Source organism: Pelodiscus sinensis, chromosome Z, assembly GCF_052426305.1.
Source record: "Pelodiscus sinensis isolate ZL-2025 chromosome Z, ASM5242630v1, whole genome shotgun sequence".
NCBI lineage: Eukaryota > Metazoa > Chordata > Testudines > Trionychidae > Pelodiscus > Pelodiscus sinensis.
In genome coordinates this window covers 6114661-6256436 of record NC_143085.1, presented here as the reverse complement: position 1 = coordinate 6256436, position 141776 = coordinate 6114661, and the positions used below count along the sequence as shown (strand labels likewise).

Here is a 141776-nt window from a genome sequence, read left to right as displayed (position 1 = left end):
AACTGAGGATCAGTCCCAGAATCCATGGATAAAGTCACCTCTGTCACAAGAAAAAATGATGGAAGAGGAAACAAGAGAGACCATGGGGTAGCAAGAGCAACCAGCCAAGGTGTTTGAAAGCTGGGCTGTGAGCCTACACAGCACCAGTGTTAGGCTAATGAGCTTTTTGATTCCCTGTGGTGAATCTTGTATCTTTTTATGGCCTCCCAAAGACTATGAGAAACTCCATCAGTTCCCTCCTTTGACAGTATCTTTTCCTCTTCCCCTACCCCAGTTTTTTGTTTTTTTTGCTGAGTCTGAGTGGAAGTAACAGGATTATAGCTCCATCTAAAATAAATCTCACCAGCCTCCAAATAGAACAAAGAAGCAAAGTGCTAAATTTCTTATTCTATAAATAAAGCTGGGGAGGGAATATTTTTCAAGGTTTTAAATAAAATTCCCTTAATTAGAAATGTGAGAAAATGATCAGGTGCTAAGGAATTCATTAAGTAGCCGGGAGATGCCTACCCTGCCTCTTTTCCCACTATGAAATAGAAATCTGGGCTTGAGAGAGATTCTACAGAATCAGCCCATGCCACTCATTTACTCACCCATCAGACCACATTTCAGTTGGGAATGGGACTTGTGCACAGCCATAGGAAATACATGCCTGGGAAGCACCTAACCAGTTGCCACACAACTTTTATTATAGCAGACTCTGTCCACTTTGAGCAGTGCCCCCATTTCACCCATAACACATTCATGCACCCTTCTTTTGTGCTGCACAGAACAGGAGCTACCTATACCTGCCCTGCTGTGGTATGTCTACACTGCAGAGTTTTTCTGGGTTACCTCCGGTATCCTGGAAAAACTCTGCTGCGTCCAAGGAATGCGTTTGTTCTTCCACTTTTTTTTGCGAAAGAGCAAATGCTTGCTCTTGGGAGAGCCCTGTATACCTCATTGTATGAGGGATAAGGGTTCTGCCGAAAGAGTAGGGTTTTCTGCCATTTGGCCCTGTCTGGACTGGGCCAAATGGCAGAAAAGCCTCTTTCAGAAAAGTTATTGGAAAAAGTTTCCAAAAAACCCCCGTAGTCTAGACCGAGCCAGTCACTCCACAGAAAGAACGCCACATTCTACCGAAGGGCTGTCAACCCTCTGTGCCCCACAGCTGGCAAGTTACATAATGAGGCATACTGGATCTCTCAAGGTACACATGTATCTCCTCCCATTGATTGCCCGGCCAGGAATCAGGGTGAGGGGTTCACATTCAGCCCTAGAAGGGCACAGCCCCTCAAATCACTTTGTATTACAATCATAGCTCCAAGGAAATGCAGCTGGAGTGCATGCCGGTAATTCCCACTCATTATTGACAGCTTCAGCAGAGTTAGAGGTTGTGGGTACATGACTGATTTTCCAGGATTTGAGAAGTGTCTCAGAAATACCTTAATTCCTAGTTTTCACAGGTTTGAGTTTTGCTAAGGTCAATGTTCTGGAAGGCCACAACATATCACCAAGCAACTTTAACTCTGCATTAACCAAGCTTATTGTCAGTAAAAAATAGAAATAGGATGGAACGGGGTGGATATCCCAGACATTCTGCAAGAAATATAAAGGCCCACGGTAATGCAGATAGGTGTTTTTTTTTTAAGTGCTGTTTTTTTTTAAAGTCTTTAGTTTTCAGGCATTGACAGGAGCAAGGCAAAAAAAATCTCCCCACTGCAGCTTTTGGGAAGGGAGGAGGGAAGAAGCAAGGAGAAGTTGGGAGTGGGAAGCAGAGATGGGTTTCCAATCCACATGGGCTAAGAGGAGGGTTGCTAATTTTGGTTGGACATTTTTCCTGAGGTTGTATCACATGACATAGCCTTTAATTAAAGAAGCTTCAGGGGGTAGCCGAGTTAGTCTGCACAGGATAAACTTAAACAACCAATGGTCTGGTAGGACTTTATAGACTAACAAAACATGTAGATGGGATCATGAGCTTTTGTGGGCGCAGCCCACTTCTTCAGATGACTGGAGTTATCTTTACTTCCTGGAGACTCCAGGACAGACTGGGGTAAATCTTCAAGGCACTAAGGGGCAAAGGTAGAGGAAGGGTAGGGGACTTTTCTAAGTGCTTCTTCTCTGGGAAAGCCTCTCGTCTGCTCAGAGACAAAAAAAAAATCTTTGCAATGACAAAATGCTGCCAGGCAACGTGAATGTGGAACAGCGGAATGATGAGGTTGCACATGATGAACTTGGAAAACTCAGAAGTAGGTCAAGTTTTAAACGATATGAGAACAAAGACATTAACATTTCGCAGAGGAGGCTTTCTTGTTCTGGTGGTAAATTAGAAACTTGGAGGAATAAAGGCAGAGGGAGTTGATTTCAAACTGAGTGGGAAACATTCTGAGAAGATTATTTTACCATCCTGCCATGACTGCGTTACTCAGGTCTCGCCATCGCTGAAAGATGACTACATCACTCTTTCTGTCAGAAAAACACCCATCACCTCTTCTGTATCACAGCACAGCACCCAGGACCTCTCATCACCAAGATGTGACTGTGACTGCATCACTTCGGTGACAGTGGTGGAGCATCACGGAGCCGCTTGTCATGAGAAAGAGGTGGGTGACCTCTCATGTATTTCAGCCTAAATACTGAGTGAATGAGTCTTGAGAAACTGACTGGCTCCATCCTGAACATCAGACCTGCTGGATTTTCTTTTCCTTTTCAAATCATTGCCACATGGGTATTTCCCCCTTCAACTCATAGGTGAAGCTTCCTGGGAGACCTGCCAGGACAGATATAGCATCAGTTCTCCCACCAGATACCACTGAAGAGAATTGCCAGCTTTTGCCAGCCTGACTCACTGTTACACACAGCTCACTTTCCCACACGTCTCTCATGAGACCTGCCACAGTCATCCAGGGCAATCTGTGAGACACAGGAGAAAAGTTTCCCTACTTCCCTTTACTTTAAATGCTCCATTTCCGGAGACCAGTGTCACATGATACTCTAATTTTCTGCTCCTGCTCCTTTGCACATCAGGGAGACCTATTTCCCAGGCCTTGTGTGTTCCTTTCCTACAGCATCCGATCCATACCCACTTCCTCCCTAGTATTCTTTAATTCCAACTCTGCCCCAACTCTCCTTCCCCTAATGAATGAAATTCTCCCATCATTCATCATGTCTCTGGCAGACACTAATACTTGGGCTCTCAGGGTGTGTCTAGACTACCTAGTTTTGTCGACAAAAGTGGACTTTTGTCAACAAAACTATACCAGCGTCCACACTACCGCTGAGTTCTGTCGACATAACGTCGACAGAACTCAGCAGTTTTGTCGACGCTGGTAAACCTCATTTTACGAGGCATAACACCTTCTGTCGACAGAACTCTGTCGACAGAAGGTGTTATTGCCTGTAACGTTGCGTCCAGACTACGGAGTTCTGTCGACAAAGCAGCTTGCTTTGTCGACAGAACTCAATGTGTCTGGACGCTCTTTGTCGATGGAAGTTTTGTCGACAGTATCTGTCGACAAAACTTCCGTTGACAAAACGCGGTAGTCTAGACGTACCCTCAGTCTCTCACACAGGTTGTTTTCCTGCAACTCAGAGGTCACTATCCTCTCCCCCTCCTCCCCCTGTTAACTTGTGTTTGGGGCTGGTCCTTCCTTAGTGAGGGTCCATTTGCCCATCACACATTGAGTAATGGGCCACACGCTTCTACCAAAAGCAACGCAGGGAAGGAAGATGATGCAGACAAAAGAGTCTCAAGGAAGTGGTGTGTCTATTTCTAGATCCTCTTGAAAGTTTCTCTGGAAGAAGCATTATTCTAGCTCACACAGAGATGGGCTTTTTTGGGTGCACGTGGGTAGGAGTTGGGACTTTTTTTTAGCTTCTCTGTCCCCCAGGTTTCTGTCCTTTGAGAAAGAACAGTGTGTTAATTGCTCCTGGCAGCCACTCTCCACCTGACACAGTTGGTTTGGGGGGAACCACAGAGCAGGCAGGGATGACTCATTCTGCCTCAATGGCTCATTCAGGAGCTGCAGGGAGAATCTATTTATAACCAGCCCTTTCAGGTTCAGTGCAGCAGCATCTTCAACAGAGGGAAAGGAAGGGAATTTTCCAGTTACAAATATAAACATGACAGTGCCTCCAGAGGCAGCCAGCCAGCAGCTGACCTCAGCCAGTCCTCTACCTCAGTCTTCTGCCCAACTCTCAGCAATGCATGTAGTCTTGTCCCACCTTGGGAATCTGCCTGTCACCCATGTGTACAAAATGCAGAATCTTGCCACTAGTTTAGCTGCCATCCCTTCCGTCTGACCCTTGCTCAGCACACTGCCGGTGGTCCCAGCAAACTCACGTCACCCTGTCTTTGTCATTGAAGCACTTTTCCCCCCTTTTTGACAATCTCAGTCTACATGCCAACAAGAACCCACCTAAAATCCATGGGAAGTAGGGTTGCATACCCTGTATTTCAAAAATAAGGGACTGATTTCTTAGCATATTCACCCCTTCCTCCTCCTGATTTGATTTGATTTGCTGTACTCACCTACATTCACCAAGGGTAATTCTTGCTGCTTTTTGCAGCACTTAGCAATTCCCTATCTTGTTGAACAGAAATAAAAAATAAAGAAAGTTCTTTGTCAAAGGGCCTGTTGGCAGCCCTACTGTGTCTCTTGTATAGGAGCTAATGCTGTAATTTATGAGATTTCTGTGTTATTTTCCTGACATTGCTACACAATCACTTCATCTCTCTGTACCTCAGTTTCTCCATATGTTAAACTAGAAGATTGCTTGCATCCTTAATTCATTTTGAGGTTTTTGGAAAATAAAATGAAAACGTCAGTGCTTCCTTTCAATCGTTGCTCTGGGGTGGGGCTGGGGATGAGGAGTTCAGTACACAGGCTGCCCCAGAGAGAAAGGACTGCCCCAGCCCTCTCTCACTGCAGATGCTTGTGGCTAAGTGAGAAATGCCTGTCCATGGCCCTTGCAGCTCCAGCGGGCACAGCTGGTGGAAGGGTGCATGTCCTCCATCTGGGGCAGGTCCAGGTTTATTTGCCCCTTGCTTTCCCCAGCCAGAATGAGTAATGCAGCAAACTGTGTGCTTTCCCCTTTGTCAGGAATTGAGGGGAACAGCCAGCAATGTTCCCAAAGAGTGCTGGGGGAGGCGGGGCGTCAGAGCTCGGAGTTAGGACTGGGTATATGGCACCACTAGCCAGCCCTTTCACCCACCAGGTGAGTCTGTCTCTTTTCTGTGTGGTTTTATGATAAGCAATCCCATTACAGGCACAGCCCATTGTCCTAGCACAGCCAAGCCCTGACCTTACTTTGTTAGGATAAGAGGAAGCTGTCTACCGAATGTGGTGGCCCTAGTGTAACACACACACCTAGTGTAGTTCACTGTCCCATGTAATAGCACTTAAGCCATTTACAGCCAGAGATAAGAACAAGGGAGCTGTACAGACTAAGCTGAGAAGCTATCAAGGCTTCTATACTAAACTCCAGAGGTTCCAGGTTCAAATCCACCCGGTGACAGGTACACTAGTTCTTACCGTTTAGAATGAGTTCTTGGACAAACAGACAGGCGGACTCTCATATATATATATATATATATAAAATAGATAGGGATGATGATGGCTGCCTTTGTTTATCATACTGAGGTCTGTGGATGAAAAGCACTCCTGAGTTGTTATTACTGGAGAAAAGGGCACAGACTAATAAGAAATCAGATCACATAAAAGCCGGGAACAGCATGTTCAAGAGAAATATTTGCTACTAGAAGACTTACCTCATTGCTCGGCATAGTCCTTCAGGGCGGGGGCGGGGGGGGGGGGGGAGAGGGTACATGAGTCAGGGCAGGAGTTTGGGGATATGAGGGCTCCGGGCAGGAGTTCAGGGATGGGGAGGTACAGGAATCAGGGCAGGGGGTGGAGGAAGGGAACTCAGACAAAGGGGTGGAGGGCTCAGGGGAGAGAATGGGAGCCTTACGGCAGGGGGGTGGCCTCCGCCTTCTCCCCAGGGCTTGCCTAGGGTCATGGGGCAGTACACGCCACCCACTGGCTTCTCCCTGTGTCTGGCATATGGTGTCTGCTAGATTCTCCACAGGGCCAGCCTGGGGCAGCCCAGGGCAGAAGGCTGGCCCAGAGCAGTGGGGGCTACATCACTGTAGAAGCTGCTCCCTGGAGCATGCTGGGCTGGCAGAGTCCATGCTGCTGGCCAGAGGCTGCTCCCTGGGGGTCAGGCACTCATAAGAACATAAGAACGGCCGTACTGGGTCAGACCAAAGGTCCTTCTAGACCAGTATCCTGTCTGCCGACAGTGGACAGCACCAGGTGCCCCAGAGAGGGTGGACCGAAGACAATGATCAAGCGATTTGTCTCCTGCCATCCCTCTCCAGCCTCTGACAAACAGAGGCCAAGGACACCATTTTATCCCCGGGCTAATAGCCTTTTATGGACCTACCCTCCATGAAATTATCTAGATTTCTCTTTAAATTCTGTTATAGTCCTAGCCTTCACAGCCTCCTCTGGCAAGGAGTTCCACAGGTTGACTACACGCTGTGTGAAGAAGAACTTTCTTTTATTCGTTTTAAACCTGCTCCCCATTAATTTCATTTGGTGTCCTCTAGTTCTTCTATTATGGGAACTAATAAATAACTTTTCTTTATCGGCCCTCTCCACACCACTCATGATTTTATAGACCTCTATCATATCCCCCCTCAGTCTCCTCTTTTCTAAACTGAAAAGTCCCAGTCGCTTTAACCTCTCCTCATATGGGACCCGTTCCAAACCCCTAATCATTTTAGTTGCCCTTTTCTGAACCCTTTCCAAGGCCAAAATATCTTTTTTGAGGTGAGGAGACCACATCTGTATACAGTATTCAAGATGTGGGCGTACCATAGTTTTATAAAGGGGCAGTAAGATATTCTGTGTCTTATTTTCTATTCCTTTCCTAATAATTCCTAGCAACCTATTTGCCTTTTTGACCACTGCTGCACAATGCGTGGAAGTTTTCAGAGAACTGTCCACGATAACTCCAAGATCCCTTTCCTGATTTGTCATAGCCAAATTAGCCCCCATCATACTGTACATATAGTTGGGGTTATTTTTCCCAATGTGCATTACTTTACACTTATCCACATTAAATTTCATTTGCCATTTTGCTGCCCAATCACTGAGTTTGGTGAGATCTTCTTGGAGTCCCTCACAGTCTGCTTCTGTCTTGACTATCCTAAACAGTTTGGTATCATCCGCAAACTTTACTACCTCACTGCTTACCCCTTTCTCCAGATCATTTATGAATAAGTTGAAAAGGATTGGTCCCAGGACTGACCCATGGGGTACACCACTAGTTAACCCTCTCCAATCTGAAAATTTACCATTTATTCCTACCCTTTGTTTCCTGTCTTTTAACCAGTTCGCAATCCAAGAAAGGACCTTCCCTCTTATCCCATGGCCACGTAATTTACACAAGAGCCTTTGGTGAGCGACCTTGTCAAAGGCGTTCTGAAAATCCAAGTATACTATATCTACTGGATCCCCCTTATCCGCATGCTTGTTAACCCCTTCAAAGAACTCTAATAGATTAGTAAGACAGGATTTCCCTTTACAGAAACCATGATGACTTTTGTCCAACAAATTATGTTCTTCTACATGCTTCACAATTTTATTCTTTACTATTGTTTCGACTAATTTGTCCTGTACTGAAGTTAGACTTACCGGTCTGTAATTCCCAGGATCGCCTCTAGAGCCCTTTTTAAATATTGCTGTCACGTTGGCTACCTTCCAGTCATTAGGTATTGAAGCCGATTTAAAGGATAGGTTACAAACCACAGATAATAGCTCAGCAATTTCCCATTTAAGTTCTTTTAGAACCCTTGGATGAATGCCATCCGGTCCCGGAGATTTGTTAACATTAAGTTTTTCTATTTGTTCCAAAACCTCCTCTAATGACACTTCAATCCGGGACAGTTCCTCAGATTCATCACCCACAAAGGACGGTGCAGATTCAGGAATCTCCCCAACATCCTCAGCCGTGAAGACTGAAGCAAAGAAATCATTTAGTTTCTCCGCAATGGCTTTATCGTCCTTGTTTGCTCCTTTTATAGCTCGATCATCTCGGGGACCCACAGGTCTTTTAGCAGGCTTCCTGCTTCTAATGTACTTAAAAAACATTTTGTTATTTCTTTTTGAGTTTTTGGCTAGCTGTTCCTCAAAATCTTTTTTTGCTTTTCTTATTACATTTTTACACTTGATTTGACAGTGTTTATGTTCCTTTCTATTTATCTCACTAGGACTGGACTTCCAATTCTTAAAAGATACCTTTTTGTCCCTCACTGCTTCTTTTACATGGTGGTTGAGCCACGGTGACACTGTTTTAGGTCTCTTGCTATGTTTTTTAATTTGGGGTATACATTTAAGTTGGGCCTCTATTATGGTGTCTTTAAAAAGTTTCCATGCAGCTTTCAGGGATTTGGCTCTAGTCACTGTGCCTTTTAATTTCTGTTTAACTAACCTCCTCATTTTGTGTAATTCCCCTTTTTGAAATTAAATGCCAGTGTGCTGGACTGCTGAGGTGTTCTTCCCACCACAGGAACGTTGAATGTTATTATATTATGGTCACTATTCCCAAGCGGTCCTGTAACGGTTATTTCCTGGACCTGGTCCTGCACTCCACTCAGGACTAAATCGAGAATTGCCTCTCCCCTTGTGGGTTCCTGTACCAGCTGCTCCAAGAAGCAGTCATTTAAGCCATTGAGAAATTTTATCTCCACTTTTCTTCCTGAGGTGACATGTATCCAGTCAATATGGGGGTAATTAAAATCCCCCATTATTATAGAGTTCTCTATTTTGGTAGCCTCTCTAATCTCCCTCAGCATTTCAATGTCAGTATCGCTGTCCTGGTCAGGTGGTCGGTAATATATCCCTATTGCTAATTTCTTATTATTGGAGCATGGAATTACTATCCATAGCGATTCTATGGAACGTGTTGATTCATTTAATATTTTTATTTCATTTGATTCTACATTATCTTTCACATACAGTGCCACTCCGCCACCCACCCGGCCTGCTCTATCCTTTCTATATATTTTATATCTCGGTATGATTGTGTCCCACAGATTTTCCTCATTCCACCAGGTTTCAGTGATGCCTATTATGTCAATCTCCTCATTTAATATGAGGTACTCCAGTTCACCCATCTTATTAGTCAGACTCCTAGCATTTGTGTAGAAGCACTTTAAAAATTTGCCACTGCTTATTTGTCTGCCCTTCCCTGATGCATTGGATTCCTTAGAATGCGGTTGTTTGTCTGCTCTGGCCCATGGTTTGTCCTCTCCCCTCCTCTCTTTCTGACTACAGCTTAGAGAATCTCTATCAATGGATTCTCCTCTAAGAGAAGTCTCCCTCCGATTTACGTTCCTCTCCGCACCAATCGGCTTTCCCCCATCTCTTAGTTTAAAAACTGCTCTATGGCCTTTTTAATGTTTAGTGCCAGCAGTCTGGTTCCACCCTGGTTTAGGTGGAACCCATCCTTCCTGTATAGGCTCCCCCTCTCCCAGAAGTGTCCCCAGTTCCTAATAAATCTAAACCCCTCTTCCCTACACCATCGTCCCCAGTTCCTAATAAATCTAAACCCCTCTTCCCTACGCATTGAGACTCTGAAGCTCTGCCTGCCTATCTGGCCCTGCGCGTGGAACTGGAAGCATTCCGAGAATGTCACCATAGGAGGTCCTGGATTTCAGTCTCTTTCCTAGCAGCCTAAATTTAGCCTCCAGGACATCTCTCCTACCCTTCCCTATGTCATTGGTACCAACATGTACCATGACCACTGGCTCCTCCCCAGCACTACACATAAGTCTATCTAGATGCCTCGCTATCCTCTGTGGTCATTCTGGTGTATAATTGTCCCCCGTGTTTGCTGCCTGCCCCGTCCCTGTGGCCGTGCATGAGTGTAACTCGCTCTGCTACCACACCCCTCCCTTTCAGAAAACCATCCCATTCCAGGCTCATCCCAGTGTCCTGGCACCTCCAAACCCCGGGGCTTGCTTTAAGTTATTGCAAGGAAGCTGCCTACTGAATGTGGTGGTCCTAACCCTTACTGTTGAAGAGGAGTTCTTGAACAAACGGACTCAGCATGGGTGGGAGACAGATGACAGACAGATGCACACTTTTAAATTATATAGTAAGATAACCACCTCTCTGTCTAGATCTGGGTACTTTCGCTGATTGAATCATGTAGATTCTGAGCATTTTAGGATTCTGAATTTGGTGTTAAAATAAAATGGTTTTGATTTCTCTGTCCTATACTGTGTTTTTGAAGTCAAGTCTGCACCAGCCCAATAAGATCCTATTGCCCTGACATTTAGTGTATGTCCCCCTTACCGTATTTCTACACCAACCCTCATCTTGGGAACAACTCAGAGGCCAAAAAGTTGCATGGCTCTCAGCATTCTGGAACTCTGCCACACAGAATCAGCACTTCTCCACTGGCTTTACAGTATCCCTTCACCTGGAGCCTTCTCTCTTCTCCTTCCCAGTGCTTGTTTTTCACGTCCATTTCCGCCAACAAGACCACATCCCCTTCACTGTGCATAGCCATCATATTGTACCAGTGCCATCATAGGCCACCGGACACATCCACAGCTGCTAACTCTACACTGGAATTCAGAATTCCCCCAACTCTTTTCACGGCTGCTCCCCTTCCTGGCTGCCTCAAATCTCTGCATCCTGAGCCCATTTGCAAGGCTGTTTTTTTCCTAGTCTAGGCCCAAAAGCCATAATATAAATAACTGACTTGTTTTGAGTTCTCGTTAATGAACGGTATGAATAGCCCACGCTTATAAAACAGCCAAGCAATGATGCTGCAGGAAGCATTTCTTTCCCAGTGTCCAACTGTGAAGTTTGAGACCCATAAATGTGAAAAATCCTGGTATTTTTCAGCAGGTGACCAGGGCTTGCACTGGGCTGATAGGCAGTGGTATGGCACACAGGCACATCCTTCAGGGTGCTATCTTTTTCCAAAGCTCAGCGTTCACTCTTTTTTAAAATAAGGGCATGTCTATACCTAAAATATTGCAGTGTCGCAACTGCACCACTGTAGCAGTTCGGTGAAGATGCTCTTTGCCAGTAGAAGAGAGCTCTTCTTTTGGCATAAAACTCCTACATCAGGGGTCTCCAACCTTTTTAAGTATCAGATCACTTCTTTTAAATTTAAATGCAATCCAAGATGTACCTCAAACTCAAATACCCTGGCCCTGGCTGCTTTGTGCCCCTTCTGAGACCCTGCCCCTGCTCACTCCATTCTCCCTTCCTCCCCCATCCTCCCTCACTTTCACCAGGCAGTGGCAGTGGGTTGGGGGTGCAGGCTGTGATCTTGGATTAAGGGATTTGGAGTGTGAGAGAGGCTCTGAGCTGAGCGTGGGCAAGCAGTTCGGGTGTTAGAGGGGGTTCTAGTTGCAGGCTCTGGAAGGGTGTTTGGATGCAGAGGTGCTTGGGGCTGGGGCAGGAGCCTGGGGTGCAAGACGGGGTTCATGACTAGGGTAGGGTTTCAGGATGTGGGCTCGATAGGGCACTCCTTACCTCAGGTGGCTGCTGGGTGGTGGTGCAGTGGAGTAAAGGCAGGCTCACCCCTGCCTGGCCCTGCACCACTCCCAAAAGCAACCAACAAACTCCATCCCAAGTCCTGTTGTACCCCCCCTGCTCTGTGGAGATAGGATACAGGGTGGGAGAGGGGGCACCTTGACATCAGCGCTCCTCTTCTCCCTCCCCTGCCCTGCACACCAAGCAGAGGCTCCGAGGGCTGGGAGAGGCAGCTTCAAGGCAAAGGGCAGGAGATGCGCAGCAGTGGGGAAGGGGCAGCTGAAGTGCCAGCACTTGCTAGCCTCGTGGCCAAACCAGTCAGGATCACCTGTCAGAGGTTCCAAGATCTACCAGTGGATCCTGATGTACAGGTTGGTGACAACTGCCCTACATTTTGCAAGTGGTAGACGCTTGGTCTGTGGGAAAAGCTCTCACCAATGTAGAACTATCCACGCAAACTCTTAAGGTGGTGTAACCTATGTTGCTCAGGGGGGTGGAATAGTCACATCCCTGAGTAACACAAGTTTTGCTAACTTTGGGTGTAGTGTAGATCGGTTGCCAGGTGTCCGGTATTGAACCAGACAGGCCAGTATTTGGACTCTGTGTCCTATTAACAAAATTGAGAAAATATTCTTTAATTAACAAAGTTTTTCTGCTTTTCCTAGGTGCGGTGTGATGCCCAACGGAAGCCCACTCAGGACACGCAACAATTAAAGGTGCTGCGACTCCCTACTCCTCCCTCCCCCCCCCCCCCCGATCCCCCTGGTGCTTTTTTTTTTTTTTGCTCAACAAATTTTTATCCAGTATTTTTTTTAAACCATCTGGCAACCCTAAATGTAGATGTAGCCTTACTGCTATCTGCACCAGGCCTTCAGGATGGTATAACAGCATTGCTCAGGACTGCACAGCTTGCTGGTGTACTCCAAACCTTAGGGCCTTGTCTACACTACGAGATAAGGCCAAACCTTTTACGGCTTCATGGAGATGTGCAGGGAAGATTCCCGCTCCATCTGCAGACACGTTAGCAAGCTGTTCCGGGCCTGCCGTGCTGTGTAGACACAGCGAGCACTGCACATCACACCCAATTACCTTCACCCACTAGATCATAAGAATGGGCAGACTAGGTCAGACCAACGCTCCATCCAGCCCAGTATCTTGTCTGCCTACAGTGGCCAATGCCAGATGCCCCAGAGGGTGGGAACACAACAGGGAATCCTCACGTGATCCCTCCCCTGTCTCCCACTTAGAGAAACTGGGGATAGGGACACCATTCCCACCCATCCTGGCTAACAGCCATTGATGGACTGAACCTCCATGAATCTACCCAGCTCTTTTTTGAACCCTGTTAAAGTAAGAAAAAAAATTGTGAACTCCCCAGAAGTGCCCTCCTCGGGGTCGGTGCTCGACTGGGAGACGTTCTGGGAAGAGGGGACCAGCTCTAGCGTGATGAAAAGTTCTCGGCTCTCCCTGATCGCCAGCAGGCCGTTCTCTTCCTTCTCCTGCTCTTCCACCACACTGATGCCGGGCGTGTCTTGGCTGGACTCCACGGTCCGGCTTGAGACACTGGTCAGGTCCACCCCTCCTGAATCTCATTGAGCTGCTCCTAGAACCGACTTGCTCCTAGAACCGACATGTGTGCAGTTCTGCATCAGACCACCCGTTAGCCTCCTTTGCCATGTGGGAGGAGTGCCTCAGTGCCTTGATTTTGACTCGGCACGGCTCTGGGTCCCTGTGGCTGCCAGGGAGCTTGTGATCTTCATGGAAATGTCTGCATTTCGTTTGCTGGTTCGGAGCGCAGAGAAAATGGATCCCTGTCGCTGGTTCGGCTCCCGGAGGGTCTGCGCCGCCTCCGGGTCAATGGGCAGCCACTCTGCCCACTACTGCGGGCACTAAAACAAACCCCCAGTTCAGTGGTTCAATAAATCCGGCCTTGGTTTAGGGCAGGGCAAGAGGCAAACAGTTCAGAGGCCCAGCCTTGCTTCAGGCAGGTGACGGGCAAAGACACACAGGTCCAGAGTCCTGGCCCTCGGTCAGGGCGGGGCTGCAAACAAACCCCGTTAGCTCAGGATCCCTAGCCTTGGTTCAGGGCCGGGCCACAAACACTATACAGTGAATTCAGGGGCCCTGGCCCTAGTCCAGGGCCGGGCAACAAACAATTGGGGTAAACAGTAGTTCAGTGGCCCAAGCCTTGTTTTAGGTAGGGCAGCAAGCACAACACAGTTGAAGAACCTGGCCCTAGGTCAGGACAGGCAACAACTAGTCAGTTCCAGGGTTCAGTAGCCCAGGCTTTGGTTCAGGCGGTCGGCAAACAAACCCAGGCAAAGGCCCTGGCCCTCAGTCTGGGTGGAGCGATGACAAACACAGTTAGGTACTGAAATAGTTTGTCTCCTGGCTCAGGAGTGGTGCAGGCAATTCACCTGTGGTGGCGGAGACGGGGAGACTGCTGCCTGGCAGGGGGGTAGCAGGGGGGGATGCAGGCCTGCCCACTCCACTGCACCCCAGCCCAGGGCCCTAAGAGGAGCAGCTCAGTCTGCTGCTGGGTCAGGGGGGCTCCAGCCTGAAACCCACTGACCTGAGGCACTTAACTACCCTCCAAATTCCCTCGGCCACTTCCCTTCACCCCCTCGGTGCGCACCTGGGCTTCCAGCAGGTCTCTCAGGGAGTTGAGGGTGGTCAGGTCCAGGCCAGTTGTCGGCCGCTTGCAGGTCCAGCAGTCCCAGCCAGTTCTCTGGTGCCGATCAGTGCAGGCGTTCAGGCCAGTTGTCTGGGTCAGGCACGGCTGAAGGTCCAGGCCAATCCTCAGGCCTTTGCAGGTCCTGCCATCCTAGCCAGTCCCTGGGTGCAGGCACTCAGGCTGATCCTGTGGGTCTGGCTCAGCTGAAGGTCTAGGCCTGTCCACAAGCACAGGGGTTCAGATCTGCCTTCTAAGTCAAGCATGCCCAGTGGCCCAGGCCAGTCCTCAGCCTCTCAGGCAGGGAGTGCAGGGCAGACCTCTGGTCCCTCCAGAGGCTGGGCCCAGACTGAGCGCTCAGGCTGGGCTTTTATAGTTCTGGCCCCGCCTCCTGGCTTCCGGTCAGGTGACTAGGAGGGGTTAGGTTCAGCTCAAAATGGCTCCTGGAGGGGCTGCTCTGACTCCAGCTCAGTGAGTGGTCACTCAGCCCCACTACAATCCCTTTCCCCACGTCTCGATGAGGTCCAAGATCTCCCAGATACTCCATGCTGGGGCTCTTCTGCGCCCCTGGGAACTGGGGCTCCTGGGACTTGAAATATTTGAAATCATGGAGGTATTAGAGCTATTAGAAGTCATGGCCACTTGTGCCTCTGTTTGCTGCTTTCTCTGAGATGTGCTCGCAGTGCTGGCCAAACGGGAAATAAAACTCAAACTTTCCGGGGGCTTTTCCTGTTCACCTGGAGAGTAGTAGAGGTACAAGTTCTGGCCAGAGCAGTCAGAGTGGGGCACTGTGAAGTGCCTCCTTGTCGCTCTAACAGAAGGTTCAGATACACTCAATGAAGCCACATTGGGTGCATAAATATAAGAGGTTTTATTGCCAGGGCATATTATGCCTCACAGCCTTCGCATGTTACTAAATACATGCTTCTCACTGCAGAGAAACAAGCAATTAAGCAAGCAAGCTAGCAGGTAAGCAAGAATCCAATGCTTACACCCCTTCTGCTACAGACAGTCCCGGACTCTCCGTCTGTGCTCTAGAAGGCTAGTAGCGGGCGCTGCTCCAGCATGGGGAATCCCTGGGCACCCACACAATCTAGGTTCACAGGTGAGACTATCTGCCCAATCAGTGCCTTTTGGCTGTCTTATAATTATTCCTTTCTTAGGGGCGTAAACATCCACAAGCAGATTCTGGCAGGAAACACCACCACTATCTAATTCTCACACATCATGTCCTTGGGCCTAATTATCTCACAACTTGTTTATGCAACTAAGGAGGCCTTGGGCCAACTCATCACCAGTTAAATCCAGCTCACCATTGACTCTAACTGGACCATCTGCAATAAGGTATAGAGGTAACTGGCAGTCAGCCCTGACACTCCCAGTAGCCAATAGCCTCAACTTTCGCCAACGGTGCATCTACACTATCATAAACTCGACCAGGCAAGGTCAGAAATAGCATTACTCCTTGTGAAATCAGGAGTAATTGACATTGGCTTCAGCAGCCCTAAAGGTCAAGGAGACAGGCTTGGTAGTGTGGACACATTGTTTAGAAAATCGACCACATGTGGCTAAATTCGGTGTAAACTCTTAGTGTAGAGTAGGCCTAAGAGGCTGTTGGTAATGGTTGCAAAGAAAAACTAAAGAAAGTGAAACGAGTAATGGGCAGAGATGTTTACATGAGCCTGCAAAGAGCTTGGATCAATATTTCTGATAGATGGGAACTGCACCATTCCTCTCAGTGAGGTGTTAACTCTGATGACTAATCATGATAAACTAAAGGCTATTTCATGTCTCAACTCATCTTGCCTAGGCCATGGGAAGGTCTCCAGAGCTGTCCTGGGATCCTGGTCACAGTTTACCCTTTCCAGCAGCTTCCAATCCCTCTCTGCTCCGGACATGAGCTGGCACTTATCTCACCTGTTTCAGACCAAGTACTTTCCTGCATATCTCATAATTGTCTCTTGGAGTTAGGGTTGATGACACTCTTCAGGAAAGCTCAGAACGACTATTCCCTCCAAGCTCAGGAGACCAGGATCTAAGTGCCGAATGTTAGCTGTCCCTGGTCACTCTCCATGATCCCAGAGTTCTCAGAGCCATGGAGGGGAGATCAGGAGTGTGTACATGTCAGAGGCTCAGGAGGGATTTACCTTCCTGCAATTCCAATTGCTTGTTTTCTATCTGGGGAAAATCCCTTTTGACAGCCCAGGCGGAGAGCTTCTAATTCCTGTCTATGGCTCATTTTTCACTTCAATCCCTCAGCGAAAGGATTTTAATGCTTGATGGATTCAAACTAAATTATTTCCGTTCCTGTGGCTTTGCAAAAGCCTCTAGGGTGTGTGTGCAGGCAGGGGAGGAGGGCTGGGGCTTGTTTTCGTTACATTCCGATAATCCCCCTCTCCAAGGGAAATGCAGTTCATTTAGGAGCTTCTTACTGGTGATCCCTCTCATGCTGTCTTTCTGGCTCTTAGATCACAGCAGTACCCATAGGAGAGCTGTTGTTTCAGAGGGAGGAGGGGGGTAATCAGCTTCCCTTTCCCATGCTCACATCAGTGTTTTTAGTACAAATGTGGACACAAATAAAACAATCACCAACACTAGCATGGGGTGGTTGACTGTGGGAAAATGTGTGTGCTCCACAGCCCTGGCTGACCACAATAGGAATCTTTGCGGGGAGTGGAAACATAGCATGTGTGAGAGACTAGCAGTCGCAGCCTGGAGCCTGGCATCCCCTTAGCTGAGTTCTATTCCCCTCTCTGCCATTGACTCCCCCAGCGATAGGCGCCCTAGGTGAACCATGCAATTGGCACCCCCACCTCCAAACCCCTCAATGACATTGCGCCACCATTTGGCACCCCATTTAACTTGGTGCCCTAAGTGACCACCTAGTTCGCCTGTATGGACGGGCCGCCCCTGCTCGCCCACATGACCGTGGGCAGGCCACGCCCTCTCCTTGTGTCTCAGTTTCTCTGACTGCAAAACCGGGATGATGAAGATTAACCCAGGCTTCTAACGTGGTTTGAGATCCTCAGGGAGGTGGAACTGTAGAAGGGGGGAGTGTTATTTATTTTAGTCCCCAGGCTGTCCCTTCAGCAGAAGTCACGGAAGGGAACGACGAACTTGTTCCAGACCCAGACTTGCCCAGCAGGAGGTGCTCTAGGGAAAAGTGTAGCCATAGAAGCTATGGAGAAGCTCAGAGCTGCTCCAATTCCCCTATCTATCTCCCAGATGGCAACTATTGGGTAAGTAAAATGTATTTTTTAAATGAAATCAGTACTGTTCGCCCAGTTATAATGTGACAATAACAACAAGCTGAGGTCATCCTGTCTCCTGGACAGTGGCAGGGGAGAGGGCCTGGCCTCTAGGGGAGATAATTGCTTATATATATATGAAAATTCATATTTATGAATATCTTTCATGAGCAATCAGCTCCCCTAGAGACCAGGCCATCTCTCCTGCTGCTGTCCAGGAGACAGCCACTCTGATGACCTCAGCTTGTTATTATTGTCATTACCACTTTGTATCACATTATATATATATTGGCCCATAAGTGCTACCATCAACTTCTCTGTCTAGCCTTATGGGTAGGAAGCAAAGTCAAGGCTTAATGACAAACACAGAAGGCCAGATTCCATTCTCAGGATGAGTCTACACTGCAGGGCTTACCTCGAAATAAGCTGTGCAAATGGAGCTACGTCAATTGCTTAGCTTATTTCGAAATAAGGAGCATCTACACAGCACTTATTTCGAAACAGAGCACTCTTGCTCCAACTTCCCTTACTCCTCATACAATGAGGGGTACAGGAGTCAGAGTAAGAAGTCCTCCAGCCAGACAGTATTTCGACATTATTTCAAAATACCTGCCTGCTGTGTAGATGCGGAGTAAGTTATTTCAGAATAGCGCTAGTGATTTGGAAAGAGTATTGCAGTGTTGACGTACCCTCAGTTACTTTTTTGCTGCTCCATGAGAGCCAGTAGGGTTGCACAGGCAATGAGTTTACCCCTCTATGCAATGGAAGACATGACCACAGAGAGCATGTGCCTGAAAGAAGGGAAAAATCCCCGTGTCCTCTCCCAGTTTTCTTTTCTTTGTCGTGCTGCTCCCTGACCTCTGCAGAATTTTTTGCATTGATGCTAGAGATTTCTCTTGCCCCACACTGCCAAAGATATCACTTCCCACCTCCTCGTTTGCCTTTGATCACCGTCTTGCAGATGTCTCTGACATTGTGCGTATTCCCTACATCAGAGCAAAGCCTTAATCCTTTTAATAGCTGGAAGTTTTCATTTTAAACCATTTATTAATATTCCTTCTTAATTGTAATGCATTTTAGTGACATCTGAAAATCTGTCTTACGTAACGTCTTTATCCACACTTGAGTCCTTCAGATCTGGAGTGCCAGGGAATAACTCCCTCTCTCTTTTGATCTCCCTGGTCTGTCATGAGTCCTAGTGCCTCTAATGCACAAAGTCATTAAAAATGTACAATGTATTTCAAATGTTTAAGATCAGTTAATGTATATTTTTAACCAATCCCACTGTCTTTATGGAATGTGAGTTGCTGTCATGTTTTTTATTTAAGGGCTGCAGCCGGCAGCAACAGGGGTACTGCAGAAGACTTTTAGGGATCTTGTTATGCAGACTTAATTCACGTGGGAAAACTTTTGATATCTTGAAGCAGGTGTGGCCAACCAGTTAGAGACGAAGAGCCAAAATAGCAGTGGATAGAATGCGGAGAGCCGTGTATTATATATTTATATATATCTAGATATAGCACACAAAATGTAGTGATGAAAATAACATTACAGGATATTTTGGACAAAAAACAATTAAAAAAGTCTAATTGCTTCAGCCTGGCAAACAATAGCCTTTGAATTTTCTTTAAAGAAACTCTGTGTAGACCAGCTACACGCTGATATCTTTTTTGCCCTGGAATTTAAATATGACATCTGTGTTGGCTGCCTTATTCTGCATCCACGAAAATTTTGAGTTTAAGGTGCTTCAACCTCCCCTCCTTCTCTAACCCAATCCCCCCTGTCCTGCATCCCCCTCTCTAACCCAATCCTCCTCCTCTCCCCCAGAGCAAGGCACCCCCCCAACTCAATCCCCCTTACCTCCCCCAGAGCCAAGCACACCCGTCCCCCACTCTAACCTAATGCCTGGGTCCTGGAGCCGCCGCCGCCACACGCCTCTCCCTCCAGTGCCGGGATGCTTGCTCACAGTGGCTGGCCGTGAGCAGGCGCTGGGGTCCAGTCGCGCGGCTCAGAGACACCAGTTTCATCAAAGAGGTACAGCATAGAAACCTATGTGATAGAGAGAGGAGTTTTTTCACAAAGTGCAGAGTGTTGCTAACTTTCTATTGTCACCAAGGGGCGGCGAGTCTCCGGGCTTTACACCCCCATCCGGAGCCAGATGGGAGACTCAGCCGGCAAGCAGAACAGAAGGTTTATTAAGCAACAGGGACACAGCCTAGCACAACCCTTATCATCACAGAAACCAGAACCAGTCAGTACAATCCACCTAGGAGAGAGGGGAGGGACAAGAAACAGGGCCCTGATCCCCTACCTGCACCCCGAGCCAGCCAAGACTGATTCACTCCCAGCTCCTCCTCTGGCTTTTGTCCTGCTTCCCAGGAATAAGGGGTCACTTGGGCTATGTCTAGACTGCAGGCTTCTTTCGAAAGAGGCTCTTTCGAAAGCATCTTTCGAAAGAGCCTCTTTCGAAAGATCGCGTCTAGACTGCAGGTGGATCTTTCGAAAGAGCAATCCGCTTTTTCGAAAGAGAGCACCCAGCGAGTCTGGATGCTCTCTTTCGAGGAAGCCCTATTTACATTGAAGAACACCTTCTTTCGAAAGAGGAACTTTCGAAAGAAGGCGTTCTTCCTCGTGAAACGAGGTTTACCACCATCGAAAGAAAATCCGCGTTCTTTCGAAATTATTTCGAAAGAACGCGGCTTGAGTCTGGACGCAGGGGAAGTTTTTTCGGGAAAAGGCTACTTTTCCCGAAAAAACCCCTGAGTCTGGACACGGCCTTGGTTGCTACCCTCCCGGGCTCACGTTAGGAAGGGCCTCTGCCATTATGTATGTGCAGGAAGCTGTCACGCTGGAAATTCCCATCCCCCTCTAGGTATTGATGCATTGCCTGGGGAAATTGAGGTACACACACGGGGTTACTACAGGACAGTAGAAATCACATGCAACAAGCCAAAGGGAATAAAATCCCCAGTTTGTTACATCTATCTGCAACAGCTCTTGGGAATGGGAGTATTTTGTGTATCTTTTTCCAATAGATCCTCACAGTCTAGCCGTACCCCTTGTGTCAATTGCAATGCTTGCACTAACTTTTAGTGAGTGCTTGAAGTATTCTTTTAAAACAAATACTGGCCTCTTCACTGATGTGAGCCCTCCTGTAGCTCCTTGTAGAAGACTTTCTTTAGGTGGTAGACTCATGGAGCGTTCAAACATGCCCTTAGCTCAGCATAATTGAATAACAGCAGCAGCTGATATGTTGGACTGAAAATCTGTTCTCACCAGGTTTTTGGACAGATTCTGCAGAATAAAGTTGTCTGGAGGAATTTCTGTAAAGCATCTTAATATTTGGGTGTTTAGGAAAACTGGACTTGAACGCCAAGAGTTTGATCCTTTTCTCAGTCATACTGGTGTAAATTATGAGTAGCCCTATGGAAGAAGTTGTTGGAAGCAAGCTGGCATGAGCTCAGTATCCTCTAATATTTGGATATTGTCCCACTATTAGCCCATGCAGAACATTCCTTTGTCATTGCAGGGCTTCCTTTTTCCCTTTTAGACTAAATAGTTCAAAATCGGGATCCTGTTTCCACTGACCAAAAGACTCCACCGCCAAAACTCATTTTCAATAGATTGCTTTCAGATTAAGTTTGGCTCAAATGTAGGTGGTATGTAGGGCGGAAGAAAAAAGTTGATAAGACCTGAATCAAGATAATTGTTTCTGTTAAATTAAAAATTACATTAAATTCAGCAGAAACAGTGTTGTAGGTTCATTAAAAAATCAACAACACCCTCCAGTGTTCACAATCCAAACATTGCTACACTGAGATAATACATGTGAAATTGAAAGTGAAGCTGATTTGAAACTGACTAGGTAGCCAGAGTGAGTGACTACCCTTTTCAGTTCATTGTGCAGCCTGAAAGAAATGCAACGAGTTGACAAAAAGCATGAATGCTACATTAGATTTTGGAAATTATTTCAGTTTCATACACTTCAGTGTTATTAATAACTAGGCAAATTAGAGAAGTGAGTTTGAACATCAGATATGAAGTTCTTTCTTCATTCCAATTTGCAAATGGACGAGGGAGTAGATCTGGACCATCATGTATAGTTCAGTCCAGGTCAGGGTCCTATCAAAAAACAAAAGGACCCTGATTTCTTGCATCTGGCTTGAGTGCTGCCCAACATGACACTAAAAAAATCACTAAAAAACCAACAATACTTAATACTTTGTACAAATAGAAAACCTTAAATAGAAATCAAATGGTTTCAGGACACTTTTTAAAAGTGGGTAAGTGTAACTACCTATTTTGCATATAGAGTGACCAGGGTACAGTGAAGTAAAGGGGCAAATTGTTTTAGGTGCCGCTCAGTATGAGAAAAAGCTGCTAGCATCTGGCTTTAACTATCTAATACTAGGTCTCAGGGGGATCAGGGAGGGCACTAGAACCCAGCTGTCCTGACTTTCAGTCCCTCCACTGTATGCTAATCTGTACTGCCTTAAAAAAACAGCAACAATAGGGAGGTGATTTTTGCCATTGCAAGTAATTTTGAGCACCTGTGTTTTCTCTTCAAATATGGTCTGTGTGTTGTATTTTCATCTAAAACAAGGGTGGGGGCCTAAGGCCCATGGGCCAGATGTGGGCCCTGGCTTGCCTGGATCTGGCTCCTGAGGCTCAGAACCCCCCCACTCCAGCATCAAACACATGCTGGCGCTCCAGCTCCCCCTCCATCTCACTGCCTGTATGGAGTGTACAAAATCTACTAGGCTGGGTCCCCCCAGGCTCTGGTGTGCAAGGGGAATGTGGGGAGCATCTTTCTCCTTCTCAGTTGGGGGCCACATCAGTGAGGGTTTTGTTTGTTTTTGCTTCTCACTTGTGTGAAGCCTCTGACTAATATTTCTGTCCATCAGTGGCCTCCAATTCAAAAAAGTTCCCTACCCCGATCTAAAACATGCTCCGTTGTACAGACCTAGATACAACAGCTGCTCTTTCCTCATGCACTAATTTGCTCCTATAAGTACGTGTCTCCTTGCCATATGGAAAAATACTGTAGAGTTTAATAGCAATGAAACCAAGACATTTCTCTTGGTAATTAGTAGGGTTCTGTAAAAATTGGTTTGCAAAACCCAGTAAAATGTAATAGAAAATGACAGCCTTACAGTATATGTTTTTAAATCATCCTATAGAATTTAATAGCAAATGCTATCCATGGTATAGAAATCCATAGGATGGTTCAGAAAAAAATCTAGGCTTAGATTATAATTTTCTATTTGGAGCTATAGGACTTTTCCATAAAGTTAGGATCCTTCATTCCAATCCAACCCTCTAGAGACAAGTTAGGAAACTGAACTTAATTTCGGTACCATGCAGTATCTACCAGTACCTCACACCAATACTCTGTGAACTTGTTTAGGTTTGCCTGATAGGATTTGTAGCTACCCCATTTTGACAAGGTGCTGGCAGTTTCTGTGTGTTGCTGTGTGAATGTGAATTTGTGACATTTGAGAATGTACTAACACATAGCTCCTGGTTCTTCACTTTAAAAAAAATATACCTGGGTGCACAAGTATACAAGATTCTTTGCAGGCCTGCAAGTGGGGCATAAAGGATGTAAGGTATAGGGATTTAATATACCAGCTTCTCTGCTATCATGGTACGTGTGATGAATAAATCATGTCAAAAATCACATGCCTCAGTTTCCCCACCTATAAAATATGGACAGTGTTTCTTACCCTCCTTTGGAAAGTGTGATGACATCCTGGATGATGTAGTACATACTCAGGTCTGGGTGGTAGTTCCAAAACACGATTCTGTGCTTTTTGTCTCCAGTGTGGAACATTTCTTATTGTGTATCCTCTTTATTGTTCAGTTTGTGCTCTAGTATATAGGAGTCAGTGAAAGCTCAGTTAAGTGACATGGGAGTTAAATTTCCAGGGAACAGGGAGCCAAATAAGAGCTATGGCCTGAGGCAGGTATCATACAAAATTCAAATTTACTTGACTGTCACAAGATTTGGCCTATTAACATCACTACTAATTATTATAATAATTTCTAGTTCAATAGTACTTTTCACCCTGAAAAATTCCAATTCTCTTTTCTCCCACCACTGAAACTCAGCCACAGTTGAGGTGGGACACCACAAGCATTCTGTACTTATAACAGTACTGTAGCGGAGAAGTGAGTAGTGACTTCAGCTGAAATTGAAGGGAAGGTAAGGCAGAATAGCCCTAGTCCTCAAAGGTATTTAAGTACTTAACTCTCATTGAAATTAATAGCTTCAGAGGGGTAGCTGAGTTAGTCTGTAACTGGAAAAACTTAAAAAACAACAAATAGTCTTGCCATACCTAAAGAACTAACAAAACATGTAGATGGTGTCAAGAGCTTTTGTGCGCACAACCCACTTCTTCATCTAAGTGGGTTGTACCCATGAAAGCTCATGATACCATCTACATGTTTTGTTAGTCTTTAAGGTGCTGCTAGACTCTTCCTTGTTAATTGAAATTAATGATAGTTAAGTATTGAAATAACTGCGACTCTGGGCCAAGATAGCTATTCAAACTATGATTTGCCTAGGAAATCAGGGCAGAACTCACACTCTTGCAAACTCACTACTGGATCTTTCGGTGAGTGTGAACCCTCAGCATCTTTGGGTTGTGTTTCAGGTATCTCCAAGAGCATGGTGCCCCTAACAGTGTGGTAGGGTGCTGGTTCAGCATTGACTTGTGAAAGCAGGGGTACAGACATCGACTTGAACGGCTCTTAAAGTCAGCGGAACAGGCCTGGTTGGGTGGACTCGTTTAGAAAATCGACCTAATGCAGCTAAGTTTGACCTAAACTCCCAGGGTAGAGCTGGACTCAGAGGAAAGAGAGCTGTTGAGTCTCGAACTTCTCATGTTATGACCTAGGTTTGGGGGTTGTTTTTGTTGTTGTTTTGTTTTGTTTTGTTTTTTGCCTTTCTCTGCAGCACGTGGGTGTAGGTCACTTCCTAGGATTATCTGGGTATATCTCATTTACTTATTTCCTTGCCATTACAGAGGCCTCACAAAATGCTGTATCTCTACCCTCCTGTTCTCTCCCTGGGGAATAAAATAGTCTCATTCCTAGGTCTCGTTTACTTCAGTCTCTCTTCAGGGGATGGGTTTGGTGTGTGGGTGACATGTGCTACCCAGGAGGTCAGCCTTGATCTGGCCTTGAACTCTGTGACTCTATATTTGGGTGCCGAAAGTTGGGAACCAAAATCCATATTTAGGCACCTAAGTAAAAGAGGCCTGATTCTCAGAGCTGCTGAGCCGCTGCAACTGGTATTCATTTCTCTGGAAGTTGTGGATGCTCAGCCCCTCTGAAGATCAGGTCGCTTTCCTGATGTGCCCAAGCTGTGGTCTTGCACCATTTTAATGCCCAGATTTGATCTTTTTGACCTGAGTCACCAGCACCAACTCTCGCAGTTACCTGGGATTGCTTTAGACAGCTCTTAAGTTCTAAAGAAAACCTTTAAACCTGATTACTGTGTGTTAATCAGGTCCTGATCCTGCAAGAATCACCTTGATTTTAATCAGATCCCAAACTGACTTGACGAAGCTTCTAGTGATTGTGGTTTATCCTCTTCCTCACAGTAGACAGGAATGAGATGACGCTGCTCAGGTCATGTCCATATTTTTAGACTGATGTTTTCATTTCTGCTTATGAGCTGTATGTGCCAAATTGTCTTTCCGGAGCTATGTTCTAACACCACCTTGTTGACTTTGTACCATTAGCCTATGTTCATTATGTAAAGTCATTGCAGTGAGGAGAGAACAGCCGCCCTGGAGTCTGGAGATAATGAGTGACTCACTCAGGCCAATCCGAGCTGAGTTTGGCTTCTGGATATTTATTTTACACCCTTAGCTCCTTTGCTGTAATAACTGAGTTCCCCCTGCAGTTTCACAGTTGCAGCTCATGTCTGAATTGTTATATTGGAGACACCAATGGATGAAAAGGAGCAACTGTTTGTGTCCCAAATTCCCAAACACCCGGCAGGGGGTGGCAGCATGAAATGGCACAAGAATCTGTCATCCTCTGCAAATGGCACACATGGACTTTTCATTCCCAGTGAGTCCTGAATTGCAGAAAAGAACCTTTTCCTAGCAGCCGGTGGAGCCGTATCCTCTACCAACGATGGACTGGCTGCAGCAAAGAGCAGCATGCTAGCCTATAAGATAGCAATAGGCTATCTTTGTCCTTCCTCAGTGCAGATCCTTCCATTCCATCCCTCGAGAAGCCCTCCAAATGCAACCCCTCAATGTCTGGTAAAAAGGGTCTGATAAATAGATAGTAGTTGTTCCTGGCTGGCACATATTAAAAATATGCCTAGGCAGGCAAAAATGGAAGGCACTTATCCAACAGGCAGGGAAATGTTCACCTCTGCTCAGTTCCACCTGTCTCTTGAAAAGGGTCACTGCTCATGTGACCCAGGTGTCATTTTAGCCCTTTCTCTCTTCCCTTCCATCTCTCTGTGGCATGACCTGGTTTCTTAGGACTGCCTCACCCTCCCACAGGCTGGAGGCTGGAAGCTCCCAAAAGGAGGAGGGCGTCTGGGAGATCTGGGATAATCTGGAAGTGGTGTATTGAGAGGTCTCTTGTGAAATCTTTTCCTCCCGTGTTCACCGTTGTGTTCAGTTTGAGCTAAATATGAGCCAATTGTTAGACCTTTCTTCTTCTATTTATTCTCTGGTACCACGTCGGGTTTTGGGGGTGTTTTTGTGTGTATGTAGGGGATGGGGGTTGCTTTTTTTTTTTTTTTTTGCCCTGGGACGACCCCTTGACATCTACAGAATGGCACCATGTGTGTCTGCTGGAGCCATGTCAATACTGCTTTTTTTTTCATGGAGAATTCTTTTTAACACAAGGACTCAGAAATCTACACCTTAATGTGCTGCCGAAGCTGCCATGTACTTTGCCCTCCACTTCTCCCCGGACCGCTGCTAGGTAGAGGTGCACGGTGGAGTATATCCCAGTTTGGCAGGGACAAGTGTCTAGAGGAAGGGCCTCAGCTGGTTACGTTGAGTGTATGGATCTGCAGGGCCCACCCAGCATTAAGGACTTAATTAATTTCCTTCCAACCTGTGTGGGGCTAGTGCCAGGTCTGTAGAGGGATCTCAGAGGAAAGCAGCTCTAGAGTCCTGGATTTGTTACGGAATGGACCTAGGCAGAGCTGCTGCTTCTCTGGAACCTGGCACTTTGGCTCAAGGCAGCCCTGCGCTATTTGTCCCTGTAGAAGGGCAGGACTTTTGCCAAATTTCCTTTTGTGCTTTGTGTGGCCAACTGCAAAGACGATTCCTTAACATGTGCAGTATCATTTCTTGCTCTAAGGGCCTGTCATGCTAGCAACACAAGGCCCTCGCCAGGCAAAGGTCTGTGTCTTTCTCTAGCATAATTGTAACAAGAAATGCTCCTTGCCCCATACCTTTCTCCTTCACCCCATTGAAGATTGTGCCCATCTGCCATGTCCCCACGGTCCTGATAGAGGGGCCCAATCTGATTCTCCCTCCAACAAGCCCTGCAGCCTCACTAACCCCTCCTGTAGCTAAGAGGACAAGACAGAGCTTTGCTTTTTCTCCTGCCTTTTTTCCCCTCCTCCTCTTCTCTCTCAATCGCTCCTGGTTCTCACAGACTCTCTGCTTCGTTTAGGTTCTCTTCTCTCGTGTTGGCTGAGGTCTCTGTCTTTCCATCTCTGCCCCCACTTGCTTCTAAACTTCTCTTCCTTTCCCATCCCCCTGCTCAACTCCCCCCAGAGCCTCTTCTGTCCCTTTCCTCTTCAGAGTATTGATTGCAGAACCCTGCTTTCTCCTGTCTGCTTGGTGCCCTTCACCTAGTGCTGGCTGAAGTGAGCTTGCGTGTGTCAGGAACCAGAGTGCATTTGAGCACAGGGATTACAGCCAGAACAATAATACCTTTGTAATGCTGTGAGGATTATTCTTCTCCTGTGGAGTAAGACCTGAAGCACATTGCCTCATCGTCAAGCCAACAGAACCACCAGCTGTCAGTGCTTTCATCATTGAACCGAGACATGGTAGAGGATGTGAAGGGCCTTCTTTTGCCATGGGACAAATTTCCTCTCTAGCAGCCCAGCAGCTCTGCCTAGTCCATCTTCGCTTTCAGTTTGTTCGTCTTTCTCACTCCTTCCTTTGATGTATAATTCCATAATGGAAATGACCTGCTGGAATTAAAACAATCTCTTCTGTTTCTATCCTATCCCTTACTTCTTGAACTTCAGTACATAACTCTTTCCTATACCAAAATGGGCCTTGGTGTAGGCGTCTTTCACACACTCTTATAGGACTTAAATCCCCATGAAGGGATTCACTTTCAAGATTAGAACTAGTTCAATTTTCTCTTCACTTTCCTCAGGAAAGGAATCCTTGTTCCTAAACCACTGTTTCTTAAACTTTTTAAGACCAAGGAACACCAAACAATAATTTTTTTTATGAGAAACACCAAGGATTTTTGTTAAGCAAAAAAAAAAAAAAAAAAACAGAGGAGGGGGGACAGGGAAAAGTTATTGAGCAAAAAAAAAAAAAAGGCGGCCATTTTGAACTCTGTTGTTCTCCACTGCACACCTCTGACTGCTTCGCAGCACACCGGTGTGCTACGGAACACAATTTAAGAAACACTGTCCTACACTATCCTTAGTCTCAGAGGGGCAGCCATGTTAGTCTGTCACTGAAAAAACTTGAAAAACAGCAAATGGTCCTGCAGCTCTTCAGAGACTGACAAAATATGTAGATGGGATAATGAGCATTTGTGGGCACAGCCCACTTCTTCAGATGACTGGAGTTTAAAGGGTCCAGGTTGCAAATAAATAGCAGAGAAAGAGAGAAAATGGGGAGGGAAAGAAAAGGGAAAAAGCAGAAAAAAAATGCTGTCAATTAGAAAGTGTCCATGCTAAATGCGGCTAATAGAGTGGGCTATAAGTATACCCAGTGCTTAGCATTTTATGTCCTTCGGCTGTGGAAAGCAGCAGTCTATCCAAGTCAGGTCTTTGTCTGAACCTCTATTCAAGGTGTCAAACTTGTAAATGAAACCCAGTTTGTTACAATCCTTAGTAAACACCCTTCTATCCTTATCAGTTCAGACGCCTTTTCAATTGCAGTATATGAGCCAAATGCTGGCTCCATCACCCTCAATAGCAACGAGGATCAGGGGTTGGTCCAGAGTGTTGTGGAGTGATTCAGTGGCAATTTCACGAGCAACAATATTGGGTACAGAGCTTAGAGAGTGAGACCAGCCTGTCACCCGAGGAACTTAGAATGTAGGTTAACCAACAAGTACAGTTTGGCTGCGTAATGTCATCGATGCTTGTCAGCTATCCAAGCAGGGATTTATCCTTTTGTTGAAGGTAACGGCCTACCCTTGGTCCCTTGGCAGGATGCCATGAATGGCGTTCACAGTGCACAATGGGGATCTTAATAAGAAGAGAGCATTCATTTAAGAGCACAAGGTTAGTGAGTAAGTTCAAAGCCAAAGCAGGTCTCTGGAAGAAGGTACGAACAGGGGAGTGGGGGAATGATAGAAAAGAAATGCTCAGGAGGGGATAGAACAGGGACTTCTGGAGAGTCAGGAGTCTTCTGTTCCCAGCTCTGTCACTGACCAGCTATGTGACCTTGGGTAAAAGTCATGTAACTTTTCTGTGCCTCAGTCTCTTCACCTGTAAAATGGGGGTGAGACTTCCCTGTCCCGTATGAGTAGGTACGTTTGTAAAACACTTTGAGATACTTAGATGGCAGTGCTCCCAGAGAGAAAAAGGCAGTGTCATGACAAATGAAAATGCAAGAAAGACAAGGACCAGGGAAATATAATTTTGCAGAAAGGTCTGTCCCAGTGAACCAAAAAGCCCATGGCCTCTCTTTCCTCAGGCTTTTTGTGGCTTCACATCTTGTCCTGGGGCATTTCACACTCATCTCACTGTCAAGCAGCCCCTTAACAGGGCTTAACAGGTCTGTTGCTCTGCATGCCCCCAAAACATCACAAGCACAAAATAAATCCATGCCAGGCCCCCAAGACAAAACTACTTCGTTTTGAATTAATTTTTTTCCCCACTGCTAAAAACAGAGTTCCCTTTAGGACAGATAATACATCGCTGGTACTTTTGAATCCTTTCCCATTTTCCCGCCGGCTCTTCTAACTAGTGCTAAGGAGGGGCAAAAAGATTCAGATCTTTTGGTAATTTTTATAAAAGACCGGAGAGGATTTTTACCACCTCAAAGCAGTACCACGTTCATAGTTACCTGCTGGAATGGGACAGGCACCTGCATGTCGCCAGCTAAAATTGAGATCCCCATGACCTTGGGGATGGGATGCCATCCCCTTTCTGGTTTAGCCTCTGATTTTGAATTACACAAATAGCTTTGACATTAGTTCCATCTCAGGAAGCAGGACGAGTGCACATGTTACATAATCTCAGTGTCTCAAGGATTCTGTTCTGTCCTCTTTTGTACTGCCAGATGGCATGAAATATTCATACTCTCTGGAGATATGTTCATATACATCTATCAGCTGGATTTATGGTCGTTCACTCTGCAGCTGGGCACTGCTGTTCCTTGGCATTTGGCTCCTCCAGACCAGCCAGCTCTTTAGTATTCCGTCAATGCCACACAGCTTCTTACCTTACACTGTGATCCCAAGATTAAACTGTTTCTGCAAGAGGAGATAAGTAAAGAACTTTAAAAGCAGATATGAAAGGAGAGTCTAGTTCAGATTCTCCAAACATGTCCCTTCCCTGCTGAGATCCAGACCTGGGATTCAGAACCAGCAGATACTAGGGTCCATGCTCTTGCTCTGTCCCCTTCTGCACTTGCTTCAGCTGCTGCCTGTTTCTTTGCTGCTCTGTTCCATAACATGGCTCAGCCTGCATTGTTTTTGGCTCAGTTAGTGGAGCTGTTTCTTACCTTCATCCCTGAAATGCTCTCCAAAGTGATGAATCACACACCTGCATAAGTGACTCCCTTCCCACTAATGAGGCATCTGCTCAAAATTCTGCAGTGCTCAGTTGATTGAGACAGGGGACTAGCAAGATATCACCATAGCCCTTGGAAATAGCCCCAAGAACTTCATGCTTTTTCGCAGCAAGCAATGTCAAACAGAACGCCAATGGGGTGAACTTCCTCACAACAGTGCCCTGTCCATGCCTGCTGGAACCCAAGACATGCCAGCTTCTCCAAAAGCAGCACCTTGTCAATATCATCACTCCAGCACACCTCAGCTTCTGCAAGGCAAGCTAAATGTTGGGGTGATTCTCATATTAGTGCTCTTCCTTGCCTCTTCAGGGTCCATGAGTTCTTCCAGCCAGGACTCTGCCTACCACACATGTAACTGTACTGCTTCTGGAGCGCCATTCACAAAATGTGAACAGCTAGTTATACAAGTGGGCAGCGGGCTTTAATTAAGTGCCAGAATGATCCTGTAGATTTGAGCAGGAAATTGCCACTGGGCAAGTCACTACCACAACTGGCACTAGTTAGCCATAGAAACTGGACTCTCCCCTGGATCCTACTACGGGCAGTCTGGAGGCACGTTGTAAGAGAGGTTACATTGCAGCTGAATATGCTGTGCCCCTTCTGTAGCTAAGTGCCTTCAGTCTCCAGGGCTGTCAATGAAGCATAAGCACAGCTGCAAAAATTGGGGAAGGGGAGAATGTGGCCTTTACTCTCTGAGAACATGCATGTGTGTGTGATTAGAATATTTAGTGCTTATCTTTGACTAAGAAAAACTGATGAACTGTTAAAGCCCCTTTTCAAACCTGTCACCCTTTGAGAATAATTGCCTTGGTTTGCTTACCGCAAAACTTGAGACACCCATTTTTAGGCACAAGCATTTCTTTATGTGTAGAGTAGCCATGAACCAAGGCCCCCAGACCCATCTCCAAGATTGCATTTGTGTGAACAGGCAGCAGCGACCTCTGAAATAGTCTGAACACAGACTCTCGCCCTCTGGAACTTCAAGAACGTTGGATTTGGATCAGGACCTTTGGGCCTGTTCTGATCCAGGGATCTGTTCCAGCCATTTGGAGCAATAAGAATTTGGAACCCAGGTCTAAGATTCCAGGGATGTGCTGCTTGACCAGTTTGAGTGCCCTAAAAACAGAGCTGGGAAGATGCTTGCTAGCACTCTGTGGGATGTGCCATCCTGGGCTGCAAAGTTAATTGCCACTTTCATGGCTGTGGCATCTTCTCAGCAGCGAACCAGGGGTAGCCTTCATTACACCGAGGGGAGCTTCCTCACAGCAGTGCCATGTTAATTCTTTCATCCTGGCTCTGTCATTGACTTGTATTGTGACCTTGGGAAATAGACTTGAGAATTAATTTTCACAAATGCTGAGCAGCTAGAACCGAAGATCATGGGAGCCGTGGCAGCTCTGACAATTAGTCCTGCCTCTGCCTGTGCCTCAGTTCCCACATCTGTAAACTGGGGGCGATGACACTGAGCTTCCTTTGGAAGTGTCTTGAAATCCAGCGATAAAAAGTGGTGGATGAGTATAAGATACAATCATTTATAGCACCTCAGCCGTGGGAGATTCCCCACAGAAGTGCCCTCTCCTGCCCTCTGCAGTGTGAGCTTCTTCACCGCAGTGCCATGCCCCTGCTCTCTACAGTGCAAGCTTTCCCATATCAGTGCCCTGCCCTGTGCATGGTGAGCTTCCCCACAGCAGTGCCCTGACCATGCCCTCTGCAGTGTGAGCTTCCCCACAGCAGTGCCCTGACCATGCCCTCTGCAGTGTGAGCTTCCCTACTGCAGTGCCCTGCCCTGTGCATGGTGAGCTTCCCCATAGCAGTGCCCTGCCCTGTGCATGGTGAGCTTCCCCATAGCAGTGCCCTGCCCTGTGCATGGTGAGCTTCCCCACAGCAGTGCCCTGACCATGCCCTCTGCAGTGTGAGCTTCCCTACTGCAGTGCCCTGCACTCAGCAGTGTGTTTCCCCACAGCAGTGCCCTGCCCATGTACTGTGCAGTGTGCGCTTCCCCATAGCAGTGCCCTGCCCATGTACTGTGCAGTGTGCGCTTCCCCATAGCAGTGCCCTGCCCATGTACTGTGCAGTGTGAGCTTCCCTACTGCAGTGCCCTGCACTCAGCAGTGTGTTTCCCCACAGCAGTGCCCTGCCCATGTACTGTGCAGTGTGCGCTTCCCCTTTCCTATCCGCAGTGTCCTGGCGCAGTCCCCTTTTCTGCCGGTCACTTTTCTCTCTTCGGCTTCAGGCTCACGAGAGCGCCGGGCCGGGAAAGTTGAGTCTCCTGCCGGGCAGGAGGCCGGGGCGGGCCGGGCTCCCTTGCGACCCGGCTGGACTCCCGGCGCTCGGACTCCGCTGCGCCTTTCCGCCCGCGGTCTCCACCCTCCCCCTGCCGCCGGGGCTGGCTGGGAGCCGGCGGCTGCCCTGCGCCGAGAGCCGCGCCCCGCAGCTCCGCGCCCCCCGCCGCTCCCGGCCCGGCCCCTCTTTGGGGAGGGGCGCAGCGGGGCTGTGCCCCCCTCACCTGCCGGCGCCACGCGTCTGCCCCTGGGACTGGCAGCCAGGGGGCGGCTGCGGAGGAGCCTTCCCGGGCCCATTGTCTGGAGCTGTCACATGGGCTGCGGTGCTGAATTTAAGCAGGTGTCTGGAGGACATGCCACCCGCACTCCCGCCCGCCCGCGGCCACGGCCGGGCCCCCCGCGCGCCATGAGCTCGCCCATTGCAAAGAGCGAATCCAGGACCTCGCTGCTGAAGGCCGGGGGGAGCCGGAGGGCTGCGGCAGGCTCGGAGCCCCAGCCCAGGAAGAGCCATGCCCGCGACGGGAAAGGGCAGCCCAGATACCCGGCCCGGGAGCTGAGCGGCCAGGAGCCGCTCCATGGGGACCCCAGTTCCAGGAGGCCACTTTGCCACCCCGGAGCCAAGGAGGCTGGAGTGAAGGGGATCAAGAAGCAGTCACATGCGCAGCGCGAGAGCCAGCCGGAGCCAGCAGAAGGAGGTCCAAGCAGAGGCAGCAGCAAGGAGCAAGCCAGGGCGTCTCGGCATCCTCAGCCACCTCCCCATCCCCACCAGAAGCAGCAGCATCCCAGCCAGGACCAAGCGCAGCAGCACTGCCAGAGGGATGGGGAGGAGAGGGAGGAGGACTTTTTCTTCGGTCACACAGAGGGGTCTAGCAGAGAGTCCCTGAAGCTCTCCGAAGGCTCGTCCCCTCTGTCCAAATCCAGCAGCAAGTTCTCCACCAAGTCCAGCAGCAGCGACCGGTCCCGGGAAGCAGACCCCCTCTTCCACCAGCTACACCCCATCCTCAGCTCCGTCTTTGGCCAGGTAAGGAGCAGGTGTCCCCCGTCCCCCTTCTCTGCCTTCCCCAGCCCCTGCGGCTTTCTCCGCCTTTCCCTCCCCATCTTTGGCTTTCGGACTCGGAGCCCGCCTGAGCCCGAGAGAGAAGCTCGCAGCTGTCAGTGCACTGCTTCCTGGCCGCCTCTGCAAAACTTCGCCGAGCCACCGGGCTCGCCGGGGCGCCAAGTTCCTCGCAGCTTGCGGGCGAGGGGTGCGTGTGTTTGCGTGGGGCGGGCAGGTTTGGACTGGGGCACCGGATAGGCTCAGGTGTGCGGGCTGGGAGCGCGCGCAGCGGGTGTCTATTGAGAATGGGTGGGAGGGGGAGAGACACTTTGGGCACTTTGTGACTTCCCCAAAGAAAGTCCAAGCCCCCGTCAGACCCATGGCTCGTAGCACCCCCTCACCCCGAGAGCCGGCCACTGTGTGCTGGGACACCAGACGCTCGCCTGGCTTGGCTCTGCGCCCCGCGGCGCGGAGGGAGTGGGGCGCACGGAGAGGTAGCAGGCAATAGATTCTGTTTCAGCCCAGCGCCAAAGTGAGCCCCTCACCCCACCCCCCTCTCTCCTTGGCTGACCGATAACCCAGTTGTTTGGGCTCAGGGATGGCTGTGTCTGGGGGGAGGACAGAGCCAAAGCATCTGATCTGAAAAACAAATGACCTCTCTCTTTCGCGCGCCCTTTCTCCTCGCGCTGTGTTCGCTTCTCCCATAGGCACGCGGCTGTAGACTGGAAATAGGGAGCATGTCGGGTGGCAGCGCTGCCAGAAGACGGGAGGGGGACAAAAAAAATCCTTCTGACCCAGTTCTGGAGCCCTTGCCGTCAGGGTGTTGAGAGGGAACAGATGCGTGCAGGGCTGGCAGGCTCTGTCGGCGCAGAGCGGTTGTTTTTGACTGCGCCTGGTAATGAAATTACCCCTGACAGGGCTACTCTTTAAAAGAGAAGAGGCAAAGGCAGCCTTGCTTCCAATTTTCATTTAGAGCCATTATGGGATGTTACTGGGGGATGTAATCTCCAAGAAGATTAACGGAACTGCAATCTCCCCCCAGCACAACTTGCATGAAGCGGTGGCCTGAAGAGTAAATTCCGGTACAGAGAGTGATCAGTGACACCAGAATTAGGATCTCTGGTTTTATTTTATAGACAAGCTGGCTTGGAAGGTTCTGCAGACTATCGGGTCCGGTTGGGGTGGTGGAGAGAGGAAGGGAGGAGCAGAACTTTAGTGCTCAAGAGCAAGGACTTGTGTGAGCCAGGTCTGTTTAGTTCAGTGGTGGAAAGTGCTGTCTGCCTCTGACAACCTTGACTGCACTGGAGAAGATCAAATCTAACCTTTTGCCTTTCCCCAGGACATTGCATCAGCTTTTTGTTGGGATATGAATATTCTTGCTGCAGTCAGCTCAGAATTAGCCCCACAAAACTGGACATCAAAAGTCAGGGATAACATTTTTCAGTAACAAGTCTTAAGGTTCCGGTCAGTACCGGTGCTCAGGTGACAAAGAGCAATATGCCACCAGCATATTTGGAAATCTGTGAGCTAAATTCTGTTCTGTCACATCTCTGCAATACTGCTGATATCCGTGGGGAAGTAACTGAGTGTGGAATTTAGCTCTGCAGCACTGCTTGGCCCCAAAATATCAGAATCACAACAACAACAAAAATCTACGCCTAGGTCCTCAACACAAAATCAAGGGTCCACTTACTTTTGAGCTGATCTTTTCCCACTGCTGTAAACTGGCTCTGAATGGCACCTTTTATTATACCAGTATTGCCTACCCACTTTCAGGTGTCACATTTCTACTGAATGCCATAAACGGCAAGATTTAGCCCCCTCATCCCAGTACAATAATGCTGGCTTTCTTAACAAAAAAGAGCACAAATTAAATACTGCTTCTGCTTCTTCTTTTACCCAGTGCATAGCCCCTGTGCTTGTGAACAGAGATTTTTTTTCATAGCCTGACATTCCGTATCTGTGTCTCTCTGCCTCTTGCCTTCTCTGAAAGAGCTCAGATGAAATGACCCCTCAAGGGGTAATCTAAGACGTGTGGAGTGGGTTGCAGTAAGGACATATGGGAATGGGTAGACACAGCAATGCAGGAATATAGCTGCAGCACAGAATTCAGAAATAGTGGGGTGAAGAATCAAAGGCACATAGTAGAGAAAATTGTAATTGTCAAGTTCAGAAATGGGTAGAGGCCCTGGGGCAGAAGTAGTTGCAAGTTTTGCATGGTACCAGAAGGGATGAAGGCTTTCTCCCAAGAGTGGAGCAAAGAATGTTAGCAGTTGGCTAGATTTCTGAGTTTGCAGTAGTCAGGGAGGACAGGAAATGATACCTGTAGGAATCCAAGTTTCAATCGTGGGTGGATGCAGTGTCACAGAAGTGCAGTAATGTCCAGGAATACAATGTAATGCTGCAGGAACTGCAGCACCCATTTAATATACACTGTAATTAGATGAGAGCAACAGCACCAGGCAGCAGTCTCTTTAGTCCAGGAACTTCCAGCTAACACATCCAGCCCCCTGTATTGTTATCACACAGCGAATGTAGCAGTTAAAATAAATGTTCAGTTATACATTAGGAGGAGAGCACAATGCTGCAGAGGACAGTGCTCCACAAGCAAAACATCCTCCTGTGCTTACACGGTGGTGCTATGATATGGCCATGGTTGCAGAATATCACGGTGGTACAATGAGACAGGCAGAAAACATTGCAGGGATGACTTCACGCGGTATGTCATTGTTGCAGTAGCAGCGTGAGATAGTAATCCAGCACTCCAGAGATGTCTCAGGCAGATTTGTGACTGTACAAGAGGAAATACAGAGCATGGGCAGAAGTGCTGTAAATATATAACTGGTGTGTTAGCCCAGCCCAGTGGTGCATTGGTGGTGTTTGCTATAGTCTAGTGTGAAAGCATGTACTGTCAGAGTATGATAATGCAGAAGTCTTTTATTAACTACATTCAAGGTGCATTGGTATTCTATATAGAAATATCATGCAATTTCAGTGCATCATACTGTTGTGTAGTAGTCCACTGGTGCATGTATAAATAGATGTGGGGTGGTGTAATAGTGTATTAGTATAAGCCACTGTGTCACAGTAGGCTAATGACATATTAGTGTTTGGGCTTTGTGGAGTAACACATAATATGAGAAAAGCATGTTAGTGTGGTACTTACGCTTGGGTGTAAGTACCAGCACCAGAGAGACTTGATAGTAAAGCCCTGACTCCTGACAATGCAGTAACATTGTGACATGCTCCTGGAGCAGTACCAGGAAGTGATACTGGCACAATGTGTGTATATTTAGGCAGTTCAAGGGTGTGATATTTGTATGTTGTAGCTTCGTGGCACATTAGTGTAACTAGCATGTTGGCAGCCTGATAATGGAGTAATATCATATTGCAAAGGCATGGTATCCGGTGCAGTCACATGGCAATGGCATTCAGTATGATGTTAGTACAGAGCTGTGCTAGTCTGGCAGTGTGGGGTTGTTGTAAAGCCATAAGGCAGTGAGTGTGATGTTAATACAGTGCTGGAGGGGAGGATTAAGGTAAATTAGTGCAAGCAGAATTAACACAGTATTATGGAAATAAAATGTTGTGCAGTGAATTGAATGCAGTCCAGGAGCAGCTTCTCAGGGTGTGTCTACACTGCAGGGCTTTACTCAAAATAAGCTACACAAATTGAGCTACATCAAATGCCTAGCTTATTTTGAAATAAGGAGCATCTACACAGCACTTATTTCGAAATAGAGCACTCTTGCTCCAACTTCCCTTACTCCTCTTACCATGAGGGTTACAGGAGTCAGAGTAAGAAGTCCTCCAGCTTGACAGTATTTCAACACTATTTTGAAATAATTGCTGGTTGTGTAGATGTGGAATTACAGGCAGTCCCCGGGTTATGTACAAGATAGGGACTGTAGGTTTGTTCTTAAGTCGAATTTGTATGTAAGTCGGAACTGGTGTCCAGATTCAGCTGCTGCTGAAACTGACCAGCGGCTGACTACAGGAAGCCCGAGGCAGAGTTGCTCTGCCTGGGGCTTCCTGGAATCAGCCGCTGATCAGTTTCAGCAGCGGCTGAATCTGGATGCCTGGGACAGAGCAGCTGGGGCGCTGCCAGGTAGGTCCCCGCAGCGCCGCACCTCGGCGCTGCGGGGACCAACCCGGCAGCACCCCAGCTGCTCTGCCCCGGGCTTCCTGTAGTCAGCCGCTGGTCAGTTTCAGCAGCGGCTGACTTGGGGACACCTGGGGCAGAGCAGCTGGGGTGCTGCCGGGTTGGTCCAGTAGCGCTGAGGAGCCGCGCTGCGGGACCAACCCAGCAGCACCCGAGCTGCTCTACCCGAGGCATCTGAGGCGAGAAAAGCCTGGTCTGCTGGGGGGGGCGCACTAGCTGCGCCCCCCCCCAGCAGACCAGGGAGACGCGGGCGGTGGGACCGCCGAGACGTGATGCGGTCTCGCCCGCATCCTCCACGGCTTTGCTCCGTGTCTCCCTGGTCTGCTGGCTCCCCCCCCCCCCAGTAGACCAGGGAGACGCGGAGCAAAGCTGTGGAGGATGTGGGCAGCGGGACCGCAGTGCGTCTGGGCTGTCCCGCTGCCAGCGTCCTCCGAGGCTTTGCTCCTCGTCTCCCTGGTCTGCTGGGGGGGTGGGGCCCAGTTTGGCAGGACGTTGCAAGAATAGTGGTGCAATGAATGGCAGCGGGATGCTGTAGTGGCGCAGAAGCGAGGCACCGTGATATTGGTATAGCAGGAATGTGGCAGTGTGACAGTGGGATGCTGCAGTGGTGCAGAAGCGTGGCACTGCAATATTGATATAGCAGGAATGTGGCAGCTTGGCAGTGGGATGCTGCAGTGGCGCAGAAGCATGGCACCGCAATATTGGTATAGCAGGAATGTGGCAGTGTAGGAGGTGGGGTGGCAAAGCAGCATCTGCATGGCAGCAGGGAGAGAGGTGCACGTTAGCTGTGACAGAGGAACAGCTATGCAGCATTAATGTGGCAGCAAGGATGGTGGCTCAGGGATAACAGAGTAGAAGAGTTAGCAATGCAGCCTTAGCAGGGCAGCAGGAATAAGGTGCCAGAGTAGTTTGGCAGCAGAAATAGCCATCTAGGGGTAGCCTGACATCAGGGGATGAGGTGCATCATCCATGCATCAGCAGGGAAAGTGTCAGGCGTGACATCCCCATGGATAGCAGCAGTGCAGTGGCCTGTTAACGGGGACAGTGTTGCACCAACAGCAGCATGGCAGGGCTGGTGATCCATAGTGACGTGCCCACAGGACATCAGTGCAGAAGTGGCATGAAGGCAGGGATCTTGGTGCAGCAGCAGCGTGGCAGCAGGACAGCACAGTGGCAATAGCCCGGTGGCACACTGGGGCAGCAAGGAGAGCAGCGCAGCAGGCACAGAACTCCAGTTCTCTCTTTCTTCGTTCTGTTGGCTTCATGGTCCTGGCCCTTTAAGCGGAGCCTTTCCTGGCATTTGCCATGCAATATTAATGTGTAAGTGATCCCGCCATGTGAGACCCGGCAGTTTTCAGGGCTGTTTTGCTTTCACGCCCTGCCTGGCTGTTAAATTTTTTAATGAAGTGATTTCCTAACACAGTTTTCAGACAACTGCTTTCTAATAGCCTGGGGATCATGCAGATCAGAGAAAGCCATAAGGGCCTATCAAATATTTACCGGCTTTGTAAGTGCCCAAGGCCAAAGGGCCTGTTGTATTTCCATCTCCAGGGGTCATGAGAGGCTCTCTCTTTTCGGCATGTGTCGTCCCATTACCAGATCAGGTTTTAATTCTAGTGCCCAAATAAACATTAAACAGGAGGAGAAAGATTTTGTTTGCAACTGGCTCTTTTCTTTTTCTTTTCCTTTCCTTGTCTATCTTCTTGCATCTCTTTGGAGTTTACTCATAGAAAAGCAATGGCACCCTGGTGCATCATGGCACTAGCCAGAGTGAAGGGAATTAGCCCTGCTTATCAGCTGGCTGATGAGTACCCTAAGGAACAATCTTCTCCAAAAGGAGCCAGAAACTGCAAGGCAAGAGAGTATTTCCCAGACACCCACAGGGAAGGGATAAGCACTTTCTCCCTGTTCTCCCTGTTACCTTGAGGTCCACACTAAGGCAAAACTCTCAATGACACTGGGAACTCTGAATTCCTACTGATTCAAATGGGAGTGTTGCCTGAGTAAAAACTGCTGCTTCAGGCCCACAACTTAAGAACCCTCCAAGCAGAAACGTACAAGGACACTTTTACATCTGACTGATGAGAGAGAGAGAGGAGAGGGTCACTTATATATTTCCACTATAAAGTTTCTTGGATCCCAGACTAACACCGAGGTGTGTGAGGGATGTGGGGAAGGGAAGGGGGAAGTCCTGCAGGCCGTGTTGTGCTCTAATAGAAGGGATGTTATTGTGTTGCAGTGATAGAGGCTCTCGGATGTAGTCTCAGGCTGTGCCAAAGAGATGGGCAGTCATGTCGCAATGTTTACGGCAGGGGTGAGGAACCTTTTCTTGGGTCGGGGGCCACTGACCCACAGAAAAACCAGTCGGGGGCTGCACACAAGTGAGAAGCAGAAAAAAAACCCCTCACTGTGGCCCCTGACTGAGAAGCAGAAAGACACTCCCCAAGTTCACCTCATACACCAGAGCTGGGGGGGGGGGGGCAGCCTTGTGTATTTTGTGTGCTCCAGCCCCTAGGGGGGCAGCAGTGGGGCTGGAGCACCAGCACGGGCTTCCCAATGCTGGGGAGGGCCTGAACCTCAGGGCTGGACCCAGGCAAGCCGAGGGCCACCTCCGGCTCCCAGGCCTGAGGTTCCACACCCCTGGTTTATGGTTAACTGAGGTGACTAGTTCTCACATCTGCACATTTCAGAGGTCAGAGTCACAGAATCATTGTGGGGGGGGGGATTTTTTCAGGGGGTCACAGTCCAGTCCCCACATGAGTGAACAGTATAACAGAATAAAACAGAAGAGGGAACCATAATCGCTTCGCCAGCTGCCTTTCTCTGACTGGATTATTATTCCGGCTGCGTTTATTGTGGTACCTGTGAGGTCCTGTTTGAGCCATGGAAGTGGGTACCCTGAGTAAGCCCTGATGCAGGGCAAGGATCAGTTCTGAGACCAGAATGTGAAACTAGAGAGGCGAGGGAATGAAACAGGCTGTTGGTGTAGAGACAACGCTGAGCGCCTAACCATGGATGCCTGGGGCAGAATCAGAGGATAGGAAGAACTGGTTTCCAAACCCAGAATGGAGGTTGTGGTAGCCTAAAGCAAACCTGCAGAAGGGAAACAGCTGGTTTTGACACAGGAATCTGACATGAATCCAGTGCTGTGATTCGTCTTTCAGGGGAAGGGTCAGGGTTTTGTGATCCATAGAAAATCTTCACCTGTTCCAGTTCTCTATTTCATTTTCATTGCCCCAAACGTTTCCTCTCTTCCACATTCCATTCTTGAGACCCTCCCCGCTTTCTGTCCCTGTCTGGGGCCTCATCCTTCCAAGAGACCCTGCCTTTTATGAAACTTTCCAGTGAGGGACTTTCTGCTCTGTCAATGTCACCAAGGCGCCCTCTGCTGCTGGCCAGCAGAATTCACCTCGTTTTCGGTGTAGGTTCCTCCTACAACTTCTTTATATTCTAGCTTAGTCTCCACTCCCAAACATTCAAGGGCTCTTCCCCTTATTGACCCCAGCTTATCAAGTTTTCACAGCAGGAAGGCAGTGATGCATTGTGCAAGGCTGTGACGTATGTGGCCCCCTAAGTCCTGCCCAGAAGGACAATAGGCAGGTATTTAGGTTCGATAGCTCCTTCCCCCCGGGTTGCAGGATGCTGTGATGACTATCCGCCCTCATCATCCAATAGGTGTTTAGTACAGAACGTGTTGCATGGTAGAAGAGCACACCTGGCCACAGCCACTCTACAAGTATATGTTTGTGTGCACACTCACACATGCATCCTGTGTAGTATATGCATAATCAACATATACATTCATACAGAACCATCCCACCCATAAGATAGTTCGGGGTGGCTGCCCTGGGCTCTGCACTTTGCGGGTCCCTGCAGTAGCTGTCCAACTATCCTAAGGACAGGAGGGTGTCCTATATTGATTGGAGCCTGCAGGGCCCAGTGGAGTGAGAGTGAGGGTGGCCACTGCCCCCTGCTAGGCCCTCTGGTAATCCCAGGTTGCATAGCAGGAGTACAAGGGAGGTGGGAGGAGATGCAGTAGGGGCAGGGGTTGGAGAATGGGGTGGAGTGGGGCCCAGGTGCAGACCGAGCAGTGGCCTGTGGTGGGGGGATTCTCTGGGCCCACATTCCTCTAGGAACAACCCTGCATAATGCCTCTCTGTATGTATACACACAACCTACATATGAGCACGCTTGTATCCATACATATAGCCTACGCTACATACATACACTCTGGGTGGATACACATACACATGCAGCCCCATGTCCACAGACAAGCTGTGTATACACACACACACACAAATGCTTTCCAAACATTCCAATGTATATCCACACAGCCTGCATCATGTCACAAAATCATTTTATGTAGTGTTCGTGCAACCTTATGTATGTATGTAGTTCGGAACACATACACACACACAAACATCTATGTTTACACACAGAGTATTCTCCATGAATAAACATAAATATACAGATACACAAAATTCTATTAGAAAGATACACACACACATGCACACAAGACACAATTCCCTCTATGGAAAAATACCCATACACTCACCTCTTCATATATGCATAGTTTTTTTGCAATCCAATACATATGTACATGCCCCAGCATGAATATGCAAGATGTATGCATAGAAAGGCTACAATTTTCACATTTTAGTTCTTAAAGTTGAACATGTCAATGTACAATGGCCCAAAGAAAAATAGCATGATTTGCAGCTGTGCTGAGCACCACTGTAACAAGAAGCAGGGACCTGTGGCTAACATGCAGAATTGGAAGACAGGCTATTCACATGGCTTCTAGCTATGCTAAAGACCTTCAGCAAATCACCCTGCTGTAACTCAGTTCCCTGTCTGTCCAGGGGGCATAATTCCAACCTCCCAGTGGGGCTTGTAGGGTTAATTCACTAATGTCTTTCAGCTTCTCAGCCGGAAGGCACTAAAAATATGCAGCTTGTATTCACAGAGCCCCCTGTGTGTTATGAACACAGAAAAACACTTGAGCACATCCAGGCAGTCTACCCTTTGCACAGCAGGGGGAAGAATTTACCACATTAATTGCTTCCAAAAAGCTAGAGGTAGGAAAGCCAGGCACACAGAAACACTGACAGGCAATGGTCAAGCTTCCTATGCACAGCAGCTCTGCCAGAGAGCATTAATCTTTGTGAGTGACGTATTTTTAAAATAGGTCTTTATCTTAAAAGGATTTGATAAAAACATAAAAGTAAAACCAAGCGAAACAAATGTCCCTCGTTGCTCTGCTCATCAAATATACAACATTCTAGCTTTACCCACGAAAGCTCATGATCACATGTCAGTTTCCACGGGGCCACAGGACTGCTTGTTGTTTTTAAAGTTACAGACTAACACAACCCCTCTGTGACTAACCCAGTGTTTCTCAACCTTTTTTTATAAAGTACCCCTTTAAGAAATTGAAAGTACCCCCAGTACCTACAGTTTTCAGACACACAACACTTTTTTCTACTATTGCAATACATCTGTTTAAACAACTTAATCATAGCCGGGAAGGCAATGAAATTTTTGGGTGTAAAAAGTACAAAAATAATAAAGCGATGTAAAACTTACAACAAACATTTGTTTTCTCCAAATTTCAGCTGTGTTGATGTACCCCCCAGACTTCTTTCAAGTACTCTTAAGGCTGCGTCTAGACTGGCATGATTTTGCACAAATACTTTTAATGGAAAAGTTTTTCCATTAAAAGTATTTGTGCAAGACAGCATCTATACTGGCATGTGTCTTTGCGCAAAAGATTTGCTTTTGCACAAAAGCATCCATGCCAGTGTAGATGCTCTCTTGCACAAGAAAGCTCCAATGGCCATTTTAGCCATCGGGCTTTCTTGCGCAAGAAATTCATGCTGCCTGTCTACACTGGCCTGTTGCACAAGAACAGTTGCGCAAGAGGGCTTTTTCCTGAGCGGGAGCATCATAGGACTTGCGCAAGAAGCCCTGATTTCACACATTAGAATGTCAGTGTTCTTGCGCAAGAACTCCCCACCAGTATAGACAGGCAGCATGTTTTTGCGCAAAAGCAGCTGGTTTTGCGCAAAATCATGCCAATGTAGACCCAGCCTAAGAGTACTCATACCACTGGTTGAGAAACACTGGTCTAACCCATTGAAATGCATAAACCTGCTGGCTGGATCAAGCTCATCTTTTGGGAGAGAAAAAAATTATTTGCCTTTTTAAGTAGCCCAATGTCGATTACAAGGACTATGTATTGCCTTTATTGCATTGACTTATGTTTCACAAAATCTCATTGGAGTTAATGGACCTGCACAAGGTGTAAATCAGGGAAGGGTTTAGCACCAGGTACAATGCAGACCATATGTATTTGTCACCAAAATTACTTCTGGTTCTTTCCAGCATGACAGCTCCAGTTGCTGTTTTCCTCTGATGAGCCATGAGTGCTATTGATTTCCGATAACAAGCAACTCCATGTTGCATATCCAGTAAAAGATTCTTAGCTAATTTTGGGCTCCCTTTTAATTATCTAGTGACATTTGTCATCTGACTTTGCAGATAGTCAGCACGGTTCATAAACCTAAATCACCCTTCTATTCTAGTTCCCTTCTTGGAATAGTGGCAAATGGCTGTTAATTTTGGTGTGTTCCTATGCAGTTGCTTAGTACCAAGATGAAGCTAAAAAAATCAATACACTTGTGACTGAAGTCATTATTAAATAAAGAGCATTGGGAATATTCTAATCTCTATGCTACCTTTCCCTTCCTTGACATATGTGGCATTTCTAGATCCTTTGCAACCACCTTGGGAAGGGATATACACGGATCATTTCATCTCGTGCTGCTGTACAGCCTTCACTCCGTGGTAGAACATGAATTACTTCAATCCATGTTGCACAGTGACATGAGACAACTGTTCAGGAAAGGAAGTAAAGAAGAAACCCATATTCACTTAAAAACCTACAGGGGGGATTTAGAATGGCAGACTATGCTGGATTGTGATCAGCCCAGGTGGATTATGATCAGCAGACCCCATTTTGGGATTAACACTTCTACCCTTACAAAATGAGCCATTGGATCTTGAATGTGTGCACACAATCAGGACCTTGGTTTTATGAGCACCTCTAGGCTCATGCCAATCTGCAGCATCACACTGACTCTGCAGAAGAACACCAGCTCTTGAGTCGCCAGCACCATTGACTGCATCACATAGAGTTTCACCAAGTACTCACCCTGGGATTGGCACATAGGTAGAGCTTCAAGTGTTTTCCAGACAGCGTGGCTGATTCTGATTTCCCTGTTTCTGAGTTTAGGGCAAGGATGGGCCAAGGAGAGGGGGGACAGGAAGGGTTGTGTAAACTAGAAGGCCATTTCCACTGCACAATGTATAACTGAGATTCCGGCCCACTACTTTTATTTGAACTAGAGATAGAACTGAGCAGCAGTGGCAGGTCAGGGTTCTTGTATCTTGGGATAGGTGGGAAATATCAGTGGGGGTTCAATTTTGTTAACTGACTTTCTGATTGTGTTTGAATCTGATCCAAGTAGTGTAACGCAGAAGAGAAACATGCACATAATATTATGGTCAGCATGAGTCAGCAACGGACCCCGAAGAATGAAGACAGTTCCAAACTCTTCAGGCAACTGTTCTTGACTGCTAGACTAAGACCTTCCCTGCATTAGCCTGTGCCTGCTGCTGCAGCCTCCCCCTTTCAGCCCCATTCTCTTGTAACTGCTTTTGTTTGAGTGAAAACAGTACAGTCCAAGCTCCATTCCTGGTTGGAAAACGCACAACCTGAATAGGAAGCAATAACATGCCATAGCCTAATGCAGAAGAAGGGAAGATGACCAGTCTCAGCTATTTGGAGACCCAGTACCGATACCTGTGGTTGGGAGCTGTAGCACAGAAGGAGCCCTGATACCAATGACAATGTAACTCCAAGGATGTGAATAAATCCTATTTGAACAGGCTCACTGAAAGTCATTCAACAAACAAGACTGCCTCATTTCTTGCTAAAACACAGAGTCATATAGCCACCATATAAAGCAGGGGTGGGCAATAATTTTTGTCCGGGGGCCACTTCAAAATACTTTGAAGTGGCCCTGGACCAGGCCAGAAGGGGTGGGGCCAGAATGCTTCTGGGCTTCCCCACCCCCAGACCATAATTGGCCTGGGGGTGGAGGAACCCCTTTGCCCCTCTTCCCACCTGGAAGGGTAGGAAGAGGCTTCACATACTCCCCTACCCCCCCGGCCTTGATTGTCCTGGGGGCGGGGAAAACGTGGGAAGCCTCCTCCCGCCCTACCCCCACCCTGTGAGGAGCATGCGGCACTTCAAAGTGCGATGCACTGCTCACAGGGCGGGAGGAGACATTACGCGCTCCCCTCCCCCCCAAGTCTTGATTGGCCTGGGGGGTGAGGGAGCTGTGTGAAGCTTCCCTCGCCCTGCTCCCACCCTGTGTGACCGTACAGCACTTTAAAGTGCCACACGCTCCTCGCGGGGGGAGGGGAGAGGGCAGAGGAAACTTCGCATGCTGCTCCTGCCCCCAGACTAATTAGGGTTTGGGGGTGGGGAGCACGTAATGTCTTCTCCCGCCTTGCGAGCAGCATGCGGTGCTTCAAAGTGCTGTGTGCTGCTCACAGGGCAGGAGGAAGCTTTGCGTGCTCCCTCGCACCCAGGCCCCAATTGGCCTGAGGGTGGGGGAGCGGCAGGGCCTCCATGGGCCGGATCAACTTGCTTGGTGGGCTGGATCTGGCCTGTGGAGGCCCTTTTGCCCACCCCATTGTAGAGCAGGAACAGCCCATTTGTTCAGCAGGAACAAAGCTGAAAAATACCAATCCAGAGGCAAAATCATGGCAAAATAGAGAAAGAATTCAATACCAGCTCAGGTTGAAACCATGTGTACAAGAGGGGGAAATTAAACAGGCAGGAGTCAGATGGGATTTCTCAATATAAAAATACAAAACAGTCACATATTCCAAGTACATAGTGGCTCAAATCCTCCCTTAGGTAGACTTCCATTGACTTCACTGGGCATGAGTTTGACCCTCATTCTTATATTCTCATCAGAGATTAAACCATCACATTAACATTGATGTTGTTCCTGTTACAAACAAGGATCTGACTTACTGTCCCAGGAGATGAAAGACCACATATTGTAAGGGACCTGGGCTATGTCTAGACTGCAAGCCTCTTTCAAAAGAGAGCGTCTAGACTGCACGTTGAACTTTCGAAAAAGCGGCTTGCTTTTTCGAAAGAAAGCATCCAGTGAGTCTGGATGCTCTCTTTCGAAGAAGCCCTATTTACATTGAAGAACGCCTTCTTTCGAAAGAGGAACTTTCGAAAGATGGCGTTCTTCCTCGTGAAATGAGGTTTACCGCCATCGAAAGAAAAGCCGCGTTCTTTCGATTTAATTTCGAAAGAACGCGGCTTGAGTCTGGACGCAGGGGAAGTTTTTTCGGAAAAAGGCTACTTTTCCCGAAAAAACCCCGGAGTCTGGACACAGCCGTGGTGTTAAATAAGGAACAGAAATACTTTGTCATCTGGAGACTGTTCCGAGACCAGTAGAAACATTTGTATTCTATGCTGCTAAAGTAGTTGCAATCTGACAAAGCAAATTCTCCATCTTCCCTCTCCCATCTCAAATTCTGAGTTGGCTTTAGAGCTCTCTCTTATGCAGCTGAGTATTCTCTGCTATTGGAAGTAGCTCCTAGCAGCTATCACTGAACTAATCAGAGTTAGTACCAGCAACATTTTTCTATGGAAAGAAAATCCTCTTTAATGTTTGAGCCTAAGGTGTCAGTTCCATGTTTTGTTCCTAAGCAGGAAGGGGTGTCTTATAATCAATACTTCCTATTATGAGTGAAAAACCAAGTTTGCTAGTCCTCATTTCTCTGAAGAACAACATTGGTTCTGATCATAGACTCTAGAGATGGGGAAAATGACAGTAGTCTGTTAGGCTGTGTCTAGACTGGAGTTTTCTTTCAGAAGAAGCTTTTCTGGAAGAGATCTTCTGGAAAAACTTATTTCAAAAGAGAGCATCCACTCAGCAAAAGCACAACGAAAAAGCGATCTGCTTTTTTGACAGATATCGTCACATTCATTGGATGCTATCTCGCATTTAAGTTTTGATTTCTAGGAATGGAGTGGCCACCAGGGCACCTGTGCTTTTTCCAAGTAGCCTCTTCTTTAGAAAAAAAAATCTCTTCCCCATCCACACATGCCTTTTTCCAAAAGTGCTCTTTCAGAAAAAGGCTTCTTCTTTGTCGAAAGAGGTTAACCGTTGTCAGAAAAAAAAACCCTCTGTTCTTTCTGTCAAAAGAACGCAATTGCAGTGCGGACGTAAGTGTAGTTTTTCCAGAAAAATGGCCGTTTTTCTGGAAAAACTCTGCAGTGCAGACATACTCTTATAGCTAATCCATCCCTCTGTTCTGGGTCTGTCCCAACCTTCATGCCAGGCTTCTTCCTTCTCCATATGTCTCCATAGCAAGTTCCTCATTCCTGAAGGATAAAATCCAACTCTAAGCCAGAATACTCCAAGCAAGGCACCAAGCCCCATCCTTGGAATTCTTAGTGGGGATGCCAGGACTCAGCTTAGGTTTGACTCTCACAAAGCTCAGTAATGTTTTAAAAAAAAAAATCTATGAAACAATTCCAGACTTTTCTAAAGAAAAGCTAATGGCTGTGTCTAGACTGCATCCCTTTTCCGTAAAAGGGATGCAAATTAGACACATTGCAATTGCAAATGAAGTGGGGATTTAAATCCCCCCCGCTTCATTTGCATAAAAATGACTGCCGCTTTTTTCAGTCTCGGAGCTTTGCCAGAAAAAAGCGCCGATCTAGACGTGGATCTTTCAGAAAATAAAGCTTTTTCTGAAATATTTCCATTTAAAATAAGGAATAAAGGATCTTTTGGAAAAGGCTTTATTTTCTGAAAGATCCACGTCTAGACTGGCGCTTTTCTCCGGCAAAGCTCCGAGCCGGAAAAAAGCGGCAGTCATTTTTATGCAAACGAAGCGGGGGGATTTAAATCCCCGCTTCATTTGCAATTGCGATGTGTCTAATTTGCATCCCTTTTATGGAAAAGGGATGCAGTCTAGACACAGCCAATGTGTGTGGACAAACACAAATGCTCACCTCTACCTGCACCCACACCCACACCCATATAAATCCACCCACTGCGTGCACCCACACACAACACTTGGGCACAGATGTAGCCTTCTCGTGACTCCTAGGCCTCTTTTTCTCCCAGGCAGAGCCGCTTCAGAAATAGAGGAGCAGTAAAGGTAGACCTCACTAGCCTGTTTGCATTTCTGGCTCCCTCTTTCTAGATGTCCGAATGCCTCTTCTTCCAGCTCTGATGCCACTTCTCAGTGCACATCACTAGAAGTGCCGAGGGATGGTAATGGGACCCGGACCACAGCCTGTACAAATGAACTGGCTGCTGAGGATGTGCATCTGTCAGTATGCTTATGCCAGTGATACTCAGACCTTAGTGGTTCAGGAGCCAAATTAGCAACCGACATTACTCAGAAGAGCGATAGTAGTGTGAATTCACTGAATTCTCACAGCAAAATGACTAGCCAAGTATTATTTTATCAACTACAATTATTCATTAATAACATAGTGAAAGCATCCTGATTGGTTAACACCTTAGATTGGTTAATAATTAAATCACCAAAGTGTTTTAATCCCAAGTGCTGCAAAGAGCTGCAGGACGTGCATTAAAGAATCACTTGAAGCTCATGAGCCTCCGTCTGAGTATCACTTGCATAGGTTCTCTACTTCCTAAACTGGGGGCTTGCTGGACTGGTGCTCTGTGTGTTTGACTTCAGAGGAGTTACGTATACAGTGAAAAGGGTTGAAGATTTAGGATTATGCCCATGTTGCCCATCCAAATGCAAAATGTGTCCAGTCCTGGCCACACCGCTCCCTTCCAGCTCTGAAAGTGCTTCGCCTGGCCTCTCCTCTGTGCCCTGTTTGTCATCTGTCCTGTCCCCTTTGCAGTTTCCTGCCTTTCCACTCTCTCATGTAGCAGCTTGTGTGATTTGATTAGTCCTCTGCCTGTGCCATCTCTGGGGACAGAAGCCTGGATAAATTTCTCCTTTTCCTTCCCCTCTTGGAGGACAAGAAGGCAGATATTTATCCATTGCAGGGAGTTCCTGGCCACTGTCCTGCCTGTCACCGCGAGACTGATGAGCAGCAGGGAGGTGATTCTCCTGTAGTTTTGCGCTGGAATTGGAGTAATTTGTCTCTGGAAGGAGCTGAGACACTTCACTTGCTATGTGGCAGTGTCTGCTCAAGGGAGACAGGCACTTTGTCAGTAAACAAGGAGCCCAGGGATGGCTCCAGCTTCAAAGAACATTATTAGCGGCCAATAGCATGGCCCAGAATAGACCAGCACTTCATTAGCATCTCTGCGCAGTGCAGGCTGTGATCGGTAGCCACAGTGGAGTGGAGGCAGGGCCGGATTAAGACCTGTAGAGGCCCTAAGCACTGAAAAGATTATGGTGCCCCCCCTTATGTAATTCAAAATAAAAACAATACTATACCATAAAATCTCTTTTTTCTCTTTTTTTTTTTTTTTTGGTGCCCCTGCTTTGGTGGTGCCCTAAGCACATGCTTAGTCTGTCTATTGGGTAATCCAGCCCTGTGAGGAGCCAGGAGCTCCACTCCCCCCACGACTTGTGCTCCCTATTGCTCTCCTGCTGAGAGAGGCTGGGGCTAGAGCAAACTCCCTCTCAAGCACATGGTCCTGCATTTTCCCCTGCATCTGTGATTTTCAAACTGTGATCTTCCAAAGGACAGCACAGAAAGCAGATCTCATTCACTGACGTTGCTGCAGGGAGGAGTTAATTACACCTAGTCCCCCTCTACTCCGAAGTTGGGCTTGGCTGTGTAACCAGCACTGGGGGCCCTAAAGGGCTTCTGCAGAGATTGGGAATGTTCAGGCAAGAGAATCTACATTTCTCATCAGGGATGCTGCTCATGGATTCTGCTCAGGAGACGCCCTGATCTCTACTTCCCCTGCCCAAGCCCTTCTCTTCAGGCCTGGATGGTCAGCAGTTTTGGGGCAATTTCTTCAACCACAGCCTCCTCCCTGGTGAACTTTACATCTTGGAACTCCTGTGTCTTTCAGGGGCTGCTAGTATAAGCATGTGTCAGAGCTGTCCCCGAGAATGGGGAAGGAACTCAAGAGCACTGAGAGGCTGGCAGGGCTGATGAGAGACTTTGACAGACCCTGGGGGGAGCTGGCTTTGGGCCCTTCAGAAGGGGGGCAGATTAATGCATGTTTTAAAGTACAGCTGCAGCTCCAGCATCACCTCCGCCTTTGCACTTATGGACGGAAGTGGGTCTCCGTCCTACGGTATAAGTTCTTCTTGTGGATTTGCAGCTGTGGTGGCTTCATAGCTAAAGAAGCATCCACCACTAAATTCAGAGCCCCATTGCCTGGGATAATGGTGGATCCTTTCTGAAATTTAAACCTCCCTTCAGCGTGAATGTTCTCAGCCATCCCAAAGTCTGAGACAAGATTTGTCTGAGACTCAAATATTGACTGTTTCAGGGGTGGGTATTGCATTGGGATGTGATGAGGAAGGAGGAAGATTCTGTTATCTCTGTGCACTAGATTTCCAGCGTGTTTGTAGCTGAGTTTTTGGTTCCGCTCACTGCAGAGATGGAGTGATCTATGCACTTTGAATCTGGAATCTGAATTTTGTTCCCACTACAGCCCCAAAACTTGGTGCAGTCCAGGCTTGGGGCAGATTTCATGCCAGACGTAAGCAGACTAAGCAATGGCACTGGCAGGAGTTTGTGTTGCGCCATCTCTGCTTACACATGTTCTGGGGAAAACCAGCCACTTAGTTGTTAGTCGATTCTAATTACAGAAGGCAGGGGAGACTCTAGCATTCTGCTGGCACTTCATGATGAAGAGGTGAAGAGGGGCCTACAATCACCGGGGGCTGTCTTCAGCTGCTTGCTTTGGCCATGGCAGGAAAAAGAGCTAGCTCCCAGGTCTTTTACTGTTTGTAGTTCAGGATCAGGTCCCAGTCAGATAAATGGTCCATTACTGTGCTGGTCTGAGCGCCAGTCTCTGCTCAGGGCTTCTAAGTGGATTGCCTCCCATCTAGCCTTGCTCTTTGTTAATTGAAAAGCTCAGAGGAGTTGAAAATAATGATGTGGGGGGGGGGGGATACAGAATGAGATGTTCGCTGGTTATGTGGATCCAAAGTAGCCAGATTCTCTGGATTCATCATTGAAATCACTTCTCTGCTTTAATTTCCCCTGAATCGTCCCTTTCCCATGCGCGAAACAATCTTCACTGCAGATTGAGGGGAGTGGGAGGGATTTGAGCATTAATCTGATGTAGATTATACCTCCGCCTCCCTCTTTCTGTCCTCCCTCTCTCTCTTCCTCTCTCTTTCTGTTTTTCTCCCTTCCCTCTCTGTCCTGCTTCATCTTTTCAAGAAAGTGAACATAAAGTAAAAAAGCACAGAGAGAGGCGGAGAAAAAAAGCTCCCTGAAAAGTAAAGCCCCAGCAGCCAATAGCTGATTGGATTTGACTGGTGCTGCCTTTCTTGCTTTGCTCCCAAGGAATACCTTTAATGGAATCAATTGCCTCGGTTCCTTTATAACCAAGTCCATCGGAAAGGCAGACTCAACATATTATGGGCAACTGTGTGAAGTCTCCACTGAGAAATCTTTCGAAAAAGGTATGTTCCCTGAATGGAAGTGCGTTGTACATTGTTTCAAACCCTGCTTCTTGGGACGGGTGACATCACGGACAGATGGGAAAGGAAGGAGGGAGGAACTTGCAGACCTGTCTGCAAAAGGTTCAGCTCCTTCCATAAATCCATTTCCTAAGAAGTGCACTGTTCAGAACTTTGAGGATGAATGCCACAGTTGGTCTGTGAATATATGTGTACATATGTAAGCATGCGGGTAGGCATGTTTCCATCCATATGTGTAAGTTTGTATGTACATATACATGCATTTTGTCCATCTTCATGTTGTGCATGTGTGTGCGCACAAGCATGTGGGCACATGTTTGCGTACATACTATTTCATTATACATGCACATGTGTGAGGATGTGCACACATATGTGTTGGTATGCAGGTGTGCAAATTAACATATATCTCTCTATTAATGTGAGTGCATGTGAAGGATTGAATATTTGTGTTGTTATTCTATATGTATGCAAACATGCATGTGGATATGCGGGAGCACACACATTTGTTAGTGCATATCCCTCTCTGTGAGCATGCAAATGAGCACATGAATGTGTGCTGCGTCTGTGCACTTTGCACATGTGTGCATGCTAATGTGTATGTGTGCAACATCTGAGAGTGTGAGTGAAGATGTGTGGGTAAGTATATGCATGAGTGTGTGTCCACATGTATAAGTGTGAGCACATGATCTTATGGGTGCATTTGTGCTTGCATGTGTGCATTTATTCTTGGGAGTCCTCACATATGTGTGGCTCTGAGTATTTGTATATTTGCATATTTGTAGGTATCCATGTTTGTGTGCATTTATGTATGTGTGCATGCCTGCCTTCTGTGCCATGTATGAGCATGTACACACTTGCTCAGGTGTGTGTTCGCGCCTTCCCTCATGCATTCTCAAGCCCAGTGTGTACGCCCTCATGCCCACTTGTGCTGCCATATGGGTCTGTTTGCTTTTTACCTGGAGACAGCTGTGTGCTTACATCTCAGAATAGTTCAGGGATTGATTCAATTTAGAAACTGTGCTACCACTATGAGCTGAATTGGCAGTGGGAATTGTTCTCCTTGGACACTGTACATTTCAGGGCGAGGAAGGCACTGAGATAGAATATGCCCGTTAGGCCAGCTGGAGGGAAGAATTCAGTGGGGGACTCTGAACCAAATAATGATTCATCACCAAACAGGCTGCTTGTGCCTTTCAGAGGAGAAAGTCATAATAGGTAATAGCAGTAATGTGTGCCCCAGTGGCCTAATGGACAAGGCATTGGCCTCCTAAGCCAGAGATTGTGGGTTCAAGTCCCATCTGGGGTGACAACTGCAATGATCCTGTCAGTGACAAAGAAATTTGATCTTGTGAAGGCCAGAACTCAAAAAAGAGCTAGATAGAGGGAGGTGAGATCTATCAATGGGGATTAGCCAGTAGGAATTGTGTCCCTAGCCTCTGTGTGTCTGGGAGTGGATGGATGACAGGAGAGGGAATCACTTGATGATTATCTGTCACTGTTCCCTTATCTGGCATTGGCCACTTAGGAGAGGGACTTTTGGTCTGGCTCTTATGAAAGAGCTCACAGCAGTGGCCTCTCTGGCTGTGAAGTGGCACAGCTGGTGAGGATGCTCATGGCATTATAAGATCAAGAACACATATTCCTGCGCATCCAGAAATATAATCTATGCTATCATGTGCCGAAAGTGTCCGTCTGCTATGTACATTGGACAAACATCTCAGACACTTCGCCAAAGGATTAATGCCCACAAAACAGATATCAGACAAGATCACAAAGAAAAAACAGTTTCTTGCCATTTTAACCAGAAAGGACACTCTCTCAATGACTTAACCACCTGCATTCTGCTACAAAGACCTTTTACATCTGCACTTGAAAGGGAATCCTCTGAAGTGTCATTCATGTTAAAATTCGACACTCTCCAAAAAGGAATGAACAAACACTTGAACTATCTCACCCATTACCAAGATAGTTTCCCCAATTATCACCTCTAATACCATTAACTCACAAACATCCCACTCTCCCTACCTCTAATATCATCAATTCACAGACACTTACCTTCCTTCCTTCCCTCCCCCCCCTGCATCTCCCTCCTGTTCCGCAATGTGATTTGTCCTTTTCATATTTGTTCATTTTTTTAATTGTATCCTTTGGTATATATGGTTGTGACTACTTTCTTCCACTATTTGATCTGAGGAAGTGGGTCTGGCCCACGAAAGCTCATCACCTAATAAACCATCTTGTTAGTCTTTAAAGTGCTACATTGTCCTGCATTTTGCTTCAGCTACCCCAGACTAACACGGCTACATTTCTATCACTATGGAAGCACTGAGTTACCTGCCCTCTCACAAGGACATTAAAGGTGTGGAGGCCTCCCCAGCCATAGAATCATAGAATCATAGAATAATAGGACTGGAAGGGACCTCAAGAGGTCATCTAGTCCAGCCCCCCGCCCTCAAGGCAGGATCAAGCTCCGTCTACACCATCCCTGACAGATGTCTATCTAACCTGTTCTTAAATATCTCCAGAGAGGGAGATTCCATCACCTCCCTTGGCAATTTATTCCAATATTTGACCACCCTGACAGTTAGGAATTTTTTCCTAATGTCCAATCTAAACCTCCCCTGCTGCACTTTAAGCCCATTACTCCTTGTCCTGTCCTCAGAAACCAAGAGGAACAAATTTTCTCCTTCCTCCTTGTGACACCCATGACATGGCCCTGCCCATGGGGAGTTCATGGCATGGCATGGGGGCCTTACTAGCAGTGACATTTTCCTGGCTTTGGGTTTGTCACTGCTGTGAGGCAGCTCCCTGCTGTAAGCTCAGCTACCACTATCAAGGCACAAATGTAAGTTAAACTTGGAGACTGCTGTGTGGGAGGGAGCCCCCTTCCCCCGGCAGGCCCAGCTGGTTTATGAGGAGTGAAATGAGGCAATTCATTCCAAAGCAGCTAGACAGTGCTGAGCTCTCCCTTTCGGTCAGAGTGACACTGGGGAAGAAGCAAGAGAAGCACTTGGGATGCAGCCAGCTGGAGGAGCCTAACCCTTGCACAGCTCCAAGGGCTGTTCTGGCGATTTACAGCCTGCCTCCCATACCCCTGACAATGGAACAGAGGGTACCTGCGCTGGTCTCCCATGGGGAGATGCAGCTTGTAGAGAATACAGGGCCCAGCATGAAACACGCCCTGGCGGCTACGGTCAACACAGATCATTGCTCTTGATCAGGTAGCCCGTCGAGGCCCTGTCTTCATTGCATTTAATCCCTCATTCCAAACAGCCATTTTAAAGTGACGCATTCGGCACATAGTTCCAAAACCGAGGAATGGGGGAAGGGGGGAGTTAAAGAGGCAGATGCTCACAGGCCCCATTATAGAATCCTGCAAGCACCACTTTGGCCCTGCTGCTAGGACCTTAGAGCCCAGTACTGTGAGGTGCTGAGTCTCCTATTGCTGTTGACCTCACTGCTGCTTAGAGTCACTGAGTACCTTGCAGAATCAGACCCTTACTAGAACGAGATCAAGCAGGGCCCTATTCTTGCTGGTCCCCTCCATTTGCTCCATCCGTACACAGCCAGTCGAGTGGACACAGAGACTTTACTGTGACTAGGAGAACAGTGAGGAACCTGGAGGCTTCTTGCTTTCGATGAACCTCCCCGGGGGAGTAGAAGGATGGATTTTGCGTGACAGAGATGAGGCCTCCTGCCCTTTTTTGAACACCTTGGGCATTGTTTCAAATTGAGGCAAGGGGGCAAGCAGAGCCATGGTGACAGATAATCATCTGCCATCCAAACTCTCCCCGGCAGCATCTCTCACTGCAGTGTACCCAGCACTCTAGTGTGGAGGCAGCATGAGAGGCTGTGTGTATAGGAGAGAGGGTCTCCACGTAGACAAACAGAGACTTGTAAGACTGTCAGTTTTCCTGACTGGATGGACCAGACACAGTTGCTGCAAATGGCCTCCGGACCGTCTGGTCAGGAGAATTGGCAGCCCTATGAGGAGGCAGCCCTGGAAATATTGGATGTGAAGTGTCGTGAGAGAGCAGGGAATGGGTTCCCTTTGATCTCTGGCAGACAGGACAGAAAGTTCAGAATAAATTGAGGGACAGGATGGCTGAGAGATATGTGGTTTGGGAACAGTATATCAACCTTTTCACCTCTGGTTCACTGCCGCCGCTGGTGGATAGCGATCAAAATTTAGTCCCGTCCAGTCTCTTGTGGATAGCCCTTTATTTAGTGCCCCCTGTCTGCACTGCGGCAAACACTGCTGCCGTTACACTAATTGGTAGTCTCAGAGGAGGTGTCTGGGTGTACATGGGATAAATCTGAGCACTTCAGAGCGACCCTCAGACAGGCTGTGTCCCGGACGCAAGGGGAGTGCGAAGGGTGCAACGCATCCCCCATGACCCACCAAATAAGCGTGAGGGGGCTCTGTTAGGGGAAGGGAGAGTGCTGTGTTGTGGGGGGAAGGGTGGGCGGGGCTGGTGGCGGGGCAGCAGGGCTGAGGGAACAGCACCTCCCACCTGTGAGGAGCGGCCCGGGCCCCGCTGGCTGGAAGCCCTGCCTGCACTCACCGGGCGCTGGCCTCGCCAAGCAGTGAGGGCAGCATCAGGCAGCCAGATGAGAGAGCGGGGCACCATGGCGGCCACACTGCCCGCTATGATCCCAGAAGGTAATTACTATAAAACATGTATTACTGTACAAATGTTCAGTATGTTTATAACAAAATACCAGTCAGGGGTCCTGCTCAAATTTTCCATTAATCTCTTTTATGCACACTCATTGCATCACTATTTTGAACTCCTTTATATTTAAAAAAAAAATTGCAGTCCACATTTAGGGAAAAAAAGCCCCCATACCACCAAAATTCCTGCGTACTGGCCTGCAGAAGCACCCTGGCAGGGGGACGCGGGGAAGCCTGCTCTGCTTCTGTCTCTACAGTGGCTAAATGGAAAGCTTCACCCTCCCAGGCACTCAGCAGGAGTCTGGCCAAACCTGGCCAAGCGCTAGTACCATCCCAGAAACAGCTGTGGCCTTTTTATTGGGGAGGGGAGGGAAGAAGGGCTAGAGCATGGGTTCCCAAACTGGGAGCCATGAAGAAATTCCAGGGGGGGTGCGAGGCAACCCAGTTCTCCCCCATCAAGTTTCGGTCAGTTCCTTTTTTTTTTTTTTTTTGGCTCAACAAGTTTTGCTGGTGGGGGGGGCCGTGAGAGTTTTTCAAAAATCAAAAAGGGAGCGTGATGCTGAAAAGTTTGGGAACCACTGGGCTAGACCCTTCCACTCTGCTACCTTGCTGGTATCAGCACTCAGGTCTGCATGTTCCTGGGCCAGCCACTAGCGGGTATCTGGCCTCATTTTGCCTAGGTCTCCTCTGCTTTGGCTGGGTGTGTTTATGGGGTACACGAAGGAAGGGAGACTTTGCAGCACTGCTTTGGGAAGGAGGAGTGCAAAATGGACAGCAGCAGCTATTGGTTCTTTGTAGGGCAGATCTTGATGAGCCCTCTAAATGACCCTGGTCACTAGCAGACAAGGATGGAGGGGAGATTCACATGGTGTCACACTAGGAGAGAGATTCCCTTTTCCAGCACTAGCTACAGTTCTGTGGATCAGTCTGTTCTGCATCCCTGGCAATTCTCTCCTCAGGCTTGTGATTTCTGCCCTAATCTTATCCTTGGTGGAACCCCACTCACTTCATAAAAAGCTCGGGGGACCAGGTGGCTCACAATGGGATTAGGAATAAGCTTTGGAACCTTTCACCTTTCATTTGGCTTCAGTGGAATTACCCCTCTGACAGATTTGCCCTGAAAGGTATATTTTCAATCTCTTCTATTATATTTTGAAAAAGGCTCTGGGAAATAAAACTGCTGACTTGCAAAATATGTTGTGCCAAAGTGGCAAATGTTTACGTGGCTGTCACACAAATGCCATGACAAATAGCTGCGTGCGTGATGTGCCAGGTGTGGGCTGATGTTAGTCTGTGATAGCTGCAAGGATATCTTTCCCATCTGCCATGTATAATCAGGGGAAGGGTTTCCTTCCCTGCTGTGAATGAAGTTAAAAACCTGTTCTGCTAGCTGCCCTCTTGTGCATTTCTTTTTGCGTTATATTGTTTTTGGTGCTTTGCTGGATAGTCATGTGAGATTATACATGAGCAGATTGTCTCGAGACTGTGTTTAAAAATGTCAACTACAAAGCATGTGTGTGGTGCAGTAACATATGGCAGACGCAGCAAATAGCTACAATGACTGTGAGCAAGTGTGAGCGGGGAGTGCAGGTGGCCTGCTGCTTAGCCCTGAAAGGAAGAAGTTCATGCTTTATTTTAAAGGATGAGCCAATATAGAGAGACCATGGTAGCCCTGATGAATTCTGGGAATGCCACCATGACAAGCAGGAGCTCATTCCTGAAGCAGAAATATGATTGTTAATGTTTATTGCATAAAACCAAAGGTTCTGTGGGTAGTGCTGGCTTTTTATAGCTGCATGGGAATACCAGGGTGAGACATTTCTATATAAGGGAAGCCTGGAGCTCCAACCTCGGATTCTATTCTAGAACCCCAGCTGGTGGGAGTGTGTGGACTGCTTGAGAATGGTCTGTGCAAATGCAGAGCAGACAAGACTGTTGGAAAGGGACTTGGGGACTGTAAGGCTACATCTACATTGCAATGCTATTTTTGGATACCGGAGTATCCTAAAATAGCTATCTCACGTCTTCACAGCAAGCCCATTATTTCGGGCTCACTATTCTGACATCCCTGTAAATGTCATTCCATAAGGAGTAAGGGAGGTTTTGGAATAGTGCTTTATTTCAAAATTTGGCACAGTGTAGACAGCACCAAATGATAAAATACACTATTTTGTGATAGCATCGAAATAAGATACACAATTTACGTAGCTCAAATTGCATATCTTATTTCAAGTTACAGTGCAGTGTAGATGCACCTAAGTGACCAGAATAGACTACATTCTCATAGTCTCAGTCAATTATTTTAACAAATTAGGGTTGTAATTGTCTTGAACCCAGCTCCTTAACACTGTAAATGGCCTTCTGATGGCATTAGAATGGCCTTGGTACAGCTATTATACTGACCAGTAGAACTGTGTTGATTGAAAGTGACTTGAAGCCAAATTTGGTTTCTCTGTGCAGCTCCTGTTCATGGAAGTTTCTCTCTCAGCAATCTCCTTCATGTGTGGACTGCAAGGGAATAGCACCACCAGCCACACAGAGGTTGTGTCTAGATTGGTGCGATCTTGTGCCAAAGCAGCCGCTTTTTCGTAAAAACATGCTGCCTGTCCACACTGGTGGTGAGTTCTTGCACAAGAACACTGACGTTCTACTGTATGAAATCAGGGCTTCTTGCACAAGAACTGTGATGCTCCTGCTCAGGAATAAGCCCTCTTGCGCAACTATTGTTGCGCAAGAGGCCAGTGTAGACACGCAGCATGAATTTCTTGCGCAAGAAAGCCCGATGGCTAAAATGGCCATTAGAGCTTTCTTGCGCAAGACAGCGTCTACACTGGCACGGATGATCTTGTGTAAAAGCACAACTCTTGCGCAAAGGCACATGCCAGTGTAGACGCTCTCTTGCGCAAATACTCTAACGCAAAATCTCTTGTGTTAAAGAGTATTTGCACAAAATCTTGCCAAGGTAGACGTAGCCAGAATGTTATGGCTGGTGGTGCTATTCCGTTGCAGGCCACACATGAGATCATTCACTCTGGGGCTGGAGACGGGAGGGATGGGAGATGCTTGTTTTTAGCTTGGCCCTTTCATCTGTAGTTGGAGGCATGATGTCTTTGAGCGAGTCTGGTGTCTTTTCCAAGTAAAAACTCCCTGATTGGCTGGATTTCTATCAGTGATTGACAATGAATTCCTGTATCTACGGCTTCTATACAAACCTGTAACAGACTGGTGGGAGGGACCCAGCATGGTGAGATGAAGGAAATCTAGCATTAATTTCTCTATCAGGCAGCCCAATAAAACATCAGCTCAACGACTGAGAGACATGAGGGGGTAACTTCCTCTGTTGTATTGTTTACTTGCTGCTGATTGACTGGGAAGATCCGTCATGAGGAGAAGACGTGCTATAAGGCTGTCCAGACGAGTGAGGAGGGGCCGTCAGCCTGCGAGTTCCAAGGTCCACTCATGGTGCTGGCCCAGAACTGCGCCGTCATGCACAACCTGCTGGGGCCAGCATGCATCTTCCTGAGGAAGGGCTTCGCAGAAAACAGGCAGCCTGTACGTAAGTTACACCCTGCTGGGCAAGAACTATACAAAACACAGTGCCCACGTTGCTGCAAACGTGTTGTCACACATGTGCTTACTTACATGGGACTCTGAGATCCCCTACCCAGAGGTCACAAATGTACAGCCTCAGATATTCAAATGCAGATTTACAGATTCACCTCCGTGTTTAGGCATGTGAAGTGGAAGATGGGCAGCGATACTGTGGTACCTAGGTAGTAGACATTGTAGAAATACGCGTACAAATGGACAAATCAGTGCGCAATGAAGCACTCTCACATTCACACAGACTCAGATATTCCTGTGGAGTCCAATGTTCTAATATGACACTCCCGTGAGTCATCCAAATCCCATATAGGGAGGCTCAGATTACTACATAGGGCCTAAATGGCTACCAAGGCACCCACATTTGAAAATGGGGCCCATTAATACACAGAGGTGAGTAAGCACACTCAAGTATGCCCTGAAATGCATACCACTGACACACAAGCTCGCATTCAGACACACACCCATGCACTCTCTCATGTTTGCACAGGAGAACACATACATGCAAACCCCAAAACAGCTACTTGCAAATATCAATGCACAAACAGGTACACTCATTAATATACAGTGTATATAATACACTCAGTAATATACAGCACTCCCCATATTGATATTTCCATCCATCCAAGCACATATATGCATACATACACAGCCATTCCTGAAACCTTAAAAATATGCACTAATATACACACACAGACATGTCAAATGTACAGAGATGTGCTTACAAACTGTACATTCACAGGAACATAAAGCACATATCCCTAAACACCAGCATTTAATATCTGTTCTAAAATACACTTAAACACATTTACACTGACACCATATTATTAACACACATATATTCCTATTGATGATTAGTTGTACCAGGCATGTCCAAAGTCCGACCCGCGGGCCAATTGCGGCCCGTGTTCTGGTTTAATACGGCCCCACAGGTAATTTGGCAATATCTATCTTTTATGGCCCCCAACGAATCCATATGTATTGAGATGAATACATTGTAAAATCTCAGTTAATGTCAGTTGGTCTAAATCAGTTATAAATATATTTGGACACAACATGTATACTTGGTGTTATGTTCCTGTTCATATTTTTTGAACTTAAAAGTTGACAGACAACCTTTATTACCAATAATATGTAATGTACTTTACAATGTTCCTGACATATATTTCAGCTTTCTGGATTTTTTTTTTCATCTGGCCTTCAGATATGATTTAACACCTGTTTAGATTTGTCATCCATGTGACAAAATGAAAAGTATGCCGTTTGCAATAACCTTTGCATAAAATAGTTAATTTGCATTTAATTTTAATGGTTCAAAGAACATCAGGCAAAATGGTCGGCCCTCACGCATGTTCACTTCATCAAATCTGGCCCTCTTTGAAAAAAGTTTGGACACCCCTGGTTGTACACACTTGCATACACTCATCCAGTACATTACATGCATCTCCAGTCAAACCAAGCTCATTCTCAATGTCTGAGATTCATGGCAGTTAAAATCCATTTGTCCAGAATCCCTGCATAAAATCTCTGTTCTGTACACTCACATGTAAAGACACACTTGTTCCATAGCTGGAATAGAATCAAGGACTTTTAGTTCCAAAACCTAGTCCCCTTCCACTTGAGAGGAAAACAAGTCTCCATTAGTTGTTGCTCACTGTTAAGTTTTTATCCTCTGCTGTCCCTAATCACTAGCAGACAATCTCATATTCCCTTAGGGCGCTTCTATACTGCAGGGCAAAAGTCGAATTAAGATATGCAACTTGAGCTATGTCAATTGCATAGCGGAAGTCAAAATAGCTTAATTCAGCTTTTGGAGCTGTTTACACTGCAGGAAGTTGAAGGAAGCACACGCTTCTTTCGACTTCCTTTACTCCTCGTGAAATGTGGATTACAGGGGTCAGAAGAAGAAGTCTTCCATCTTGACTTTATTTTGAAATAATGGCTTGCCGTGTAGCTGCTCATTGTTTTAATTCAAAATAACGTCAGTTATTCCAAAATAACACTGCTGTGTAGATGCACCATTAGTCAGTACATTAAAACACACAAAGACAGTGAGTGCACACACACGTATATATACTGGCACAAACATCTACAAAATCACGTGCTTAGATAAAGAACTGGATCCAAATTCCATTTACAGTCTCAATAGCTTGCAGGTGATTATATCCACCATGTTCAGAGCCTGTAAATTCATAATGTCCAAAGAGGCTCCAGAGAGAGGAGCGCTGACAACAGCCCCGTTCAGAGTGAATGTATTTATAAACAGCTGTTTTCCTCACTGGCTCTTTAAACCAGTAGGATTTAGTGTGCATAGGACAGAAATAAATGAATGCAAGAAAGTTCTTTATGATGGAGGGTTGCATTCCTTTAGTGCATTCCTAGGACCTGAGTACTTTGAACAGGTATATGTATCGCTTTTGCCATATGGTTTCTTCAGAAAGCTTCACAATGATTCAGGTTATTTCTTCTTAAGCAGATGTTTCTCTAGTAAATCATTTTTAAGGGCTCCTTCCTTGGACTTTCAAACAGAAAATCTCCTGACACCAGGTACAGCTTGGGCTAGATTTTCCCAGGGATCTGGTGTAGCCTCTTCTTTTGCACACGTAGTTGTTGGCTCTCTCCAACGATAGAATCTGCACACACACAAAGAAGTGTGCCCATCCCTGCACATGCAAATGCCTCTGTGTGCAAAAATAGAGGTCAAGTTGAAAAAGTCTTGAGGCTTTCTCATGGACATGTTGGTGTGTTAATAATACTGGCTAAAATGGGGAGTCAGGTACCTACTGTGCTAGAACCTGTCCTTGTGGTTGCATCATGGGCCTAGATGACAGGAGACCTGTGTTCTCAGCCAAATGCTGCTACAGATGCAGGGAGTAACCTTGCATGGCTCAATTTACTATTCAGTAAAATGGAGTTGGTGAAGATACCTTTGTATTTCAAACAGTTCTGATTAGACTGGTGGTGCTCAAGAATGACTCCTGGGCTATTGATGTTCATAACAAGCTTGGAGACTCTGGGCTGGAGATATGCAAAAAGAGTTTGACTTGTAATGAAAGAGATGCCGGGGCTCCGGAAATGTTTTTACTTTCATCACTAGCACAATAGGGCCAGAGGTGCTGGGGCTATGGACAGCCATGCCGAGAAGTGCCAAGGCTCAGCCCTGGCAAACCCTGGCACACATTAAGTACTGTGTTATTCATCTTATGTCTCCATAATACAATACCACTGAGAGGAAGGCCTCCTGTGCCTGCTTTAAAGTGTGTGAATCAGTGTCTATGAAAGCAGAAGAAATGGGATGACATGTTTGAAAATATCAGATCTGTGGAGGATGAAACTGCAGAGCCAGGCACTCTGAAAGTTTCATGCAGCACAGAGATGCCTCTGGGAAGGTTATGAATGGCAAACTGATTGCTTCTCTGGCACAGCCCCTTTTTGCACAGATGTAAATGAGTGTGTGTCCTAGTTTGCTGTATTCTCCGGGCAGCCGCCACTAGAGTTAACACAGAAGCCTGCGGTTAATTAGCAAAGAGCTCATCCTTATGAAACAGATCAAGGGCAGAGTCTCCAGGGACCTGTGGTGAAGCTGCAGACCCCTGAGAGATGAGGGGAGAAGCCAGAACTCAGACAAGAAGGGAAATTTTGTCTGTTTCCAAATTCTCAGATATTCTGGATTTGCCTGGGAGCCATAAGTGGAGTTAGAAGGGGTTTTTAGTAACCAGAAAGCAGTGCATTTTCATGCTCAATTTTTCTTCCTCTTGGTGCAGTCTCTGGAGCTTTCCTATACTCTTTTGCATCCCTCCCCTCTCTGAAACCCCCCCCCCCCCACAAATTGGATGTTTGAAGTTGCAGTGTTTCCTGATCATGGTGAATCCTTGTCCTGTTTTGTTTGTAAATGACCTTGCTACTGTATATTTTGTTTCTCAGCCTACATACCCGGCTTTGAAATGTTTGTATCTGGGGTGAGCTCACTGCTTCTACAGTTCCAGTCCCTCCCTGCAGGAGTGGCTATAGGGAATAGAATTGGAGAGTTCATGGCTGCTTTCCGTCCCCGCAGCAATCGCCACAGGCTTGCTGGTTGTGGGGCAGCTCACAGCTATTTCCAGACTCAGATGTTCCCAGCAGGAGCTGCTGTAGGGAATACGGTAAGAGCTTCAACGGAGCTCCAAACTGCAGCAGTGCCAGACTCAGTAGCACCCAGAGACACTGTAGGGGAATGCTACAGGCACACAGTGGAGGCTCTCAAGGCCAGCTTCTCCATCTGGAGTCAGTGCTGGGGTCTCTTTGAGAAGCCTGTGTTGCCCTGCAACTGGGGTTTGGAACAATATTTTTATTTGGCCACCTGGCCAGCAGATGACATGGAGATGGGTTTCCACAGAGAAGTGTGCAGGCAACTGCTGGCACCCTCCTAATAGGACAGGGAGCAATGCCAAAGCCTTGCCAGGTAAATGGAAATAAACATGTCATCACCTTCTTGTTTCTTCTGTCACTTTCTGGCTTGCATGTGGTGCTCCCAGGCCTGTTCTCACAAGGGCAGTCTGCCACCGCTTCCTGATCCAACAGCGGGGTTTAACAGAAAATGTTCTCTCCTTTCAGGACAGAGAACTGCGGCCAGAAGAAATCGAAGGTAAGGCTATGACCCTTCTCCATGTCTCTCTTTCTCTCTGCTCAGGGCCAGACTGATTGCAAAGGAGGGGAGGGGTGAAATCTGGGGTAAGACAAGGTAGATGAGCTCACGGCTGTTCACACTCTAGCCACTCCCGGAGTAGACCTGATAGGGAATGGTGCAGTCGTGCCGGCACTAGGGCAGCTCACATACCATCTACAGAGGGAACGTGCCCCTTCCTGGAGAACATCTCTGAAATCCTCCTAGCATCCTGGACTGCTGGTGAGGGTGTTCTGGGAACGGTGCCCAATGCCATCACTGACAGCAGTGTCCTTTCTGCAGAGTTGAGAGAAGCCTTTAAGGAGTTCGATAAAGACAAGGACGGGTTTATCAACTGCAGGGACCTGGGAAACTGCATGCGGACCATGGGCTACATGCCGACCGAGATGGAGCTCATCGAACTATCCCAGCAAATCAACATGAACTGTGAGTGAGCTCCCTCCCCTGCCACTGCCATGCTCTGGCTCCATGCTTTGGGCTTTAGCTGCCAGTCCTTTGCTCTCGTCTGTTCCTCCTTTCCTCTACCTTTGTTCTCCTGGCTGCCTGTCACCCCACCTCTCTGCTGTCTGTTTGCCTAGTTCTTCTGGCATCAGTCAGTTCACTTGTCTCCAGCCTATCTGGGTTTGTAGATAAAGAGGAAGGTGTTGAGACAGACACACCAACATGGCACTGCCCTTGGTATGTGCATGGTCCAGCGTTGCCTGGTGATATGGGTGTGTAAGACATTAGTGTGCAGCTGCTGCCAGGTCTCTAGGCGGTGTGTGCAGAGGAGGGAGCCTGGGAGGTGAGAGGAAGGAAGTTTTTTGGTGTGAGGAGGGTGCTATGTTGCATCAGCATGCTGGGGTGTTCAGTCTGAGGCGTGAGTGTTTGGAGGAAATAGCTCTGGATGAGTAGCGATGCGCTGAGGGGCTACTCTGTCCATCTGGTCTCACATGACAGGCAGAATAATGGGGCAGTGTGTTCTCAAACAAGTCTTTGATAGGATGTGGCTGCATGTGCGCCTTTTCCTTCTGTTGTCAATTCTCTGCCCTTACACCTGTCGGCAGCAGTGCAGTGTGGTGCCTGCCGGGGCATTCTTTGTTGCACTTTCTGGGCTAGAGAGGGTTAATCATCCAGTGAGGAAGCGGGATGGGAGAGTAACACATCACAAACAGCAGATAACCAGGGCCCAGATTGCCATGTGAGCCAGAGACTATATAATTAGATCAAGCTGGTGATCTGACCGAAGGGTAGGAATCTGAGGAACTTTTCACCAATGGCAGCTACTTCATAATCAGGGAAACGAATGAGTTTGTGAGATGCACTTGTCCAGAGGAGGTGTTGAGCTTCTGGGACAGATTTTCTCCTCTGCTGTGGAATAGGGCCCATGCTGGAGATGCAATTGGCTGAAGCAGAATTCCCTTGGTTCTGAAACACCAGCACAGGGCTGCCCTGTGCTCACCCCCTCCCAAGCCCTGAGGTGTGGTGTCTGCTCGGAGCAAACCCATGACACAGTGCTGCGGGGATTCTGGGCTGCTTGCCTGGGGTGGGCTGCTGTAATTTAGAAGCGCTGGGACCCTTTCAGCACAGTCCGCAATCCAGAGGGTGCAAAGATGGTGTAAAGCCACCTTGGTTTCTCCTCTCCCTGAACTCCTTTAGAGTCAGACCCTGACCCTCCCATAGGTGGCTGGTTTCCAGTGGAAGCGTGTATGGATGTATTACCCTGGGTGCTTGGCTGGGCTGAGGCAGAAGGGCTTATTAATGTCATACCCACACATTTCCCCTTGGTCCCTAGTGGGCGGCCATGTGGATTTTGAAGATTTTGTGGAGTTGATGGGACCAAAGCTTTTGGCGGAAACTGCAGACATGATTGGTGTAAAGGAGCTCCGTGATGCCTTCAGAGAGGTGAGCACTCTTACCCCCCCCTCAAACCCATGCTGCACGACCCCCTTCAGAGAGGTGAATGTCCCCTGTTCCGCCTCACCCCCATTGAGAAGTGAGGACCCATTCTCAAATAGTGAATGTGGAGATAAGGGGAGAGCAAAGGCAGGAAAGAGAAAAGACGAGTGGGAGGAGGAGGAGGAGTGAGTAAAGGGGGCCCTGGGAAGGAAAGAAGAGAAATCTTGTCTGGAAAGGAAGGGAGCACAAAGACAGAAACAGAGAGAAACAAGGCCCAAAAGAAAACAAAGAGGGAAGATGGGCCACATGTGCCAAATGGGTCTGCCCAGAGAGGAAAAGGACCTGAGGGAACAGGCTGGCACAGGGAGCAGGAGGAGAGAAGAGGCCCAAGGGAGGAGAAGGAGCCAAGAGGGGACTCGGGACATCCTGGATATATATGTACTCTGGGAGGAAGCCGTGGGATTCAAGTCTGGAAACAGCAGGTACCCAAGGAAGTAGGTCAGGCTCTGCTTTAGCTGACTGCTCTTTCCGCTGTGGTTTATGGCCTCCCTGCAGTTTGACACCAACGGCGATGGAGAGATCAGCACCAGTGAGCTGCGGGAAGCCATGAAGAAGTTGCTGGGGCAGCAGGTGGGCCATCGGGATATTGAAGAGATCATCCGAGATGTGGACCTGAACGGGGATGGGCGAGTGGATTTTGAAGGTAAGAGAGAATGCACCATTGTCCTTCTCCACTGGGGCCAGGCCAGATTTCGGCTCAGAAGCTGGGTCATTGCCAGGGCGGGTGTGCCAAATGATAAACTGCCCTGGCTCATCGGTTCTTGTAACTCATTGCATAAACTCTCCACAGTCAGTAAAGAAACTAAACCAGTGAGCTGTGTGGGAGGGGATTTCTAGTTGTTCTCAGTGCTGCTGGATGACGAGAGGTGAGATGTGGATGTGTTGGTGCATTTGGTGTATTTGCCTCTAGCAAAAGAGAAGACTGAGGGGGGGGACATGGTAGCCGTTTTTAGGTATCTAAAAGGGTGTCATAAGGAAGAGGGAGAAAACTTGTTCATCTTGGCCTCTGGGGATAGAACAAGAAGCAATGGGCTTAAACTGCAGCAAGGGAGGTTTAGATTGGACATTAGGAAAAAGTTCCTACCTGTCAGGGTGGTCAAATATTGGAATAAATTGCCCAGGGAGGTTGTGGAATCCCCATCTCTGGAGATATTTAAGAGTAGGTTAGATAAATGTCTGTCAGGGATGGTCTAAACAGTATTTGGTCCTGCCATGGGGGCAGGGGACTGGACTTGATGACCTCTCGAGGTCCCTTCCAATCCTAGTAGTCTATGATTCTATGCTTTCTGTTTGTTAATGGCTGCAGAGTTTGTTAGGATGATGTCCCGCTGAAGACTACACTTATCTAAAGAGGAACCAGCACCTCAGTGAAGGCAGAAGAGGACCTGAGTGGAGCATCTAGCCCCAATGTTCCCGTGCAAAGGTTTATAGGCTGGATGCATTTGAGGCACTGCAAGATGACCCACCTCTCTTATCCCAAAGTGGTCCCCGCAACCTTCCACACTGTGAAAGACTCACAACTTCCTATAACTGGAACTGTTCCTCAGAGTTGGCGACAGCAGGAAACTGCAGCCAGGACAAACCACAATGTTTTCACAAGACGTTTGCAACTTTAGACTCCTTCTCTCCTGCTTTTATTCTCCCACCTACTGCTGCAAAGCAAGAGAAGGAGAGACCCTCCTGGACTGGAGGGTGAGAGCAAAGCCATCTGGGACTGGTGGTTGCAGCAGGTCACACTCTATCGGATTCCTTTGGTGAACTGTGTCTGTGTTTGCTGTGTGTCTGTCAGGAGTTATTTATACCTTCCTGGTACATTCTCATGTCTCCTGTGGTTATGTTTACCAAGAGCAACTACAAATACATGTTTGGGAAAAAAAAGTGATAAATGTGTAAATTGAAGCCATGTGCAGTCCTGGCCTTTCTGGGGGAGTGAAGGGTGGGCTGGAGAGAGGAGCATCTGCCAACCAACCCACTCCAACCAGTTTACTTTGGGATTCCTGGGGGGATGAGCTGGAACCAGGAGAGGCAGATGCTGCTTGTTACAGGATTCATGACTGGGTGCTGTTCAGCATGAGTGATACCTGCAGCCATTCTAGACCCAGGCAGCGAAATACCAACACAAGGAACACATACTGCCAGCTACCAAAGACTTAATGGGCTAAATTCTTCCTTGAAGTCAGTGGACTTACACCAGGTACTACTTTGGCCCAGTGTCTGAGGCTGTTCAGCAGGGATGGGCCACAGCAGTCCATGGCCTACAGGGGTTCCACTTGCAGCCCCGCAGCTTCATTGTCTGCCCCCCTTCCCCATGTGCTTCACATGCATTGGGGCCTGCACTTACCTGCTCCTCCCCCTTCCTCCCAGCACTTTCAGAGCACGCAAATCATCGGATCCCTGCTCCTCTCCCTCCCTTCCAGAGCTGGAACGTCAGGAACAGCTAATTTGTGGCATTCCAGATCTGGGAGGGAGGGAAGGAATGGGGACAAAGCGTGAATCAGGTGAGTCACAGCTCCTCCGAAAGTGCTGGGAAGGAGGGGGGAGGCTTAGGAAGTTCCAGGCTCCAGTATCCCAGTTCATCAAAGGCTCCTCTTATCCCATTTCCAGGCAGTACTGGCTGCTTGCTGGGTGGCTGGGGAGTGTGGGCAGGTGTTGGATGATTATGTGTTACCTCTACTGCCCATCCACATGGTCCCCCTCTTACTCTTCTCTCCCCACTGTGCCCCTTCACCCTCTTACTCGCATTGCTCCTTCATACCCCCCATGGCAGGGTGCATTCTGCTCCAAGCACTGTATGGAAAATTAGCCCATTCAGCTCACCAACAGCCAGGCTGGCAGGCTCCTTCCTCCCCCTGCTGCCTCTGTCTGAGCCGGCAGCTGTGGAAAGCTCAATCCCTCTGCCCCAGAGCACTGCCAGGAGGAGCCAAACCCCACATGTGCCAAAGCCCTGCACAACACTGGCACGGGGAAGCTTCTCCACCCCTCAGCAAGGCTCTGGAGTGGCCATAGGGAGAAAGCTGTTTGCAATCTGTTTGGGCCCAACCCCTGCAGGCTCCGCAGCACTCCCCAGGCAAAGGATTAGCATGGTCTTCACATGTTGCCCCTGTCCTAGGTCTTGCCCCCAGGCAGTGTGGTGCTGCTCTGTTCCCTAGGCACCTCCCCTGCTAAGTCACCTCTCTGGCTGGGTTCGTTGAAGCCCCTGCAGTCAGGATCCCTGGGCCTTGGTGCACAAGGCATTGTTAGGGCATAACTCCTTTCAGCCTGCGCTGTAGCTGGGGAAACAGGAGGCAGCTGTGTTGTCAGTGGCCAGCATCAACTTGGAGGCATTAGCTGCCTTTGTATGGGCAGGAAGGGATGAGCTGCCTCTAGCCACAGGGAGGTGCGGTAGGTGGGCAGGAGGGAAGAGATGATCTCTGCAGACATGGGCCAAATCATTACTTCCCCCACCTCAGACCCCTCTGGCTGGAAGCAGCTCCTGTCCCTTCCCTCCTGCATAGTGCTGAAAGGCTGCTGCTGGCTAGGTTCTGGTGAGATCCCCTCAGAGAAATCTGGGGAGGAGACAGGGCTATGAGACTACATGACCCCACATGTTGCCCGGAGAAGACATGGTACCAGGTACCAGAAGAGGCGAATCCATCCTGGGGGCCCAGCTGGGCATGGCAGATAAAGAACACTGGGTAGGGAGGATTGGGCTAGGTTGGTCGGCCACCCCGTATCCCTGTATGAGAGAAATACATGGGAGCATGTGTTGCCTCTCCCCATGCAAACCTCAAAGAACATAAAAAAACTCCAGCTACTCAGTAGGGATGTTAAATTTAGATTAATTGGCTAATCAAATAGTCAGTGCAATTTGCATTGACTATTCAATTAGTCGATAAGGCCCCGTCGCCTTTGAAATGTAGCAACATTCCCAGAGCTGTTGCTACACTTCAAAGGTGAAAGTGCTATGGGAAGCACAGGGCCGGCGGGGGGCTCAAGCAGTCCCCTGCTGGTCCCATGCTCTCCCTGGCATTCTAAATGGCAGCGCCACATAGAGCCTGGAGTCAGTCCCCAGCTGACCCTGAGCTCCATGCAGCACTGCTGTTTTGAAACATCATGGCTATGTCTACACAGGCACCCTTTTCCAGAAATGCTTAAAACGGAACAGTTTTCCGTTATAAGTATTTCTGGAAAAAGAGTATCTACATTGGCAGGATGCTTTTCCGGAAAAGCACTTTTTGCGGAAAAGCGTCCGTGGCCAATGTAGACGCGCTTTTCCGGAAAAAAGCCCCGATCGTCATTTTCGCGATTGGGGCTTTTTTTCCAAAAAGACTACTGGGATGTCTACACTGGCCCTTTTCCGGAACAGTTTTTCCGGAAAAGGACTTTTGCCCAAACGGGAGCAGCATAGTTTTCCAGAAAAACACTGACAATTTTACAGTAGATCGTCATTGCTTTTCTGGAAAAGCAAGCGGCCAGTGTAGACAGCTGGCAAGTTATTCCAGAAAAGCGCCTGCTTTTCCGGAATAAGTGGCCCAGTGTAGACACAGCCCAAGTGTAGCCCAGGCCAGCCGGGGGCTGCATGTGGCGTTTCAAAGTGGCAGCATCTCCGTGGAGCTCAGGGTCTGGCTCCGGGCTCCACGTGGTGCTGCTTCTTTGAAGCACCCCATCTCTTCTCCCTCCTTGATGCCTCCTTCTGATAGAGGCAGCAAGGGTGGGGGGAGTGACTAGTTGACTAGTGTGTTGACTATCTGATAAGCATTTGCTTATCGGATAGTTGACTAGTTGTTCACATCCCTACTACTATTTCTTTTTAACAGGGGCTCAGTTAACTTGATGTTAATTTTAACGTTTGTACTGCATAGTTCTGATTGATTGCTGCTGAACTCACTTGAATATGAGTAACTTTACCAGGTGTCCCATATGCAGCATACAGAAATATGGTCACCATAGTTCAAGGGGCATCATTCCCACTCCCTGTATTTCTCACAGCCTGCTAGGAGTATCTCCTTCTCCTTGACTGTCCCACTTCCCAGGGGAGGGGCCAAGCACAAGAACCTCCTGTTAACCCACTGTAGCTATTTCTCTTCATTCCCCTTAGATTATCAGAATCCAGAACGCTGCCTGTCCCAAAGGGGCAATGCTCTGAATGGGGTGGATTTTCTTTTGTTTGTTGCTGTGCCAATTAATCTGGCTGTAATTGACATGACATCAGTGGGGGCGTGTGTGGAGAGGATTGTGAGTGTGTATGTGTGTGTGTGCAGGGAATGCATGAGAGTGGGCACATGGCTGTTTGCATGAGAGATATCTGGGTGTGCATGTACAATACTACTTTAGCTATGTGGGTATGCCCACCAGTAGTGAAAGGAAAGTGTATGGATAAGTAATTGCACATGATGCTCAAGTAAGCATGCAGACCTGTGGTATGTGTGTGCAGATGGTGTCTGAGGGTTGTGCACAGATACACTCGTGATGCGCACAGTACAATGGGAGTGTATGCATGCATGCAACTGGAGTGTCTGTATAGTCACGTCCCTATGCTTTGGGAATGTATGGGCATGCAAGCCCTGTGTGTATGTGCAATGGGGATGCATGAAGTGATGCAACAGTGTATATGTGTGAGTGATGGGCATGGGTGGCCTATGTATGTGTGTGATGAGAATGTTTGCACAGGTGTTAAGTGATAGAAGCTTGCATGTATGTGTGATAATAGTAAGCATGTATGCACACAGCATACTGAGCAATAGGAACATTGCAGGAATGAGTTCACATGTGTGTGGCCACTGAGTGAATGGATAAAGTAGTCAGAGTAATTGTCTCTTTAGCTGCCTGCTTGCTGTCTGGCCCTGCACAGAGGCTTCTCTGCTTGCAGCAACAGATGGAGGGACACTGTCTTAATTTATTTAAAAACATAAGCCCATTCATGGAGGTTGCCCAGAGTCCAAATTGCATAGAATTCTCCAGAATGTATAATCTCGCTCACTGGGCACATTCTTTGCTCATTATTGCTGCTGGGGATTTACAAATAATCACATATGCTTAGAATAACTCTGCCAAAGCATCCTCCTGTGGGATGAAGGTGCATGCAGTGCATGTGCTGTAGGGAAGGGTGGTCTGAGAGATGAAAGAAAAGGGAGGCACCTTTCCTGTCTGGTGACGGCAGAGATTGGGGATTTTCTCACTCTGATCTGGGGTTGTCCAGAAGTAAAGAATATAATAAAAACCAGTTTCACTGGGGAGCTTGAGTCCAGCTCTGCTATATATCGGGGTAGAGCATGGAGAGGCTCTAGCTGAGCTAGAGTAGACATAAAAGCCCAAAGCATCTGTTGAGGACAAAGTCTTGGCATTTCCCATAAATCCTCTAGCTTCTCACTGAAGGATCAACCCTATGATAGGTCAGAGAAGGCCTGTCTGGATGCACACAGTGATTGCTGTTGGTTCCACTTCCAGCAGAAACTCTTCCCTCAGGGCTGGTTTTATTTGCCCGTGTATCCTCGGATAATCCCTGCAAGTTTTGCTATTTTTTTGTGCTGACAGGGTCAGAGATTAAATCTTCAATCTAATAATCTCATTCCAGGGATAATCCTTTTGCTTTCATCTCCCAGCCAGTGCCAGGAAGGCTTCCAAATAACCCTGCAGAACAATATGAAATAAGGAAGACTCTGTCCATATCCCTTCTTTCTCTCATGTTGTAGTCCTGTGCTCATCAGCACGAACCCCAAGGCCTAGGACTTCTGTCTCCAAGTGTTTTTGTGCTTAGCTGAATGCGACCTTGTTGTGTCTCTAGATAGCCCCAGTTCTCTTTCAGTCTATCATGTTCACTGAGCCCTGGTTCTGCCTCCCATTGATGTGTCTCTATTATTTGTTTTTAGCCACCCAGACTATTGATAATTCCAGTGGATAATACATCCTGTAACCTCCCACCACAGTAAATGACTGGTGCCTTTAGAGGACTAACTGAAGGCACCATCCATGCAGAATAAATGTAGGTCCAGCTCATGAACTCATGTAATTTCAGTGCAGCTTTCAGAGGATGGGGATAACCTGAGGGATTGGAAAGAAGACACTGGGCCTTTCATTTTTAGGTTACTACGTTAAAACCAGCGTAGGTCAGGGGACTGAATGGTTCAGTAGACTAGTAATAGGACACAGAGCCATTTGTGTCTATGGCATCAGTTCCCATCTAAATTGCTAGCATCTGGATGTTACAGACAACTTCAGTGACCTATCACAGGTGGGGATAGGACGGGCTCAGCCTCAATAGTGAACGTTGGGTTCCACAACCCTCCTGAGAGTGACTGACACATGTACACTAAACTCCCCTCTGACAACTAGACCAACCTCCCAGCGCTCCCCTCCCGTCTTTTGCCAAACTAGGTGCTAGCAAGCCTGCTACTCAGTGAGTAATATGCAATCTGGCTGGTGCAGAGGAAGATAACTGGATAGCTGTGTGTAGTATTGAAGAAGTAAGAGACAACAATATGCCACTAGCCCTTTTTCCTGTTCATAACAAGGACTCTTGACTCTTTCCAAGTCTTAGAATTAAAAAGTAGAAGAGATAATAAAGAGGCCACTAACATCCTGAGATCTGTCCAGCACCAGCCCATCAGGAGTAGCACCTCTCTCTGTGACAGGTAGGAAGGACGTCCAAGATTAGTTTCAGAGGAAGGGATGCCCTCATGTGATATACTGCCAGGGAGGGTGGGATGGACCAACTTTGCTCCCTCATATCCTACAGGGGAGCAGAAGTGGGACTGATACAGAAAAGCATGAGCCCTGTGAAATCCCCTCCAAACGCTTCCAATGAAAATGCTCTTCACCTGCAACTGTGCAATCCTGAGTGACACATACCAGCTTGCAGTGCAGGATAGGGTAGGAGGAGCTCCCAGCATGCAATATAACTTGCTTGGACAGAATAAAGCAAGGCAGGGTGATCTCTGTCCCTCTGTGGGCTGCACCTCAGGACTACCAATGGAGCTGGAGAGAGTCCCTGTGAGGTAGGACCTGTGTTTGAGTCACTTCTTCATAGAATGCAACCCAGCTCTGTGCCCTCCCAGGCAAAGGCTGCTTCGCCTTGACATTGGCTTGGCTAACTGCTCATGGCTGATGTCAGCCAGCAATGCCCATCACCAGCGGTGCTGCTAGCTCCTGCCATGCCATTCGCGGAGGGGATACTGGTTGGGCTGAAGATGAGGTGAAAAGCTTCAGGCCTACAACAAGATTGAGCCCTTACTGAGGAACTGATCCAGATCTCCTTATTGGCTGGCTGGCTGGCTGGCTGACTGCCATCCTTACCTGCTCTGGGGCTCAGCAACAGTCAGAGCAGTTACAGAAAGAGCTTCCTCAACTACCCAGAAGCAACTCTCAGGGGAGGAGAGAAGGAAGCAACAAGAGCAATGGGGAAAGATACTCTACTCTGCCTCTGCAACACTCAGCCTAGGGAAGGGCAAGGATAGCAGTAAAGAGAGGTTCCCAATGCAGCCGCACGGGTGCATGTGTACAGCTGAAGAACCCACCAAGAGCAGAGGTGAGGCTGAAGGGGCTGCACTGAGGGAAATAATGGAAGTGCTGAACTTATGGGGCAGAAATGAAGTGGGAGCTGGGCGGGGAGGGGAGGCAGAACTGATGTGATGATTGGTTTGGAGGTTTTCCCAGTAAAACTGGGACAGTGGCCAACACTAATTGCCACACATATATGCACAGTGGTTTTGCAGAGGAGCTTCAAAAATTGAAAGACTGACCAAAACCCACAATATCATATGTTTTTAAAATCTCATGATTTTTTGGGGGTCTGACTCATGATTTTTGATTGCTTGAAGCTGGCCAGTCAGAGGGTTTCTGATTCTAATGGATACCAGCTGACATGTATATATGCTATAGGCACTGTGCACCCTTTAGAACTCCAAAGTCCTTTATAAACGTTGACATGAGGCACCACCAAAATTTAGCCGTGTGGGGCAGCAAGAAGAGAATTTTAGCTAAAGCAGCAGAGGCGAACTCCCTACTGCCACAAAACTGCCAGAGGATCCATGAACAGCGCAGAAGGGCTCTGGTTTGAAGGTTCTTTGATCTGAGGTCCCCCAGACAATAAAATAGCTGGTGCTCAGTATATATAACTCAAAATGATCTCAGGGCTCAGGATCCTGTATGGATCTGAAACCATGAAAAGATAAATTCCAGGTTCAAGCTAATATCTCAAACATCCCTTTCCTTTTCATGGGTGTTTCACAGACAGGCTATTCTTGTTCACTTTCCTCTTAGCCATTTCATTTCCCTTTTTTAGCTAATGACTCATTACTGTAACTTGTGACACACAAAGATTTTAAGTGCTTAGAAGCTGAGCAGCTGACCCAAGCTTCTCACAGCTTAAACTGAGAAATCTTAAGGGATTAGTGAGGATAATCTGTAATCAGTATAAATGAGCCTAACGAGGCCTCCCTCTGCCCTGCCAATAGGATGGCATTCTTCCAGGACAGGCTGCTTTCACTCTCTTGCTAATTGAATTTGGGGGACAACCAGCAGGTCACAGGCACAGCAAGATTAGACTGGATGTAATACATCCAGGCACTGGGTCTGCCTGAGCCAGGGTATATGCCATCCAAGTAATTTTGATTCCTGATGGGTATGAAGGACTGTCAGGAACAGGTAAGAGTCCAGCATCATGGGGCTTGATTTTGAGAGGGGCTCAGCATGTGGAATGCCCATTGATTTTTCTGGGGCTCATGGTGTCTCACAATCAAGTCCTTTTCTGCATCTCTGCCTCTTGCAATTTTCACAAGCCCTTCTTTGTGGCATGATGCTGTGTGGGCCCAACTACATCAGTTTCAGGTCAAGTGAACCAGACTCATCTAGAGCCGTGGTGTCCAACACACTAGCCACAAGTGGATATTTGGCTGGTTGAATGTGGCTAGTTCATTCAACCAGCCAAATAGGTAGGGAAGATGCCTTATCCCCCTACCTTCAGCTGATATCAGCTCCAACCCTAGGGAAGCTGGTTCTATTGGACTGATTTGTTACTACTGAGATCTAGCCTGGGTCACCTCTGGTCCAAATTGCACACTTTTGTTTAACACTAGTTATTCAAACTGATGTGGAGGGTATAACTGGATCATGCAGATTTTCTAAAAATAGCAGCCTGCTTTTATCATATGGGCTGCTTTCATAGTACAACCAAAACAGGGTACCCTCTAGTCTAGAAGTCAGAGATTGGACAGCAACAAGAATGATATTCATGGTCATACAGGGGGAAATGTGAAAATCATGAGACTATTTTGCCCCATTTATCTTGGGCAAGAACTTAGTTTAAAAAATCAGGTTTTATCCAAACTTCAGGTGCAAAGTCACATGCCAGGTCCTCTTAAGATCTTGCCATAGTCCTCTAGGACAGCAAAAGGACACAGAACCTGACCATTCTCCTGTAAACACAATATAGAGGAGGGGGGTTGCGGATTGGGTGCAGTAACTTTAAGAAGCAGTAAAGGACACAAATACCTTCTTTCCCTGGCAGTTCACCTTCCAACTGGATTTATTATGAAGATCAGAAAGGTATTATTGTCCCTAACACCTTTGATTTCCCACCATTTTCACTTTTTGCAATCGCCCCCAGATACCTTTCACTTCCTTGTCTCACCACCTTTTGTACTTTCCCTAGAGACATTTTGCTTCCCCTCTCATACCAATTCTATTTGTAGATAACATCCAGAAAGTCTTTTCATTTCCACCAGTTTCCAGACATTTACTGTCTGTTTTGTTGGGTCCTATGTTTATGCTGTCCTGGATTCTAAGCAGTGCTTTGCATAGGAATAGTGCATTGCTTGGTCTAAAATAATCCCTATACAGGCAGTCCCCGACTTACGCGGATCCGACTTATGAACGGGGCAGTTACAAACGGGGCTGCCCCCGGAGGACACGGACTGCGGACCAGGAAGACGCGGAGCAAAGCTGCGGGGAGCCCCCCCGCGGCTTTGCAAAGCCTCGGGGAAGCCGAGCCCCCCCTGCGACTTTGCAAAGCCTCAGGGAAGCCGGCAGCGGAACAGCCCAGGAGTGCCTGCGCTGCCTCGCTGCCCGAGCCCCTCCGCGGCTTTGCAAAGCCTCGGGGAAGCCGGCAGCGGAGCAGCCCAGGCATACCTGGGCTACCTTGTTTCCGGAGCCCCCCCGCGGCTTTGCAAAGCCTTGGGGAAGCCGAGCCCCCCCCCCCCCCGCGACTTTGCAAAGCCTCAGGGAAGCCGGCAGCGGAGCAGCCCAGGAGTGCCTGCGCTGCCTCGCTGCCCGAGCCCCTCTGCGGCTTTGCAAAGCCTCGGGGAAGCCGGCAGCGGAGCAGCCCAGGCGCACCTGGGCTGCCTTGTTTCCGGAGCCCCCCCGCGGCTTTGCAAAGCCTCGGGGAAGCCGGCAGCGGAGCAGCCCAGACGCCCCGTGGCTGTCCCGCTGCTGGCGTCCTCAGAGGCTTTGCTCCCCGTCTCCCTGGCAGACCAGGGAGACCCAGAGCAAAGCCGCAGAGGACCCAGGTGGCAGCTTCTGCTGAAACTGACCAGTGCTGACTATAGGAAGCCCGAGGCAGAGTTGCTCTGCCCCGGGCTTCCTGGAATCAGCTGCTGATTAGTTTCAGCAGCAGCTGACTTGGGGACGCCTGGGGTTCTTAAGTTGAATCTGTATGTAAGTCAGAACTGGCGTCCAGATTCAGCCACTGTTGAAACTGATCAGTTTCAGCAGCGGCTGAATCTGGATGCCAGTTCCGACTTACATACAGATTCAACTTAAGAACAAACCTACAGTCCCTATCTTGTACGTAACCCGGGGATTGCCTGTAAAGAGTCTAAACACACAAAAAAGCACTGTTCTGATCTGATGGAAAAACTACACCTGATGAGTCTCTCAGTAACTGCTTACTCCAGTCTTGTTTCAGTATAGTTTACACACTAACAAACTACCGGTAGTTTCCCATACATCTACTCAACATAGTAATGGTAATGGGCACCTGAATAAAAACGGACAAGCAGAGGCAGGATTAACTATGGCAGCAGAGAATGGAAGGAAAAGAGTTTAAACAGACTGGCTGTGTCTAGAATGGCCAGTTTTTCCGGACAATCAGCCGCTTTTCCGGAAAAACTTGCCAGCTGTCTACACTGGCCGCTTGAATTTCCACAAAAGCACTGATGATCTTATGTAAGATTGTCAGTGTTCTTGCGGAAATACTATGCTGCTCCCGTTCGGGCAAAAGTCCTTTTGCAAAGGGCCAGTGTAGACAGCTCAGATTTGTTTTCCGCAAAAAAGCCCCAATTGCGAAAATAGCGATTGGGGCTTTTTTGTGGAAAAGCACATCTAGATTGGCACGGACGCTTTTCCACAAAAAGTGCTTTTGCAGAAAAGCATCCGTGCCAATCTAGACGCTCTGTTCCAAAAATGCTTTTAACAGAAAACTTTTCCGTTAAAAGCATTTCCGGAAAATCATGCCAGTCTAGACGTAGCCACTCTGCTCTGATGTTTTCAGAAAAGATCCACCTGCTAGGCTAAGCCACTTATAAGTTTGTAAAGCAAGAGTCCCATCTCACTAGGAATAACCTCAGAGGAGTAGCCAAGTTAGTATGTACAGGATAAACTTAAAAAGCAACAAATAGTCTGGTAGCACTTTAAAGACTAACAAAACATGTAGATGGAATCATGAGCTTTCGTGGGCACAGCCCACTTTTTCAGATGAGGGGAGTGTTGGATCTGAAGAAGTGGGCTGTGCCCACGAAACTCATGCTCCCATCTGCATGTTTTGCCAGTCTGTAAGGTGCTGCTGGACTTGTTGTTTTTTAGGAATACCCGGTGCAGTGTGTTTGAGAGTAGGGGTGTTAACCACCTTTGGCACTGACGTGCCTCTTCCTGGCTGCCGCTCCCTGGTGGCTAATACCAGCCAGGGCAAGCAGTGGGGGTGTAGAGAACTCGGTCACGTGGCCGGATGTAGTCCTGTGTCCGTACACAAATGAACCGATGATTAGGACCGGGGATCACGTGATTCCCACATGTTCCCGTTTATCTAACGGGGGGAGGGGGAGCGCCCAGCGACTCACGTGTGCCGGGGGGAGGGGCACCAAGCGCAGTTTTCCGGAGAGCGGGCCCTTGTGTGGGGCCTCGACGTGGCTCCCTGGCGGACCCCGTGAACACGGGCGCGAATCCCTGAGGGCGGGCTGGGGCGCTCAGCCCGTGGCGGGTGAAACGCGGGGCCTCCTCACCAGCCGGGCCCCCGCTCCCGCCGCCCTTCGCTTACAGGGGCCCGGCAGCCACGCGGGCCCCGAGGCGGGATCCGGCTCGGACCAGAATCGTCCTTCCGCGGGCGTCTGGGAAGGCGACTGTTGCCATGGGAACCTTCACAGCCTCAGCCAGCCGCCGGCTTCCGTTCTGTTGCCTTCCCGCCATGCATCACGCTCCAGCCGCGTTGGAGCTTCTTGATTGGAGGAGCCTTTGGGAGCCACCACCTCTTCGGCGTGGGGAGCGAGCGTCGAGGGGCCGGTCTGGCCCGGGAGCGGCGGGAGGAAGTTCTGAGGGGGGCAGTGCCTTGCCAGTTTCCTCCTCTAAGTCCCAATGGTCGAGGCCAAGAAACCCAGTCCGGCTGGGGGAAATTTCTCCCTTTTCGGGCAAGTGGTGCGCTCCGTGTTCCCCCTCCCGAGCGGATGGTAGAACCCAGAGAGAGGAGGAACCTATCACCCGCTCGGGAGTAGGAGGCGTCGAGGGTTTGTATCCACCCCCTGCACATGGTGCGCTCCAGTCCCCGCTCACCCGGCCTTTGCCAACCCAACAGCCTTAGCCGCCTTCTACCTGCTTAGCTCTCAACCAAGCCTGCTCGCTCCCATTGGCTCGCCGATTTATTAATACGCAAATATGGGCACTCCGGCAGCCAATGGGAGACGGGCAGGTCGTTAGCATGCAAGACCGCGGGCGGTGAGTGGCTGGCTGCTCTCCTGCCGCCCGGCCAGCGAGTTCGGGTGCCCCTTGCCGCGGCAGGAAGAGGAGGGCGGCATGTGCGGCGGGGCGGGGCCGCACCGAGCTTCAGGCAGGAGCCGGGAGCCGGAGATGGGGGCGGCCGGGGCCCGCTGGGCGCCGGGGGCGGCTCTGGTGCTCGCGGCCCTGCTGGGGGCCTCGGGAGCCGGCCTGGCCGACAACGTGATCTGGGCCGTGAACGCGGGCGGCGAGGCCCATGTGGACGTGCACGGCATCCACTTCCGCAAGGACCCGCTCGAGGGCCGGGTGGGCCGAGGTGAGGCCCCGGGGGCTGGAGGCCTGGCCGCGTCCCGCCCCCCTCTGTCCCCGGACTGCCCCGTCCCTCCTCCCCCTGCCCCGGCACGACCCGCCCCGCGGCGCCTGAAGGGCACTCAGCCGTCTCCCCCCCCCCCCCCCCGAGCTCCCCCAGGGCCCCCGAGCCGGGGCTGTTGGGAGACGGCTGGCGCAGGGGCAGGCGGCCGGTAACGGCCCCTAGCCAGTGTCTTTGCCCCGGGAGGACTTCCGAGCCCTGCTGGCCCCGGCCCCCTCACAGCCTCCCCGCGGTCTAACTCCCCGCGTAGCCTCCCCGCAGCCTGGCTTCTCCCCTCCTGCTTCCTGGCTTCTCTCCTTTGGGGCCGTGGCTGTGGGGGAGCCAGGCGCTTCCGTCGGAGTTCCCTGGCTCAGCAGTTCTCCCTTCACCTAGAAAGCGCTGAACCCTCCTCCTGTCTGTTCAAGTGATAACGGTTCCTCGGCCTCTCTCTGCCTCGGCTGCCATTTCCCGCTGATAACTTACAGGCTGGCCTTGCTGAGTGCCCATTCTGCTCCGTCAGTCCCTCTTCGGTAACTTTCAGTCACTGAGGAGGACTTTTGCTAGGGGGTGTGAAGAGAGACAGGAAAGGGAATAGATACAGTTTAGTACTTTGTTTATGAGCCATGTGGCAATGGAAGGCTGCCCTCAGGACTATGCCCTTACTGCTCTCCAGCTGAGGGAGGCGACAAAGTGATAGTACTGAATGCTTAAGACTTAAAAGTGTTGGCCACACTTTTGAGTGTTCTACAAGTTAGTATCTTCTGCTATCATGATTGCCTCTCTGGTCAGGTGGCTACACAAAGCAACTATTTGCAGAGGTGCTGTCTGACTTTACAGCATGTGTTCTGTTTCAGTAGGCAGGGCAGAACAGTTGGGAGGCTGGTATTAACTATCTCTGATTATGTCATGCGCCTAGCATGTGATCCTAACTGAGCAAAAGTTGCTTATTTGTTCATATCTCTGAAAGGCTGCAATCTTCTCTCTGAGAAGAGTCTCGATTTAACTCCTGAGAGGGAAGCCTCCAGTGAGAGACAGAAAAAGGAAATAATCACTTTAGGCACCCTGTGTTAGACCTCACAGGAGCAGAGACCTTGAGCTGTCTGTGTTGTCCATCAGAAAGCTGTAAATCTCAAACTGATGATTATCAGCAACAAAAAATTAAAAATAAGTTACTTAGCTTCTGTAACCAAGGCCTTGGGGAGGTGAGGGTAATGGCTACAGGAGCTGATAGACTGCCATGTTGGCTGTTGCCTGCAAAACTAGCTTGTTTTTTTTTTTTTTTAAGAGCCTTGTTTAACATGCCCTGTGTCTCACCAGAAGTATGGCAGCACCCTGCTAACTGGATAAGACTTGGAGCATTTAGCTTTGTAAAAATTCAAAATCCCTGCTTTAGACTACAGGCATATCATCTGAGAAGTCTGTCCTTATGGACTGAGGCAGAGCTTACTCTTGAAAGGTGATGTTACATAGTCAGGCTACCAAACTAGCAACATGCAACAGCTTGCTCCAGTATGACCGGTAGTACCTTTATCTCCATCTGAAGGTCTTCCACGAGACCTCTCTGAGTTGCTGGCCTTCTACGAGGACCTCCGCAGTACCAGGATGCTGCTTTCAGTGACCAAATCCTTGGAGGCCACCATGGGGACAGACCTCATGGAACCCCTGCTACACAATCTGTATCTCCATGTGCAGGTGGCGGAGTCCCCTTCAGTGCTCCAGAGGTTGGTCCTTGCAGAAGTCACCAGGATTGGAGACATCCTGAATTACAACCAGAGAGACTGGGTGGATCCTCTAGCGCTTGTCCAGAGCATGGGGCTTTCTACCTGTACTTCCTGGAGTGTACTTCAGGAGGAAGGGACACTTTGTTGCCTGCTGCTAGGGTTTATCTGGACTGGGTCCTAGGAGAGGGTGTGCCCCAGCATTCACTCCGGCTTTCCAGATTTCTCCCTCAGTTCCCAGCCCTGTGTGCCTTCTCAGCCACCCCACCCCCTTATCTGAGCTGGCTGCATGGATTGCAGCCAGTCCCCTTTCGAGCCATGCCAAAATGTCATCTATACGTACTCATGCTTCACACTCTTCACTTCCCCACCCTCATATCCCAACCACGTACCAAAGGGAAGGAACTCTTGCCACCAATAAACAGTTGGGAGCCCTGCTGGGCCAGTTTATACTCCCCCCTTGGTTCTGCGATCCAGCAGAGATATTAGCTGAAGAATCCTCCACAGTGCTGTGATAGAAGGCATGTACTAAGCATGGTTCATCCATATTTCTGACACTTGCCCCTTCTGTGATATGAGGGAGACGCTGGTGCATGTCTGTCTTGAGTGCGCCAAGTTGCAGCCCCTCTTTCAGCTCCTCCAGAACCTCTTTTGAGCTTCGAGCTGCACTTTCCCCCTCACTTATTGGTCTTTGTGGGGTTACAGATGGGGTGTGCAAAAATGTGGGATTTAATCATCCACCTTCTGGCTATGGCTAAGGAGGGCATTTATAATACCAGGGAGCAGAAGTTGGCTGAGGGAGCGACTGTGGGGCCTGTTTCTGTATATATTTGTGCATCCAGTGCAGAGTTCCACTGGGCAGCTTCCACTGGCTCTCTTGTTGCCTTCAAGGGGCAGTTGGCGTTGTTGGGGTGCTCTGCTCGGTGTTCCCGTCCAGTTCCCTCGTTTTAGCCCTTTGACTTTCACACCCTCTGCTGTTTTTTCTTTGATTTGTCCCATGAAATCATTTGGACTCCAGGATTCTATGGATCCTCCCTGTAGTATGGGAAAGAGTCCATTAGATATGGGCTGACTTAACCTGGCCACGTGCCGGACCCCAAAAGGAGCATGCAACAGCTTGCTTTTTCCAGAGAAAAACTCCATTTGCTTCAGCAGGGGCTGTAAATTTGGAGCCCAGCAGGGAACAGTCTAAGTGAGACAAGTACAGGAGTCAAGTCACTTTCCACAGCTGAATTGCATGTTGGCAGCACCCCTAATCCAATGATGGAATTCTTCCAAAGAGCAACAGGCCTGCTGGTGAAGGAGGAACTCTAGCACATATTGCATGGGAGTGCAGATTAAAGGAAAACGTGGCTGCTGGCTATCATTTCTGGCAGCAGAGCTCATGAGGTCATGGCAGGAATAGCATTCTCTGTTATCTGTGCACTGGGCACGAGCATAAATGGGGATCCAGTTAGATGGGATATGTGGCATTGATGTAGTTGCTGAAGCAGTGAAACCAAAAATCTACCAGAGGGGATAGGACATAGAGGCTGTGTCTATATTGGCACCCTTTTCCGGAAATGCTTAAAACAGAACAGTTTTCCGTTATAAGTATTTCCAGAAAAAGCGCGTCTACATTGTCAGGATGCTTTTCCGGAAAAGCATCCGTGCCAATGTAGACGCGCTTTTCCGCAAAAAAGCCCCGATCGTCATTTTCGCGATCGGGGCTTTTTTGCAGAAAAAAAATCTCTGCTGTCTACACTGGCCCTTCTCCGGAACAGTTTTCCGGAAAAGGACTTTTGCCCAAACGGGAGCAACATAGTTTTTCCGGAAAAGCACTGATGATTTTACAGTAGATCGCCATTGCTTTTCCGGAAAAGCAAGCGGCCAGTGTAGACAGCTTTCAAGTTATTCCGGAAAAGTGGCTGCTTTTCCAGAATAAGTGGCCCAGTGTAGACACAGCCAGAATGTATTACAGCTGCATCTTGGACCCTCTTATTCCAGGATAGGGGAGAAGCAGTCAGCCCTTAAGCCCTCTTTCTTTCTTTACCCACATTGTGAATGGTGTCTCTTGGAAACGAAGTTACTGTTCTCCTTTGCCCCACTTCTGGATGTTCTAATATGATAATGACTGATGGTGGCGAACATTGATCCCTGTTCTAGTCAGGTGCTGTAATTCCCAATGTCCAGATTCAGGCTGTGTCTACGGTTGTGCACCTTACAATGGCATACAGAGGCATCAGCATGGGATTGCAGGGTACTCCTCCCCGAGTTGCACTCACTGCCAGCCCTGCCCCCAGGGACTGTAGAATAGTAGAATAATCACTAAGAATTCACCCGTTAATCAAAGATTTTATTACCCTTTATCTAACTCTTTGTAGACAAAGCTTTGGTGTTGCAGATGCTGCTAGGCTTGTAAAGCCTTGTTTGTAGTTTGGAAATTGCCTGCTGCTGATAATGCAGGCAGCACAATATCACTTAGATGCAAGTGTGACACAGGGCTAACTGTTAAGGCATCTCTTGTAGTGCAAACAAGGTGAACTACCCATTCAAAGCTTAGTTTCCTGCCTGTCACTGCTGCAGCTGCAACATACAGCTTATTGGTGCAGTTCTCCTTGCAATGAGGACAGTGCCCTCAATGTAACTGACCTTGCACACACACACACACACAACAGCCCAGAGGTGTTGGCCATTTAAATATATAGACAGTGACAAGCAGGGGTAGAAAATCTATGGTCTATGGGCTCGATCCAGCCCGTTGCTTAATTTCATCCAGCCTGTGGCAGGTTTTGGTATACTCTCTTGCTCCAGCCCCATGGGACTTGAGCTGGTAATGCCAGCTTCGCCTGCCGCAGTCAGGAAGTCGAAGCCTGCCCTTCTCTCCTATGGGGGTGGAGCTGTGGGTACTAGCTTGCCCTACTGGGTGAGTTTAACATTTTATATTTATCTGTCTCTCCCCTCCCCAGCTAAATTATGTTGATTTTTACTTGTGTGTGGCCCACAATTGATTTATATCTGTGGGTCAATGGCCTGTGAAAGAAAAATGTTCTCTCCTCTCATCTTTCCCCTCCTCTCCCCTTATAAGCGTTTTTAGTTTGCTCCACTAAAGGCTGATCTGCTGGTGGCCCATTTTTCCCTAGCTGTAGGTGTTCAAATACCATTATTTATTTTAAGGGGAAGCTGTACATAACAACTATATGATTAACACAGCTGCAAACTGAAGGAAAATGTCTCTTTGGACTCTTGCTATCTCTTTCAGGAGGGGAAAAAAGGTTCCTTTTCAAACAGTGCAGCAGAGTTGTGGTTTGCTCTTCCTAAAAGAGTGTTCATGGAACAAGCAGTCTGTTACAATAACCCTGCTGCAACCACATTGTCAGGCTTAGCAAGTGAGGGACTTTAACCCAGGAGTTCAACTGCTATCTTGCTTCTCCCTCAACGGTTTTTATTGCACCATCATTTTGAATCTCTGAATTACTCATTCTGCTCTCATTTGTATAGATGAGCAGATAATGGCTACAACAGGAATTCAGCTACTGATAGCTTACGTCCTGGGGTGGCTTTGCTTTTTAGCGTTATTTCCCTCAAGACTCAAATTATGAGCATGGGATTTAAAGGAGAAAGTATAGCTAAGGGATTTATAGCATATCCAGATGCCAAATAAACAAAGATTGTGGCCACTTTTGTTATTTTTAATGTGTAATGGTTTGTTTCTGTCTTGGTGCTTCATTCATTCTTCACCATCACTAAAATGCTGCTAACTCAGATCCACCTCCATTGCATCATATAGCACTCTGTAGGTATATAAGCAACTAATCAACAGTCTGAAAAAGATTATTGGATAGTCAACTAGTCCCTCAAATAGTTGCTTCCTCCCCACTTGCTGCCTCTATTAGAGGAAGCAAGGAGGGTGAGCAGGAGCCGGTGCTGGGGGGAGCCGGCTCAAAATTCAGGTGCCCCCAGCACTGTCTCTGCAGGGGCTGAGGAATAGTGGGGACCAGGCGCGAACCAGGAATCCGATGATTCCCAGCTCATGCCCAGTCCCAGATGCTGTAACTCTGCTTTTTAAACATGTTAAGAACCTACTGGCTCTTAATACATTTAAAAGGCTTGTGCGCAACAAGTGGGGACCTGATGCAAGCCGGGAATCAGATGGCTGGACTGCACCAGGTCCCCTCGCTGCATACCAGACTTTTAAATATATTAAGAGCTGGCAGGCTCTCAAAACATTTTAAAATGCAGAGTTGCAGCAGAGTTAGCTCCTGGGGCCGGGAGCTAAACCCACTGCAGCTTCCCCGTTTATCGACTAATTGACTAGTCTATGGAAAATCCATTGACTGGTCGATTAGTTAATTAACCTATATATAACATCCCTAGCATACTGTAGCATACAAATGAATTAGTTGTTTGTGGGATTGGGTGATTTCACTCTCATAACCACTGTGACACTGTGCCCCCATATTTTTATGGAAATAGGTTTTTTTAAAATATGAATATACATAGAAAAAAGGGACAAATAACCAATCATTCAAGAGCTGAGTGTGTAAATTCCATTTGTGTGCATGAATCATTCTTGTATGTGAAGTTAGAAATATAAAGTGTAAACTTGTTTATTAATCTAGGTTGTCTAGTGAAAGTCATTAGTGGTACTCAAGGAACATAATGGCCTGGTGCTCATGACAAGGATCTGTGAATAGTCTTGTTTTTTCCTATAAGCTTAAACTGTGGTTGGTCCTACAAAAACGTGACAATGCCACATGGTTCTGGAATCCATCTTGAATTTAGTATTGCACCACAGAGGTGAGGGAGGTGGGATAAAGACTTCCCTCTTTGGGGAAATTGTATTTAAGCAATGGGAAGCAAATTGTGACTACCTTTAGCTGGTTTCACTGACTGCTTCCCACCTCAAAGGGACACATGAAAGGACCTGGAAAGAAAAGAACTCTGACGAGAGGAGAAGCTGTTAGACCCAGGTCAGAGAAAAAGATCAGCTCTGGCCAGAAAAGACTACCTGAAATAAGGACCAGGATGAGAAAGTATTATTTGTAATAATCTCTGATATAATTAGGCTTGGCTTAGGCATGTTTTGATTATTTTAGTTTAATAACTTACTTTGCCTGTCATCACTTGCAACCACTTAAAACCTACTTTTTATATTGAATAAAATCAGTTTTGTTTATTATAAAACCCAATTGAAATGGTTACCGAGAGGGTAGAGGGAGGGAAACAACAGCTATGTATATCTCTTTCAGTAATAAAAAAGAGTAAACTTTTATACAGAATAAGATGGCTTTATTTGGGGTTTTGATCCCACAAGGCCTGCAGTTCTGGGTGCTATCAAATCCCTGTCATTGAGCTCTTAGAGCTGAGCTGTTCTGTGTCTCTGTTACTCTGCTGAGGGGCTGTTACCCCTACTCTGTGCCTTGGTTGTGGGAGACCAGAGCTTCTGGCTCAGCAGAACAGGATGGTGACGTACCCCAGAGGGCAGAGATGAATGATAGGTTCCTTGCTCCGTTTTGCTATGCATATTCACATTTAAAAACATGTTTCCATCAAAAATAAGGGGGCCAGTGTCACAGCAACCATCAGAGTGAACTCACCCAATCACACACGGTCTCAAGAGGCTCTCTCTAATCCAACCTATCACAAGCTCTGTACACTTGTTGCTAACCTGCTGGGATAAATAGGAGTTGAGCTAGTGTTTATGAGCTATTTGAACAACTATAATTAGTTAACGTAACTGGAAAAAGAGAGGAACAGTGAGAGCTCTTCACCTCCTGTGATTGTGATGATCAAAGCTCCGTGACCTTCACTCACGATTACAGAACAATAGCAGTTTTACACCAGGGTTCTCTCAGTGTAGCTATTGAGCTGTAATCTCAGTAGCATGGTAGGTGTGTCACTGAAGATTTAGAACTAGTGTAAGTTTCCTCTCTGTCATGTCCATTGTCTTGTACATTGGCACTGTGCAACTGGGTAGAGCTTTTGGCCAAACCAAACCAAACCAATGTCTGTTTCCATGGAAATAGGAGTGGAAATGGCAACTATCGGCTGACAACTGAAAGCTTGGGTCAGCTTTCGTGGCTGCCTGGAAGTGCTAGCTGTGCAGATGTCATCCAGCAACTCCTCTACTCAATGTGATGGAAATAGCTTTTTAGATAGTAAACTCTTTGGGGCTCATTCCATCTTGTGTGTTTGTGGCATGCCCAGTGCAATACGGCTCTGTTGTTGATTGAGGCCCTTTAATTCCATTATAAAACAGATATTAAACAAGGAAGGATGAACAAGTATTTAACCTCCATGGTGGCTTCAGAGACTGGCACAGCTGGAAACATTCTTAAAAGAGTCATCATAGAATAATAGGACTGGAAGGGACCTCAAGAGGTCATCGAGTCCAGCCCCCCGTCCTCAAGACAGGACCAAGCTCCGTCTACACCATCCCTGACAGATGTCTATCTAACCTGTTCTTAAATATCTCCAGAGAGGGAGATTCCACCACCTCCCTTGGCAATTTATTCCAATATTTGACCACCCTGACAGTTAGGAATTTTTTCCTAACTGTGCATGGTGCATGGTGTACAGATAGCAGTCACTGCACACATGTGGCTCTAATGTATAGCCCACAGAATCATAGCTGGGGTAGTTTGCATGGTCCTCAGGGCCCACATGTATGTACATCCTTATTGATATACGTTCCCCACCTGGTGTTTGGAGAATTAGCAAAGAAAAAAGGGTTTTATTAAGATCCCTCTAATACATGCCCCATGCTCCCAGACTGTGTGTTTTCAATGGAGCATGGCTTTTAATGTATTTTAGGAGAAATTGTAATGAGAATTTTAATTTCAAGTCAGTTGCAGGGGAATGGGATTATATTATCTGAGGTGACTCAGTCCTAAATTGACTTCATTTCATTTGTGCACTGCATCAGGCTGTTTAAGACATTAGAAGTTCTGCCTGCTCCTTCTCTAGAAAAGTCGGATTTCATGGCCAAGTCCTGTGATGCAGTAGGCCTCACCCATGTCCAGCCAGGCTTTATTTCTTAGAAGAGAGGATTAGGGAGGTAAGTGGGTCAGCAGGCTAGAAACAGAATGTCTGTGCGAGGTAAGATAAGGGGAATGCCCAGGGAAACACTTAGGATGGGCAGGGTAGCAATGGATAACATAAACCTGGCACGTAAGCTGAGGTAGTGTAAATTGTGAATGGACTGTGAATGCTGTACAGGATTTGATTTGTACAAAGCGATTTAAGCCAGTTACAAAATGGCTGATTGAGAGTAATTTGTACACCTATATAAAGGAAGAGATTTGCTGTGTAAGGTGTGATCAACTCAGTCTAGTTGTCAAATAAAGGAAGCTGAGTAATGAGACTGGAGCTGAACTCGGACTGTGGGGAACTGAGTGGAAGAGATATGAGAGAAACCCAGTGTACTCAATCCATGAAATAGGCCTCTTCTCTGCTAATTGGCTTGGGGCTGGTTGCTATACTGTTAGTAATGTGTTAAATGCTCTGTTTCTGTAGGATTTTGTTGGGTTCTGGGTTTCTTCCAGCCACTGTCCATCCTGTCCCCCCATCTGTACTGGATTCAAAAAAAGTATGCTGTTGGTAAAGTGGGAATGGGAATTTTTGAAAGCAGTGCCTCCCACTGGTCAGAATTAGGAGGGAATATGGGGCCTCAAGAGAATTGGTCCTTTTGAAAGAGTTTGGAGGTTGTTTACAGAGCTGTCTTCTGCTGAGGACTCAAAAGTTAACCCTTTCATTCTTGTTGATTTATATTTGGAACCCAGCCTCTGACTATGGCATGAAGCTGCCAATCTTGCGGTCGAACACAGAGGATCAGATTCTGTACCAGACCGAGCGTTACAATGAGGAGACATTTGGTTATGAAGTCCCTGTCAAGGAGGAGGGTGACTACGTTGTGGTGTTGAAGTTTGCTGAAGTCTATTTTGCACAGTCCCAACAGAAGGTAAGCCAAGTCTCTCCCTGACCCACGAGCCTTTCTTGGTTATTTCTGGTGGTGCTATTTTCTGACTAGGGCTGTGTGTGCCAAGTTCTTGTAAGTAATTCAGGACTGAAAATCACCTTGTTGCCCCCTCTGCTGAGGGTGAGGATCTCGTGGGAGCTACACTGTGTGAGTTCCCTGCATTCCCTGCACTCTGATCTGCTAACCACCTAAACAACCTCCCCGAGTGCTTTGCAGGCCTTTACTTTACCTTTCAGGTAATCCTCACTCCCTGAAATACCCTGTGAAGCGTTCCTGTACAGCAGTGGTCCCCAGCCATTTAAGGTTGCCGGGCGCCAGGGGGCGTGGCCGTTCATCCGCCGGGCGCCGGAGGGCGGGGCTCCCCCCATAGCCGCGTGCCCGGGGGCGGGACCCCCCCCTCCCATAGCCGTGCTCCTGGGGCCGGTGCCCCCTCCAAGGGCTGCACGCCCCCCAAGCGCCGCGTGTCCCCCCCCCCCCAAGCACCGTGCCCCCGGGCCTGGCGCCCTCCCCCAAGTGCCGTGCGCCCCCCCCCCTCCAAGCGCCGCGCGCCCGGGGCCAGCGCTCCCCCTATGCGCCGTGTGCCCCGAACGCGAGCGGTCAATCCACGGCGCTCCCGGGGCTGGCGCTCACTGTGCGCCATGTGCCTGGGGCCAGGCCAGCCCTGAGCACTTGGCGGGCACACACAAATGCCCCTGCGGGCGCCATGGCACCCACGGGCACCGTGTTGGGGACCACTGCTGTACAGCAACACTTTTCAAGATTGGATTGCGAGCCACCAGGGGACGCTGCTGGCATGCCCATGCTGCTTTGTTTACTTAATGTGTCGGTGGCTACAGAACCTTGCAGCTCCCTTGGCTGGAAATGGCAACCATAGCCAATAGGAGATGTGAGGCTCTGGCTACAGACATGTTAAGTTAATAAAGTGGTGCAGGCCCACCAATGGCTTACCCTAGTGGCCCAACAACCCAAGTTTGAAAAACACTGCTCTGCAGAATCTAGCCCCCATCATTGGACATGCTCAGAAATTACCAAGTTGGTTGTGTTGAGGGATGCATATTACACACCAACCTGTTAACTAAGTTGAATATTCATACTTTACTTCACAGCACTCAGGTTAATGTAAAGCAAGCCCAAGAAAAAGTGGATTAAGAGCAGAGATGTAAATATTACTTAGTAAAAAGTTAGTGGAAACTGATACATTTACAAATAATACAAAAGATTAACATGCTTCTGAGAATCTAACCATAACCTTAGTGAGCTATAGTTGGAGCCCTGAACAGATACAACATTTTCTCTCTGCATCTGTATTTGCAAAAAGGAGCTGCAAATTTTCTCAAATTTGCAGGGCTCTAGCTCTAGCCCTTTGGCTGAAGCATTTTTCTTACCTTCAAAATCCTTTCACCGCGTTTATAGATTTTTTCAGTCAAATCAGGATCCAGATTTTCCCCCTCTATCAGGAGTGTTCCTCAGTAAAACAGGTCCCCAGAGCAAAGCTTTGAAGGGTATTCTTTTGAAGGGTAGCCCTAGGCAGAGTTCTTGTCCCCTGCTAGTGTGCAGGTGTTGTGGTGTTCATGCTGTCTTTCTCATCCTTTTGTTAATTTGCCTTTTCTGTTGACTTAATATGCAAATGAAGCTTGATTTACATCAGAGACTTAGGCAGAAAGGTTAATCAAAATTCCGTTGTCTAGGAAAATCTTGTTTATTAATCCTGCCTGATTTGCTGGGTTTAAGCATGTTTTCAGTATATGCATGCCATTTCTTAATTGTTCTTAATTATGATAACCAGTGTGATGTAAGTTTTCATTTGATACTTTACACTGCTTACAGGGCATTCTTTACAGATAAATACCATGACTGCAATGTGTTAGGTATAGTGAGTTTGTCAGGCCCAACAGGAATTGCTGTTACATGATAGTGAATCCTTTGCCCCAATGGCCATTAAGGGGCTCTTAGGGCCACAGCTCCCCTTTGCCTTCTGCCATATAAAACATATAACAGATGGTGAAGTGCTTGAGCAAGAGAAGCCACAGAAAGGGGTGAAAGAAATGTACTAAGGGGTTATAGTCATCTCTAACATAACTCCACTGGTGCCCTGGGGATGAACTTGCTCTTAAGTATGCATTCCAAAGTGATGCTGAATTCCCATATACCTTTCTGATATAAAGTAGAACTGGATGTACTTGTTTGTAAAGTCATGCCTTCAAACATGAAATGTGATTTAGGGATGGCAGTGTGTAAACAACTACATGATTAACTGTTAATCTTGGGCTCTCTATCAGAGGCAGCAAGTCGGGGGGAGGCAGGAGCCAGTGGCCCCCCCCTCCCCATACTGCAAATTCTGATAGGAAGCAGTGCAGAGAGTGAGGGGGGCAGATGAGAGCCAATATGCATGGGAGCCAAAGCCAGCTCTCTGCATATGCCAGCTCCATGGACCCACCTGACCCCTCCACCCTTGCTACCTCCTACCGAGGTGGGCAGGGGGGAGGGAAGCAGGAGCCAGAGCAGGGGAGAAGCCTCCTTAAAAGCTGGCTCCACCAGCTCTGTGATGCGACCTGCTTCCTTCCTACCCTGCGCTGCTGCCTCTTTCATATACAGTGGCACAGGGCAGCAGGTGGGAACTGGTCTGCACAGGAAGCTGTTTTTTAAATTGGCTCCCCTCATGGACCAGCTCCCACCTGCCACTCTGCACTGCTGCCCCAATTCAGAGGCAGCAACACGAGGTAACAGGAGGCTCCCCGCGAATTGGGCTGGGAGCGCATTGGCTGCCAGCCGCACCCCCAGAGAGTATTGAATAGTTGTGTAACCACTAAAATTTGATGTGATTACATGACTATTCAGTTACACACTATCTAATATCCCTAATGTGACTGACACTTAATTTTTATACAGCATCTTTCTTCTGGAGACATCAAAACACATAATGATTCTTGCCCACCTTTGTAATTCGCATTTTGCAATTTGGGAAACTGAGGCACATGGGGATCAAGGCCACCCCATAACTTAATGGAAAAGCCGGAATTAGAACTCAAATCTACTGATTCCTAGTTTGTGCTGCTTCCCTATTTAGTGATTATTTCAAGCAGCAACATTAATTTATAGAAGCTGATCAGGAGCATGGAAATAATTGGATGTGAACAGAAGCCTTTCCTGATCAAATAGAATTCTGTAGGATTTTCAAGGACAAACCTACTTTATTTGCTTTCACTACACAGTTGTGATGGTATCCCAAGCTTGAGTCACTACAGCCCAGAGATTAACTTCCACTCTGTCAGCTATTCAGTCTTTTTCTCTAACTCATCCTCTTCCTTCTGCCCCAGTCTCATCAACATTTGTTTAAATAAGAACAGCCATACTGGGTCAGACCAAAGGTCCATCTAGGCCAGTATCCTGTCTGCCAACAGTGGCCAATGCCAGATGCCCCAGAGGGAGGGAACACAACAGGTAATCCTCACTTGATCCCTCCCCTGTCACCCACCTCCAGACAAACAGAGGCCAGGGACACCATTCCTACCCATCCTGGCTAATAGCCATTGATGGACCTAACCTCCAGGAATCTATCTAGCTCTTTTTTGAACCCTGTTAAAGTCCTGGCCTTCACCACATCCTCTGGCAAGGAGCCTTCCTCTTTCTTTCCCTCACATCTCTCCCTCCCCCATTTTACAACCAAACTGGAATTAAACAGGCAAGAGCACAATTTTCAGAGATGTTGAGCACAGCTCTCACTCAAGTAAACCAGAGGTATGGGTGCATGGTAACTCTAAGCATAGGGCTGAGTAAAACTCCATTCAGTTCTCAGTACTGAACAGCAGTGATGGAGACATGTTAGAGGCAGGATACAAATTTATGTATTTGAAACCATTTGAAGGGCTTAAATGTTTAATTTCAGTCTATTTAAGGGTGCTGGGCCCTTCTCATCTAGGGGGTGGAGACGCTTCCATATGGACAGAGAATCTGCATTGGCATGTGCAGTCATATCTCTTTGAGGCTTACGGATTCCACTTAACTGGTGTGGGCTGGATCAACTCCTGGCCTGCTGTAGGCAAGGGGCTGTTCTAGCTCTATGGGGTGTGCTGCAGATGGAAGAGGGTGTTCCAGCCTGGCTGAACCAGCCCTTGTTGGTGACAGGCCCCATCCAGCCACGTCACAGGTGGAAAGGTGTTCTAGCCCAGCCGTCGGGGGAGGCACTCCATCTATCCTCTTTAACTGGTTAACCAAGTAAACATTACATTTAACCAGTTAACCAATTGCATGGGATTTTACACCTCTAGTCGCCTCTTTCATGAGCCTGGTTCCCCTCTGAGAGTACGTCTTCACTTGCTGCTCCAGAGATCGACCTTCGGGTGTTCGATTTAGTGGATCTAGTTAAGACCCGTAAATAGAAAGCTGAGGGCAGCTCCAGCCAGCGCCTGTACTCCTGGAAGTTGCATGAAGTAAGGGAAGCCAACGGGAACATTTGCTCCCGTCGGCCTCCTGCTGTGGGGATGCCGCCATGCTCAGCTTAAGGTAAGTCCACTGCAGCTGCGTATTCTACGTACCTTAAGCCGACCTTCTATGTGAGGTATAGACCTAGCCTGATAACGCTCTGCAATCTCTTCCTTCCCAAAGGTGTTTGACGTGCGCTTGAATGGTCACGTGGTCGTGAAGGACTTGGACATTTTTGACCGAGTTGGACATAGCACAGCCCATGATGAGATCATTCCCATCAGCATCAGAAAGGGGAAGCTGAGTGTCCAGGGAGAGGTTTCCACGTTCACAGGGAAGCTCCACATTGAGTTCGTCAAGGTAATAAATCCTGACTAGTGAAAATTCTCTTCTTTCTCCCCCCTCTCATCTCCAGCTAATCCCTCCCATGTGGTGCAGTTGTGCATAAGGAGAGGGAAAGGAGGTGACTCTTGTGGGCGGAGGTATTCCTTTCTTTGTCCATGCAGCCCTGACCTCTGCCTTCCATTTCTCTAGGGATACTATGACAATCCAAAAATCTGTGCACTATACATTCTGCAAGGAACAGTGGATGGTAAGTTTAACTGAAAACCCTTCCTTTAGCTTGGGTAGCAACCCATTGCCTTTTAAACCATATGCATAGAGGCAGCTTTCACTGACCTGTCTCAGCCAGGCCCATCTCCCTCAGCTGTCCCCTGTAAAGACTTGTTCTAGCACATCACAGATATATTGTCACTCCAAGAGCAGGAGGCTGCTTCATTTGGGAAGTAGGATGCGTGTCTGTTTCATGACCAAGGGTAGGGGTGTGTCTGACAATCAGTCAGTTTCATGATTTCAGACTTTAACAACTGACTCAACTTCAGGGTATTGTAACTGGGGGAGTCCTGATCCAAAAGGGTATTGTAGAGGGGTTGCAGGATTACATACTCACTTCTGTGCTGCCTGCAGAGCCCAGCTCTGAAGGCAGCAGTGGTGGAGTTTCCTGCAGCTGGAGGAGGCTCCCAGAGGTGAGTGATGTATTGTCCAGGGGCCCCTGGCCCATGTGTTAACTTAAAAATAATGAGTGCCTCAGTCCTGGCAGGAGATATGAGATGATAGCCCCAAGCCCCAGTAGGCGTAGTGGGGGCTAAAGCCCTGAACTTGGATGCTTTGAGTCCCAACAGGAGCCATTGAGGCTGAAGCTCTGAGCCGAGTCACCCCAAATCCCAGCTGGAGACAAGGGGACGGAAGCTTGAAGCTCAGTCAGGAGTGTGGGGGAAAGCGGGAAGCCCCCGGGGCTGGCAGCCCCATGAATCTAGGAAGGAGCCACAAGCTCTGAGTCCTAGCTGGAGCCCAGAGAGTAGCTGTTAGGAGGGGACAGAGCCAGAGCAGGAACTGCAGCCGGGGAAAAAGGAACTGAGAGCAACAACAGCAGCAATACCAAATCCCAGGTGTCTTCCTGAGCCGTTAGCAGGAACCTCAAGGAAAGGAGGGAACAGAAGTCCCAGCAGAAACCACCAGGAAAAGAGAAAGGGGATAGCAGCAGCAATCCCAGAGCTGGAGTCTTAAGTTCTGGAGCCATTGTGGGAGGGGATCTCCAAACTGCGCAGAAACATCAGGGGCTGGAGCTGCAATGGGGTGGTAGCCCTGAGCCCAGAAGTAGTTGTGAGGAGTAGCAGCTCAGAGTCATCGCTGAAGCTGCAAACTGCAGCAGCAGCAGCCCCCAGTCTGGGCTCCCCAAGCCTGAGCAGAGCCTGAAGCTTGGCTTTGGGGCTGCTGCAGCACAGAAGTGACCTAATTTCTGTGCTGCCTATAGGGATGGGTCTGATCTCCCTTCAATAACAGCTGAGCAGTAGAAGGAAAGATCCTGTCCCTCTCCAGCCTGGCTGATTTCCAAGAGATCAGACTTCACTAGGCAGGGCTAAATTCATGTGAAATTGGTAGGGCCCAACTTATCACAGCATTTTGAACCACAGGACTTGCTAGAGTCAGAGCACTCAACTGAGATCTTTGTCCAATGGTGGGTCTGCCTGTTACCCAGTGGGCAAGGAATTGGCCCAGTGGTCTGGTGGCAGCATTGTAACTTGCTGTGTGGGTATTTGAATTTAGGTCTCAGGCCAGAAAAGTCTGGGCTGTAGGTAGGGATATTAAATATTGGTTAATTGAATAGTCGATTAACCTCATGAATTCTTACCGGTTAGTCGATTATTCTATAGTCCTTTGGGGGTGGGACTGGCAGCCAGTGTGCTCTGGCCCTGCTCCCAAGGAGCACCTTGCTACTGTGTGCTGCTGCTGCCTCTGTATTAAAAAACAGCTCTTCTCGCAGAGCTCCTCTGTATTAAAAAAAACGCTCCTTTGATGAAGAGGCAGCAGCGCGAGCAGCCACCACCTGGGATGGGGGAGGGGGCCTGAGTTCCCGGACCCGGCATAAGCCAGAACTGAGCCAGGCTGCCTGCCCACCTAGTTCCTAATACACTTTAAATGCAGAACCACAGTGGGAGTAGGTCCCAGACTTGGCACAAGCCGGGATTGAGCTGGGCTGCTAGCCAGCCTGCTAAAAAATTTATTTACCGGAGGGGAAGGGAGGGGAATGCGTGTAGTTTATAGCATTAACCTATAAGCTTTTGCTTATTGTTTAATCAGTTAATCGACTATACTGTTACATCCCTAGTTGTGGGTTGGGATTCACATTGCTTTGATAGATACGCAGAGTGCCAATGGCAGATTATGGGGAAACTGCTGGGAGATAGGTCTCCCTTTACTGACTCGCAAGCACCTGGTTATCAAAGCAGTAAGTCTTGGTCCTGCCTGGGATCTTATAAGGCAGGGGTGGGGAATCTTTTTTGGGTTTTGGGGCTGCGGACCCACAGAAAAATCAGTTGGGGGCTCCACTCAAGTGAGAAGCAAAAAACCTCCCAAAAACCAACAAAACAAACAAACCAAGTCCTCACTGATGTGGCCCCCAACTGAAAAGGAGAAAGACACTCCCCCCCCATTCTCCTTGCACACCAGATCTGGGGGGGCCCAGCCTAGTAGATTTTGTGTGCTCCAGCCCCCAGAGAAGATGGCAATGGGGCTGGAGTGCCAGTGCGGGCTCCCCAATTCTGGAGGGGAGCCCTGAGCTTTGGGGGCTGGATCCAGGCAAGCGGCGGATTAGGTTCCCCACTCCTTTTATAAGGCCACCAGAAGCAGTAGAGATTAGGGCAGATGTGCTTCTGTGGTGTAAAAGCTCTTCCTTAATAAGAGGCTGGAGAGTGATGTTGCTTTGTCCTCACAGGCAGGTACTGCATCATATACTAATATTTGCTTCACTTACTGAAAGGAGCCATCCAGGTATCTATGAATTAGGGCACTTACATTGGAGTGAGCGCTTTTGGCAGTGTGGGACTGTATTCCAGCTGGTAGGATGTGGGATGGGGCAGATCACAAAGGAACAGCTGGAATCAGTTGCCTGTTGCGATCCTGACAGCTCCTTGCAAAGTTCACAGTATGGAATTTCTTTCTTCCAACAGATGTTCCAAAGCTACAGCCTCATCCTGGCCTTGAGAAAAAGGAGGATGAAGAAGATGAAGAAGAGTATGATGAAGGCTCCAGCGTTAAAAAACAGGCCAATAAGAATCGGGTTCAGTCAGGCCCCCGGACACCAAACCCCTACGCCTCGGACAACAGCAGCCTCATGTTTCCTATATTGGTGGCCTTTGGTGTCTTCATTCCTACCCTCTTCTGCCTCTGCCGGTTGTGAGGGCAAGCCCCATGCAGAGATTCAGTAGCAGGGGCCGCAGGCCAGGAGGAAAGGAGTTGGACCAAATGCGGTTGCTTTCAGTTTCTCCATATGTTTCATAATTTAAGGGAAAAAAAAGTTCATTTGGAATGAACAGCAGGTACAGATTAAGGGGGGTGCTTGCCTTCCCCCAGCCACCGAGCAGCGAGGCCTTGGCTTCCCCTGTTGCACCATAAGCAGCATCCCCTCCTTTCCAAGGCACTTGAGATTAAACTGGATCTTTGCTGTCTGTCTGGGCTGTAAGAAGCTGATGCTCGCAAATTTTGATCCATATCCCACATGGAGAGGAAGCTGCGTGATCCAAGCACTGGGCCCTTATTCAGGGGGATACTTGCTCACAGTTTAAGAAGCTAAGCAGGGTAGCACTCTCTGAATGTTGCTTGGAAAACCAGCCTCTGACATGAGGCCTAGATATGTGCTTTGGTCAGAAGTGTGCACAGATGTTCTGGTGCCTTTGAGTGACTAACAGTGACAGGGGAAAGAGACTGGCTTTTCAACAGCTACCTGAATGTGTGTAACTAAATGCATGGTACTTCTCTGTCCTAAAGATACACAGGCTCAGACTTGCTGATGGGAAAGGCTTCAGCTTCAGAGTGAGAGTTGCAGAAAGAGCTGAGGGATTTATTACGCCTGATTTTCGGCACCTGTTGGGAGAGACTTTCCGAGTTTGAGAATTGCAGTGTTGCTGGGTTTTTTTTGCTGTGACCTGCAATAGCCTGGCTTCTTGCTGCAGTGTCTCTGCCCTAGAGGCATCTGGTTGCTGTATCAGTTGTGGCTTTTATTTCCTTTTTAATATTTTTCTGTGCAATGACTCACTTCAAGCCCACATTGCCCTCTAGTACACAATGTCTCCCATGACGGAGCAGAGAATTGGGTGACCAAAAAATGGAGGCTCTGAACCCCAAGTGCTTGTGCAACCCTGTTATGATCAGCCATCTGGCAACCATAAGACAGGGTAGTACAACCCTACCGGTACTTGGCACTGGCCCTCTACTCTTTCTGCATCAGCTGCAGTGACCTGATCCACTCTGCAATAATATGAGGCTGCAGTTTGTACCTACCCTTCACTATCTTGCATAGGCTTCGGAATATTAGGGTTGTGCCAGACAATTGGAGGTTGACAAGTGCCTCTTGAAATGGAAGAGCATGTCCATTCAAGGTGGAGAAGCACACAGTTGGAAACTGCTGTAGATCAATCTGATCAGCTTCCATGGTCAACTGGTGATGGGTTTGCGCTACCCTGTTTGCTTCCCACCACTGATAGCTTAACAAGTCAGCTCTGCTCCAGCCTGGAAATTATGTGTTCTCAAAGTGGAGGTGGCAGGAAGGGCTCCTTGGCTCTGGGTCTGAGCCTGGTGTAATTAGGAGAACAGTGTGGAGAAACAAAAGCCTGCAATGTGCCATCCACACAATTCCTGATCTGAAACTGGAGGACCTTGGGCCACAGGCTCCACTTAAGATCTGATTCTGCAAGGTGCTGAGCAGCTTCAGCTCCCATTGACTTATGGGAAATGTCAGTGCTCCCTTCCTCACAGGAAGTGCCCAGCAACTTGCAGAGTCAGGCTAGGGGGTACTCTTTGGTGCTTAAGTCTTGAGGCACAATCCGTGTCTGCTTTCATTGTAATAACATCCATCCTCTAGATCCTCAGGGCAGAATTCTCTTTGCCTTGGGCTAAATCTGTCTCTTCTGCCACTTGACTGAGTGGTAATCCCCCGGCTGCTCCTCCGTGGATTCTGGCTTTTCCTATCCATTGCTTTTGAGCACACCTGCTTTACTCACACCTGGCCTTTTGATAAGCTAGACAGAGCCTCTCTGCAAAGGGTCAGTGGCACTCTGTGAATAATCTGTTTACAGCTGCCAAGGTCTTTGCTTTCTTCCTATTTTCAAGCTGTGGAAAGTGTTGCTCAGCCATGAAAGGCAAGACAGGAGTGAAGAGCACTAATAGAGCATTGGTCTGCAAAGCAGCCATCTTTGTGAGCACGTGCATTGCTGCTTTATATCTAACCAGAATTCTGATTATGCCAGGCCAATGCAGAATATAGGATCTAGCTGATCTTTCTCCCGTTGCACACAAGTAGTTGAGTTCGTAAAACAGTCAGAGAATGCTTGGCTCCCCACTGGGAGGAGAGGCCCGTAGTAGATCTCCAGAGCAAGCCAAGCTCTGAAATGGTGGGAGGCCTGGGACTAACAACTTCATTCAGCTGTATCTTCCTGGACCCTTATCACTCCTAAATGCTTATTTTTTTTAATGTATGAGCCAATTAAAGGTGTATTTTGAGGACAATTTCTATTCAGAGTGACAATGCCTCTAACATTTTATCCTTGTATGATTTCCCTTTATCTCTCTGCCCAGTATGTGGTCACTCCAACACACTAGAACAACACAAGATTTGGGGCCTTAATCAAATAGCAGGAGCTTTTTGGATTCATCACAAACTGCCCCTAGTCAATAGACAAACCAAGAACTTAGTCTTGAAAACAACCCCCCTTCCAATTGAGGAGTATGCTCTGCTCTTCCCTTCCCCTGAAATACCAGCATTTCTTAGACCTGGGCCGCCTTCAGTACCTCTGATTTCCTGTAACTTGAGCTCAAGGGGTGAGGTAGGATCATAGGAGTTAGAGATGAAGAGGCCTGTTTCATTAGTTCTCTGCTCTGCAAGGACAGGGAAGGGAAGTTTCTGCTGGTAGGGGCAATGCACTGATTCTGTGCTAGACTCCCACGTGAGGATTAAACAACATGTCTTTAAGGCTTCTGCTTTGTGTTGCAGCCCAGGGCTCTTAAATAAAATTAATTCAGTTTTATTCTTTTTTTAAAGTGATATGTGATTTTCTCTGTTTACCCTTAGGTTAGTTATCAGGCCTTATCCTGTGTACTAGACATGAGGTACTTACATGGGTTTGTGCCCTGACCCCTTATCTTTTTGCTGGGTACACTGGCACCATTATGGTACTATAATGAGACAGTTTTCCTTTTTGCTTTCCTGTTCCAACTCTTCCCTTTCTGGCAGCTTCAGATTTCACTTGAAGGATCCTTTTGGGATAAATGAAGCAAGTGCTTTATTTTTTTTAATTTTTTAAATAGGGACTATAGAAGGCTAAGGTGGGATGGATTGCAGAGACCAGAGGGACCCATCCAACATATGAATGGATGCTGAAGTCTGATTATTGCTCACTTTTACATAGCTCTCTTCATAGCTGCATCTGCATTTCGGCTGGCTAAGACTGGCAAGAGGTGCACACACTACTTGGGGGCTGGGCTTAGGGTGAGTTTAGGGCTACTTTATTTTTCTGTTACGTTGGATTATCATTGGGCCATTGCTTTTCACTGATGTTGATTTCCATTTGTATTTAGAGATGGAGGGTGGAGCAAGAACAAGTAGTGTGAACCATGTTGCATGTCCAAGCCTGTAACTATTAATGCAGTGCTACTTGTGACATTACAGTAAACCTAGATCCCTTCCCTGGGGAACCCTAAATTAGCAGGAGAGACTGCTGCTTGGTAGAAATGAGGGGCGAGGCAGTGAATGCTTCCATGTCATGCTTCAAATCCTGTCTATTAGCTTTTGGAAATGCTGGTCTGCTCTTCTGCTTCCCTAAGCAACGAGTTTTCCCACAGCCTTACACTCTGCTAGTCTATAATACAGGCTAGTGCCTGGGAAGGTTGGGAGACCAGTTAGGAAACAAGGAAGGATAACAACTCTATATCACATGCAAACAAACAGCAGTAGGCAGATACGGACCTGGTCCCTCTGTGTGCATCCTTGCAACAGTGGGCAGGGTGAGGTGAGTATGTGGTGGCCACAGCTCAGTGTCCCTTCAGAAGCCTGAAGACAGGCAGTTGAGTTCTGTGGAACAGATTGTTTAGAAAAAAGGCTTAGTCAATGTTGACCCTAAAAACAGAAGAAAAGCAATGTGATGATATGGCTTGACTTGAACCTTCCCAGCCCACGGTATTCAAATTGTAGGTGGAGATTCTTTGATTTTTTCTTCCCCACCTGCTGTGCCTATTGTCTGGTATCTCAGAAGAGCAGGCATCCTTGCAAGGCTCTGGTGTGTGTCTTCTGCAGTGCGGTTGGGAGAGTAAGGACCTGTTTCATCCTTAACCCTGGATCTAGTGGTCTTTGGTAGCGTAAAGCCAGCCCTGGAACTTTGTACTGTCGTGTTTGTGCGAATGGAATGATAGCTAACCTTTCCCTCTGGAATTGCAGGTGGAAGCAAAAGGAATGCCAAAGCAAATTCTTATTTCCTTTTTGGTGCCTTTTTGTTGTGGTTTGATCAAAAATCTGTTTGAAGAAGCTTCTGTTTTAAGGAACTTCTGTTTCCTCTTTAAATCTGTCTCCTGGAGGAGATGGTCCCTAATCCAGGCACATCCCCCTCTAAAAGCAGGGGGCATTATCTTGCCATCCTGGAATGCTCTGGAATGTCCTAGCTGAAATACGGAGCTACATGTAAATATCTGCTGATACAGTTTTTGCTGTCTGGATGTATAGTAATGGATGTGCTAGGGGAACTGGTGGGCTCCCTTCAGGCTTGCTTGCCCCAAAGAAATCGCTAGAGGAAAGGGGAGCTCCCAGGAAACTTTGTGCTCATCTGTCCATTGTTTTCAGGGGCTCGATGAGTCAGTTGGATTTTGGGAAGGAGCACGGCCCTCAGCATGCCTTCAGTCCTGCTTCTGTATCACCGGTATCGTTGCTGGCATGAAATTAACCCCATCCTGTATAAAGACTTTGCTAGCAAAGGGCTTCCCCCAGAGTTGCTATTGCGGCAGAGACTCTAAACCAGAAGCAGAATACAGTACTTGATCCCTGGCCTTGCTGTGCTTAAAACTGGACTAGCAGCAACCCTGGGAAACATAGTCCAGTGTCAGCTGTAGCCTGAACAGTCCCTTTGGAAAGAGAGAGAAAACTGCTGCAACTTGCATCTGTAACATCTGAAAAAGTCTATGTGTTTTGGGATTTAAACTTCTACAGGTAGCAGACCCTCTAAGGCATCTGTCTGCTCCTTGTGCCCATTAGAGCAAGAGAGAATTCAGCTTAGTGGGATCCCCAGGGAGAGTAGGGTCTGGAATCTCACTGAGTCAGTTCCACCATTCAGGCCATGCTACATCTCCGTGACAAATGCATACACAGGTCTAATGGGAGTAGGTTTGAGGCTTTATTCATACTTGCCTCTGTTTCACCAGATTGTCTCCAGTGATTAATTCTAAATAGGCTTAGGCATGAATTCTCGAAGGGGGAATGTATAATGTGGGTTGGAACTGAGAGCTCCTCCCAGGAAAAGATGGAGCTTAATAAATAAGCCCCTTTATACTGTGTTCTTTGTTCCTGATTGTGATGTAACAGTTAGGGGGTGTTTCAGACCCATGAAACTTGTGATTATTTCACATCAGAATTGAACAGACTCATCTCAAGAATATGGTAGATGGTAGCAGCTGCACTTAGCTTCTGGCATTGGTCTGTGAGAAGGAGGTTACAACCAGGGTAGGCTTCCTGGACTCTGGCATGCTCAAAGTTTATAGGTATATATTAAAGCACTGTTTCTGAAGAGATCAGGGAAATGCCATGGGGTGCTCTGCGCCTAGTCTAGCCAGCACGACTCTCATTGCTGTTATTATTTGCCTCTCCCTGAAGTGTTTCATTGGGGACGGGGGAGTGCTTTCTTCCCTCCCAGAGATAGTGCTGTCTGCTCAGGAAATATGAATAATCCACAGCAAACAGCAAGGGCTCAGAAGTCTGTATGGTAGAGATTTATTCTAGGGATGGGGAAATAGCAGCTCAGACAGATGTCAAGCAGTTTTTTAACAAGTTTTGTTTAACCAGAAACTCCTCTTAGTGTGTGTGGATCTAGAAAATGCAGAATCTTTGAGCCATAGTTATTTCTTATTCATCTTTGTTAGGGGTGTACTTATTTGTTCTGTCAGTGATTCAGTTTCAATCCAAACATGTTCAGTTGGGGATCCTCAAGTTAGTAAAACACCCCCTAGAGGTTAGGGCTGCTCCTAGGGACTTCTTCCACTCAAGCTCTTCCTACTTAAGAAACTAACCAGTCTGTAAGGTGGTTCCAGGTTGCATGAAATAAAAGTAGCGTTCTCAGGGTCTTCAGAGCAGAATCCTGGTTTGCATGAGTTTTTAGCTCCGTTATAGTGGCAGTGTTTGGGTCGCAACTGCACAGCAACTCTTAACTGTGTTGAAAGTGGGTCTCAAGACTTGGGTATGGTTGTTTTGACAAGGCCTGAATGAGCTCCTTGCATGTGCCTTCTTGCTAAGGGAACACTGGCTTCATGCAGTCAGCTGATTTTTTGAGCACAAAGGGCTGCACAGTTGCAGGTTACTCAAGGCTGTAAGACTGGAGTGACCATGAAGGAAATAATAATATGGGGAGAAATATCCATTTCTTTTGAGGTAATTCTTTGTCTGTATTCATAATCAGTACTAATGGGTTTTGAAGAAGAATTTTTTTTCCTGTCCTTTGCTTTGAGTTATAACAACTTGCAATGACTGTATCAATCTTGGGCCCTGGGTTAAAAGCACAGATCTGTTTCTGACTAGACTGGCTTTGCAGAGACTCGTTATTTTGGAGAGAAGAGCTGGGTGTGTGGGAGGGTTATTTTATTTTTGGTACATGTAGCTGTTTATTTTTTAACTTTCCCAGGATGTTTGGTTGAGGGAATGTTCTGAAATCGACTGCCTGGCAGTTTTAACCAGCAGTGTATTAAAGGAAAATAAACAAAATTATATTGTCACTCGGATGATCTAGTACTTAAAGAAAACTATAACGTCTCTCTTTGCGTTGAGGGAAGGGGCATATGATATCTTGTTACTGTGCTGGAGCCCTGACTGCACTGAACAGTGGATTGGAAGCCATCGATGAGATACATTTGAACATCCCGCCGCTACTGCAACTTGAATCCTTGAACCCCCAAAGCTACCATGGCTCTTCTCTTCCTGCTTTCCACTGCCCAGCTCTGTCGCAGCTGGGTTATTCTCGCCCTCCCCTCCCCATCTTCATTAAGATAGGGGGAAACTGTGACTTGTGTTTATACTGCACAAGATTCCCTGAAGTGCTGAGGTGGGCCTAGTTATTTCTATCTAGTTCCACCTGTAGAAGAGGCTCTGGGCTCAGATCAGGCAGGGTGAAGGCAGATTCTGCCTCATGGATGTCATTTGATATATGTTGATCTTAGCTGGAGATGGAGGGAAAATGGGACCCAGCCTTGAACCAAGAGGTTGTCAGGGTATCCACTTATTCAGGGGGTTACCACCTTCCCCCCCATTCTACAGGGCAGCATTTGTGGCATGGCAGTTGCTATTAATCAACACATAGTGTGTAAAGATCCAGCAGCAGGGTCCAGATTCAGTAAAGATTCTTTGCAGCACTAATGTCCCTGGGTGTTTGAGCTGAGTGTAAGGCACTTTCTTGGCTGAAGCTGAGGGGTGCAACCAATATCTGGGATTTTGGGTGGATAATTTGGCACAAGGCAACTTTACCCAAGAGATGCCCAGAGAACCACTGCTGGGAGAAGGTGTGGGTGTATGGTGGATCCCACCATTGTGTGTTCATATGGAGATAAGTCCTCATTAAACATCACAGACAGCATTTTAGGTGAGGCCTGTGAGAAGGAAAGGAAAAGCTCTATCCGTTTCCTACACACAGCAACTTGCTGCAGGAAGGGAGAAGGGTGGTGAAATGAGAGGACAGAGCCTCTTGCACTCATCCTTTTAAGTTGGAGGTGGCTTCTGAAAGATCCTTAATATTGTCCCATCCCAGTCCTGTCCCCCCCCAAAATGAAGAGGGAGGGTTGTTTTCACTGTCTTTGGTGACTCTTCTCTTTTTCAGGATGATGCTCCCATGAACCCTACCACAGATGACATCCATGGGCCAAAAACACTTATGTCTGAAGTACACATAGTTTGCCCCTCTTGTGTCCCCCACCCCTTCACCAAGATCAACTGCACACTCATCTCAGTGACTTGTGAACACCTACATATAGCATTATCAAAAGCTAAGAAGATCAATCTTGGTTAGATTCCTTTGCATTGGGATGTCACTGCTGTGCCTGATGGTACAAATGGCACAACCTCCCATGAAGATGTAGCAGCTGCCACATGAAATAGCTGGATAACATTGTCTATCTGCAGGATCCAGTCAACCTCTGCTATGGATAAGTTGTAGTAATTGATGGTAAGTTTGAGGGAAGGGAAGCTACTGGGAACCTGAAAAAGGAGAAGGCAAGAAGATTTGGGTACAGCAGAGTACCCTGCCTCACTTGTGGTATAGGCATTTGCTCTTTTTGGGTAGAAAAGCACAGAATTTATGCTTTCTCTTTGAAGCAGTATCAACCATTGGCCCAGATAACTATTATTCACTTTCAGGAGGTATGTTGGAGGCTTTACAGAGCTGTAGGAAGTCTTGGCTCTGTCCCATACAGCTTACTTCCTCAATAAATATGCAGAGGAAGGATGGGAGGTGTAAAAAGCAACGCCACTTAGTGTGCGGTCAGGACAGGTGCTTGGAGGCTGGTGTAATGAGTGGAGGTGCCCAACTGTAAATCTGCTGCTGAGGTGGTCCTTTACAAATATAGAATATTTAAAGGTAGGGTTCAGATCTTGCCATGGATATTTTTAATACAAGTCTGAGAGGCGGGGGCAATACATTCATGGAAGTCTATGACCTGCCTGTCAATGATTTTTACTAAAAATACTTTTGGAGGGACTAACAGAGCTGTGCCGGGGCTGATCCTGGCAGCTGCTCCAGTACTGCCATTATTCCTCGGGGGCTGACTGCTGCTGCTCCAGATGGAGATGACCCTACCCTAGGGCCACTGCCCTGGCAGCAGAGGCTGACTATTGGCCCTGGCCGCTGCTGTTCCTGGCTGAAGTGGAAGAGGTCCCAGAAAGTCACAGATTCCATGACAAGATCATATTCTTACTCAAGGGTTCAGACATCAAGTGGCTGCCTGAATCAGTGCTTGAGAGATCGAGAAAGTATAATTTTGTAAGCACTAGATTAAGTGAAATGATTTAACACTGTTCGGTGAAAGTACATATTCCTCTCTCTACTCAGGGCTGGAAGCTACCTGTGTTCTGTAATTATATTGCCCCAGAAGATACTTTCCTTAATTAAATTAACAAGTAATATAATAATGCTTCTGTTTGCTATAAGCCTCTGCTTGCAAAGGGCTGGCTCTGCCTCTTTAACAGCAGCTACTGGGAGGAATAGGGCCTCATGACACATCTTAGTCCCTGAAGCTTTGTGTGTGGGAGCAGTGCTGTTTTCATCTCTAACTAATTCCTAGGAGTCTGCACTGCCAGCCCAAATTCATCAGCCTTAGAATCTCCGCAGTGACTTACTCTGTGACTGCTGGAAGCAGATGCTTCCTCAAAAAGTATGTTAATGTTAAAATGAATGAACTGCAGCCCTGTGCTGACGGGTCCCAAGGTGGTGTTCGGAATGAAATGTCATTGTGAACCCCACCTTCCATGCGCTCTGTGCCACCTGTTCTGAAATGTAAATGTGCTCTGGGTGCTCCGGCATGTTGATCGTTATTTCTGACCCCTGGCTAGCTGTGCTATGTCTTGCTGGATATTGGGGTAGAGCTGGAAGAGGCATGTTTGTGCCTCCAATGGGAGACAGAGGAGAGGTGATTAAAGCAGCTACAGTGCAGAATACAAAGCTGTTCTTGGGCATGAAGAAAGGCCCTTATTCCTAGTTTTCTTGTCACACATTAGATCCCCCATCAAACTGGTTCTGATGACCTGGGGAATGTCTACACTGCACACTTATTTTGAAATAAGCTATTTCTTTGCGCTCTTAGTTTGAAATACTCCAAAATAGCTTATTTCAAAATAGCGCATCTATACTATAGGGAAGCCTGCAATTTAGTCGGAGGCAGGCTTCCCTTATGTGAACAGGCTACTGCGACTTAGAGCCCCAGGAAGTACGGGGGAGTAATTACTTTGAATGGCCCTGGGGTGGAGCTATTTCGAAATCGCATTGGCGCATCCACCCTACTGCTATTTCAAAATAGGCGTTATTCCTCGTGGTCTGAGGTTTACGGAAGTTGGAATAAGCTGTCGGTTATTTATAATGTATTTCAAAATAACGGAGTAGCGGTGGAGACGCTTGCATTATTTCGGAATAACCGTGCTGTGGAGAGACACCCCTGGTGTCGGAGTCCCAGAGTGCGGGCGCCTCTTCTCTCCCCCTCCCCTGCTCTCTTTGCTGCTGGTCCTTCCTCTGCCAGTTGCTCAGCGCCCCTGCCCCAGACTGGCAGCGGGGCAGTGAGCCCCCTATGTGCGGCGGAAGCGCCATCGCATCGCTTTGGGGGCTCGCCGGAGTGGCTGGGTCCCCGGCAATGGGACCCAGCAGCAGCTCCTGTCCTGTGACCTGCCCTGTAGCCTGGAGGGGGAAGGCAGCTGCTGCTGAATAACGTTGTACAGCGGGTTAGGGAACGGGGTGCTGGCAGTAGGGACAGCCATCTCCAAGGCACCCCACCCTGCGTGCCTCAGCTCAGCGCCCCGGGCACGCTTTGACGGCTCCACGCGTTGTCCTATGGGGTCTCCCTTCCAAAGCGCCGCACGCCACGGACCATGCTTAGCTTCGATCCCGCCCTGGGCTCTGCCCGGGCGCCGAAGAACTTCCGGCGTCGCTGCCGCCGCCCCCGTTGCTAAGCATCGCGCCGTTGCCCTCTGACCCCGCCCCTCGCTCCCATAGCTACGGAGGCAGGCGGCGGCCATCTTGGCGGAGGTGGCGGGGCGATGAGCGGCTCGAGGCCGAGGGCGGCGGCGCCAGGGCCGGAGAAGAAGCCGCCGCCGCCGGGGTCCGGGGGGGTGCTGAGCCGGCTGCGGGGGCGGCGGGGCTCGGGGGACGCGGCGCCGCGGGCGGCCCTGCCCCGCTCGGAGGCGGAGCTGCTGGCGCTGGAGACCGTCCGGCCCGAGCACGTCCTGGGGCTGAGCCGGGTCACGGAGAGTGAGTGCGGGGGGGGGGGCTGCTGCCGCGGGGGGCCCCGCCCCCCTCCCGGGCGCCCCGCCCCATCCCGCGGGACCCGAGTCCGTTTCCCCTGGGGCGCCGCTCGGGGTTCACCCTGGGCCCCCCCCGGACCCCTCCTCCGCGGGACCCCGCAGCCCGGCGCCGTTCGGACACAGCCGCTCGGAGAGCCGGCCCGCATGACGAGCAGCATCCGTGACACAGCGGACCCGCAGCCCTCCCGGCGTGGGACTCCCGCTGCGCCTTTTCGCTCCCCTGTCTTTGCAAGGGACATCGCTCGTCGCCTTCTGCTTCAGGCCGTGCAGTCAAGCCGCACGAGCGAGGACACGTTTTTTTTTAAATGTTGAAATTTTCGTTTTAATTTAAAAAAGTTGCCTGTGTTTGGGGAATGACGAAAAGAGTCATAGTTGGTTCTGTACAGAGCCGTGTTTGGCTGGAGAACAGACCCCTGCCATAGACCTTAACCCAGTTTCTCTCAAACTGTGGGTCCTGACCCCCTGGGCGGTCAGCAGCAACTGAGAGGGGTGTCGCAAGCAACTGAGAGGGGGGTCGCGGTATCACAAGTTTGAGAACCCTTGCCTTAACCTTCTTGTTGCCCCAAGTGTCTGCAGAGCTTCATACCATCTCCTGAGGACACCAGAAGTAACCATGACAGGGAGCCTCATTCCTGGGGGTCTCAATATCCCTTCCAGAAAACATCCTTATCAGGAGTAGGTGAAGGACGGCTCTGATTCCTAGATTCAAAGGTTTAAAGGCAGAAGTTGTCAAGCAACAGATCTGTGTTTTTCAGTTGGGTTCATCTTAGTGCTCAGGTATCTAGCCTTTTCTTGTTTAATAGCACCAGGCAGACAGAAAAGTAGGGGGACACATTTTGTCAGGGTCTGGAGTATTGAGACTGTGTTGGTCAATAGGAACCCAGATTTGCTTGTGAAATTCCACCAGCATGACCATATAGATGCTATATCTTTGGTTTTAGGTTCCATGTTAGCTAGAACCATCAAATTTTGTTTTTACTTGCCTACCTAAGACAAATATCCCTGAAACTTTGAGACTGCTTGGTAGCCATGTTCAAATCTACTTCTGGAGTTTGTTGGTCTCTCACTTTTCTGTAGTTTCAGATGATGCAAAAGCCAAGATCTTCTTTGCTTTGGCAATCTGTCTTGTTTGCTTTGTTGCAGGAGTGATGTTGCTTAGGTGGTGCTTGTGTTAAACTGTGGTATAGTAAATGAATAATCTTGTTTTCCCTCTTTAATTGGATTAGTTTTCCCTCTTTGATTGGCTCAGTCGATACTAAGTTCAAATGCTGAACTGCGTTGTCCTGTTTAGTTAGTCTAATTAGCAACTTTCTTTTTGGTTTCCTTGCTATTTGCCCTTCTCAACTCTCCCAAAAATTTTTTGGGAAATATTCCTGAATGTTCTTAAGTGTTTGGACTCAGTGAATGCAGCTGAAGGACTTTTGATATCTAAGAGGAGAATCTTTGGCTATGTGGCCATATTTTCTCCTCCTCATCCAGATTATTGTAAGCAAAGGATCTCCCTAATATATTCCCCTCTTTCCTAGATTATTTATGCAAACCTGAGGACAACATCTACAATATTGATTTCACCAGATTCAAGATCCGGGACCTGGAGACAGGGACAGTTCTGTTTGAAATTGCCAAGCCTTCTGCTTCAGGTAGACTGTTCTGACAGTGTGGAATTGGCTAGCTATTATGCGATCTGGTTGGATGCAGGGAAGGAGACATGGAGGCCAAATACAAAGATACTCACTATTCATAGTGAACTGAGTTCACCTGTGTTATCCCTTAGACTCCTTGCAGGACTGAGACCTTCTCTGCCTGCAAATGTTCTAGTTACAGTCTAAAAAAAGAATATGAAGTGAATATAGTGATAGAGAGAGGTGTCTTGGGAGTCTGAAATCCTCTTTCCATGGGATTGGTGTATCACAGAGCTTTGTCCATATAATCCTGTAAATATGCCTCAACAATGACCATGAGCACTTGCTGTAGGGGTGAAAGGGGAGTTCATTCGCTGTTATCCTTTCAGTCTTGAACTTGCCAGCAGTGTCAATTATATTACTGGCATTTGGTTGTTAGGAAGTGATCTCATATAGGCAATACATTTCAAAGTCGCAGCTGAGTAGCTGCAGTCAGGTACTGTTTTTCCTCTTCTGAGCTAGATGGAATGTGAATACTGTGCCTGAAGAGCCCTTATCCTCTTGGCTCAGCAAGGTGATACAGATGGTGCCCAGTGTTTGGTGGGCTTTCATGCTCCCTTGATGTGGTGCTGTTGTTGTGGGCTGATATGATTTAATTTTTTCCCCTGAACACTAGACCAAGATTTATCTTTATTCCATTATTAAGTCCTACCAAAAGTCCCTTTATGTGCAGGTAGCCAAAGGAAATCTGCAGTCCATATCCTGGAAATAAAAAACTAGTGGTTAACAACTATGTACTTCTGTAGTTGATTCCTGGACATGCATCTTTGTGAACAGGGTCTCTTGGTCCGTGTAATCAATTGTGAATGTTTGCTATGAAACTGTTCTCTGACAAGCCAGCAGCATATCAAAAAAAGTTCTTTAATATGGTAGTGTTAGGTGTTTGAGCAATGTCTTGGATGGTTTCTGTACCTCAGCTACAAGTTATCAGCATATTACTCCTAGAACATCAGAAGATTAACTCTGAGTTGGTAAATTCTAGAGCAAGATTATGAGGATGAAGATGACAGTGGAGAAGTGGACACCAGTGCAGGCCGCTTTGTTCGCTATCAATTCACCCCAGCATTTCTCCGTCTGCGGACAGTTGGTGCAACGTGAGTAAAAGTTCATACAAGGAGGGAGGAGTAACAGTTATGTGGATCTTTAGATATAATCTTGTTAGTTCATAAATGAACTTAAGAATGCACTGATGAAAACCCAGTCTGCAATGCAGATGAAAAAGAAGCTAATAGTGACAGGAAAGATTCCAAGATCTGACTCTGTTTAGGAGAGATATCAACCCTGTTTTTAGATTCTGCATAACCGCAGCTCTGTGTCTCCACCAGTCTGAAGTACTCTCACGAGGTGTATTTCTCCTGCCCTGTGTCTGCAGAGTGGAGTTCACAGTGGGAGACAAGCCAGTGTCAAACTTCCGAATGATTGAGAGACATTACTTCCGGGATCGCTTGCTGAAGAACTTTGATTTTGATTTTGGTTTCTGCATCCCCAGCAGCAGGAACACATGTGAACACATCTATGAGTTCCCCCAGCTCTCAGAGGACCTCAGTAGGTATCTTTCTTCCATCACTGAACTAGTGCTTATTCAAATGCTCTCCTTGAGAGGATAGATCAGTGTTTCTTAAACTTTTTGAGACCACGGAACACCAAATAGTAATATTTTTTATGCAGAACACCTATGAAAATTTTCTTTAAAAAAATGTTTGTCAAACAAAAAAAGACTAAAACAAAGAAGTAACAAAAACAAAGAAGAGGTTGCAGCACATCTGAGAGTTGTTCATAGAACATAGTTTAAGAAACACTGGGATAGATGGTCACGTGGTAGGGTGCGAACTAGGAAGAGGTAGATTTCAATTCAGTTTATGGCTCTGCTGATGGCTCACTGTGTAGTCTTGAGCAAATTGCCTTCATGTGCCACATGGTTGAAGTCTGGTGTTTTCTTTTATCGGCAGCTTGTGACCTTAGAATCACAGTGGCCTTAGCACATAATGCTTCAATACATAGTCAAAGAGGTAACCCTGGTAACTTGAAGAGAATATTTCCTTAAAGACCAAAGATATATATTTATATTACCCATTGTTTGGGGTTTGAGCCTGCCAGCTGTAAACTGGGGTTGTTTCTTTTGTGAGAGCCTGTGGAGAGCCATCTGCAACGGCAAGATCTGAATATTCCCAGTATGGGTTTGTTATAAGATGTGCTCTGCCATTGAGAGCTAGACTGGGCAGGAACAGTTGAATGCTTTCTACTACTCTCCTGGTATGTCTGGCAAAGGGAGGGTGAACTGTGTTTGTATATGACTTGAGTATGCAATCTGGGTTGTGCAAATGTTACTAGTTTTTCCACTTACTCTACACCAGCCAGGTCACAGAGGAGGAATGTTCTTGTTTAGTGCTGCTGAACTGAGCCTGACCCAGGTTCCAGGATATCTGTGTGATATTGATCCACCCTCTTCCAGTTTGCTTTGATAGCCTGAAGACCTGCATTCTTTGAATAGGCTGAACAGAGCTTCTGTGGTTCTCACAATTACACAAGTTTGCTTCTCTTACCTCTCCTTGAGGGCAGAGCTTCAAAGTGGCAAAGGGGTTATTTACCTCGTGTGTTTTCCTCTGAAACGATGCTGTCCGTTGGGATGTTGCAAACACAGTACTCATGAGTGCAACTGACCTTTCTCTCCTACAGTCCGCCTGATGGTTGAACACCCTTATGAGACCCGCTCAGACAGCTTCTACTTTGTGGATAACAAGCTGATCATGCACAACAAGGCTGACTATGCCTACAACGGGGGACAGTAATCATTGCGTTCATGTCCACAGGATGATGCTATCCCTAACTATTCCAGACGTGCAAGAAGGGAGGAGTACTGCTGTCAGGGCCTCTTGCTGAACCTTTTCTTCCCCCATGGACTCAGAACATGAAGTAAGAAGGCTTGAGGTGACAGTAAAGGAAATCACCCTACAGCGCTCCCCTCCCTGGCATTCTTATGTACCTTGACTCTGGCTTTCTCTCTGTTTCTGATGATACTTTGGTGAGATTTTGGACTGGGGACTCTAAGGCTCTGCTAGCAGATTATTGGTGTCATGGTTTTTGTTGTTAGGTTACATTCTGTGCCATCCAGTGGGCATACTGCCCCCTGCCCAGAGTGCTTTCTTTAAGTAGCCAGTGGAGCCTGAAAGGCAGATATCATCTTCACTGTATGATGGTTCAGTCTGTATGCATGACTGATACTGGTTCCCAGTGTGTGTGTGCACACACCCATTCCTCAAGGGAAGAGTTATAAGAAGGAATGAATCTAGTGTTAAATTATGTAGAATCTTCCTTCTGCTTCCAGGGACCTGGGGCACTGCTAAAATTCCTTAATCTGTTACAAATCTATCTTGCAAGGGATTTGAATTGAAGTGTAGGATGTTTGAAAGAGAGATGACACTAAATTGACTGCTAAATCAACCTGACCAACTCCCTACTCTTTGAGCTGTTGTGAGAGAATAACTGGGTTATGAGTGGGGCTTGGCCATAGGGCTGTGGTGAATACTGCAATCTTCATCATTTCTCTTGCATTTATGTGCAAGAGATTTTTCTGCTCAAGCTTCACTGTCTGGAGAGGTCTGTCTATTTAGCTTTTGTTTTGGGTGTGTGGGGGAGGGGAGTCACCTGAAGAACATTCTGCTGAACAGGCAACTTCCTAAGCTTCAGTTTTTATATATTTTTAAACCCAAGTGACACATTAGAAGTATTCTAATACGAGGCAATGGTGTAAACCTCTCACCTACTTTGAGTTACTTGGGTCAGTGCTTAGGTTTGTGCTAATATTAAACTGGGCCCTAAATACTGCCCAGACCAAAACATTCAGGCACTGTTGGGAGGTGGCTGTTTGTAGTGACCCAACAGAAAGAACTAATGTGATATTATCCTTAAACCATGTCAGTGTGGGCCTCTGCCAGTGTTTTGATTATTTGCTTGGATCATTTATATTTCTGATATAGAAGACTTCTAATGACTTCTTCTGTGGAGATAATTACAACAGCTATTAGAGCAGCCAAACCAAAGTGTGTGTTTCAAACCTATGTAGCGCCTGTAGCATTGAAGTGGGAAGAAATATTTGTGTCAGGCACCAACACAGTGTGTGTCTCTGGCAGTGAGGCGGGTGTCTAGCTCTCTGCCACGCAAATTTGCACTAGTGAAATGCTTCTCTCTGGGTGTCATATTGGATATACTGATATCCCACCATTCATTTTCATTCTAGCCCTACTGCTGATCAGGTCTGCCTCTTTTATCTAACAGCTTGGCCTTATTTATGCTAGACAAGTTGACTGGTGCCAGCAGTGGTTTTTTTGTGATGGTACTGGCCGGTACACAGTACGTGAACCTCCAGTGAGAGCTTACCTGGAAAGAACGATGCGTACCGGCACCTCTGTACACAAATGTCCAACAGTCGGCTGGGCCACGTATCTTAAAAGGGCTATTCTGGCCCCACCCTGTATGTTTGTTTTTTTCTCAACAACTTTTTCCCTTTGAGTACCAGCACCTTTTTTTTTTTTTATTAAATACTAAAAAAGCACTGGGTGCCAGTATCCCCTGCCCTCAAACAGTTGAAATACCTCTTGTGGCCCTACTCACAGTAACTGCACTTGGTTACCAGTCACGCTAAGAAATATCCAAAGTAAACTATGCTTTAACAGGACTAAATATTGATTAAATCACAGTTGTGAGAATGCACACGTTATTGCCTAGGGCCTGTTAATAGATAAACAGTTAAATGAAGTCATTGTTCCATTTGTGTAACAGAAGATAAATACTGTTAGCACTAAGTATAAAGGACTAACTAGCTACAGAGTAATAAGTAAGAATAAATGTGGAATAAGGATCATGAAAGAATCTTCAGTTATAGGGGAGGATGTTAATTATTAATGATACCACAAATGTCTTTTTGTTTTGGAAAGGGCATTTATAGTGAGCAACCACAACATATACCTTGGGAGCATGATTAGGATAAAAGTGACCGTGGTCAATGGGGGTGTTTGGCTGTAGTATTTGAATGCTGGGAGATTAAAAAAAATTATTCTCCTGCCATTTATACCTATCAGCTTCCTCAGAGATGTGTAACTCTATTTGCTTGTTAGTTAGGAATTAGTAGAGCTAGTGTATTTTAAGAACAGTATCTAATTCTCCTTTTGCTGGGGCTGTCTCCAGAGCTCCTTGCACAGTGCCATGATGTTACTGACAGATCTTTTTTCATACAGTACTCCATTACTTCTCTTGGCAAGACATAACTGCCCCCAGAAAAGTGGTTTCTGTCCTAACGTGTTCCAGGATGCTCAAGAGAGCAGTCTGAGATAACTAATTAACCTGAGGAGCTGGTGGCAAATCTAGCTGAACTTGAGTATAGTATAAATCCAGGTGCCTTTAAATATGACTTTTGTCTAATTATCTGTTTAAAGCAATTATTTCTTGTTTGTTCTTATGAATGTGATGGTATGTATTTGTTCCAAGTCTAATGGGTAAGGAGTTAGATGGGATGTGTTATCATCTGAGCCACCAAAAAGGAATATTTTGTACACCCAAATCCCAGCATGTACAAGATGCGTTATCAAATTTTTTTATGTAGTATCTAAGGCAGTTAGGAGAATTTGGCAGATAGTAACTAACTACTAGCTTCTGTAGAAAAAATTATTCCAATCTGTAGTGATCATCTTGAGCATCAGAGGTCAGGGAAAAGGGAAGGACCTATGCTTTGAGTGGCTCTCAAGTGAATGTGCCATCTCTTCAGCAACAAGAAAGCGAATATGGAAGGAGATCATACCAGTTGGGAAAGAGAAGTGCTGTCAGTTGCATTAGTTCTTTCAGATTTAAAAGGCTAGCCACAGAGAGGCATGCTGAGGAGAAAAACTCATATTAAAAAGTTCAACACTATTCAGAGAGAGTTAGTCAGGCCCAACAAGTCATGGATATGAAATTCTTGTTGAGCACAATCTAGTGTTTCCTGTCTCCTGGTTGCTGTTTGCTTCTCCATTTAGAAGAGGGTCCATAAAATACTTCTTTGCCCTTGGTACATATGATCAGCAGAGAATCTTTTTCATTTTCAGTCTGTGTTCTCTGCTTCTGAAAGTGTGTTTGGGAGGTACTGAATGAGAATCTCCACCCATTTCCCCCCTTCGCCCTTCAAGTTTACTGTCCATTTGTGCTATGTATGTGTACAGAGCTGATGATAATGAGATGAGGCAAACGTTTCTATAATGCTGGCTAAGGAGTTAATAGGTGGGAGATCAGAGTGAGACTGGCCTCCCTCAGTTAGTATACACTAGTCTGGAAGGGGAGTACGGAGATAAACTTACACTGTAATTAAAAGGGCCAAAAATGCAAAGAGAAACTCTCTCTATAAAGTATTTGTCCTCTTGGGACCAGTCTGAAGCATTCTCAAGGTGAGTGTTTCAGGCCCTTGTGCTGAGCAAGAGAGGAGAGGAAACTTCCTGGATTACTGTTCCCTGGGTGACTGAAGACTTTGTATTGCAGCTGGAGTGGTAGTGTTTTGTAGTATTACTTGACCAGCTATCAATGTCCCTGTTTTCTATGTTAGTTATGAACTGTTTTCCTTTGTGTATTCTCTTGTGGTTTGAAGTGCTTCTCATCAGAGAGGAAAAGAGCAGGAAGTCTCTTCCATTGCAGCTTCTTTGGGCTGGGATTTTCATTCTGTTTCTCTAGTCAATATTCAGGTATAATGCACAAAGTGTTTGAAAGCAGGATATGTTAGTGAAAATGGATCAAGAAACTGGTGAATAATATTTTATGATGAAGTGATGAAGCAGCAAGATAAGTTTGCCCAAATAGTTTGTCTTCTGGACCACTATTTTGTCACGTGACTTTGGCTTTGTAATACCCTCCTAATGCAGGACTTTTCACTTAGGAGCCCACATCCACTCTGCCACACACAGAGATGACTGCTGTCAAATAATGTGTGATTCAAGTACCAGTTGTAATTCTTGGAATCACAGAACATTGCCCCCTCCCTGAGACTTAACGGTGAGGACAGAGCTAATGGATAGCTTGCAGTGCCTGACAAGTGATTTATCTTAATGTGTCAAGAAAGATACCAACCAGTAGCAAAGGTGGTCATTGGTATTGATTTCTGTGTTGTTTCCGGTTTTTTTTGGTTAATGAGGTAAATTTTATAGACACATTAAATACGGACTTTGGTCTGGTGGCAAGTTGCCAATGCATCTCTGTGCCCTAGAGCATTTGTAACAGGGCATGGGTGGTATGACAGTTTCATATGAGCAGTTTGCCTGAGGGAAATTGGAACCCAGCATCCATACTTAATTCATTTTGTGAATCAGATATTTGAACAAGTCCAGCATTTGCTTGTACTTGAGACTGCCTCTCCACTTGATCATGCCCTTTATCTGGGAGTCCTCCAAGTGTTGGTCCATTATATTGTTTCCATATCTTCCATGTCTGTCCCTTTAGATCCAAGAATGATCTTTGGGTGCTGCAGGTTATCCTTAGTTTACAAAGGACAGCAGCAATTTAGTGGAGATTTAACAGAAATATATTTTTTCTTTGTAAAGATATTTTTCACAGAGAATGCAAGAAGCATCAATGAAACTGCTTGAGATATTTCCCTCCCCTGCTGTCCTACTTTGGATCCTCATTCCGCTGTATCTTGTCATTTCTCTCCTTGTCAGAGTAAACTAGCCGACTTGATTGTGTAAAATATTATTTTGTCCCAAGCAATAGTAATAAACCGGAATTTTCACAAGAATGGAACTGAGTGGTTTCTTGGCTCACTCGCATTTCACCAGCTCTAAACACAGGGGCAGACTCCCCAGTTCAGACTCACATTAGATCAGTGGTACTCAAACTTTTTGTACTGGCAACCCCTATCAAGTAGTAAGCCTCTGAGTGTGACCACTCTTTAAAATGGAGGTTAAAATGTAATTAACAGGCTCAGGCTCTCAGTCCCACACCTGGTGGGGCTGATAGCTTATGACACCCCAAGTTGTAATTTCCTGACTCCCTGATAAGTTGCAACCCTTCTATTAAACTCTTAAAATTCAATACTCGTATCTTTGGACACACTCGACAACAGTGAAAACCTGGATATGTTCCGCCTTGAATCTGTAGTGCAGAATTGCAACTGGCAAGAAAGCTGAGACTACGGCTTCTACTTTCCAATGCACATTGAAACTGCTGACCTCCAAATGAAGCACTGCATGATGGAAAGAAAAGACAGGACTGTGCAGCACTTTAAAGACTAACAAGATGGTTTATTCGGTGATGAGCTTTTGTGGGCCAGACCCACTTCCTCAGATCAATTTGTGGAAGAAAATTGGCATGACCATATATATCAGTGATACAATTTAAAAAAAGTGAACACATAAAAAGACTAACACGGCTGCATCTCAGTCACTATTCATGATGGAAAGTGATAGAGATGCAGCAGTGTTAATCTGGTCTAGTTGAAACAAAAGGCAGAACTATGTAGCACTTTAAAGACTAACAAGATGGTAATTTAGGTGATGGGCTTTCGTGGGCCAGACCCACTTCCTCTGATCAATATGTAGAAGAAAATCGGCACAACATATATACCAAAGTGATACAATAAAAAAAAAATGAAGGCATGTGAAACTGTCAAATCAAATTTTAGAACAGAGTGGGGGTGAGGAGGGAAGGTTAGTGTCTCTGAGGTAATGACATAGTGATAAAAGGGGAAGTTTCTGTGAGGTAATGACATTAGGGGTGATAACTGGGGAACCTATCTTTGTAATGGGAAAGGGTAGTCATGATTTACTTCTCTTTATAGTTACTATAGTGCTGCGGTTCTAAAACTTTTTGGCTGAGGCTCATCTTGCTCAATGCAGACCTTTCTGCAGACCACCAGCCAACCACCCAGGATGATAAAATGGGGCAGATAGGAGTGCGAGGTCTGGGAGGGAGGGTGCAGGAGAGGGCTGAGGGTAGGGGTCTGGGTGGGAGGAGAGGTGGGGTCTGGGCATGAGGGGGGTGGTTCTCAAAGTGTGGTCCATACACCTCTTGTGGACTGTGGATTTGCCCTGGCCCTGCAGCAGGGAGCCTCTGCTGGTGCACCAGCCCTGCAGGCACCCCCCTTGTGAGACTGGAGTGGTAGTGCTGGTTTCCTGCTGTGGGAGGGGGGACCCTTCCAGATCTGGCTCACTTGGGACTTTCCCTGCTGCTCCTATTGGCCGGAATCACAGCCACAGGGAGCAGAGGGGTGCCTGGGAGGCAGCGGGGGTACTGGAGTGGAACCTGTGCTAGTCCTTATCTCCATCCCATGGCCTATTCCCTTGGATAATTAATCCATCCCTAGCCCAGGCCCTGCAGCCGCTTCCCTCCATGTGCACGGGAGAGGGGGAAATCCGGTTAGACCGAGTCTCTGCAGCGGGCCGGCCTCGGGACAGCTGCCGGCTCACGGGGCTCCGCTCCCCCCGCAGCGATCGCGCCACGGTGCGGTCAGCGGCCGCAGCTGGGAGCTGCGCTGGCCCCTGCGCTGGCCCCGCCCACCCCCGCGTGGCTCCGCCCAGGAATCTACAGGGGCGGGGCGAGGGGCTCCTGAATATGAAGGCAGCGGCGTGCCGTTGGGGCGCATGCGCGGCGGGGGGGCGGGGGTGCCAGCATGGCGGCGGCGCTCCTGGCCCGGCGCGGCGGCGCAGCGGCCCGAGGTGAGGGGGCCCGCGGGGTCGGAGCCGCGCGGTGTGGCCCGCGCAGGGAGGGAGGGAGGGGGCCCGGAGCGGTTCCCCCTCAGCTCGTGCAGCGCCACGGCCTGCGCAGCCGGAGGCAGCGGCCCCTGGGAAGGGGCGAACCTGCTGCGGGGGCCCGGCCTGGCCCGCGGGCCGGAGAGCGCTGGGCCCGGCCTGGCCCGCGGGCCGGAGAGCGCTGGGGCCAGGCTAGCGCGGCCCTGCGGGGACCCCTCCCCCCGCTCTGCTGGGACATCCCGTTGCCAGGGCTGGGCTAGCGAGGGGCGCCCCTCACCCGTCCCCTCGCTCCCCAGCCCGGGCCTCGGCGTGCTGGCGGCAGCTGCACAGCGTCTACCAGAGCGCGGAGTTACCCGAGACCCACCGGATGCTGTGCCAGACCTGCCGGGACTTTGCCCAGAAGGAGCTGGCTCCTATTGCCGCTCAGCTGGATAAGGAGCACCGCTTCCCCGCGGAGCAGGTGAGGAAGGGGCTGGGGGGGGGGGGTTTGGTCTCCACAAAGATACTTGGACAACGGAAAAAGCTCAGAAAGGGTCAAGAAAAATGATCAGGGAGATGGAAAAGCTGCCCTAGGAGAAGGGATTAATAAGATGGGAGCTTTTCAGCTTGGGAAAGAAACTCTAAAGGGGGGATATGACACAGGTCTGTACAGTCCTGACTGGTGTGGAGTAGGTGGGTATGGAAGTGCTATTTGTTTACTCTCTCATCACACAAGAAAAGGTCACCGAGTGACATTAGTAGGCAGCAGGTTTAAAAACAAACAGAAGTATTTCCACACACAGTGCACATTCAGCCTATGCAGCTCTTTGGAAGAGTATGTTGTGAAGGTCAAAATTAGCATAGGGCTCAAAAAACAGTGATGTTCATGGAGGATCCATCCATCAATGGCTGTTAGCTGGGATGGGCAGGCATTGTGTCTCTAGCCTCAGTTTGCCAAAAGCTGGGAATCCGTGAAACAGGATGGATCTCTTCATGATTCCCTGTTCTGTTCATTCCCTTTGGCGCATCTGATATCGGCCAGTCAGAAAGCAGGATACTGGGCTAGATGGACCTTTGGTCTGACCTCGTATGGCTGTTCTTATGACCGTGTGCCCCAGCCTCACCAATACAGTGCATGACCTCTACATGTCTCCCTACAGATACACATGGCCTAGCCCTGACCTCAGCACAGAATATGTTCAGTTTAAATTGGGATCGTGCATGTGATATGCTGCCTGATGTATCATATTGGGTGTGCTGTTCTCCAACTCCATTGTGGTGGGCAGTCTCTGTATGTTACCATTGCACAAATCAGCACGATAAAGCTTAGAGTGACTTTCAAGGGGTTCTGTCAGGCATATTTGGACTTTCAGTGTATAATACTGCCTCTAGGCCATGCTATTGTTTAGCTGAAAACCATACAATATACTAGCTGTTCATGTTGATTGCCCTTCTTTGTCTTCCCCTCTGGGCTTTGGTACTACTGAGTTTTCTCTCCCAGTGACATTCCCCAAGGCTGCTGCATGTGATGCGTCTGACTTGGAAAATCAATAAAATGTTTTAGTGAAAAGAGACAGGTCACACATTGCAACAAAATACCGTGTAACAATAAAATGTGCATGCTCTGAGCATAATTCAGCTGATGAAGTGAATGAAAATTAGAGTGAATTGTGTTGCTAAAGAGAAGCTGCACATCTTTATTTTTTGCCAATAGAAACAGGAAGGGATTGTTTCGGGGTTCCATTGTACCAGTGTCCTATGTGTCACTTTTGTGAAATAAGCTCAGACATCATTTGCTGCACTACTGATGCAGCTGGATCACTTAAAACACTAATTAGATTTTTAGTAATCAAATAAGTTGACTTAAAAAGCAAAGTTTTATTGCCTTAGCCCGTAGGCTTCAAACTGAATATATATGAAATAAAAGGCACTTTTTTTCTCTCTCTCTGTAGTTTGATTCACTGACCATCTGAAAAGGTCATACTCTAAGAAAATAAATTAAAAGGAGTATCGTTGCCTGACTTATGGATCGCACCTGAAGTTTTTATAACTCAAATGTGTTTTCCTCTATTGTACATTTTCCATTCCATTCTGTGGCATTGTAGATAAAATAATCAGTGTCATTTGTTCATGATCATCTTATAGTCCCCCATTCTGGATTTCATGTAATGGCTAAAGACTACAATATTTGGGATGCAAATACAAGAAGGGGAATTTTTTTTATCCTGTCTAGATTTCAAATATTTAATTTTTACAGCAGCTAAATGCTATACCAGATTGCCAGGCAATGTCATAAAATGCTAACTCAATCCTGTTAATCCATGACAGTTGCTTAGCAATGTACAAGATACACACCCAAAATCATTGCCCAAAGACATTAAGATTGATATGGCAGAACATAAGTACCCAATGGCAGGGAATATCTTGTATTGTGCTGGTAATAATTAACTCCTTGTAAAGACAACTTCAGTGAGACAGCTATAAAATTGCTTTTCTGTGAACTATCCATGGTTCAATAGCTTTGTAAAGCCCTTTTCTTAAGCACGTTTTGGATGTTGTATAAACTTTGAGTAAAAGATTAAAGGTGTAGTTGCAAGGACTGGATATGCTAGGTTTCTCCTCAGTCACCTCTGTACAGTGTAATAAACAGCTTTGCTAGAAGCAAGAGAATAAGCTAATGTTCTGGTTCACTCATCTGAAGTGGGTTGTGCCCACAAAAGCTCATGATCCCATCTACATGTTTTGTTAGTCTTTAAGGTGCTGCTAGACTATTGTTTTTTAAGTTATGATTCTTGGTTCAAAAAGGGCTAGTATTTGCTGCATAGTCAACCTGAGGTAACAGCAAGGGCAATATCAACACGGAGCACCTGTAATTCCTCTTGAAGCCACTATGAGCTGAGTCTGCTCAGCAGCTATTGAGATCTGACTCTCCAGCCGAATCAGAGGCAAGGTGCCTACATTGTGTAGGCTTACTATGGCACATCTGTGTGGCCAGGAGCTGACCCAGTAAGAGAGCGCTGCTATTACCAGACCTACCATGATTGGCTAGTATGTGCATAGGTGGGAGCTGGCCTGGAACCCCAGCAGGGGGTAGAAATAGTTGCTTCTGTTGTTTGCATTAGGTGAATGACCAGGGACTCTGAAGTGTGCTTGTGCTCAAGTACACCCCTGATGGAGGCTCTGCATGTTTCTGCACATATGTACTTGGGGATTTGCCAAGGCATCATAAAGGCAGAGACTCTTTGGCTTTGTCTATGCTGCAGGGTTTTGTTGACACAGATTATGCCACTTTAACTGCTGTTGTGTGTCAACCCTGCACTCCTTGTGTTGGCTGAGCGTAGCCACTCTTGCATCTTCATCAGAGAGCAATGCAGGAGGTGTAGCTATCTGACTGTGGAGCTGCCCTCATGACACTTTAGGAAGGGCTTGCTGTGCCTCATGCAGCACGTACAGCACATGATGCAAGTTACTCAGTCCCCTTATTCCATGGGCATCCTACCAGATTGCCAGCCATTTTTCAACTGACATCTGTGTGTGTACGCGTGCATGAGGACGGGATACAGAGTGTGTGACATGCTGTCTCTTTAAATTCAGACAGCAGCCTGGACAACCAATCCTGGGGAAAAGACACACCCCCATATCAGCCCCCAGCTCTGTGCAGCAGTTTCTCCTCTTCCCTCCCACCAGGAGCCCGCTCTGCCTGCCCGCAGTTCTGCAATTCCTTCTCCTTTTTCCTGCAGTTACCTCAGCAGCTCCAGGCTTCCGAGAGCTTTGAAAGGGGAAGGGTGCATGTCTGTAGTGTTATGGTGACAATGAACATCAGCATCTATACTAGCTCCTTGGTGATGGCCTTTGCAGAAAAAGCACTAGCTCATATCGAGGTGGCTTTGATTGACAAAACTGGAGAGTTCTGTTGCCAAAAGGGGCCTTTCCATGTGTGCGCCTCCATTGTTTTGCTGCCAGAAGCTGTCTTTGGCTGACTATACTCTGCTGTGTAGACACGACCTCTTCTCCATTTCTCCTTGTGCAGGTGAAGAAGATGGGTGCTCTTGGGTTGCTGGCCATGGATGTGCCGGAGGAATATAAAGGGGCGGAACTTGATTACTTGGCCTATTCCATCGCTGTCGAGGAGATCAGCAGGGGCTGTGCGTCCACGGGCGTTATCATGAGTGTCAATAACGTAAGACTCTTCCACTGTCTTGGAAACGGGGGTGGGTGTGTGTGAAACCAGTCCTAGCAGTGAAGTGTAACTCTGCCAATTGAGTAATGTGAATCTTAGTGCTGATGGGGAATGGCATTTGCCTTCCCTGAGCCTGAAGGGTGGCTCCTGGTATGCTGGTCATGATGGGGCTGGACATTCGGGAGTTATTGGTCCACCACTCTCATTGCAGTGTAAATTAACATGACTCCTGTTTCCTTGAAGTCTCTGTATTTAGGTCCAATACTGAAATTTGGTTCTAAAGAGCAGAAGCATCAGTGGATTTCCCCCTTCACCAGCGGTGACAAAATAGGGTGCTTTGCCCTCAGTGAACCAGGTAACATGCATGTTAAAGTTCCTGGGATGTTGACAGAATGAATTCCCTGTGTAAACTTCCCTCCTTTTTGCAACATCAGCCAGGGAACAGGGGAAGAGATGGGCACTTGGAGTAGAGAAGCCTCTGCAAAGGTGGCATTTCTCCTTCTAGGTTATTGTGAGGGTAGGTGAGCTGGAGCTACCTCCATTAAAGCCCATGCTGCTATTACTAGTGTGTGTGTATGTGAGGTCAGGACCTATTCTGGAACCCTGGGCCCAATCCCCTGGATGCAGAGGTAATTGGTTCTGTTGTGACCAGGAATATTTTGGTTTGGTTTTGCATGGTACCTTGCTCAGGAAATGGCAGTGACGCAGGAGCTGCTTCCACGATGGCACGGCTGGAGGGCAGCGAATGGGTCCTGAATGGCACCAAAGCCTGGATCACCAATGCCTGGGATGCCTCTGCTGTTGTGGTGTTTGCCACTACAGACAAGTCCCAGAAACACAAGGTGAGCTCAGTGGGCGATAGCCTGGCATGCAGTTCTAGAAGCAGCATGTGGAGCACACTTTGGTGGGGGGGGAAGGAGGTGTAGAGCACTTGGTAAAGGGTTACATAAACTTACTCTAGATTGTGGAGTCAGGACCAAGAGCTGGGAGAAGCCTGTGCCCCTCAGAAAAGCAGTAGTGGTGGCTGAGATGGCCACAGTGCTGTTAGAAGGGTGCAGACGCATGGCCTATCCCATAGGGCTCTTGAGTTCATCTGAGACCAACTGGAGCAGAGCTTCCTGTTGGGAGGATTCTTTCATTGCCCCTTAATCTCCCATCCAATGAATCACTTTCCTTCTGTCCCACTGCCTTCCCATGGCCCGATGGAATGGGGGGTTGAGTTGGGATTAGCCTCATGTGCTTCCTGGAAGAGCTCTGCCCTGCTGCATGATGAGAGGTTGGAGGCCATTTTAAAACCCTGGCTCTGATTGCAGGGCATTAGTGCATTCCTGGTTCCTATGCCAACACCTGGACTCTCGTTGGGGAAGAAAGAAGATAAACTAGGAATCCGAGCCTCTTCCACAGCCAATCTGATATTTGAGGACTGCCGGATCCCCCAAGCCAATCTTCTGGGGCAACAGGGGATGGGCTTCAAAATTGCTATGGTGAGAGCCAGCTGGAGTTGTGGGAAGACAGTCTGGGTGCAGGACAACATCTATAAACCTGTTGTCTGGTGTATGTAGTGACCCTTCTTGGCAATCGAGGAGCACCACTGGTACACTCCAGAAAGGCAAGACCTATCTGACAATCAACAGGTGTAGAAACTGAGCACATAGGAAGCAGAAGGAGGGCCTTCCCTCACACCTGTAATGTAGAGAGAACACCAGCTGGAGTTCATCCAGACATATAATATATCTTATGCGAGGAACATGTGTGACTTCTGAGGAACTGTAGTGTTAACAAGGAAGATAATGTATGGGGAATACAGGAGGGCATTGTCTTTTGAGACAGTCTTGGGCCAAGATCTCCAGAAGTGAGTAGAGGGGGTGTGTGTGTGTGTGTGTGTGTGTGTGTGTGTGTGTGTGTGTGTGTGTGTGTGTGTGTGTGTAAAATACTTGACACCATAAATGAGCCAAAGGCTCAGAAGTTGGAACTGTTGCACTTTCTGAAAATTGGGTTCCTCTAAGATGTCAGATTTGGCATCCAAAGTCACTTATCCTCTTTGGAGACTTTAGCCACAGTGTTGACTCTAGGGAGAGAGAGACCGACAAGCACTAGTGCTGCTAATATAAGTAGGGAAACAAGGAAATCTAGTTTTGTATCTCTCTATTGTCTAATTTCTCCCTTCTCCCTCCCCCACATTCTTTGCAAAGCAGCCCTTTCTCCACTATATTATTTTTTTCCTCTGTTGTGTTTTCCTTTTTTCTGACCTTGATAACTGTCTGGGATGTTGTAATATACTGAGGCTTTTTATTTCCATATATTGTGGGATTATCCAGGGGATGCCAACATGACTGCAGATTGCCAGCTCACCCTGGTCTGGAAGGCTGTGGAGGTAAATTCACCTTTCAGCCCATGGCACTAGAGATATATAACTTTTTTATGTGTGTGTCTCAGCAAACCTTGGATTCGGGCAGGATAGGGATTGCCTCACAGGCACTTGGAATAGCTCAGGGTGCTCTGGACTGTGCTGTGGATTACGCTGAGAAGAGGATGTCCTTTGGTTCACCCATTTCTAAGCTGCAGGCTATTCAGGTATGATTTAGGCTGAATATACTATACCATCCTTTGTCTGGTGACATTAGTTCTGAGAGTTTTGATAAGGGCACTGCTGTGTTAGCACAGGCACCAGCACAGTTGCTGGTCTGGAGAAGGCAATGCCCTTTGAACTCTGGACATACCATGTGTGCAGGCAAGCTAAATTTATAGCTACCTCCATGCACATGCACAGGTCTAGCTCAGCTGCTTGGGCACTTGTGTGTTAAGTGATGTTCCCCTTCCAGTGGTGAAACTGCTTTAGGTTTCAGAGGTTTGTCAACACAGTCTGAGGTAGAACATGCTGGTATGTGAAGCAAATGAGCATCTGCTCTTACGTTTGTCTTTTGCAGTTCAAGCTGGCAGACATGGCACTGGCCTTGGAAAGTGCTCGCTTGCTGACCTGGAGAGCAGCCATGTTGAAGGACAATGGGAAACCCTATACAAAGGTACTTCCTGCTTTCTGTAGTCTGCTGTTGATCTAGCAACAAGAGGCACAAGGCACACATGTAATATCTTAAACCAGGGCTACTCAACACCCAGCCTCAGGGTGGTTTGGATTTACTCAGGGCTCAACATGTGGTTCACAGGTGGGATCCTTTGAAGATGGCCTCTACTGGGAACACGCTTCACAACTGTAAGACATCTCCCAGGAGGGGTGAACACTGAAAGACACAAGCGGATGGGCTGGCTGGAACAGACAAGTACAGGGTATTGACATTTCTAGTCCCAGGGAGAAGGTGCCAAGAGCACCAGGGCATTTGTATTCATTCCTGTCAGTGAGAGAAGCTATATTTGCATATATATATTTGCGTGCACATGCAGCCCTTGGCATGTGCTGTGAGTATCATGGCCCCCAGGGCTTCCACAGTGAGTAGCCTTGTCTTAAACAGTGGAAACCCTAAGGAATTACCTGGTCTGTGGGTTGTCTCCTACAGTTTTTATCTTCCAGGCTGTGTCTACACTGGCACACTCTTGTGCAAAAACATGCTGCCTGTCTACACTGGCCATAAACTAACATTGTACTGTAGAAAATCAGGGCTTCTTGCGCGAGAACTCTGATGCTCCCTCTCAGGAAGAAGCCCTTTTGTGCAAGAGCTCTTCCAGAAGAGGCCAGTGTAGACAGGCAGCATGAATTTCTTGCGCAAGTAGCCCCTATGGTTAAAATGGCCATCAGAGCTTTCTTGCAGAAGAGAGTGGATGATGTATGTTAGATCAAAGCTAGATCATAACCAGTGGGTGGTCCAGCATATACCCAAGGTTTCACTACTGGTTTTGAGCTATCCTGGCTGTGTGTGTACATGCTGCCCTTGAAAGGTAGTTGACAACTGGACTAGAAACCTTGCCCTCTAAAGTGCACCATGCACACCATGCACGTGTGTTAACAGCATGTGAAAATGGGATTCTGCCCTCTGCCGTTGCTAGTCTTGACTGCTTAGTGAGAAGAGCTCACTTAAAATGCTTGCTAGGTAAGCATGGATGCGAGAGCCTCAAGTAGCACCTCTTTGTACATCTGGCCAAGATGGAGACTCCATTGCAAAAAAGAAACAGGACAGTTAGTCTCTAAAGTGCACAGGACTAACATGAGTTTTCATGGGTAAAACCCACTTCATCAGATGAGGTAAGGATGGGTTTTTGCAAGGAAAACTAGTTGACATCACTCTAAGCAAAAGCGGCGAGGAGTCCTGTAGCACCTTATAGACTACCAAGTGTTTGGAGCATAAGCTTTTGTGGGCAAAGACCCACTTTGTCAGATGCATGCATGTGTCTGACAAAGTGGGTCTTTGCCCACAAAAAGCTTATGCTCCAAACACTTGGTAGTCTATAATGTGCCTGAGGACTCCTGGCTGCTTTTGCAGATTCAGACAAACACGGCTACCCCTTGATATAGTCTAAACAAGTGCAACTGCCAGTTACTTAACTGTTGTTATCATTGCACGAGCCATGTACAAATTTGAGCCAAACTACTGCAAAGTGCATAATTAAAAGCATGTTTTAGTCTTAGGTTCCACTTGTAATCTTCCCTACCAATTTTTATTTTAAAGTCACACTTTTCCTATGACAAGCTCGAATAAAACTCATTTAAAAACTGACGAGTTCAAGAGTTGTTGAATGCATCATGTACATGTAAGAGAAAGAAAGAGCCTGAAGCATGGGCCCGGTGCTTGAGCCAAGTAAGGAAGAGTTATACTTGGTAAGTAACAGACAGGCTGTATCAAAAGCAGATGTTGGCTGGCAAGTCAGTATCTCTCAGCACTAGCACTGCTGCGACTCATATAAATACATTCCACCAGGTTAGTATAAGAACATCCAGCTGATTAAAATAGTTTGAAACGAGTGAAAACATAAGAATGGGTAGTGAATAGGAATGCTTTGGAGAAAAGTACAAGGGGCAGTACCAAATGTGTCATTAGTGCATAAGATCTATGTAGTGGGTATCAGATTAATTTCTATAAATATTGGGGCACTTCAACTTAATTCTGTGGACAGCCTAGGGGGCAATTCTGAAATCCATACTATCAAGTGAGCCATGTCCATTGTCTTAGGTACAAATATGGAGGGGCTCAGAGGCCATCTGGCTACCAGCAACTATTCCTGTACTTTTCAATAATAAACATGTCTGGGGTGCCTTCATATCTTATCTGAGTCTGTGGTCTTTGGGGGGCTCTCATGAAGTCTCTTATGCTAGCTACCTGCGCAGCGCTGGTCTGATATACCGAGGGAGTCCTCAAAAATGCATGCAGCCAAATGTTTATCATCACTAATGGAGAAAGACATGCCAGTCTGCCACACCTGTAAATTGTATCACTGTCTTGAACTACAATACACAAAGGAAGGTTTTTTTCTTGTGTCCCATATTTCAATAATACAATATAGGGAAAAACTTTTCATAATTGTATTAAAAAAAAACAAACAGTAAGTTATAGAATTCACTTGCCACAACAATAGCAAGGCCAAGAGATTAGCATGTTTAAAAAAAATTAGAAAGATTATTAAATGACTACAAAAACCTTTTGCTTGAGGACATAAGCCAGCCCACACCTGGGATGAGGAAGAAACATCTTTGGACATAATTTCTTATCTATTGGAGTCTTATAGCTTCCGACTACATCTAGACTGGCATGATTTTCCTGGAATGGTTTTAACGGAAAAGTTTTCCATTAAAACCATTTTTGGAACAGAGCGTCTAGATTGGCACAGACGCTTTTCCACAAAAAGCACTTTTTGCAGAAAAGCATCCGTGGCCAATCTAGGTGTGCTTTTCCGCAAAAAAGCCCCGATCGCCATTTTTGCGATTGGGGCTTTTTTGCGGAAAACAAATCTCAGCTGTCTACACTGGCCCTCTTGTACAAAAGGGACTTTTGCCCGAATGGGAGCAGTATAGAATTTCCGCAAAAAGCAATGATTTCTTACAGTAGGAAGTCAGTTTTTTTGCAGAAATTCAAGCAGCCAGTGTAGACAGCTGACAAGTTTTTCCAGAAAAGCGGCTGATTTTCTGGAAAAACTGGCCAGTCTAGACACAGTCTCCTAGTCTAGACCTCTGTCAGCATAAGATGGACTACTGTTCTCATCTAATATGGCAATGCCCATCTTCAAAAGTGCTGCATAATAATGTCTAATCTTCAGCTTTCCATCTTTATGGTTACTTTTAACCTAAGTTTATATAAAGTTAAGTTGGAGTCTGCCAAATGGAAAACTTGGTAAAGACGACACAGACTATATCTGCACTGGCAGCTTCGTGCATGATTAATATGCAAATGAGGCTAAGCATGGAATATTGCTGAGCCTCATTTGCATACCTAATGAGCCACCATTTTTTTCAGAAGAGGCTCTTGCACAAGGAGGAGCATCTACACTGCCCCTTCTTGTGCAAGAAAAACCCTCTTGCGCAATGCCATTCTTCCTGAAAAGTAATAGATGTAACGGCGTTGTGCAAGAGGGTTTTTCTTGTGCAAGAGCCTCTTCTGAAAAAAAAGGTGGCTCATTAGGTATGCAAATGAGGCTCAGCAATATTCCATGCTTAGCCTCATTTGCATATTAATCATGCAAGAAGCCGTGAGTGTAGACATAGCCATAGCTATGTTGTACCTATGATTTGACTAACTTTTTTAAAACTTAGTGGTAGCATAAAAAAGAGCATTGGTTCTGCTGTTTAAATCATGTTACATAAAAAAATTCAAAAGCTGGCAGACATGGTAATGGCTAGATTTAATGTTAATTAGTATGCATTACTTAAAGATTGCTAAATTTAGAGGTGTGATTAGGTTACAGAATAACACTTGGATTCTGATGTTAGAAGCCTCATCACCCATTAATATACACATGCAAAGATGGAGTATCATTGTAGTACCTATGTAAATGGTAATTGTAGGTCTGCTTGCTTAATCATTTTTCTGTTTAAATGAAGTTTTGGTTCTGTCACCCAGAATCTGTCACTTACCTATCTGCTATAACCAAAGTACAGCTTGTTGCATCCTAACAATACTTACACTAAAAAAATCAAGATTAGTCAGAAAAAGAAGCTCTCTTGCTGCATGGGCAACCCAAGTGTGTTTCCTGTGTGTACTGGAACCACAATATGTTTTTCATTCTCTTCAGTGTCACTTTGTTCTCTTTGGCTGTCTGTCAGCAACACCAGGGTTGGCTCTAGCTCCTATCTACAGTTAAGTCTTCTAATCAAACATCTGGTGATTTTTTTTTTGGAAGGGGACATGGCTTGAATGCTCAAATTCCAGCATGTGACTATTATGAGATGTACATTTTAAACACATTGGGTGCGAATTCTAGCTTGAGGGTGTATACACAAACTTGAGCTTCAGGCAACACATACAACTAGGGCCCTGCTAGAATAACCCTACAAATAGTTTTTTGTTTTTTTGTTTTTAAAGGAAGCCGCAATGGCCAAGTTAGCTGCATCAGAGGCTGCAACTGCCATTTCCCATCAGGTAACCATCTGTCTCCACTCAGATTAGCCTGAAGGAGGTAGGGTGGGGGGAGTCTCTACGCCTTCTGTAACACATAAAGGGAGCTTTGGGGATAAGCTTGTCCAGTCTCCTCCTCTGGATTACAATAAATAGGCTTGGCCACATTGAACTTATTATCTATCAATTATATTTACAGCGGCTCACTTTGAAGTTTTATGATCTAAGGAAAGAGACAATGATTTAATGACATTAAAAAATATAAAACAGCAATTGCCAACATGTGCCAAAATATAATAAGTAAATGTTCTTAAGCAGCATTTTAAGTCTTCTCAATAAAAATATTTTCATTGATATCAGTTGGAGGGAGGTGCTTGGTAAAATGCATATTTACTCACTTGAGAACCTAATCCTTCCAGTCTTAAAATCTACTATACATTTGTCTTTTCAAGTACTCCTCCTGAACAGTAAGAACTAGAACCACCAAATTTAGTATTCAGCTTCTTCTTAAACTTAAAACAACATAAGGATTTGGCTGTGTCAGGACTATTGGATGTGTTTGGATGTTAAATTTTGATTAATCAGCTAATTGAGTAGCTAATGGAATTTCCATCATCTACTCAATTACTCGATAAGGGGGGCACTTGCTATCCTGCTGCGCCTCTCTCTTTGAAATGTACAAGAGCCACCTACAGCTCTTGTACATTTCAAAGGAAGAGGCACAGCAGGGACAAAGAGTTCCACACATGCACCATTTCCCCTGCTGTGCCTCTGCTTCTCCTGCCCCCTGGTGGAGATGGTGCTGGGGGGAACTGGCTTTTAAGCTGGCTCTCCACAGCTCCAGCTCTTGCTCCCTCCCTTACTGCCTCTGTATCAGAGACAGCAAGGGAGGGGAGGAACTAGTTGAATAGTGACTCAGCTAGACACTTATATCCCTAGCCTGGAATAGGATTGCTTCTCATAAAATAAAATAGAAATGAGACCATCACCAAGCAGGTGAAAGAGGATGACTGGGGATGCTCTCGAGCCTTCTATGCCCCAAGAGACCTATAGAGATGGTAGGAGGGGCTGAGGCTTCCCCCCAACTTGTATGGAGACATTTCTGGCTGTTCCCTTTCATCAAGAAGCGAGGGAAAGTGCACAGTTTGCTGCAATCCTTGCTCTGGCTGGGGAGCTTGGGGCAGAGAAGCTATGCTATTTGCTTTGCTCCTTGACAGAGGCAGGAAGGGGTAGAGCCAGCAGCCCCAATACAAATCTGGCATGCACATACTCACTCTCCCCTGTCCAGAGCCCCCTTTAAGGACCCAAATCATGCCGGGTAAATGTGCTGGTTAAGTAATGTAAAGGAAAGATCTCAACTTATATGTGGAGGAACTGCCATAAAGAATTCCCCTCTGCCTTTGGTGCTTACACCTATTTAAAGGCAGTGCGCTACTGGGTCCCCTCTGTAAAGTCCCTTCATCAGCCAGGCATAAAACTGTCTGGGAGCAGGGCTGGCTTGACGCCCTAGCAGAGTTATTCAGGGCAGTGGGGAAATACTCTGCTACTTACCCAAACAACACTTCAGTTTCTTTGCCTTTCTGTGCAGCTGGTAACAGCGTCAGTCCCTGGAGTATGGCAAGTAGTGAAAGGAGGGAGGGCAAATCACAACAGGCTGCATCCTTTGTGCAGTATAGTTTGCCCCCATCTTGCATCATCCTTACTGCTGTTATACTAGGTGACTGATCAACGAGTCTTGCTAGAGAGGAGTCCACTAGGTGCCTGCATGACTGAATCCGAATGGATACATCATGTGACTGCTTGCCCTTCTGTGGGTGCAGGTGACAAGGGTCACTCCCATAAGGATTGTAGGATGATGGTAATGTCCCTTGGAGCAGTGGGAGCCCAGAAGTTTGAGGGGAAAGGTGACTTATTGGTTTTATTTCAGGCCATCCAGATCCTGGGAGGGATGGGCTATGTGACGGAGATGCCAGCGGAACGCCACTACCGGGATGCACGGATCACAGAAATCTATGAGGGGACAAGTGAGATCCAGAGACTAGTGATAGCAGGGCAACTGCTGAAGGCCTATCGTGGCTGAAGTAGTGTGCAAAAGCAACCTCAGTGCCTTATAACCGCTGCAGAAGAGCCTCTGGCCTTTGTCCTGGATGAACCGAGGCTGACAGAAGATGGAAATTCCCTCATATCTATAATGATCACTCCTCTTTAAGAAAGGGGATTGACCAACCCAAGTTAATTGAATTGCCTTCTGTGCGTTTGTAAGGGTTTAGGGGGACACACAGGGAGAAAGCGGGGAAGGAGCAGTACCGTCGGACTGTAGCCCAATTTGCTTTAAGCAGGCCTAGTTTCAACTCTCTTCTCTTACACACACAATCCACAGAGCCAGGCTTTATTTCTACTGGCTGCTATCTAAGATTTAATTCCCCTCATAGGGTGCTTAGTAATTAATGAAATTACAGGAAGATGACAGCCCAATTTTTCTTGTGGATGTCTACTGTCAAGTCCTTATGCAGGTATAAATCACAGGCAGGATACTCAGAATTATTACTTAGGGACAAGAATGTGGGCTATGTTTTCTAAGAGGGTGTGGGTGATCTGGTTGTACTGCCTCAGAATGATTGTTACACAACCTCTTCAGGTTTGGTCCCTAATGAATTCCAAGTGTTTGACCTTGCTCGCTGTGAGCTCTCTCATGAATTTTCCCTTCTTGCAGCAAAGAACAGGTAGTAGGCGGCTTGTTCTCACAGGATGGCAGCAAGAAGAGCTAATGTGCTTCCAGTTTCAGTGTGGCTTTTTTTTTTTTAAGCACTGCACACCTTGATTACATAAAGAATGTTGCCTTTATGCTAAGTGACATTAAAATTCGTAGAGAATGAATAGTTACATGCATTTTCTCAATCTCGGTGAGTCATTGCTTGAGAGCAACCTCTTCCTAAAAGTAAATCCATCAGACCTTATTTCATTCATGTTAGGGTACTGTTGAAAGCAGCAGCTGTGTTTCAGTGAGTTTCTGCTCTATCCTAAATATTTTTAAACTGCACAAACTCTAACCCTCTCCTTGAAAAGGATCACAGCACTTGTTCCTAATTGCTAACCTCATGGAATTATTCTTGTTGAAGGTTGTGCTGCTTCACTAATTATACACTGATCATCCATACACAAAGGTGACTGAAAACCTTGCTACAAGGCTAGATGGAAGGATGCAACAGCAGCTGGTCTTAGACTTAAGAGTATTGTCCTTCCTTTTTGAAAAAAGTGTCACTAATTAAAGAAGTACTCATTATTAATGATAGAAATGTAGCCGTGTTAGTCTGGGGTAGCTGAAGCAAAATGCAGGACAATTATTAATGGGGTTGGTATCATTGCTTACTTGTAGAACATTACAGCTGTAGAACATTACCTGTAAACAGCTGTGTTCTTTCGTTTAAAGAAAGAACATTGGAACTTTGAGGTCAGATAAGGGTCCTGTGCCATTATATAAAGGTGGATCACAATTCATGCCCATTTTGGGGCAATACTGCCTGGTAAAAGCTTTTTTCAACATCCCTCACTGTTAGCCTCAGTTTATGAACTGTGCCTCTTGGAGTGGCAGCAAACACCATGGGCAGGAGCCTACAAGCTAATATCAAATCCCAGCTTTAGTAGAAATTGAGGTTGAACCTGAACTGTAGTGGGTTAAGCTCACATGAAGATTTTAGTTTGTTTAAAAAAAAAACTAAAGAAATATTAGATGGGTGAAGGCTGCTGAGTGCTGTGCTGAGATCCAGTGAAGCCATGGGATACATTTCTTTAAACGTGTAGAGCGGAAAAGCCATCAGACTATATGCACGTCAGAAAGGTACAGCATGACACATTGGTCATTACACAAAATTAAAAACTATGAAGGGTCAGATTTCCACAAGCATATTTCTAGAGAAGTGTAATGCTGTGTTTCACTTCAGGATTGGAGAAAGGTTCAAGTGCTATCAGCTTTCTTTCCTGCCAGAGACTTAGAGGAAAGCAGACGTGGGCACGGTCAAGACTGATCTTGATTACCCCAGTACGAATGCAGAGTAACCTTGTTGAAGTCCAGTGGAGTTAACTCCAGTCTTTCCTTAGACATACCAGGTCAGAATATGTCTCATTTTTTTCTTGCTTTTGCATGTACTACTGCAGATTTTTCAGTGGTCCTAGGAATTTATACAAGGATGTTATTTTCCTGAAGGCCAATAGGGGGCAACTGAACACTGGGGAAAAAAGAAAGCCTGAGCAAAAATGGAAGCTTAGGGAGACTAACCAGGCACGAAATGGAACATACCTGATATTTCTGGTTAATTCCACATAAATGTAAATATTAATCAATCAGGTCAGTCAAGTGAAGGCTGCATGTTTATTCCACAGAAGTCGCATCTGGAAGTTCAAAACCTGTTCAAGGGAAACAATTTACTTTAGCAACATGCAGAAATCAAATCACTCATTTGTGTTAGGACTTATGGTGTTTGTAGCTTTCCTGACCCTGTCAAACTTTTAGGCTAGGTCTACACTGGCCGGTTCTTGCGCAAGAAAGGCCGTTCTTGTGCAAGAATCCGCAGAGCGTCCACACTGCCCGCCTCCTCTTGTGCAAGGAAATTTACAGTACAGTGTGGTAAGAGAGGGCTCCTTGCGCAAGAGCTATGCTCTTTTTTAACAGGTGTAAGCCCTCTTGTGCAGGGGCTCTTGCACAAGAGGGCAGTGTGGCCATGTGCAAGAGAGCATCCACACTGCCATGGATGCTCTTGTGCAAAAGCACAGCTCACCCATGGCAGTGTGGACGTGTTCTTTCACAAGATATTCTTGCACAAGAAGCCATCAGTGTAGACAGCCTTATGTGCAACTCTCTCATTTCTTCTAACTAGAAGTAGAAAACAGTTCTACAACATTTGGGACCCATAGGTTCTGGCAGGGCCATTTCCACAGATCTGTTTTTCTTACAATTGAAACAAAGCAATTCTTGTAGAAGTTGCTTCTTACAGTTTTAAGACTGAATTAAGTCTTGTGGCTGCTGTTTTCTCCTAGTTTATCATGGTTGAATTCCCCAGCCTCGCACATGGAGTATAGGTACTGGGGGCAGGCTAGTAAAATAAAATGCTGTCAGAGCCTGTCTCTGCAGTTCCCAGAGACAAAAAAAAAAGATTTCCTGATTTCAGTTTCCCCTGACACCTATTCAGTATTGCCACCACCAACTGTCCAAATCCTTTTCCAGAGAAGAAATTGCTTGGAATCTCTCCCCTAAGGGCAAAACTACCCAATCTCCTTTCCCCAAGGAGCTGGAAAACAAGCATACTTGCACAGAGAACAATTAGCCTATGCTCTCTATCTCAGTGGGCCCCAACGCGGTGCCTGCTGGTGCGGAGCTGGCCTCGCCCTGGGCGCGCGGCACATAGGTGGTGCCTGCCCCCTGGGCGCACAATGTATGGGCAGCGTCGGCCCCGGGCGCGCAGCACATGGGCGGCCCCACCCTCGGGTGCGTGTTTGGGTGGCCCTGCCCCAGGGTGCACCTCATACGACTTGCCTTCCCGGGCATGCAGTGTTTGGGCGGCCCCGCCACCAGGCACGTGGTGCAAGGGCTGTGCCAGCCCCTGGGTGCGTGGCACAGGGGTGGCGCTGGCCCAGGCATGTAGCACACGGGCAGTGATGGCCCCGCCCCCAGGGGTGCAGCACATGGGCTGTTCCAGCCCCCGCACACGGCATATTGGCAGCCCCACCTCTGGGCGCGCAGCACAGGAGCGACCCGGCCCCGGGCATGTGGCGTATGGGCAGCCCCCACCCCAGGGCATGTGGCACAGGAGCGGCACCAGCCCTGGGAGTGCGGCGAATGGGTGGCGCCAGCATCAGGCACGTGGTGTATGGATGGCCCCTCCCCCAGGCATGTGTGTGGCCCCTCCCCCAGTGCCTGGTGCATGAGCAGCCCCGCCCCCGTGCGCCCAGCAGCCCCGCAAGGTTGGGGACCACTGCTCTATCTGATAATGTGTCTGCAGCCAGGCACTTAAGTTTAAGGCCACAAAAGAACAACCAATACCAGTTAACAGAACAAAAAAACCCCACACTTATCAAAACAAGACCATTGTTGCAAGCATAGTAACTTTTTAAATTTGGTGTTAAAAAGCCATGAATTGGAACAAAACTCAGGGGCTGTGTCTACATTGGCATGATTTTGTGCAAAAACATGCTGCCTGTCTATACTGGTGGGGAGGTCTTGCGCAAGAACACTGACGTTCTAATGTATGAAATCAGGGCTTCTTGTGCAAAAACTCTGATGCTCCCGCTCAGGGATAAGCCCTTTTGCGTAACTGTTCTTGCGCAAGAGAACCAGTGTAGACAGGCAGCATGAATTTCTTGCACAAGAAAGCCCGATGGTTAAAATGGCCGTCAGAGCTTTCTTGCGTAAGAGAGCGTCTACACTGGCATGGATGCTCTTGCGCAAAAGCACATGCCAGTGTAGATGCTCTCTCACGCAAATACTTCAACACAAAACCTCTTGCATTAAAAGTATTTGCGCAAAATCTTTCCAATGTAGATGTAGCCAGGGATTCTCCCTGGGATTTATTCTTGGTTACAAGAGAGAAAAACAATTAACCAGCTCAGACAATTTCCAAACCCTAAACAAAAATAAACCTGACGGACTACTTAAACTTTTCCCTATTCCCCCATTCTGATGAATACAGGGGATCTGTTTTGGGGGAGCTGATTTCTTCTCTCCACATCTGGAGAAGATTCCCCTCTCAAATAAAGAAGACTGCTTCCCCTAGTTTGAAAATCTTTATTGCATTTCATTGACCAGTCCTCTCCCTCAGGTGCAGAATAGCTTAAGGTTAGCTTAACCCTTCCCTCACTCTCCAGGTAAGTGAGGGTCTCCTTTGCAGCTCCCATTCACAACATACTTATAGCCCTGTGTATTACCATACATTATTTCTCTTCATCCTTGCCTCCTGGCATATTCCAAATGGTTATAGACCCACCATGTCCCACCTTGTTTACTATAAGTTACATGTATTTGATTCTTACAATGGGACAGTCAACATAAACAGTCACTATCCAAAAGCGACTTCACCTAAAATTACTGAAATTTGAGAGAAGAGTTTTTCTACTTTTTCTTCCAAGTTGTTGGCCTTTTTGTTTCATTTTTAAACTTTGTCCACATGACATCACTTTGCATGGACCTTTCCCACTGCCACAGGGTAATAGTATTCAACATCTGATAGGAGAGCATGTGAATAAAAGCAACAAATGGGAATTTTGTTGCATCAAACTGCTATTTACTTTTTATTTTTTCATGAGTCAATCCCTTCTCTTCCTTCTGCAGTAAAAGGACAACAGAGAAGTCCAGGGATTAAGTTATGACACCCTAATATTGACGCTCCTAAACCAGGAACTTTCCTAATACTTGCTAATAACTTCTTTTCAGCCAAATCCCCTCAAATGTCTAATTTACTTTATAGTCTCATCCCACAAATTCTTCTTTAGCACTGCCTTGTTCTGTTTTCCATTTCTGATCTTCTTATCAGTTTATTCCCCCCCCTCCAGTGCTTTTACATTTTCACCTTCCCAAAATTAATTAGTTTTTGTTCTTAGCTATGTTTCTAACTTCTTTAAGCTCCTCGGTGTTATTCAGTTCTCATGTCTTTTCCTCACCATTTAGTATCATTAGTGAATTTTAACAGGAATCTATTTCCACCAACCTCTTTTAGAACATTCATAATGATTTTGATACATGTAGGGCTCGTCTACACTGGCCCCTTTTCCGGAAGGGGCATGTTAATTTCACCTATCGTAGTAGGGAAATCCGCGGGGGATTTAAATATCCCCCGCGGCATTTAAATAAAAATGTCCGCCGCTTTTTTCCGGCTTTTAAAAAAGCCGGAAAAGAGCGTCTACACTGGCCCCGATCCTCCGGAAAAAGCGCCCTTTTCCGGAGGCTCTTATTCAAAGTAGGAATAAGAGCCTCCGGAAAAGGGCGCTTTTTCCGGAGGATCGGGGCCAGTGTAGACGCTCTTTTCCGGCTTTTTTAAAAGCCGGAAAAAAGCGGCGGACATTTTTATTTAAATGCCGCGGGGGATATTTA

The 141776-nt window shown here is 47.4% G+C and overlaps 4 protein-coding genes and 1 non-coding gene across 8 annotated transcripts; all 5 read left to right on the top strand.

Annotated features, from left to right (window-relative positions):
* Positions 1-33021: 33021 nt before the first annotated feature.
* CABP1 (calcium binding protein 1) lies at positions 33022-69459 on the top strand. Of its 2 annotated transcripts, XM_089775229.1 has the most exons (7): positions 33022-33748; positions 60685-60861; positions 65506-65536; positions 65858-66001; positions 67350-67459; positions 68009-68156; positions 68820-69459. In XM_089775229.1, exons 1-7 carry the CDS (start codon positions 33041-33043, stop codon positions 68843-68845), a joined length of 1344 nt encoding a protein of 447 aa, XP_089631355.1. In that variant the 5' UTR covers positions 33022-33040; the 3' UTR covers positions 68846-69459. The 2 variants fall into 2 exon arrangements, with proteins under 2 accessions (XP_089631355.1, XP_075754192.1); XM_075898077.2 differs by lacking the exon at positions 60685-60861 and having other exon boundaries at positions 68820-69455.
* On the top strand, positions 53868-53940 carry TRNAR-CCU (transfer RNA arginine (anticodon CCU)). The gene has a single exon. It is a non-coding gene; the product is annotated as a tRNA-Arg (tRNA).
* An 11811-nt stretch (positions 69460-81270) lies between the features above and the next one.
* MLEC (malectin) lies at positions 81271-106395 on the top strand. Of its 2 annotated transcripts, none has more exons than XM_075898073.2 (5): positions 81271-81725; positions 91240-91418; positions 96042-96218; positions 96393-96450; positions 99368-106395. In XM_075898073.2, the coding sequence occupies exons 1-5, from the start codon at positions 81488-81490 to the stop codon at positions 99595-99597; spliced, it is 882 nt and encodes a 293-aa protein (XP_075754188.1). In that variant the 5' UTR covers positions 81271-81487; the 3' UTR covers positions 99598-106395. The 2 variants fall into 2 exon arrangements, with proteins under 2 accessions (XP_075754188.1, XP_075754189.1); XM_075898074.2 differs by lacking the exon at positions 81271-81725 and adding an exon at positions 89228-89376.
* Positions 106396-110340: 3945 nt separating this feature from the next.
* On the top strand, positions 110341-120090 carry UNC119B (unc-119 lipid binding chaperone B). The gene is made up of 5 exons (XM_075898076.2): positions 110341-110605; positions 112185-112298; positions 113323-113434; positions 113713-113885; positions 115017-120090. The coding sequence occupies exons 1-5, from the start codon at positions 110395-110397 to the stop codon at positions 115127-115129; spliced, it is 723 nt and encodes a 240-aa protein (XP_075754191.1). The 5' UTR covers positions 110341-110394; the 3' UTR covers positions 115130-120090.
* A 1762-nt stretch (positions 120091-121852) lies between these two features.
* On the top strand, positions 121853-136498 carry ACADS (acyl-CoA dehydrogenase short chain). 2 transcript variants are annotated; one of them, XR_012895940.2, is made up of 10 exons: positions 121853-122008; positions 122338-122501; positions 126051-126200; positions 126444-126555; positions 126891-127042; positions 127514-127684; positions 128637-128774; positions 129128-129223; positions 129365-129485; positions 133664-133682. XR_012895940.2 is itself a non-coding variant. In XM_075898072.2 (10 exons), exons 1-10 carry the CDS (start codon positions 121963-121965, stop codon positions 135774-135776), a joined length of 1239 nt encoding a protein of 412 aa, XP_075754187.2. In that variant the 5' UTR covers positions 121853-121962; the 3' UTR covers positions 135777-136498. The 2 variants fall into 2 exon arrangements, 1 of the variants encoding a protein (XP_075754187.2); XM_075898072.2 differs by lacking the exon at positions 129365-129485 and adding an exon at positions 135624-136498 and having other exon boundaries at positions 133664-133720.
* Positions 136499-141776: the final 5278 nt, after the last annotated feature.

Bases quoted from the DNA above. Each gene is read 5' to 3' on its own strand.
- CABP1 (XM_089775229.1), top strand. From the start codon at position 33,041: ATGGGCTGCGGTGCTGAATTTAAGCAGGTGTCTGGAGGACATGCCACC. The intron at 60,862-65,505 runs GTACGTAAGTTA...CTCTCCTTTCAG, and splicing joins TCGCAGAAAACAGGCAGCCT to GACAGAGAACTGCGGCCAGA. The intron at 67,460-68,008 runs GTGAGCACTCTT...GCCTCCCTGCAG, and splicing joins TCCGTGATGCCTTCAGAGAG to TTTGACACCAACGGCGATGG.
- MLEC (XM_075898073.2), top strand. From the start codon at position 81,488: ATGTGCGGCGGGGCGGGGCCGCACCGAGCTTCAGGCAGGAGCCGGGAG. The intron at 91,419-96,041 runs GTAAGCCAAGTC...TCCTTCCCAAAG, and splicing joins TTGCACAGTCCCAACAGAAG to GTGTTTGACGTGCGCTTGAA. The intron at 96,451-99,367 runs GTAAGTTTAACT...TTCTTCCAACAG, and splicing joins TCTGCAAGGAACAGTGGATG to ATGTTCCAAAGCTACAGCCT.
- UNC119B (XM_075898076.2), top strand. From the start codon at position 110,395: ATGAGCGGCTCGAGGCCGAGGGCGGCGGCGCCAGGGCCGGAGAAGAAG. The intron at 112,299-113,322 runs GTAGACTGTTCT...GGTAAATTCTAG, and splicing joins TGCCAAGCCTTCTGCTTCAG to AGCAAGATTATGAGGATGAA. The intron at 113,435-113,712 runs GTGAGTAAAAGT...CTGTGTCTGCAG, and splicing joins CTGCGGACAGTTGGTGCAAC to AGTGGAGTTCACAGTGGGAG.
- ACADS (XM_075898072.2), top strand. From the start codon at position 121,963: ATGGCGGCGGCGCTCCTGGCCCGGCGCGGCGGCGCAGCGGCCCGAG. The intron at 126,201-126,443 runs GTAAGACTCTTC...GTTTCCTTGAAG, and splicing joins TTATCATGAGTGTCAATAAC to TCTCTGTATTTAGGTCCAAT. The intron at 127,043-127,513 runs GTGAGCTCAGTG...CTCTGATTGCAG, and splicing joins ACAAGTCCCAGAAACACAAG to GGCATTAGTGCATTCCTGGT.